Raw genomic sequence first — 144,179 nt, forward strand, 5'->3', positions numbered from 1 at the left:
TCTGTTCTCACATCCCTATAACGACATATCCAAGACTGGGTAATTTTTAAAGAAGAGAGATTTAATTGGCTCACAGTTCGGTATGGCTGGGGAGGCCTCAGGAAACTTACGATCAGTGCAGAAGGCAAAAGAGAAGCAAGCACCTTCTTCACAAGGCAGCAGGAGGGAGAATGAATGCAGGAGGAACTATTAATGCCAAACAGTTATAAAACCATCAGATCTCATGAGAATTCACCTGGTATCAGGAGAACAGCATGGGGGAAACTGCCCCCCGTGATTCAATTTCCTCCACCTGGTCACTCCCTTGACGCGTGGGGATTATGGGGCTTACAATTCAAGATGAGATTTTGGGTAGGGACACAGCTAAACCATATCATCCCACTTTTGGTAAATAACAGTAAATCTTTGTTGATAGGCATAGAAATGCAAAGTCGCTTACACAAGTTGTTCATGCTTTCTTTTCCCATGCCAACATGGCCTCTAAAATAGTAAATTCTCAAGGAATCACCATCACATTTACTTTTTAGTATAATTACAATATGATACAAAGATAGGCTGTTGTTTATAATAACTAGTAACTATCATCATCATCTTATATTACCATTTATTGAGAGCCTATTTTGCAGTAAGCATTGTATCAAGATCTGTGCATGCGTTACCTTATTTATTCTCAACAACCCATCGAAGTAGGCATTTTTATCCCCGTTTCCCAGTTGTAGACATACAATTCAGAGAGATTAAATTGCTCAAGATCATTAGCTAATATGTAAAAGAACTGGGGTCAAGAACATGTTGTCTAGCCAGCACAGTGGCTCATGCCTACAATCCCAGCACTTTGGGAGGCCAAGGCAGGTGGATCACCTGAGGTCATGAGTTCAAGACCAGCCTGGCCAACCTGGTGAAACCCCATTTCTACTAATAATTACAAAAATTAGCCAGGTGTGGTGGCAAAAATTACTAGTAATTACAAAAATAATTACAACAATTAGCCAGGTGTGGTGGCAAAAATTACTAGTAATTACAAAAATAATTACAAAAATTAGCTGAGCATGGTGGCACACACCTGTAATCCCAGCTACTCTGGAGGCTGAGGCAGGAGAATCACTTGATCCCAGGGAGGGGGAGGTGGCAGTGAACCAAGATCACGCCATTGCACTCCAGCCTGGGTAACAAGAGCAAAATTCCGTCTTAAAAAAAAAAAAACATGTCCGATTCCAAAGCCCAAGCTTGGAACTTCTATGATACATAACATAGTCTTCCTGCCACATATAGGAGGTATCCAAATGTTCCTTACTAGGACCTAAGGGATCTAGCCCCTCCCGACCTCTGCAGACTATGTACTGTCACACATCATAGATGAGGTCCATCAAAGAACTTACAATGCCCTGAACATGCCCTGCTGTTTTACACCGCAGAGCCTTAGCATGTAGAGTCCCTTCACCATGATCACCTGCTCCCTACCCCTTTTGCTATGCAAATTATTCCCCTCACACAAATCAGCTGAGCCACGAGCTTCCCTAGGAAAGCTCCCCAATCCTTTCCCCAGGCTGGGTTTGTGTCCTCACTCTGTGGCCCCCTTGCACCCTAGGCATTCTTCAGTCATTGTCCTTACCACATTTTATTGTAGCATTATATTTCTTGTTTATTTATCTGTCCTCCTAGACTTTGAGAGCCTTCAAACACAAAATCACACACACACACATATATACATATACATATATATATAATCTCCAGCCCTTAGTATATCAAATGCATCACTATTACATGTTATCTACTCAATAAATACTTGCTGACTTGCATTACCGATGATGTGAAATATGTTTCCAATGTTTATGCTTATCTAAAAGTATCATCCACTGCTTTCAAACCATAGGTAAAAATGGTCACCATTTGACTTAACCAATATTTACTACCAAGTCACTAAGAGAGCAAGAAGGACACTTAGAGAAAATTTAGTTGATGAAGTATATAGATGAAAAACTTTGGATTGGGAAGCAAGGATCGGAGTTCAAGTCCCTCTTGGCTACTTTCCAGCTCAGGCAAACCTCCTGGTCTCTCCATGCTTTCTCTGGTTGGTTCATCTGTGAAACAGGGTTCATCATGTCTTTTCTTTTTTTTTTTTTTTTTTTTTTTGAGACGGAGTCTTACTCTGTCGCCCAGGCTGGAGTGCAGTGGCCGGATCTCAGCTCACTGCAAGCTCCGCCTCCCGGGTTTACGCCATTCTCCTGCCTCAGCCTCCTGAGTAGCTGGGACTACAGGCGCCCACCACCTCGCCCGGCTAGTTTTTTTTTTGTATTTTTTAGTAGAGACGGGGTTTCACTGTGTTAGCCAGGATGGTCTTGATCTCCTGACCTCGTGATCCGCCCGTCTCGGCCTCCCAAAGTGCTGGGATTACAGGCTTGAGCCACCGCGCCCGGCCCATCATGTCTTTTCTACTACAAATGTTTAGTGTGAAGTTCGATTGAGATGATGTTTATGGATATTCTTTGCATACTGAAAACGTTATAAAAATAAATTTTTTTTCTTTTTGCTTTTCATAGAGTCTGGGACATAGTAAATGTTCAATAATTGCCATTAATATAAATGTATGATTATACTCTTCATTTCCTGGTTGAGCTATTGGAGAGCTGATCAAGTAACTTGCTTAAGATTCCTTATAACCATAAGACCCCAATTAGCAAAAATTTTAATTTTTTTTTTTTTTAGAGATGGGGTCTTACTATGTTGGCCAGTTTGGTCTTGAACTCCTGGCCTCAACCCATCATCCCATCTTGGCTTCCCAAAGTGCTAGGATTATAGGCATGAGCCACCATGCCCAGCCTTAAGCAAAAGCTTTTAATCCCCAGGACCAAACACAATGCCTGGCTCATGGTAGGTGCCCCATGAGTGTTTGTGGAAGGAAGAAAGCGATGGAGGGAAGAAAGAATATCATACATCTGGGAGTGATCGAAAGCCCAGGGTGCTGATTTCCTTGTCATAGGTTTTTCCTATGATCTCTGCATTTGGTGCTGTAGGTCAGCGGTTCTCAAAGTACGGTCCTGAACCAGCAGCAGCAGCATCACTTGGAAATTTGTTAGAGATGCAAATTCCAAGGCCTCACTCCAGATCTATTGAATCAGAAACTCTGGGGTGGAGCCCAGCAAGCAATATGTATTTTAATCAGACCCTAGTTGATTCTGATGAATGCAAAAGTTTGACAATTTTGCAGGAGGAGAAACTCTTCATTATCTGCTTATATTTGATAATAAATGGATAGAAAAAATGTGAACTTATTAATAGCTTTTAAATAATTTATTACAAAAACCTAAAATATGTTAATTAGATTGTCATTTCCTGCTAACCCAAACGTTTATGATACAAGGGGGATACATTTCTGTAAAGATTGCCTCAATAATGCAGTATATTTTTGGTTAAAAAATAATATTTACTGAATTGTTTCCTAGGGATAGAAGACTACATTACATGTTCATTGCTAATAATATGGATAATACTAGAAATTTTAATGATACTTATATTGTGTGTACTATGTGCCTGGCACACTATTTTAGCACTTTTCCTGTTTTGTTTTTTGTGTGTGTGTGTGTTTTTTTTTTAGACTGAGTCTCACTCTATCATCCAGGCTGGAGTGATGTGGCACAATCTCAGCTCACTGCAACCTCTGCCTCCCGGGTTCCAGCAATTCTCATGTCTCAGCCTCCCAAGTAGGATTACAGGTGCCCACCAGCTGTCTAATTTTTGTGTTTTTAGCAGAGATGGGGTTTCAGCATGTTGCCCAGGCTGGTCTCAAACTCCTTGACCTCAGGTGATCTGCCCACCTGGGCCTCCCAAAGTGCTGGGATTACAGGCATGAGCCACCACGCCTGGCCAGTTTTTCTGTTTGTTTGTTTGTTTGTTTATTTGTTTGTTTTTTGAGATGGAGTCTGGCTCAGTCGCCCAGGCTGGAGTGCAGTGGCGCGATCTCGGCTCACTGCAAGCTCCGCCTCCCGGGTTCACACCATTCTCCTGCCTCAGCTGGGACTACAGGTGCCTGCCGCCACGCCCGGCTAATTTTTTGCATTTTTAGTAGAGACGGGGTTTCACCGTGTTAGCCAGGATGGTCTCGATCTCCTGACCTCGTGATCTGCCCGCCTCGGCCTCCCAAAGTGCTGGGATTACAGGCGTGAGCCACCGTGCCCGGCCTCAGTTTTTCTGTTTTAACTAACTTATTACTCAAAACAATTCCAGAAGGTGGGTACAATTTTTTTTTTTAGACAGAATTCCCCTCGTTGCCCAGGGTGGAGTACAATGGCGTGATCTCGGCTCACTGCAACCTCCTCTCCCGAGTTCAAGAGATTCTCCTGCCCCAACCTCCTGAGTAGCTGGGATTACAGTCAGGCACCACCATACCTGGCTAATTTTGTATTTGTAGTAGAGATGGGGTTTCTCCATGTTGGTCAGGCTGATCTCGAACTCCTGACCTCAGGTGATCTGCCTGTCTCGGCCTCCCAAAATGCTGGGATTACAGGCGAAAGCCACCATGACTGGCCATGGTGGGTACAATTTTTGTCATCCCCATTGTGCAGAGAGGAAATTGAGGTATGTAGAGGTTATGAAATTTGAAAAAGGTCACAGAGCCAGCAAATGGTAGAACCAAGATTTGTATCCATGCAGGCCAGCTCCAGAGTCCTAAAGATAAACACTGATTACTATTATTTATGGAAAATTTATATTTTCTTTCATGTTGGTAAATATATACATATATAAACTATACGCTGGTAAATATATTTATTTTCAATTTATTTATTTTAGGATGGGCATGGTGCCTCACACCTATAATCCCAGCACTTTGGGAGGTTAAGGCAGGGGGACTGCTTGAGCTCAGGAGTTCAAGACCAGCCTAGGCAATATAGCGAGACCCCCATCTCTAGCCATCCCCCTTAAAAACACACACACACAATGTATTTATTTTAGCGACAGGGTCTCATTCTGTCACCTAGGCTGGAGTGCAATCGCATGATCATAGCTCGCTGCAGCCTCCAACTTCTGGGCTTAAATGGTGCTCCTACCTCAGCCTCATGAGTAGCTGGGACTACAGACATGCACCACCACACCCAGCTAATTTTTAAAATGTTTTGTAGAAACGCGGTCTCACTATGCTTCCTGAGCTGGGACTAAGTGATCCTTCCAGCCTCAGGCCTCCCAGAATGTTAATGAACAGGCGCTTGTGAAAAAAACAACTGGGTCCACAAAAAAAAAAAGATTGCTCAAGTGAGTCAATCGCATGATCATAGCTCGCTGAATGCCTCCAATTTTTTACAGGCATGGTGCTCCTGAACCACCTCATGAGTGCTCCACATGTAAATAATTTTTATACGGTTTTTACGCTGCACCAATTTTTTAAAAAATAAAAAAAACAACACCTAACAAAAAATAAAAAAAATTTTTTTAACAAAAAAAAAAAAAAAAAAAAAAAAAAAAACAAAAAAAAAAAAAAAAAAAAAAAAAGAAAAAAAATTTAGCCCTTGTTAAAAAAAAAAAAAAAAAAAAAAAAAAAAAAAAAAAAAAAAAAAAAAAAAAAAAAAAAAAAACAAAAAAAAAAAAAAAAAAAAAAAAAAAAAAAAAAAAAAAAAAAAAAAAAAAAAAAAAAAAAAAAAAAAAAAAAAAAAAAAAAAAAAAAAAAAAAAAAAAAAAAAAAAAAAAAAAAAAAAAAAAAAAAAAAAAAAAAAAAAAAAAAAAAAAAAAAAAAAAAAAAAAAAAAAAAAAAAAAAAAAAAAAAAAAAAAAAAAAAGGGAAAAAAAAAAAAACAAAAAAAAAAAAAAAAAAAAAAAAAAAAAAAAAAAAAAAAAAAAAAAAAAAAAAAAAAAAAAAAAAAAAAAAAAAAAAAAAAAAAAAAAAAAAAAAAAAAAAAAAAAAAAAAAAAAAAAAAAAAAAAAAAAAAAAAAAAAAAAAAAAAAAAAAAAAAAAAAAAAAAAAAAAAAAAAAAAAAAAAAAAAAAAAAAAAAAAAAAAAAAAAAAAAAAAAAAAAAAAAAAAAAAAAAAAAAAAAAAAAAAAAAAAAAAAAAAAAAAACAAAAAAAAAAAAAACTGGTTTCAAACTCCTGGGCTCAAGTGATCCTCCAGCCTCAGCCTCCCAGAATGTTATGATTACAGGCGTGAACCACAGCAGCTGGTCCACATGTAAATAATTTTTATACGGTTTTTACATTTTTACATATTTCTAACAAATATATTTATTTTTTATTATTTATTTGTATGATTTATTTATTTATTTATTTATTTATTTATTTTTTGAGACAGAGTCGCCCTCTGTCACCCAGGCTGGAGTGTGGTAGAACGATCTCAGCTCACTGCAACCTCCGCCTCCGGAGTTCAAGCAATTCTTCTGCCTCAGCCTCCCGAGTAGCTGGGACTACAGGCGAGTGCCACCATGCCTGGCTAATTTTTGTATTTTTAGTAGAGACGAGGTTTCACCATATTGTCCAGGATGGTCTTGAACTCCTGACCTCGTGATCCGCCTGTCTCAGCCTCCCAAAGTGCTGGGATTACAGGCGTGAGCCACTGAGCCCAGCTATTTATAATTTTAAAAAGGAAATTGAATCATATGCTGCTGTAACCTAATTCTTTTATTTAATAATATAAGCCCATTCTAATATTATTGCAACTCTAAAATAATTGTAATAGCTCTAATGAATTCTCTTCTAATTTATTTAATCAGTTCTCTATTCAGATCATATTTAATTTTTTGCTTGGCAAATACCACCGTAATGAATATCTCTAAACTTAAAGTGTGCTTATTATGCACTTCATTTTTTTTTTTAATTTTACTTTAAGTTCTAGGATACACGCGCAGAACATGCAGGTTTGGTACGTAGGTATACATGTGCCAAAGGTATACCTATACCTAAATAGGTGTTTGCTGCACCTATCAACCCATCATCTAGGTTTTAAGCCCCGCATGCATTAGGTATCTGTCCTAATGCTCTCCCTCCCCGTGCCCTCCACCCACTTTGCGCTTCATTTTTTGTTTTTGTTTTTGTTTCTGTTTTGAGACGGAGTTTCACTTTTGTCACCCAGGCTGGAGTGCAATGGCGTGATCTCGGCTCACTGCAGCCTTTACCTCCGGGGTTCAAGCAATTGTCCTGCCTCAGTCTCCCTAGTAGCTGGGATTACAGGCACCTACCACCACACCCAGCTAATTTTTTTGTATATTTAGTAGAGACGGGGTTTCACCATGTTGGCCAGGCTGGTCTCCAACTCCTGACCTCACGTAATCCACCCACATCAGCTTCCCAAAGTGCTGGGATTACAGGTGTGAGCCACCACACCCGGCCTCATTTTTTAAACCCTCCATCATTTCTTAATATGGGCCAGCCAGACTCGATGGCTCATGCCTGTAATCCCAGCACTTCAGGAGGCTGAGGCAGGACGATCACATGAGGCCAGGAGTTTGACAACAGCCTGGGCCACGCAGGGAGAACCCATCTCTAAAATTTTTTTTTTTTTTAATTAGCTGGGGATGCTGGCATGCACCTGTAGTCCTAGCTACTTGGGAGGCTGAGGCGGGAGGATTGCTTGAGCCTGGAAGGTCAAGACATCAGTGAGCCGTGATTGTGCACTGCACTCTAGCCTGGGCAACAGAACAAGACCTCATCTAGAAAAATAAAAATAAAAAAAATAAAAGCCCACACAAGTAATGAAAAGTAATTCTTTCCAGATAGAACATGCAGGGTATAAACTTTCTCACTTCAATACTTTATGACAACGAAACCAAATTATACCCCACTGCCCAACAGCAGTGCTATCTTATAATTACACAGGTCATTTAAAAATGCTTTGACAATTTTATTAGCTTCATATTAAGGAAACCACTGGTACTATATTATCAGAGATTCAGAGATGTAGCAATGGAAGAACTGACTAGCAATAAAATGTCAAAATATTTATGAAGGAAAGCAGAAGCTCTCCTTGAATGCAGATTCATCTCATGGGCTAGACAGTATCTAGAACGTTGCAAATGTCCTGTGAGTGAATGACTATCCAGGCCCAGATAAACAGATAAAAGATAAGCAGGTAAATGACTATTCAGGCCCAGAGAAACAGATAAAAATGTGAGGGAAACCAGGGAAAGGGAGAAAAAGGCTCTTTTCTAACTTTGCTGAAAAAGGCTATTCATTCCATTGTGGCAAATAACTCGAATATGATTCACATATTAACACTAGAGAGAAGAAATAGCAGAGTAATTTATGTGTATACTACCACATTCCTGAAGCAGCCTTCCAGGTGCCTTAGCATGTTTGGATCTGGCCTGTGTGTCTCCTAAATACATCTCCTGGAGAACTTAGTGGAAACCAAAATGTCTACGCCAAATTGGAGGGGCCCATGATGTCCGCAGTAAACTAAAAATAATAGGATCTCTGTGTCCATACCCATTACAGTGGGAAGCAGAGGTGTGACTCTAATACTCCAGACCCAACCAGAGTGTCAGTGCTTGGAAAAATGTTTGAGGGAGGAGATGGGTTGGTGGTGCCAAAAATTTCAAGCAACGCCCTCTTTCTCTGTGTGCTGCGTATATGGGGAATCTGGAAAATGACCCACCCAACAACTCCGAAAGCCAAAAAAGACACTACAGTACATAAGTGGGGTCTTATATTCTGCATCGATGTTATACACGAAATTGGAGAAGAAAAAAATAATTGTTAAAATAGATGTATACTCCTGGGAGCAACCAGGTCCTTTTAATGTCAGGATCTAAGGAGAATTCTTGCCGTAATTATCTCATTCCCTTTCTTGCCAAAAGAAGATTTCATATTGCAGAGGCAGGTTCTTCTGGCATAACTAATCCTTCTGGATTCTGTAACTAAACTGAAAGGCATTTAAGTTGACTTAAATGCTTGAGAAGCCTAAGGTGCTGAAGTTGAAAGGACTTTAAGGCTTAAAAAATCTTATTCTAGTATTTCTCAGTCGAGGAGATTAAGGCCCAAAGAGATGAAGTGATTTTCCAGAATCTCAGAGCAAGTTAGTGGCAAAGCCAGGACAGGGGCCACAGTCTCAGATTCTCACTCCTACCTGCCCTCCAGCCTTCCCTGTCTAGTGAATGGCACTGCCTAGACCTGCTGCCCCATGTCTGTGGCCTCATCTGCAGTAAAATTGTCTCCTTCAGACATTAGCCAACAAATATTATTTTACTCAAACGCTGCTAAATTCTTTAATTGAATTTAATTTATTTAGTTTTTGTAAAGACAAGGTCTCACTATATTGCCCAGGTATTGCTGGTATTGCAGGTATTTTGCTGGTCTCCAATCCCTGGGCTCAAGGGATGCTCCTGCTCGGCCTCTGAAAGTGCTGAGATTACAGGCGTGAGCTACCATGCCCAGCTTTAATTGCTTTCCATTCCTTTACTTAACATGTATTTTGCTGGGCACTCTCTACCTGTCAATATTCTAAACACAGGTAAGAAAGTAATTAGCAAGATAGGTGCTTGCCTTCAGGGAGGAGAGGGTGAAGGTCAGGGGGAGAACAGTCTTGAAGCAAGAAACACACATACAAGATAAATTCAAGTAGTGCTGGATGCTGTGAAGGCAATACAACGGCATGATGTAGCAAGGAGTCTGTGGGTTTAAGAAGGCCACTTTAAGGAGGGCGGTCAAGAAAGGATTCTCCGGGCAGGTGACATTTGAGGTAAAACTTGAAATATGAGTAGGAGTTTGACAATCAATGATCTATGTGAAAATTATTTCAAGCAGGGAAGAAAATAAGTGCAAAATCCCTGAGGCAGCAGTTCCTGTTCCAGGTAAGACCGTGTAAGCACATTCCATCCTGTCTCTCCCCATGAATGTAGCTATAAAACCTAGGCAGAAAGCATGAAGCTTTCTTAATTTAAGCACCAGAAGGCAGATTGGAGAAGACCATAACCTGAAATACCACTGAACCAGCTGTGGATTTCCCTTTTTTTTTGTTGTTCTGATTTCAAGACATCCTGATGGCCAGAGTTGGGCACTGGGCACTCAGAGGCAGGAGAGCCCCTCTAGTTTCAGCTTCAGGAGAGAGAAAGGAACGCCTAATGCTAAGTAGAATTAAGATTCTTCTTTTCATGACTGGGCGCAGTGGCTGACATCTGTAATCCCAGCACTTTCAAAGGCCAAGGTGGGTGGATCATGAGGGCAGGAGTTCAAGACCAGCTAGCTAACATGGTGAAACCCTGTCTCTACTAAAAATACAAAAATTAGCTGGGTGAGGTGGCACGCACTTGTAATCCCAGCTACTTGGGATGCTGAGGCAGGAGGATCACTTGAGCCCAGGAGGCATAGGTTGCAGTGCGCTGAGATTGTTCCACTGCCCTCCAGCCTGGATGACACAGCGAGACTCCGTCTCAAAAAAAAAAAAAAAAAAAAAAAGATTTGTCTTTTCTTTTCTCTGTTCTCTCATATGCCAGCCCAAGGCAACCCGATGGTCACAACAGTTGCAATTATAGCCACAGTAACAGCAGCAGAGGCGCCCAGGGCCTAACCTTCTGAAGAGGTGAACCGCCCTCTCCAATCAGAGGGGCTGTAGTCCCAACAACGTGGGGAGAACACCCGCTGCTTTTGTTTATCTTGCTGTGCTCCCACCACCTGGTCTGCGAGGACAATAGCACAGTTGCAGGAAGTACACAGCTGAGTGTTGTTCTAAAGGCCTAAGGACTGAACAGGATGGCAGCAGGGACCTGAGAGGCCTGGAGATCACAGAAAGGAGCAGCCAGGAAAGGCGTCCACCACAGTTGTTAATGATGGACCCCAGTTTGCTGATCATTCACAAAGAAAGAGCTAAATATAGAGAAAAGACCAACCCTATAGCAAAATAGATGAGAGACAAGAACACAGATTATAAAAAAGAGAAATGTGAATGACTTTTAAACACATGAAAAAATCAATCTTGCTCATAAGGAGAGAAATGTGGCGTGAAGCCATGATAAGATACCATTTCTCATCTATTGGATGGGCAAAAAAAATCCAAAAGATTGATAACATGTTCTGTGATGGCATTCTGAAAGAGATCTTTTCATTTGTCGATGGCAGGAAGGCAAAAGGGTACAATTCCTATAGAAGAGAATTGGCAAGATTTATAAGTTTCTTTTGCAGCCGGGTGTGGTGGTTCACACCTGTAACCCAGCACTTTGTGAGGGCAAGGTGGGCAGATCAATTGTGACCAGGAGTTTGAGACCAGTCTGGCCAACATGGTGAAACCCTGTCTCTACTAAAAATACAAAAATTAGCTGGACACGGTAAAACCCCCTCTCTACTAAAAACAAAAGAATTAGCTGGGTATGGTGGCACACGCCTGTAGTCCCAGCTATTCAGGAGGCTGAGGCACAAGAATCTCTTGAACCTGGGAGGGACTCCAGCCGGGGTAACAGAGTGAGACTCAAAAAAAAAAAAAAAAAAAAAGTTTTTTCCTTTGCATTTTTTCTTTGACCCAGAAACCCAAGTATCTGTCCCCAAAATACACTTACAGAAATATGAAAAGCTGCACATATACTATGCCAAGTATAAGCTGGCATTAATAAGAATAGCAAAAGACTAGAAACTGTATAAACTTGACTGAATAAATAATAGCACATGCCTGCAATGGAGTTGTAAAAATGCTGTGAAGTGATATCTAAGGTATAACAATGAATGAGAAAGCAAAGCAGAGACAAATATTTTAATAAGCTACTGTTTAGATACATATGCACTTGGCAGGGCGTGGTGGATCATGCCTGTAATCCCAGCACTTTGAAAGGCCAAGATGGGCAGATCACCTGAGGTCAGAAGCTCAAGACTAGCCTGGCCAGCATGGTGAAACCTCATCTCTACTAAAAATACAAAAATTAGCTGAGTGCGGTGGCACATGTCTGTAATCCTAGTTACTTTGGAGGCTGAGACAGGAGAATCACTTCAATCTGGGAGGTGGAAGTTGCAGTGAGATGAGATCACACCTTTGCACTCCAGCCTGGGCAACAACAGTGAAACTGTCTCAAAAAAAAAAAAAAAAAAAAAGATATGCATGCAAATATGTATGTACTTGTAAGTATTTTACATGAACCTACACACACATGTGTATAATATGCTTATATATATTTGAAACAGAGTTTTACTCATTGAGGAAGGGGGAATGGGTAGAAGGGATAAGGTGAGAAACTAGTCTTCTTAATATAACTTATTTCATAGATTTGACTTTCAACCGTATTGTTTAAGTGATTAGCTAATAAAAATAGAAGTACTCCCTTTTATTTCACAAAACTATTAGTTTACAAAAACTAACAGCACTTTGAAAGGAATTATTTCACATGGCTTTAGTAATCTGACTACATATCCCAGTGGAATATCTCAAAGGAGACAAAAAACTACAAAAATAATCTTAAACTATTTTCAGTAATTATATTGTTAGTAGTTATTTTGCTATTATTATTCTGAAGCTGTTATGCTCATTGTAGGATAAAGCAAGTATGTCATTTTTGTTTGTTTGTTTTCTGGGGTTTAAAAAATTTTTTTTTGCTCTGTCGTCTAGGCTAGAGTTCAGTGGCTTGATCATAGTTCACTGCAACCTCCACCTCTCAGGCTCAAATGATTTTCCCATCTCAGCCACCCAAGTAGCTGCCACTACAGGTGTGCACCACCATACCCAGCTAATTTTTGTATGTTTTGTAGAGAAGGAGTCTTGTCATGTTACCCAGGCTAGTCTCGAACTCCTGTGCTCAAGCGATCCTCCCCGTTCAGGCTCCGAAAGTGCTGAGATTACAGGTGTGAGCCACTGTGCCCAGCCATAAGCCACTGTTAATATTAAGAATCAAGATTTTCAGGATAGGAGAAAAAAATACAAATAAAAAATCAAAGAATTAATACCCTGTAATGATAAATTTTGAATTATTACAAACTCTTGCCTTTCCTCTTAAAAATAAAAAGTATTTCCAAGCTCTGTCAATGAAAAAGTCCTAGAAGTAATACTAAACCCAATGGAAATGAGCACTGCTAATACTCAGATTGTGGCATTTAAATACGATTTCCTTAGAGAAATTTTTGACTCAGCCGGGTGTGGTGGCTCATGCCTGTAATTCCAGCACTTTGGGAGGCTGAGGGGGGCGGATCACCTGAGGTCAGTAGTTTGAGACCAGCCTGACCAACATGGTGAAACCCCCACTAAAAATACAAAAATTAAGCCTGGGCGCTGTGGCTCATGCCTGTAATCCCAGCACTTTGGGAGGCCGAGGCAGGAGGGTTACCTGAGGTCAGGAGCTCGAGACCAGCCTGGGCAACAGAGTGAAATCCCAGCTACTCGGGAGGCTGAGGCAAGAGAATTGCTTGAACCTGGGAGGCAGAGGTTGCAGTGAGCCAAGATGGTGCCACTGCACTCTAGCCTGGGCAACAGAGTGAGATTCCATCTCAAAAAAAAAAAAAACCAAACAAAATGAAAACAAAAATTAGCCAGGTGTGGCAGTGTGCACCTGTAGTCCCAGCTACTCAGGAGGCTGAGGCAGAAGAATTGCTTGAACCCGGGAGGCGGAGATTGCAGTGAGCCAAGATCGCACCATTGCACCATTGCACTCCAGCTTGCACAAAAGAGCAAGAATCTGTCTCAAGAAAAAAAAAAAGAAGATTGACTAATGTTGGGGCCTGCCCAAAATGAAGATAAGCCTGGATATCATGTTGTAATAAAAAGCAAGGAAGCCATATATATATATATATATATATATATGTTGTTGTTGTTTGTTTGTTTGTTTTGAGACAGTTTCACTCTTGTTGCCCAGGTTGGAGTGAAATAGTGAGATCTAGGCTCACCGAAACCTCTGTCTCCTAGGTTCAAGCGATTCTCCCGCCTCAGCCTCCCAAGCAGCTGGGATTACAGGCATGTGCTACCAAGCCCAGCTAATTTTGCATTTTTACCAGAGACAGGGTTTCTGCATGTTGGTCAGGTTGGTCTCAAGCTCCCGACCTCAGGTGATCCACCTATCTCAGCCTCCCAAAGTGCTGGGATTACAGGCGTGAGCCACCCGCCCGGTCTAAGGAAGCAGTATTAAAGAAGACTTGTGTTGTATCAGAAGGACTCAGCAGCTATGGTGAAAAAGCTCCCAAGGCAAAAACTGGGATAATGTAAATATCAAAAAGAGCAATAACTAATTGATTGAAACAGGTCAAATGTATTAAACGTCATGAGTTCATTAAAAAAAAAAAAAAACAACTACTCACTTTTGAAAGATACTAGGGAACCAACTCATTATTCTGAATACCTGTAAATAAAGAGACAGAATCAAGTATTTATCCTTCTTCTCAGAATTTCTAAATAATTGATGAGGGAAAAAATCATCTTTAGAAAAGAATTCCAGTTAAAAGATATGAAAAGGAATGATAGATTTAGAGCATGACCGGCCAGGCATAGTGGCTGATGCCTGTGGTCCCAGCACTTTGGGAGGCTGAGGCAGGCCAATCACTGGAGCCCAGGAGTTTAAGACCAGCCTGGCCAACATGGCAAAACTCCATCTCTATCAAAAATACAAAAAATTAGCCAGGGACCGTGGCATGTGCCTGTAGTCCCAGCTACTCCAGAGGCTGAGGTGGGAGAATCGCTTGAGTCCAAAAGGCGGAGGTTGCAGTGAGCCAAGATCACGCCACTGCACTCCAGCCTGGGTGACAGAGTGAGACTTTGTCTCAAAAAAATGTATATAATAATAATAATAATAATAGAATTAGAGTCTTACCACTTTTGCAAACTCCAAATGAGATAATGGATCTAGGAAACAATGATCAATGGCAGCTAATATTACCATAGAAAGAGATATCCCACACTACGTGCCTCCTAATGGACATTCCCATCACCACCTGTACTAGTTTCTAGGGCTGCTGTAACACAGTGCCACAGACTGGGTGGCTTAAACAACAGAAATTCATTTTCTCCAGTTCTGGACACTAAAAGTCCAAGATCAAGGCACAGGCAGGGTCGATTTCGTCTGAGGCCTCTGCCCTTGGCTTACAGATGGTCATCTTCTCTCTGTGTCTTCATGCGACCTTTCCTTTGTAACTGTCTGTGTCCAGATTTCCTCTTCTGAAAAGGACACCAGTCATATGGGAGTAGGACCTATTCTAATGACTACATTTTAATCAAATTACCTCTTAAAAAACCTCATCTTCAAATACAGTCACAGTCCAAGGTACTGTGGGATAGAATCTCTACATATGAATTTTGCAGGGGTACAATTCAGCCCATAACACCACCCACAAAATAGTCTTGTGAGGTGCACAATGTGAGGCCAGGTGCGGTGACTCATGCCTGTAATCCCAGCACTTTGGGAGGCCGAGGTGGGTGGATCATGAGGTCAGGAGTTCGAGACCAGCCTGGCCAACATGATGAAATCCCGTCTCTACTAAAAATACAAAAGTTAGCCGGGTGTGGTGGTGGGTACCTGTAATACCAGCTAGTCAGGAGGCTGAGGCAGGAGAATCACTTGAACCCAGGAGGCGGAGGTTGCAATGAGCCAAGATCCTGCCATTGCACTCCAGCCTGGATGACAAGAGCAAGCCTCTGTCTCAAAAAATAAAAATAAAATAAAAAACTAGAATGTGAGGCCGGACATGGTGGCTTTTGCCTGTAATCCCAGCACTTTGGGAGGCTGAGGCAGGCAGATTGCCTGAGGTCGGGAGTTTGAGACCAGCATGGACAACATGGTGAAACCCCCTCTCTACTAAAAATACAAAAATTAGCCAGGCATAATGGCGGGCACCGGTATTCCAGCTGCTCAGGAGACTGAGGCGGGAGAATCACTTGAACTGGGGAGGTTGGAGGTTGCAGTGAGCCAAGACTGTGCAATAGCACTCTAGCCTGGGTAACAGAATGAGATTCTGTCAAAAAAAGCAAACAAACAAAACCAAGAGTGTGAATCAAATCAAGCATTCAGAACTAAATACCAGTTTACAGAGAATATAGAGGGAAGAAAAACATATTAAACAACACAAAGGGAATGCAATCAGCAAAATTCAGAATTTGGAAAACTCTTCCTGACAATTGACCTTTTTCTATAAAAAGTAAACTGCAAGGACAGAAAAAAAGGGCCAGGCATGGTGGCTCACGCCTGTAATCCCAGCACTTTGGCAGGCAGAGGTGGATGGATCACTTGAGGCCAAGAATTTGAGACCAGCCTGGCCAACATGGTGAAACCCCATCTCTACTAAAAATACAAAAATTAGCTGGACTTGGTCATGCATGCCTGTAATCCCAGCTACTCTGGAGGCTGAGGCAAGAGAATCGCTTGAACCCAGGAGGTGGAGGTTGCAGTGAGCCAAGATGGCACCACCGCACTCCAGCCTAGGTGATGAGGTTAAACTGTGAAAGAAACAAAGAAAGAAAGAGAGAGAGGGGGAGAGAGAGAGAGAGAGAAAGGGAGGGAAGAAAGAGAGAGAGAGAGAGAGAGAGAAAGAAAGAAAGAAAGAAAGAAAGAAAGAAAGAAAGAAAGAAAGAAAGAAAGAAAGAAAGAAAGAGAGAGAGAGAGAGAGAAAGAGAAAGAAGAAAAGAGAGGTCGGAGGGTGCCTGTAGATCACCAGAGATTTAAGAACTATATAAACCAAATGCTAGATGTGGGCCTTGCGCGAATCCCAATTAAAACAAATACTTTTTTTTTTTTTGGACAGTTTTTTTTTTTTTTTTTTTTTTTTTTTGAGACATAGTTTTGCTCTTGTTGCCCGGGCTGAAGTGCAATGGTGTGATCTCGGCTGACCGCAACCTCCGCCTCCGAGGTTCAAGCGATTCTCCTGCCTCAGCCTCCCAAGTAGCTGGGATTACAAGCCTGCGCCACCACACCTGGCTTTTTTTTTTTTTTTTTTTTTTTTTTTTTTTTTGAGACGGAGTTTTGCTCTTGTTGCCCAGGCTGGAGTGCAATGGTGCCATCTCGGCTCACTGCAACCTCCGCCTCCCGGGTTCAAGCAATTCTTCTGCCTCAGCCTCCCGAGTAGCTGGGATTACAGGCATGCGCCACTATGCCCGGATGATTCTTTTTTTTTTTTTTTTTTTGCATTTTTAGTAGAGATGGGGTTTCTCCATATTGGTCAGGCTGGTCTTGAACTCCCGACCTCAGGTGATCCGCCTGTCTCAGCCTCCCAAAGTGCTGGGATTACAGGCGTGAGCCACCACACCCGGAAAAACAAATACTTTTTAAAAAGATACGCTATGAGACAATTGGGAAATCTGAGCGTTAACCGATTCTGAATTGTTTTACAATACTAAGGAATTATTGTTATTTTTAGATTGATAATGGCATTGTGGTTATGTTTTTTAAACCAGTCGTGGTCTTTTAGAGATACATATTGATACATTTACATGGATGATTTGATGTCTGGAATCTATTTCAAAGTAATTCAGTACGGGAGGAGACAGAGGGAGTATAGGTGAAATAAAAGCAGCAATGAGTCAGTGGTTGTATCTGGGTGATGGGTACCTCGGGGTCTGTTATACCATTCTCTCTACCTTTATGTTTATGTAAAATTTTCCACGATAAAATGGTTATAAATGAATAAATGAACAGAAGGATAGATGGATGATTATGTCATGCATCCCTTTGGGCAAAGGCAAAAACATTGAGATGAAAATAGGGAAGACTAATGTACTAAAGGAGCAAAATTGGAAATAAAGCATGGCTAACAAGTAATAGAAGTTACCCTTTGTAGAGAACCAGCGAGGTTCCAGGGCGGGCCCTAGGCAACATTATCCGTCTATATTTATAGTTAAAAATCTCTATTGCATTTCATTTTTATAACTTTCCTGGAGCAGGGGAAAATGGGTCATCCACATTTTACATATAGGAAATCTAAGACTCAGATGCCTAAAACTACAAGCTGGTGAGGACCTGAGATAGACCAGCACCCAAGATTTTGGTCTACAACGTGTATGTCCTTTCCCTTACCCCTTTCTGCATCTGGAGCCCAAAAAAGAATGAAATAATGGCAGATCCTTGAGTCAAGAGATAGCCTCAATCTGGAAAAAAACCTTCAGTTTTCTTTCTTTGTTTTAGTAGCTTACTTTGCCTTGTCTTCTATTAGTGCTTTATTTATTTATTTATTTAATTTTTTATTTATTTGAGGCAGGGGTCTCATTCTATCACCCAGGTTGGAGTGGAGTAGTCTGATCTCCACTCACTGCAACCTTTGCCTCCCAGGCTCAAGCAATCCTCACATCTCAGTCTCCCAACGAGTAGCTGGGTCCACAGGTGTGAGCCTCTCGACTCACTGCTACCTTCACCTCACCTCCTAGGTTCAAGTGATCCTCGTACCTCAGCCTTCTGAATAGCTGGGATAATAGGCATGCACCACCACAACTGGCTAATTTTTTGGGGTATATTTTGTAGAGGCTGGGTTTGGCCATGTTGCCTAGGCTCGTCTTGAACTCCTGAGTTCAAGCTATCTGCCCACCTCAACCTCCCAAAGTCCTGGGATTACAAGTGTGAGCCCTGGCCGGTGCTCTTTATTTTTGAAAGACAAAAAACAAAAACAAAAACAAAAAACAAACAAAAAAACCCACTTAAGAATGGCCCTCATCCAATAGAAGTGTTTACAGTCACATTTATTCTGCAGGTTTGTTTTTATAGCAATGAATACTAAACCTTCTCTATCCTCAAGATGACAAATGTTGAGTTATGATACTGACATGAAAATATGAAGGAAGCACAGAGCGGGAAAATATGTGTGCATTCTTACCTTTCGCTGTGAGTTTCTAGATGCTCCTCTACGTCAAATGAAACTACTCAGACATGATTCACCTGCACATGGTATCTCGAATAGAATATCAATCGTTTTCATTTGGAGAGTATGCTTTGGTTCTGTTTTTTTATTTTCACTACGCTCTTTTTAATAATACAAGGAAGTAGCTCCATTTTAGAAAGATTTCCATCAAAACAGATAAAAATGAAAGCTTCAGTCCAGGAAACTCAAGTTCAGCTCTCCTGAAATATTCCACAACCAGGCATTACTCAAACTACTAGGATGTCAATATTTCTATCCCTCCAGATTGTTACCTTCCTCATGAATATTAGGAAAGGAGTTTGCCCTTTCCAGAATCATCTTGACACTGCCCCTTCAAGCTGCTTATTCTCTGGCCACTCCTCCATCTACAAATGTGGTGTGGAGGGGTCTGAGGAGTAGGGCCTCTGATTTCCCTTTATCAGTCTGTGTGGAGGGGTGCAAAAGAGTTTCGGCCAGAAGCAGTGGCTCACACCTGTAATTCCAGCACTTTGGGAGGTCGAGGTGAGTGGCATGCACATGTAGTTCCAGCTACTCAGGAGGCTGAGGTGGGAGGATCCCTTAAGCCCAGGAGTTCTAGGCTGTGGTGAGCTATGATTGTTCCCCTGAAATCCAGCCTGGGCAACAGAGAGAGACTCTGTCTCGAAAAAAAAAAAAAAAAAAAAAAAAAAAAAAAAAACACACAAAACAAAAAAAAACATGCAACTAATTCATGAAAAGACTAAAAAGTTCCCTTTAAAGTTATTTCCAAGCTGGGTGCAGTGGCTCATGCCTGTAATCTCAACACTTTGGGAGGCCGAGAAGGCGAATCACTTGAGGTCAGGAGTTCAAGACTAGCCTGGTTAGTATGATGAAACCCCATCTCTACTAAAAATACAAAAATTAGCTGGTCATGGTGGCACACACCTGTAACCCCAGCTACTCCGGAGGCTAAGGCAGGAGAATTGCTTGAACCCAGGAGGCAGAGGTTGCAGTGAGCAGAGATCATGCCACTGCACTCCAACCTGGGTGATAGAGTGAGACTCCATCTCAGAAATAATAAAAATAATAATAAATTTAAAATAAATAAATGAATAAAAAATAAAGTTATTTCCAAAGGAGGTCATATACAAAGATAGAAAGGCTGACAGAACTGGAAGATGTTGATGTTTAGCTTTAAGGTTGTATCTAATCCCTGAGCCACAGTGTTCAGAGTACGCAATTTGTATGCTGTGTAAATACCCTGCAAATAGCACAGTTTTATTTATTGCTTGTATCTTTTTGTGTTGCAAAGTATTAATTTGCTATATGTAAATTTTTTTTTTTTTAATTTTAAGCTCTGTCACCAGGCTGGAGTGCAGTGGTGCAATCTTGGCTCACTGCAACCTCCGCCTCCCCGGTTCAAGCGATTGTCCTGCCTCAGCCTCCTGAGTAGCTGGGACTACAGGCGCACGCCACAGCACCCAGATAATTTTTGTATTTTGAGTAGAGACAGGGTTTCACCATGTTGGCCAGGATGGTCTCGATCTCTTGACCTCATGATTCGCCCACCTCAGCCTTCCAAAGTGCTGGGATTATAGGCGTGAGCCACTAAGCCTGGCCTATGTAAATATTTTTAAAGCATACCACAATATTTTGAAGTCTTATTTTGTAATTTCCTTATTTTTTCTTACAAGTAGCCTCAAAAAATGGAACTGGTCCTGGCTTCTCTCAATATCGGAAAGGCCTTGAGGAAGATACCTGAAGATAGCTCAATATCTGAAAGATGTTCCTGAAGAGGAAGAAGAGGAGAAGGTGTTGTGGTTAACAGCCGCAACAACAGTTCGCACACACTGAGCACTTCTCTGTGCCAGGCACCGGCAAGTGTCCTAACTTAACTCACATTTATTAGCACATTTAACATGCAGTAATTCATCAAATCCTCAGGACAACCCTATTTAGGCAGGAGAATAAAGGGTCTGGAGGCAGGGAACCTAAGGCCTATTCGAACTGACTTCCTAGAACTGAATCAAAAGGAAAACCCCACCTTTCTTCATATAAGAATCCTCATATTCTGATATGAGAGCACTGCCTTCCTCTCTGCAAAATTCCACCCTTCTTCACAAGAGATTTTCTTGCCCCAGGCCAGCCCTCTTCCTCCACCAGGTGAAATGTGTTCCCCACAGGGGAAAAATAGCCAAGTGTGAGTTAGTCTAGAATAGCACTGAGAAAATTGGCAGGGGGAATTGTTGGTATTCCAGTTGTCCGGTCCTCTTTGGTGTCTCTCTAACATGGTAGTCTCAAGTCACAAAAGGATCAGAGGCTACTCCTTTTGCACTGCCTTGCAGATGAAAAATGGAAAGTACCTCTGACTGGTCCCCTCCTGCAACCAATCAGACTGGTTGCAGGTCTAGTCTTCATTTGAGTAGGGGTGTAACTTTGTAACTTCAATTCAGCCTCTGATTGGTCACTTTCCACAAACAATCAGACTGCTCACAGGCCAGTACTTCAATTACATTGGGTATAAACCAAGTAACCAGTGGGAAACCTCTAGAGGGTATTTAAACCCCAGAAAATTCTGCAATCAGTGCTCTTGAGCTGCTAGATCATTCCCACTCAGTACAGTGTACTTTCGTTTCAATAAATCTGTGTTTCCATTGCTTCATTGTTTGTTCTGTTTGTGCATTTTGTTCAATTCTTTGTTCAAAATGCCAAGAAGCTGGATGATGACTTGTAGTCAAAACCCTCCACTGGTAACACTATGAAGAAGATATCTCCAATTTACAGATAAAGAAACTGGAAACTGAGGCACAGCTAGTAAGCAGTTGTGTATCACATTTTACTGAGAGGTTGTTGGAGGAAACTAAGGGGAATTGCAGACTATGGGGAAATACTTTAAAACTATATAGAAAGTATAACTTTACAGGGAAAGCACCTAAAAGTTTAAACAAAGGGAGTTTCCTTTTGGGAGCTCTAAGATCTTAACCTTATTTCTTGATCCTCATATTCTTTTATTTATTTATTTATTTATTTATTTCATTTTCTCTCCTTTTTTTTTTTTTTTTTTTTTTTTTTGAGACGGAGTTTCACTCTTGTTGCCCAGGATGGAGTGCAATGGCTCGATCTCGGCTCACTGCAACCTCTGCCTCCCAGGTTCAAGTGATTCTCCTGCCTCAGCCTCTAGAGTAGCTGGGATTAGAGGCATGTGCCACCCACGCCCAGCTAATTTTATATTTTTAGTAGAGACAGGGTTTCTTCATGTTGGTCAGGCTGGCCTCGAACTCCCGACCTCAAGTGATTCACCCGCCTCGGCCTCCTAAAGTGCTGGAATTACAGGCATGAGCCAGCCACTGTGCCCAGCAATCCTCGTATTTTTATATGAGAGCACTGCCTTCCTCTCTGCAAAATTCCACCCTTCTTCATAAGAGAGGCCGGGCGCGGTGGCTCAAGCCTGTAATCCCAGCACTTTGGGAGGCCGAGACGGGCGGATCATGAGGTCAGGAGATCGAAACCATCCTGGCTAACACGGTGAAACCCCGTCTCTACTAAAAAATACAAAAAACTAGCCGGGCGTGGTGGCGGGCGCCTGTAGTCCCAGCTACTTGGGAGGCTGAGGCAGGAGAATGGCGTAAACCCGGGAGGCGGAGCTTGCAGTGAGCTGAGATCCCGCCACTGCACTCCAGCCTGGGTGACAGAGCAAGACTCCGTCTCAAAAAAAAAAAAAAAAAGAGATTTTCTTGCCCCAGGCCAGCCCTCTTCCTCCACCAGGTGAAATGTGTTCCCCACAGGGGAAAAATATCCAGGTGTGAGTTAGTCTAGAATAGCACTGAGAAAATTGGCAGGGGGAATTGTTGGTATTCCAGTTGTCCGGTCCTCTTTGGTGTCTCTCTAACATGGTGGGTGACAGTTAAAGATCTTTATTCTATCATGGCCTGTCAATATTTGTTGGGTCATACTTGCGTCTCCCAAATATTAACATTAATTGTCAGAGGCAGTTTCGTCTTAACCAACCCACAAGGATGTCAAGAAAGGTCCTTAAATACTTCATAATTTGCAAATGTATCTTCCTCAACAATGGAGTAGGTGCTATGGACTACTATGGTTAGTTTATTTGATTCACTGTCCTCTTCCCTTCAAATTAGGATTCCCTTGGGCAGACTGTCTTCCTCCCCATGACTGCCTGGGATGGGAGGTGGGGTGGTCTTCCAACTCCACCACAATGTGAATAAGGTCATCTGAGATAATTTTTTTCGAACATACTTTCTCTACATTGTAACTGACCAATAAAAGAAAGACTCTGGTTAATATTCTTCCTGGTCACATTCTATCCCAGCACCAAAACTATTTATTAATAGAGAGTTCCCTGAGGGCCTGGTTGTTATTAAACCCTGCATAAATACTTTATTTGAGCCAAGTATCAGGCTCTGGTTCTCACCCAGGTAAAAGGTGAAAAATTTCATGTTAATGTTTTATTGTGGTAAACATTACTTGGGACTGGCCCCAAGGAAAGGAATCCATCCAGCACTATAAACAATTCAAAGGCAATTTTTAGAATGAAAGCAAGCAATTCTCTATGAATCCTTTACAATGCCCAGAATAACAAGTTAAGTGTTCCAAACCACTTTTACACCTACTACATTGCTTCAATCTCACAATAACCCAGAAAGGTCATTAGACTTGGCATCATTACCTATATTAAATAGACCAGGAAATTGAGACTGGGAGAGTTTCAGTGATTACACAAGGTTACCCAGCTAATTAATCACAAAGCAAAGCTTGCTTTAGACATCCTAGTCCAACTTTTGCAAAGCATTGAAGTTTGCCTTCTTTATATCTGTAAAACATTTTACAATTATTCCCTCTAATGCACAGTTCTATTGACAACTTTTTAATTTCCTTTAGTCCTCACAACCACCGGTGGGCAAGTATTTTTTTTTTTTTTTTTTTTATGTGAGATGGAGTCTCGCTCTTGTTGCCCAGGCTGGAATGCAATGGCGCAATCTCGGCTCACTGCAACCTCTGCCTCCCGGGTTCAAGCGATTCTCCTGTATCAGCCTCCCAAGTAGCTGAGATTATAGGTGCATGCCACCATGCTCAGCTAATTTTTGTATGTTTAGTAGAGACAGGGTTTTATCATATTGGTCAAGCTGGTCTTGAACTCCCGACCTCAGGTGATCCTCCCGCCTTGGCCTCCCAAAGTGCTGAGATTACAGGTGTGAGCTACCATGCCCAGCCAAGTATTCTTATTATCCCCATTTTATAGATTAGGAAAGCTTACAAAGTTATTTACCCACAAACCCTTATATAATCACACTTGGAGTGCCCTTCTGGCACCTTAGGGTGTTCAGTGTTGCGTTAATCAAGATTACAAATTTGAGATCCTGGAATGATCTCTGAAACAAATGTGCTCGAAGGGAAAGGAGCAAAGGTTCTTAATATAAACCAGGAGCCAGCAAAAATTCTAGTGATTATTATTAACATTAGGAATAACTCCTGAGAGTTATCAATTACTTTTTAACCAAGTACCAAAATAATTCATTGGAAAAAGAATAGTCTACTCAAGAAGTGGTGCAGGAACAACTGGATGTCTACATGCAAAAGAATGGAGTTGGGTCCCTACTTCACAGCATATATAAATATTAGTTCAAAATGGATCAAAGAACTTAATATAAGAACTAAAACTACAAAACTCTTAAAAGAAATGTAGGGCCGGGCGTAGTGGTTCACGCCTGTAATCCTAGCACTTTGAGAGACCAAGGCAGATGGATTGCCTGAGCTCAGGAGTCCAAGACCAGCCTGGCCAACTTAGTGAAACCCCGTCTTTTACTGAAAATACAAAAATTTGCTGGGTGTGGTGGTGTCCATCTGTAGTTTCAGCTACTTGGGAAGCTGAGGCAGAAGAATTGCTTGACCTCGGGAGGCAGAGGTTGCAGCGAGCCAAGATCTCATCACTGCACTCCAGCCTGGGCAAAAGAGCAGGACTCTGTCTCATAAATATATGAATAAATAAATAAGGCAGGGCGCATGATGGCTCACGCCTGTAATCCCTGCACTTTGGGAGGCTGAGGCGGGCAGATCACCTGAGGTTGGGAGTTTGAGACCAACCGGACGAAAATGGAGAAACCCCATCTCTACTAAAAATATAAAATTAGCTGGGCATCGTGGTGGGCGCCTGTAATCCCAGCTTCTCGGGAGGCTGAGGCAGGAGAATCACTTGAACCTGGGAGGCGGAGGTTGCGGTGAGCTGAGATCACACCATTGCACTCCAGTCTAGGCAACAAGAGCAGGGGAAAAAAAGTACAAATGGCAAATAAGCACACAAAAAGATATTCAACATTACTAACCATCAGGGAAACATAAATGAAAACCACAATGAGATACTACTTCATATCTACCAATAAAAAAGACAGATGATAGTAAATTCTCTTTTCTCTTTTTCTTTTCTTTTTTTTTTTTTTTTAACCTCATGATGCAACAGTAGGTAATATGTTGTAACCAGGATGTGGAGAAATTAAAACCCTCGGCTGGGCGCCGGTGGCTCAAGCCTGTGATCCCAGCACTTTGGGAGGCCGAGACGGACGGATCACGAGGTCAGGAGATCGAGACCATCCTGGCTAACACGGTGAAACCCCGTCTCTACTAAAAAATACAAAAAAAACTAGCCGGGTGAGGTGGCGGGCACCTGTAGTCCCAGCTACTCGGGAGGCTGAGGTAGGAGAATGGCGTGAACCCGGGAGGCGGAGCTTGCAGTGAGCTGAGATCCGGCCACTGCACTCCAGCCTGGGCGATAGAGCGAGACTCCGTCTCAAAAAAAAAAAAAAAAAAAAAAAAAACCCTCATACATTGCTGGGAAGAACGTAAAATGGTAATGCCACTTTGTATGACTCTCTTCAGAGTTCCTTCAGAGAAGTCTTCTTTCCCCACTCCATGTGGTTCTACTAGAGCTACCAATTCTGCAATGCAGGCCTCTCTAGAGGTGATAGGACCCAAGATAGGCACATAGTCCAAACTGGGCCAATCAGAGTTATCTTCTGAGATGTCTAAGTCAGTGTATGAAAGACCAAAGTGCCTCTTCCCCCTTGGATGCCTAATAGAAAATGTGGTTACAGCTGGGTGCAGTGGCTCACGCCTGTAATCCCAGCACTTTGGGAGACCGAGGCAGGTGGATCACCTGAGGTCAGGAGTTCAAGGCCAGCCTGACCAACATGGTTGAAATCCTGTCTTTACTAAAAATACAAAAAAAATTGTCCAGGAGTGGTGGCTCACACCTGTAATCCCAGCACTTTGGGAAGCCCAAGACAGGTGGATAACCTGAGGTCAGGAGTTCGAGACCAGTCTGACCAACATAGTGAAACCCTGTCTCTACTAAAGATGCAAAAAACTAGCTGGGCTTGGTGGCAGACGCCTGTAATCCCAGCTACTCGGGAGGCTGAGACAGGAGAATCGCTTGAATCCGGGAGGCGGAGGGTGCAGTGAGCCGAGATTGCACCATTGTACTCCAGCCTGGATGACAGAGCGAGACTCCATCTCAAAAAAAAAAAAAAGAAAAAGAAAAGAAAAGAAACCAAGTATTCTGACCTCTGGAGATGAGCAGTCAGGTAGTCAGGTGTGATCAAAAACAAGACTCATGAGTCCAATACTGAAACCAAGGTGCAAATGTTCACCTGCTGTGTCAGTTTGGGTACTACAGGAAACAGGAGCCAAGAAGGAATTAGAAGTGTAAGATTTATTAGGGGAAATGCCTATGAAGGAAAAAGGGAAGTGAGAGCAAGAGCAGGTGGGGATGGTCTGAGACCACAGGGAAGTTCTGACACCTGTCAAGGAAGAGAAGGAAGGAAGGAAGATTGGGTAGGAAGAGTATCCGATTGCAGCAAAGCTTTGAGGAAATCTGGACCAAGTCGACAGAAAGCCCAGGTCAATGATTGCCCAGTGAAGGAGTCCAGCACTGGCAGAAATGGCCTGGCTCCAGCACACCCTTCTCAGTCATTGCTGGGAATAGCCCCACAGAGAGTATGCCCTTGGCATAAACGATCCCAGAGGAAGACAGCAGGAAGCTGTCAGTCAACCACACTCTTTGCAACTGGTTCTCTTGAAAGTAGGTCTGGATGGTGCTTTTCCACGGCTGCCATACCCATGTACCATGAATTAAACTCCCCCAAGGAAACTCTAGGGCGGTGACCACATGAGATAAGCAGTCAGTGTCCGTTGTCTACACTGCTTTTCACAACACAAGTCATTAACGTAACTGAGTATATATATATAGAGAGAGAGAGACGGAGTTTCGCACATGTTGCCCAGGCTGGCAAGCAATGGCACAATCTCAGCTCACTGCAACTTCAGCCTCTCAGGTTCAAGTGATTCTCCTGCCTGCACCTCCTGAGTAGCTGGGATTACAGGCATGTGCCACCATGCCCAGCTAATTTTGTATTTTTAGTAGAGACGGGGTTTCTCCAGGCTGGTCTCGAACTCCCGACCTCAGGTGATCCACCCACCTTGGTCTCCCAAAGGGCTGGGATTACAGGCGTGAGCCACTGCGTCTGGCCTTTTTTTTTTTTTTTCCTTCAAAACATGTATTGGTTTGGCCTTACTAAAAGTGTCAGTTCATTTAGTAAAAAATATATGCTATCCTGAAGAGGAGTGGGTGGAGCATTTTCTCATTTATTTTTCTACCATGAACATACTTGAATTGCCACAAAGAAGTTACTATGGAAACTGCTCTCGAACTTGCAAGATAAAAGGTAAAAATGGAACACTTTGTTGACATGCAAATAGTCCCTGGAGACCACTTTTTAACAAACTCTCCTGGTCTGATTTTTCTGAATCTTTTAAAGGCTCTCTTGAAGTAAAAGTGGACAGGCAGATTTTTTGGTGTTACATTCCAGATGGCTCCAGCTGACTGTGCAAATGTCACATGTGACAACCCTAGGATGGGTCTAGACATACACAAACTTGGTTTTGGAATGAGCAAAGAGGCTGACAGTGTCCTGCTGTGAACACCCAAACAGGCCCAGGGGAGGGAAGGTGGCTGTTTTTGGGCCAGGCCCGGTCTGCAGGTGTACTCTGGACTCATTTGTTTGAAAGTTAACTTGCTGAGCTCTTATTTATGCAAAGTAGTTTCTCTTTCTTATCTCCTCTGGCCACATTCCATCTCTCGGATCTTGAGCTGGATAGTCTTTTCAACAAAACAGCCAGGCGCGGTGGCTCAAGCCTGTAATCCCAGCACTTTGGGAGGCCGAGACAGGCGGATCACGAGGTCAGGAGATTGAGACCATCCTGGCTAACACTGTGAAACCCCGTCTCTACTAAGAAATACGAAAAACTAGCCGGGCGAGGTGGCAGGCGCCTGTAGTCCCAGCTACTTGGGAGGCTGAGGCAGGAGAATGGCGTAAACCCGGGAGGCGGAGCTTGCAGTGAGCTGAGATCCGGCCACTGCACTCCAGCCTGGGCGACAGAGCGAGACTCTGCCTCAAACAAAACAAAACAAAACAAAACAACACAAACTTCTTATTTGAAAGCCCTATTCCTCTACCCATCTCTGCTCATCTTTACCTGCCTCTCCTCATCCACCTCTCCAATTTACTTTGTATCAGCCCAAGTACTCCTATCATTACAAAGCTCTGAGATAACTTTGGATTTCTGCTTGTTGTACTTTTCTGCCCATCAGTTCCTTCAACCTTGCTTCTTTCTCTTGGGGCCTCAATCCGAAAGCCTTACTGAAACCTTTTTCAAAGCTGCTTTTGGTAATTAAGTGAATGCAACTTGGAGAGGGTTTCCTGTAGTCTCAGCTACTTGAGAGACTGAGGTGGGAGGATTGCTTGAGCCCAGGAGTGTCAGACCAGCTGGGACAACAGAGTGAGACCTCCAACTCCAAAAAAAAAAAAAAAGAGGTGGTTTGACTTGAGGGACCCGGGTCAGAGGTTGTTTGTTTGGGATTATTGTTACCTAGCTTCATGACTAGCAACTGTCAATTTCACTTCTTTGTGAATCGGAGTCTTTATCTGATCCTTTCTAGGGATCCTCCCATTTCAGCCTCCCAAGTAGCTGGCCTCACAGTTGTGTGTCCCAGTGCCTGGTTATTATTATTATTTTTTTTGTAAAGACGGGGTCTCACTTTGTTGCTCAGGCTGGTCTTGAACTCCTGGGCTCAAGTGATCCTCCTGCCTCAGCCTCCCAGCCTCCCAAAATGCTGGGATAACAGGCGTGAGACACTGTGCCTGGCCTGTAATGAACTACCGTAGAACCTAAGATTAGCCTTCAGGCTTTTGCATTTCTGACAAACGGATGGCCCCACCCAGACCAGCCACTCCTCTGCTGGTCCTCCACCCAGAAGTCGACGCAGCAAAGGAGAACCATTTTCCACACTCCTCTGATTGCATCCCCAACCAATCAGCAGCACCCATGCCCTAACCCTCTGCCCACCAAACTATCTTTGAAAACCCCTAGCTTCCAAATTTTCAGGAAGATTAATTTGAGTAACAACTCTGTCTCTTAAGTGGCGTGGCCAGCTTCATGTCAAACTCTTCACTGCAATGGCTTGGACGCAGTGAATTGATTTTATCTGGCAGAAAGAACCCGCTAAGCGATTACCCTATATGCAATTACCTTAAATGTTTCCTTGATTATTATGTTTCTTCCAATTACCTTTAAATTCCAAGAGAGCTGGGTCTCTAACTGTATTCCCCACTTCTGGAACATACAAGATGCCCAATAAATATTTGTAGAATGAAAAGAACTGTAAAATTTCATCAGACAGATCAAAGGAAACTTAAAGTTGCTTGAAGCTTTAACAGGGGCATTGATAAAAATGAGTAAGTGGAGAACGAAGTGATGACAAGCATTGCAACAAAGCAATGAAAGCAATGTGCATATTTATCCTTAAAAAACACAAACCAGTCACATATATGCGTATGTGTGCGTGTATATATAATGTTGGCTTTTTAGTTTCCCGTGGAGTGTGAACTGAGTTTCTGAGGTTTATAATAAAGTATTTAACAAGGATTTCAGGTAGTTGTCTAAATATAAAACATTGTATCATAGAATTAGAGCAGAAAAGGATTTAGAATACAAGTTCTTCAATTTTACGGGGGTGGAAACTAAGGCCTAGGGATCTAAGTGTACTTGGACATTGGGAAATAAATACAGCGATGTGTCTGTCGATGAGGAATACATACGCCAATCATACTTCTGTATAATCATTACTAATAACATAGCAATACTGCCTTACATTTGAAAAGTGTTTGAGTGTGACTAGATCCTGCACCAGTGGTTCTGAAACTTGAGCGTGATCAGAATCACCTGGAGGATTTGCAAAAGCACAGATCGCTGGGCCTCACCTCCAAAATTTCCAGCTCGGTAGGTCTGGTGCAGGGGACTGGGAAAGTTTGAGAAAAATCATCCCAACTCCTCTCAGCTCTCGCAACTGAACCGGGCCCGCTCGGCACTCAGGGAAAACTACAAGTCCCGGCGTGCCCCGCGCGCAGCGGCGGAAAGTCGGGCACTTCCGCTCCACGCAGCGCCTCTGCTGCCGCGTCTCGACGTGTCACCGGCGGCGCCGCTGCTGTAGCAAAGGAAGGAGCTGACTGGGGGAGTTCGAGGTGGTGGGCGGCGGTGACCCCGGCCTGGAACTGCCCCGGTACGGAAGTGTTCCAGGGTCCGTGGGGAGCAGGAGAGGGAGGCGGCGGCCCGTCCCGCGCGGGACACGATGTTGAACATGTGGAAGGTGCGCGAGCTGGTGGACAAAGCGTGAGTATCGGGGGGCAGTTGTGGCCGAGGCCCACGTTGGGGAGGGGGTAGGGGGAGACGGAGCTGGCCTTGGGCTAGGGGTTGCCCACGTCACGCCCCCCGGCTCTGCCAGTCCCATCATGGCGGCGACCCGCTCCTTCCCGGCCCCGGGCCTCATCCCCGCTGGCGAGGCTGGGGAGGGACCCTCCCTCGTTTTAAAAAACATCATCTTGGCCACCCTTCTCTCCTTTCCAGGCCTTCCTGTCCCTTCCCCTCTTCCAACCCCTGGGTGCCGACGCTTTGGTCATAAGGGGCGCGTTGTTTGACGCTGGGTCACTGCCCTGGCCAGAGGACTATCTTGGCCCCAGGCTGTGGGCTTTGCCTCCTGGGGAGCAGGGAAGGTTTGGGGTTGGGGGGCACAATGCACTGGTTCTCTGTGTCCCTCAGGGTGTAGTACGGAGAGACCTTAGACCTGGCTGGATTGTGTCTTTTACCTTCTTGGCCTCCTCTTAATTCCTAATGAACCTGAAGTGTTGGAGCGGGTGTTCGTAGTGTAACAAGTGGCTATTGTGGTCAGCCTGAAGTTACTCAAAAAGAGACTCATCCTTTGCTTTTCTAACACTAGTGAAAGTAGATCACTATATAACTTCTTGCGATTTTTTCTTCTGTTTCTTTTTCCACTACACATCATTTTTGGTGTGCTACTTGTTCCATTCGATTAAATTAAGAGGTCATTAAGAAATTTCCCCTTAAGAAAAAAACAACGCAGGTTTATATCCTGTTGATCTGCTTTTAAAAGCAGGTAAAACGACCAGTCCGTAGTTGATTTTCTTTAAGACTGAAATAACTTCAGTCTCTTACTTGCACAAGGAAAACCTTAACTTTTAAAATGAGTATAATAGATATAACAGTGGTTAAGTAAGGTCTTCTAGGCCAGCAGGAAATAAAGTTTAAGAATTTAGGCAGTCCTCTTCCTTTTGGGTTTTAATGATTATGCAATAAGTGTGGTGAGAAAAACAGTTCATTTGTGCCACCCACCTAACCTAAAATCAGGAAGTATAGATAACAAACTGTTTTCTTGACACCAGGAAACAAAGTAATTTCCAGTGCTTTGTCTGATGCATGAGATAGAACTTAGAGCTTGATCATATTTTTGTATTTTCTGTGCTACCAAGAAGGCAGTAGAGTGCCCAAGGAGCATAGGTTTCAGAACCTGCAAAGCTGGGTTCAAGCTTTGTAACCTTAGGGAAGTTACTTATCCTCACAGTGCCCTGGTTTTTTCTGGTGCAAAATGAAAATGCAACAATACCTACCTTAGAATGTTGTTGTGAGGCTTAAGGGTTAAGGGATTGTATTGCATATAAAGTCCTTAACATGTGTTTAGATCAGTGTGCTTTTGAAACTAGCAAATGTTTTGCATTTAGAGATAAATCTCTTTAAGAGAGAAGCTTCAAGTTTGAAAAGTGATTTGCTTTAATAATTTTCCTTTATAACAACTCATTTGGCTATTAAGGCTTTAGCTGTTTATTTTGGACTATTTAGCTATTTATATATTGCTTTTGCTTACCAAAGATGAAATAAACTAATAGTTCTTTTCCAGATCCAGGTTCATTGGCTTTTTTTTAGTATATGTGTAAAGATTAGGATATCAACTTAAATAGTTTTTTAAAGGCCAAAAGAAGACTAAAAGCTGCCTTTTTTTTTTTTTTAAATTTTGATGGGGTCTCATTCTTTCGTGTGATCATAACTCACTGCACCCTCCAACTCCTGGGCTCAAGTGATCCTCCTGCCTCAGCCTCCCAAGTGGCCAGGACTACAGGCATGCACCACCGTGCCTGGCACTGCCTCTTTATTTCTAAGTCAGAGGTCAGCAGAATAAAACCATTAAGAAACACCTTGTTCTCTTAGAGGACTAAATTTGTGGTACTCAAAAATTTGAAGAGGCTGTACCTTGTTTGTAAGACAGAAATTGAGGCAATATTCCTACTATTGTTGTACCTTTCATATTTGCTTATCACACTTGTTACTAATCTTCATGTGCTTTAGATTAAATTTACCATGTAAGTAGTTATGTAAAGGAAAAGCTATTGTTGAAAAATATTATCTGTCTTTTTACTACCCAATTTAGGATGTAGACTTCAACCAGATTATTCAAGAACATAGAAGAATGTTGCCACCAAAAACTTTTTAAGGCTTTTGTGGGTTTCTGACACATTAAGATTAGAACATGAGGTTAATTTACTGATGAGTACTCGGGATTTTAATTTTCATCTTTCACTGGCAAGAAGAGAAGAAATTCTTCCCCCCAAATGTAAGCATCTTACAGAACTGTGGATCTGTTAGACTGTGCACCTTATAATGCCATAATAGATGTGCAGCAGATCCATAGAATGACTGGTCTGATTATCAGAGATTTAAAATGATGAAGGAACTTGCAAATGAAGAAACAGTGAAGCAATTAAGGACTATTCAAATAGGTAGATCAATAGAATGAGGGTTTATATGAGAGAAAGGTTAGGGGGTTTAACTATCTGGTTCATATTCTGGCATTACCTTTTTAATTAGCTGTATGTATGATTTGAGGCAGAATCATATGAAACTCCAGATGTTGCATTCCTTATCTGTAAAATGAGGGGACCTGGCTAGAGTAAGACTTTTTCCACCTTTAATGGCTATTGGAGAAATGCGTTTCCATCAAGGAAAAGTAGTTGGAACTAGTTTATACAATAGCAGACAAATTTTGTAGCCATTATCCTCTGTAGGCAATTTAGGCTGAAAAGGGAAATTTTCTTAAAAAGTGGTAATAAGTGTTATACTTAAATATTTTATGCAGTAAATACACACCATGACTCAGGAAGACTAGGACTTTTAGTGTGTATTGATACGCAGTGAGGTTTTACTTCAGAAAAAAAAAATGTACTCTTTGAAAAATGTGTTTCCTGGAGCCACTCTTAGATTCAGTATGGTAGCGGCTCTTAAGTATGATGATGTATTTATTTTATCTTATCTTATTTTTTTTGAGACCCAGTCTCGCTCTGTCGCCCAAGCTGGAGTGCAGTGGTGCGATCTTGGCTCACTGCAACCTCTGCCTCCCGGGTTTAAGCGATTCTCTTGTCTCGCCCTCCCAAGTAGCTGGAAATACAGGCGTGTGCCCCCAGACCTGGCTGATTTTTTTTATTTTTAGTAGAGATGGGGGTTTCACCATGTTAGCCAGGATGGTCTCGATCTACTGACCTCGTGATCCATCCGCCTCGGCCTCCCAAAGTGCTGGGATTACAGGTGTGAGCCACTGCATCTGGCTCTTTTTTTTTTTCTTTGAGATGGGGTTTCGCTTTTGTTGCCTGGGCTGAAGTGCAGTGGTGTGATTTCGGCTCACTGCTGCCTCCACCTCTGGGGTTCAAGTGATTCTCCTGCCTCAGCCTCCCTAGTAGCTGGAATTACAGGTGCCTGCCACCACAGCCATCTAATTTGTGTATTTTTAGTAGAGACAGGGTTTTGCCATTTTAGCCAGGCTGGTCTCGAACTCCTGACCTCAGGTGATCCACCCATCTCAGCCACCCAAAGTGTTAATGATCTATTTCAAACATTGGCTTTTGAGACCTTGAAGACTTTCTGAAAGTGGGGGGACATTTTCCACAATTGCTGCACCTCCTAGTGGCAGTAGAGGGATTTGTTTTGCACAACATTGTGGAACTGAGGGGAAGCAGATAAAACCATAGGCCTGCCAGAGCTCGGGATGCCAGTATCTTCCCACTCGTCAAGTTGCGTAAAAGGCGATGTGGCAGGAAAGGATAAGTGGCACCATTCCCACCAACTAGGAGCACTGGCTTAACCACTGTCGTCCTATGACCTGTCTATCTTTACTTGTGGCTGTAATAAAATTGGACGTGTTTATATTTTGTCATCCTATACATGGTAAAATTGAAAGTTGCTGCAGTTCTATTTTCTCTCCAGATTTGAGGAATGTAGTGAAGATGACACTTCATTACATAGTAATGGTAGTGGTAGATCAAAACTGCTACTTACTTGGTTAAGCTCAGTGAATCCTTCTCTTTCCTTGCAAGGAGTAATATTAGTGGTAAATCTATTTCATCAGTGGCCCGCCCCCCCTTTTTTTTCCGGAGACAGTCTCACTCTATCACCCAGGCTGAAGCGCAGTGGTATGATTTCGGCTCACTGCAATCTCTGTCTCCTGGGTTCAAATGATTATCCTGCCTCAGCCTCCCGAGCAGCTGGGATTACAGGTGTCTACCTCCACGCCTGGCTAATTTTTGTATTTTTAATAGAGATGAGCTTTTTCCATGTTGGCCAGGCTGGTCTCAAACTCGTGACCTCAGGTGATCCACCCACCTTGGCCTCCCAAAGTGCTGGGATTACAGGCATAAGCCACCTTGCCCAGCCTCAGTGGCCGTTTTTATGATAGTGATTCAGACAGCTCTGGCTTAGGTCCTAAGGCAACAGCTATGGGTAGTCCATTTTAAGTTATTCTCCTAAGCATAGCTTGCATATTCCCTCATAAGTTGATTTTTATTAATGTATATTTGCTTGGTTTTAGTTCCTAAATGTTTAGATAATGTAATAGAGTTGTAGAAACTACTGTTCTAGTCTCCTGACTCCAGAGGGAGAAACTTTTGCTTTTATAAAGAATAGTACATTCATTTATTTTAACAGACAGTACATTTATTATTTACTGGATTAGTACTCTAGTTTCTTTTTATTTTTTATTTTTGAGACAGGGTCACATTCAGTTGTCTGGGCTGGGGCACAGTGACGCAAACATGCACACTGCAGCTGGGACCACAGCCGTGCCTCCATGCTTGGCTAATTTTTAAAAAATTTTTTGTAGAGAAGGGTTCTTGCTATGTTGCCCAGGCTGGTCTTGAACTCCTGGGTTCAGGCAGTCTGCCTGCCTCAGCATCCTGAAGTGCAGGGATTACAGGCGGGAGCCATTGCGCCTGGTCTAGTACTCTATTTTCTGAACTTGAAACATTCAATACCTGCCTTAAAGAACCTTGCCACTATGGATATGCTACAACTTGAACAGATTATTTGTTTTTCTTTTCTTTCAGTCTTCAAATGTCATCCCCTTTATTTTCCTTATCTTACCAGTAAATCTCTGTTCAGTTTGCTTCTTGGAATTTGAAAGCAGAGATGGTAAGATAGTTGTCAGCTTTCTAGTCTTCCCATGTCAACTTTTCTTTGAACCAACTGTAAGTAATTGTTATTGCTGAAACAATGAATTAATTATTCTCCTCCTTTTCTAGTAACTGGACACAAGTAGATGTTAAGAATTTAATTCCAAAGAAAGATGAGTTTGGTTTATTTCTGCTAGCATTTCTTAGGGGTAATTTTCTGTAGTTAAATCTATTTAGTACTACTGTCAGCGTGCTTTTAAAAAGTACTTAACTGCCTCTTAACATTTTCTTGCATGCTTTAGTTTTAGTTTACAAGCAGTTTTTCTTTTTTTTCTTTCTTTCTTTTTTTTTTTTTTTTTTTTTTTTTTGAGAAGGAGTCTCGCTCTTTTTGCCCAGGCTGGAGTACAATGGCGTGATATCGGCTCACTGCAACCTCTGCCTCCTGGATTCAAGCAATTCTCCTGCCTCAACCTCCTGAGTAGCTGGGATTACAGGCACATGCTACCATGTCCGGCTGATTTTTGTACTTTTAGTAGAGACGAGATTTTGTCATGTTGGCCAGACTGGTCTTGAACTCTTGACCTCAGTTGATCCGCCCGCCTCAGCCTCCCAAAGTGCTGGGATTACAGGCGTGAGCCACAGCGCCCGGCTTTCATCTGTTTACTGATAGGTCCATTGACAGTACTTAGCCTTTTTTATTTTGAGTGCCATTAGCTAGTACTCAAGGTTTCACAGTATGGCTCCACAGTTGAATCTTTTTCTGTACTTTTTTTTTCTTGAGATGGAATCTTGTTCTGTCACCCAGGCTGGAGTGCAGTGGTGTGATCTCAGTTCACTGCGACTGGCCTCTACCTCCCGGGTTCCAGCGATTCTCCTGCCTTAGCCTCCCGAGTAGCTGAGATTACAGGCATGCGCCACCATGCCCAGCTAATTTTTGTAGAGTTGGCGTTTTGCCATGTTGGCCAGGCTGGTCTCAAACTCGTGACTTCATGTGATCCGCCTGCCTTGGCCTCCCAGAGAGCTGGGATTACAGGCGTGAGCCATTGTCCCTGGCCTTCTGTATTCTTATGTTATTTTCCTACTTGTTTCCAATGTTTGTTTTAGTGAAGATCACTTTACAGATTCAAAGTACATTTTTAGTACTTTTGAAGGTTCTTATATACAGTTAACTTTTTAGTCTCAGCTACCTTTGGTGACAACATATTTTACTGTTTAGTCTTCTCTGTTTTTCAAGTTAGCACTTCATGTGAGCTTTTCTTGTTTGGCTTAATTATGTGTTTGTCCATCTATGTATTTTTATAATAATTTGCTAGCCAAACATACTTTGCCACTATACTTAGGTACCTCCAGATGGTGATTAATAAATCTGGGACTAGCTAGTGGTTCAGAGGTGAGAACTGGATTGAAATCTTAGTTCTTCTACTAGAAACGGTGATCTTATGTGTTGGAATGGTATCTTTATTTCTCTGTAAAATGGAGATGATATTTTACAGGATTGTGAAGATTAAATGTGAAACAGTATAGTACTTGACATACAGTAAACTCTTGAAACATCTATTACTATTATTACTGTTACACACAGAACAGTATAATACTAGAAAAATCGAAGGAATACAGTGTTTGAGAAAATAAAGATATTGTTGGCAGACTAGGTTATTTACAAGTATGTAGGAACTGTATCTTCATCCATGAAGTAATTATTTTCAGTGAGTACTCTCTCTTAAGACTCAGTGTAGCCTACACATAGGACAGCTTATTTAAATACCTCTGTTGTTTGTGTCTTGTATTATTTTTGCTAAATCATAAGTGGCTTCCACTTTAATATTGCAAAGCATATTGCAGAAATACCCTTTCAAAAGACATGTTGAGGAATAGTCTTTAGAAAGACACATTGTGAGTTACATCTGCCAATTCTTAATATTTTATTCAGCTTGTTTTGTGTATTTTCAAGATTTTAAAGTAACTGTTAATGTAAAACATTTCTAAAACCTAAAAAGATTTATTTTATAAATGCACATTGAAGCAGACAATTTATTCTTGAGACTGAACAATATCAAGAAAAAGAATCCTCTAAAATATGTGATACCAAATTCATGGTGTTTGACAATGGGCGACAGTATATACAAGGAAAGCACACTGGAGAAAGGGCCTTCCAGTTATTCAACCCCTCTTCCAAATTGGCAAGAAATTATTTTGGCTTACCAGGGCTCTTTTGCCTGAAAATTAAGTACAGGTAAAGGAACATAATATATTCCCATGTTAGAGCCAATTTATAGCTATTTATTACTCGTGGATAGATTTAGCTAACAAATTATTAAATGCGAGTGATTTTGTTAATGTGCAACAGTGCACATGAATGGTTTGTACTTCATTTAAGAAGAGTCTAGTTAGCCAATTTTAGAATATTTCATTTCTGGTTTTTTTTTTTGAGACTGTGTCTTGTTCTGTCACCCAGGCTGGAGTGTAGTGGTGCCATCTCAGCTTCAGCCTCCCAAGTTTAAGCGATCCTCCCAAGTAGTTTAAGTGATCCTCCCAAGTAGCTGAGACAATAGACACACGCCACAATGCCCAGCTAATTTTCGTATTTTTGGTAGAAATGGAGTTTTGCCACATTTCCCAGGCTGGTCTCTAACTCCTAAGCTCAAGCAGTCTACCCACCTTGGCCTCCCAAAATGCTGGAATTGCAGGCATGAGCCACTGTGCCTGGGCTAGGATACTTGTTTTGACATGAATTTTATTTAGCTTCTCAATTCTTAGGACAGTGTTTAAGTTCTAAATAACTTTAATATAAATAATCTTTTATAATTTTGCACGCACTCACCATTATGTGGTAAATATGCATGTATGCTTTTTCAACAATTATTGAATGAAGTGTTTCAAGAATTCTCATTCAAATAGCCTATATTTTTATAGTAGAAAAAAAGGCATGCATTGAAAATTCAATTTTGTTGTTTTTTGTTTTTGTTTTTTCCATTTGTTTTCATACATTTTTAGTAAATCAGTAAAGAACAGTGCAAGGCCAGGTGCCGTGGCTCACGCCTGTAATCCTAACACTTTGGGAGGACGAGGAGGGAAGATCTCTTGAGCCCAGGAGTTCAATACTAGCCTGGACAACACAGACTTTGTCTCTACAAAAAAATTTAAAAATTAGCCGGACATGGTGGTGCATGCCTATAGTCCCAGCTATGTGGGAGGCTGAAATGGGAGGATCACTCGAACACAGGAGTTGAAGGCTGCAGTGAGCTGTGATCGTGCCACTGCACTCTAGCGTAGGCAACAGTGAAACTTTGTCTCTCAAAATTTTTTTTTAATATTAAAAGAAAGAACAATGCAAATAAGCATACTGAGCCTTTTTCTATTAATTTTTCTCATACTCAGTTTTCATTTGTCACTTTTTAAAGTGACTTAGGTTATACGGATGAAATTACATGTCTTAATTTGTAGTTAAACTCCACGGTTAAATAATACTTTTTTTTTTTTTTTTTGAAACAGGGTCTCACTTGTCACCCAGGCTGGAGTGCAGTGGCACTCATGCTCTTGGCTTACTGCAGTCTTGACCTCCTGGGCTCAATCCATCCTCTCGCTTTAGTCCCCCAAGTAACTGGGACTAGAGGTGAGCACCACCATGCCGGGCTAATTTTTTGTAGAGAAGGGGTTTCACCATGCTTCGGAGCCCGGGCTCAAACTCCTGAGCTCAGGCAGTCCGCCCGCCTAAGCCTCCCAAAGTGCTAGGATTATAGGCGTGAGCCACTGCACCCAGCCAGTAATATCCTTAGTTTGATGTATTTGGCTTATAAGTTCAGTACTGAATGGGCTTTGAAGGATGGCCTGTTTCTCACAAAACCATGTAAAATGTTTAGCCCTATAGTCTGCTGTCCACTCAGCAGCGAGAGGGATTCTTTAAAAATACTAAGTCAAATGGGTTCAGAACTCTCCCGTGGCTTCTCATCTCATTGTTTACTGGCCTGTACAGATCTGGCTCTTTGCTGCCCCCCTCTGATCTTTTCTCCCACCACTGTCCCTCACTTTCTCTGTTTTGTTCAGCGGACCTCCTATATTACATAGTATGCACTCACACTCGTGACTTTTTTTTTCTGTGCTTGCCTTCCTCTGTTACACATATTCATCTGCTGCCTCTGATATGCAAGTTCCTTGAGGGCAGGAATTTTGTTTTGTTTACTGCTATATTACTAACTCTTAAAACAATTATGACACAGTAAGTGCTCAGATATTTTTGAATGAATACATTACATTTGGTAAGTTGATATTTGTTACAGAGGATATCCTTTAAATCCAGATATTTCTTTTTTTTTTTTTTTTTTTTTTGAGACGGAGACTCGCTCTGTCGCCCGGGCTGGAGTGCAGTGGCCGGATCTCAGCTCACTACAAGCTCCGCCTCCCGGGTTTACACTGCCTCAGCCTCCGGAGTAGCTGGGACTACAGGCGCCCGCCTAGTTTTTTGTATTTTTTTAGTAGAGACGGGGTTTCACCGTGTTAGCCAGGATGGTCTCGATCTCCTGACCTCGTGATCCGCCCGTCTCGGCCTCCCAAAGTGCTGGGATTGCAGGCTTGAGCCACCGCGCCCGGCCAAATCCAGATATTTCTAATAATTAAAGCTAATAGTTATTGAGCATTTGCCATGTGCCAAGAACAAAGGTGACAACATTGTTATGTTCAATTTTCTGGTGAGGAAATTGAGCACAGACTGCCAAGAGCGTGCCACAGATAACACATCTAGAAAATAGTCTAGATTTAAATCTAGATGATGTACTTTCAGAATACATATTTAACAGTTTATGCTAATCTTTTACAAGACATCATGTAAACAAAAAATTGTTGTACAGGCATACCTCAGAGATATTACAGGTTTAATTCCAAACCACTGCACTAAAGTGAATATTGGAATAAAGCAAGTCATACAAATTTTTAGTTTCCCAGTTCATATAAAAGTTATGTTTCCGGCTGGGCCTGGTGGCTCATGCCTGTAATCCCAGCACTCTGGGAGGCCAAGGTGGGTGGATCACCTGAGGTCAGGAGTTCAAGACCAGCCTGACCAACATGGTGAAACCCCGCCTCTACTAAAAATACAGAAATTAGCCGGGTGCAGTGGTGTGCACCTGTAATCCCAGCTACTCTGGAGGCTGAGGCAGGAGAATCGCTTGAACTCAGGAGGCGGAGATTGCGGTGAGCCAAGATCAGGCCACTGCACTCCAGCCTGGGCGACAGAGCAAGACTCCGTTTCAAAAAAAAAAAAAAGTTATGTTTCCACTATTATGGTAGTCTATCAAATGCACAATGGTATTATATTTAAAAATATTTTATTGCTAAAAACTACAGCCATCTGAGCTTTCAGCAGATATTTATCATTCTGCTGCTGGAAAACCTTGCCTCCATGCTGATGGCCGCTGACTTATCAGGGTTGTGGGATTGCTGGTTTGGAGTGGCTGTGGCAATTTCTTAAAATAACAATGAAGTTTTCTGCATCATAGATTCTTCATTTCACAGATGATTTCTCTGTAGTGTGCAATGCTGCTCGATAGCATTTTACCTAAAGTAGAACTTCTTTTATAATTGGAGTCAGGCTGGGCACGGTGGCTCACGCTTGTAATCCCAGCACTTTGGGAGGTCAAAGTGGGAAAATCACTTGAGGTCAGGAGTTTAAGACCAGCCTGGCCAGCATGGCAAAATCCTGTCTCTACTAAAAATACAAAAATTAGACCAGGAGCAGTAGGTCACGCCTGTAATCCCAGCACTTTGGGAGGCCGAGGTGGGTGGATTACTTGAAGTTAGGAGTTCGAGACCAACTTGGCCAATGTGGTGAAACCCCATCTCTACTAAAAATACAAAAATTAGCTGGGTGTGGTGGCGGGCGCCTGTGATCCCTGCTACTCAGGAGGTTGAGGCAGGAGAATCACTTGAACCCTGGAGGCAGAGGTTGTAGTGAGCCAAGATCATGCCACTGCACTCCAGCCTGGGGGACAGAGTGAGACTCCACCTCAACAAAAAAAAAAAGAAAAAGAAAAAAATTAGAGTCAGTCCGCTGAAGCTCTGCTACTGCTTTATCAGCTAAGTTGCCCACTGCAGCCTGGGCAACAGAGCGAGACTGCATCTCAATTAAAAAAAAAAAATTCTCAGGCCTTGGTGCAGTGGCTCACGCCTGTAATCCCAGCACTTTGTGAGGGATGGGGGAGGGGATTGCTTGATTGCTTGAGCCTGGGAGTTCAAAACCAGTCTGGCTAATATGGTGAAACCCCATCTCTACTAAAAATATAAAAATTAGTCAGGAGTAATGGTGGGCCCCTGTAGTCCCAGCTACTCGGGAGGCCAAGGCAGAATTGCTTCAATCTGGAAAGTGGTGGTTGCAGTGAGCCAAGATTGTGCCATTCCAGCCTGGGGGACAGAGCGAGGCTCCATCTCAAAAAAAAAAAAAATTTTTTTTTTGGCAGGTTGTGTTGGCTCACACCTGTAATCCCAGTACTTTGGGAGTTTCAAGGCATGTGGATCCCTTGAGCCCAGGAGTTGAAGACCAACCTGGGCAATGTGGTGAAGCCCCATCTCTGCTAAAAATACAAAAATTAGCCTGGTGTGGTGGCATGTACCTGTAGTCTCAGCTACTCAAGAGGCTGAGGTAGGAGGATTATTTGAGCTTAGGAAGTCAAGGCTGCAGTGAACAGTGATGGTGCCACTGTACTCTGGCCTGGGCAGTGGAGCGAGACGTCGTCTCAAGAAAAAAAAAAAGTCTCTTGTCATTTCAACAATGTCCTTCACTGGGAGTAGAGTCCATCTCAAGAAACCACTTATTTTGCTCATCCAGAAGAAGCAACTCATCATTCAAGCTTTATCATGAGATTGCAGCAATTCAGTCACATCTTCAGGCTCCACTTCTAGTTCTAGTTTTCTTGCTGTTTTCACCACATCTGCAGTGAGTTCACTGAAGTCTTGAACCCCTCAAAGTGATCCATGAGGTTTGGAATCAACTTCTAGACTCCTGTAAATGTTGATATTTTGACCATGAATCACAATTTTTTTTTTTTTTTTTTTTTTTTTGAGACAAGGTCTCGCTCTGTCACTTCTCTTTTGCCCTGGCTCAGGCTGGAATGCAGTGGCACTATCAGCTCACTGCAGCCTCCACCTCCTGGGCTCAAGTGACCCTCTGGCCTCAGCCTCTTGAGTAGCTGGGATGACAGGCGTGTGCGCCACCACACCCAGCACCCGGCTACGTTTTTAATTTTCTGTAGAGACAAGGTTTCGATATGTTGCTGAGGCTAGCCTTGAACTCCTGAGCTTAAGCAGTCCTTCCGCCTTGGCCTCCCAAAGTGCTAGGATTACAGGTGTGAGCTGTGCCCAGCCACTAATATTCTTAATGGCAAAACTAGTATGGTGAATTCTTTCCAGAAGGTTTTCAATTTACTTTTCCCAGATCCATCAGAGGAATCACTAGCTAGGCAGTTACAGCCTTATGGAATGTATTTTCTTAAATAATAAGACTTGAAAGTCAAAATGACTTACTGATCCATGGAGTACAAAACGAACGTTGTGTTAACAGACATGAAAACACTCATCTCTTTGTACATCTCCATCAGAGCTCCTTGGTGACTCCTCGTCCATGTGAAATAATATTTTGAAAATAATCTTTTTTTCTGAGCAGTAGATCTCAACAGTGAACTTAAAATAATCAGTAAACTGTGCTGTAAACAGATGTGCCATCATTCAGGCTTTGTTGTTCCATTTCTATAGCACATGCAGAGTAGATTTAGCATAATTCTTAAGGGCCCCAGGATTTTCATAATGTGCAGTGAGCACTGGCTTACAGCTATGTTAGCCCATAACAAGAGAGTGAGCCTGTCCTTTGAAGCTTTGAAGCCAGGCACTGACCTCTCTTGCTATATGTCCTGGATGGCGTCTTCCACTGGAAGGCTATTTCATCTCCATTGAAAATCTGTTTAGTGTAGCTACCTTCATTAGATGATCTTAGCTAGACCTTCTGGATAACTTGCCGTAGCTTCTATATCAGCACTTGCTGTTTCACCGTACATTTTTCTCTTGTGGAGGTGGCTTCTTTTCTTAAACCTCATAAACCTCTGCTAGCTTCAGCTTCTCTTCTGCAGCATCCTCACCTCTCTCAGCCTTGATAGAACTGAACAGAGTTAGGGCCTTACTCTGGATTGGGCTTTGGCTTAACGGAATGTTGTGGCTAGTTTGATGTTCTATTCAAACCACTCAGATTTTCTTCGTATCAGCAGTGAAACTGTTTCATTTATCATTCTTGTGTTCACTAGAGTAGCACTTTAGATTTCCTTTGAGAACATTTCCTTTGCATTCACAACCTAACTTTTTGGCACAAGAAGCATAACTTTTAGCCTGTCTCAGCTTTCAACATACCTTCCTAAGCTTAATCATTTCTAGCTTTTGATTGAAAGTAGGAGGTGTGCGGCTCTTCCTTTCACTTTAACACTTAGAGGTCATTGTAGGGTTATTAATTGACCTAATTTCAATATTGTGTCTAAGGGAATAGAGATACCCGAGGAAAGGGAGAGCAGCAGGAATGGCCAGTCAGTGGAGCAGTCAGGACACATTAAACGTATTACCAGTTAACAGCACGGTTCATTCTATCCCCAAACAATTAAAATAGTAACATCAAAGATCACTGATTACAGACTGCTATAACAGAAAGAATAATGAAAAAGTTGGAAATATTGTAAGAATTACTGAAATGCTTAATGCAGGGTTGCCACAAACCTTAAATATGTGTGAAGCACAGTAAAGCAAAGCACAGTAAAATTAGGTGTGTCCGTATTTCACTATCAGAAAGGTGAATTACTGGTATATACCTCACGCAAATTAAAAATTACTTGGTAAAAATTTATAGTACTTATTTTTTATTTTATTTTATTATCATTATTTTGAGACAGAGCCTTACTCTGCCGCCCAGGCTGGAGTGCAGTGGCACGATCTCGGCTTACTGCAACCTCCGCCTCCCAGGTTCAAGTGATTCTCCTGCCTCAGCCTCCTAAGTAGCTGGGATTACAAACGTGCGCCACCTTGCCTGGCTATTTTTTGTATTTTAGTAGAGACAGAGTTTTGCCATGTTGGCCAGGCTGGTCTCGAACTTCTGACCTCAAGTGATTCTCCTGCCTTGGCCTCCCAAAGTGCTGGTATTACAGGCGTGAGCCACCACACCCAGCCTACAGTACTTAAGATTCTGAACCAAATTTAGTTAGAGTGTGTTCTGTTTTCCACATATGCACCTATCATAGAAGGAAATTGTTCTGGCCTCTTGCAGTATTCTGAATAATGTCTGTGAGGTCAATGACCCTTAATGAGAGGGAAGCAAATAGATGTTTCCATAGGTGAAAAAGAAAATCTTCATTGTTGTTACAAAGGTGTTCTCTATAAGCAACTGTAAAAAATATTTTTACATTTGTTGAGCTGTATTATGTGCTTTAGAATCAGTAGTCCTCTGTGACCAACTTTTAAAAGTTTCATAACCCTGTGATCTTTATGTTGTGGTCAGTTTGACATGCCTCAGTGTGTGCTGTGTCATATGAATTGGATTTTATGCACAACTTTTTCCAATTTTTCTTATGTTCAGAGTGGATAATTTGGAATAATGTTCTTTAATCGCTTATGTACCATCTCAGTACCATATTTCTGGCATAGGGTGTAAACATCTAGACATTATACAATAACTCAAAATACATTATTGATATGTTTACTAATCTTGGCTGACCTAGTAAGGTCCTTCACTGAGTGCTTATTAAATAGCAACCTTGAGCCCTGTAGAGTACTATGAGACATGTGACAGATCGTAGGGTTCCAGTAGGCAGCTTACAGTTCTGTAAGGCGTATGCACATGAAAACTGCATGAAAAAGAAATACAAAATGACACAAGATGGCGTATCAGTGAGTGCTTTCTTAGAAGCTAGTTCTGTTGTAAAAGAAAGAAGGTCCCTGTTATACCCTAATCAAATAGTCCAAAATAAATAATTTGAAATATAAATGTGTCTTTTTTGAGAACTTGAGGGGAAAATACACTATAAAGGTCTTCAAAATTTCAGTAGACAGGTTCTAGAAACAGTTCCTTCATGTCAGAAAAGTCAAGTCTAGTTTTTGAGATTGGATAATACATCTAAGTTTAATCACTGGTGAAAAATGAAAAAAACCACAGCCTACTTAATTTAAACAGAATATCGAGTATTTGAGTTTACAAAGAGATGGTATCACTCTTACCACTGTTGAGATACAGGATTTTTCGTTTTATCATTTTGTTAAGATTTTTAAGAGTTACATACTTTTGATTAGCATCTGATATTTGGCAATACATATGAATTTAATCAAGCAGGAGAAAATCTATAGATGATATAATGAGACTGTACAATATCAAGCCTGTGTCTGCAAAGACGTAATTTTCACATATTGTGCCAGTGCAGGATGTCTTATATTATCATTCTCTTAGAAGGATTTTATGCCTTTTTTAAAAGTTAACTGATTTTACTACTTTTTTTAGGTGTTGTCCTGAGGAGCAAGAAAATACGATTCATAAAATTACCTTAGTAGAGTGTTTTAAGTGGAGCACCACCTATTTAAAGATAACTGGTTGTGAGTGTGCCACAGTTGATCAGATTTCTTTGGGTTTTAGTTTTGTTTTTAAATGAAGAGTGGGAAGGGTAAGTGGAGGAGGGATGTGAGTCAAGATACTTCCTCTACTACTGTATAAAATGAGGATGAGGGTCTACCTTCCAGGGCTGTTAAGAGAATTAATTAAGCTAATATGTTGTGAAAACATTTACCATTGTATTGTCAGTAAATTATTATTCTTTACTTTTGTTTTATTTCCTTAGTTTTGTCATTGTGAGGCATTTTCTGAAGTTGTTAAAAGTTTAAAATGTAGATGAACAAAGGCCATTTTTAGGTTCTAATTAATAGGAATTAAGTTGGGAAATAAATTTTTATAAAATTTAAACCCCTTTAACAGAAAAATTTTTACTCTTAAAATTATTTTAGTGACTATCTTACACCTGTGAAAACTAGAGTTGGAATCTAAAATACAAATAAAACTTAGGCTCTACTCATTTTTGAGTACCTTGGATATTTGATCTTCTTGTGAAACCAGTCTAACATATGATACCTCTTGGCAAGAAAACCACCTCACTGTCCTTGCTTTTATAAAAAAAAATCGATGAACTTTAAAGAGCAAATAATCTGTGCAAGTGGCCTTAAGCAACTGCCAGCAATAGGAAAAAATATTTCACAGTTAAACTTACACACAAAACAAGGTGAGTCTGAAGTTGCTATAAGTACAAAATAGGAGTGTTTTGCTTGTTAAATAGAGATAGTATTTCTATACTTGGTTTCTGTAAATAGACCCTGGGAGCTTAAACTTTTAGAATTTATTGGATATTGCATTTGAGGAACTTGTACTGGAATAGATAATGTGTTCCACAAGATAGGCAGTTGAATTTGTAATGGCTAGTATTTGCAAAGCAACTTTCAAATAAATATTTTATGGTAAATATTTAATGAAGTTTTTCTAGCAAGTGGGGATGGATATTCTAGTTATTTAGAGTCATAAATAGTCTTTTACCATCATATCCAAATATAACATTTCGCTAGTGTTTATTAACTTCTGTCATTAACTAGAACAATTATAAGAGCTTTTTAGAAGTGTCCTGGAGTCTCACTCTGTCACCCAGGCTGGAGTGCAGTGGCGTGATCTCGGCTCACTGCAAGCTCCGCCTCCCGGGTTCTCGCCATTCTCCTGCCTCAGCCCCTGGAGGGAATTTTTGCATATTGTTGAGTAAAATGGCTTTTAAGATTTTTGACTCATAAGTACTTAAGGCTGCTTGACATACTGACATGGCTTTGGGATATTTTTTATCCATATTCATCCGTTTTTAAGATTTTGCCACCTTTGCTTGTCATTCTCCCTACCCCACCCCCATCTTTTTCTGTTTACATACACACACACACACACACACACTGTCTCTTCCCTCATCCATTTGAAAGTAGGTTATATATCCCTTTGCTTCAGTGCTTCAGTGTGCATTTCCTGAGAATACGGATTATTCTCTTAGCCACAGTATAGTTTTAAAAAATACAGAAAATTTAACATTAAAACAATAGTTTTACCTCTTCCATATCCCAGTTTTGTCAGTTGTCCCATTCCAGGATTTCGTTTAGTAGCATGTGTTGTATTTAATTGTCATGATTCTCTAGTCTCTTTTAATGAAGAATTTCTTAACCTTTCTTTGTCTTTCACAACAGGCATTTTGGAAACTACAGACCAGTTTGGTTTTTTTAAAAAATAGAATATTCCTCAGTTCTTCCTCTCTTTTTTCTTTCTTTTTTTTTTTTTTGAGACAGTCTCACTCTGTTGCCCAGGCTGGAGTGCGGTGGCACAATCTCTGCTCACTACAACCTCTGCCTTGTGGGTTCAAGCAATTCTCCTGCCTCAACCTCCTGAGTAGCTGGTACTATAGGCCCACCATGCCCAGCTAATTTTTTTTTGTATTTTTAGTAGAAACGGGGTTTCACCATTTGCCCAGCCTGGTCTCGAACTGCTGAGCTCAGGCAATCTGCCCGCCTTGTCTTCCCAAAGTGCTAGGATTACAGACATGAGCCATGGTGTCTGACCTCCTCTTTTTTCTTTTGAGCACCCTTAGCTTCTGATACAAAGATGTTTTAGGCTTATCCTGTACTTTGACTGCTTCAGCCCTGGAATCAGCCATTTCTCTGAGGACCCCTGGTTTTGGTTCCACTTAGTGGTAAAGCATATTTTTAAAATAGAGATTATACTGTTGATTATATGTACATATAGATAGATAGATAGATTTTTGTCGTAATTAGAAGATTACTAGAACTTCTTGGTATGCAGGATCACGTGTAATTCAGAGTTGGCACATGGGACAAAGTTCTTTTTTTTTTTTTTTTTTTTTTAAGACTGAGTCTTGCTCTGTCGCCCAGGCTGGAGTGCAGTGCACGATCTCGGCTCGCTGCAACCTCTGCCTCCCAGGTTCAAACGATTCTCCTGCCTCAGCCTCCTGAGTAGCTGGGATTACAGGTGCCTGCCACCATGCCCAGCTAATTTTTGTATTTTTAGTAGAGATGGGGTTTCACCGTGTTAGCCAAGCTGGTCCCGAACTCCCGATTTCAAGTTATCCATTGACCTCGGCCTCCCAAAGTGTTGAGATTATAGGCGTGAGCCACTGCAACTGGCCTGGGACGAAGTTCTTTGGAAGTGTGGTGATGATACTTTTCTTTTGAGTAAAGCTGAAGGTTTTATTTTCATTTTTTGATTGTTTTGTTTTGAGGCAGGGTCTCCCTCTGTCACCCAGGCTGGAGTGCAGTGGGACAATCATGGCCCACTATAGCCTTGACCTCCTGGGCTCAGGTGATCCTCCCACTTCAGCCTCCCTGGTACCTGGGACTGCAGGTGTACGCCACCGCATCTGGCCAATTTTTGTACTTTTTGTAGAGGTGGGGTTTTGCCATGTTGCCCAGGATAATCTCGAACTCCTGGGCTCAAGCAATCCGCCCACGTCCCAAAGTGCTGGGATTGTAGGCATGAGCCAGCACACCTGGTCTGTTTTCATTTTATTAAGTCTAAAGAGAATAAGAGTTATGAAGAGCACTACATTTCTGTTCTTTCTATTCTCACTACTTCTAGCAATGCTATTTGGTTTTGTAAAATTAGTTAAGTATGAATAGACAAAAAGCATATGCAACACAAGTGTATGTATTGTAGATAATGGTTGTGATTATGGCAATAACATGCTGCCATAGAATGTATTCTTCCTAACAGTATTTCTTGTTACAGCCTTTCACCCGTAATTCATAGTTCTGTTATATTGCAACTGCTTTTGGCTTTTGAATTGTTTATACCAGCAACTGATTACTGAGTAATTTAAGAGTCTGGCTTAATTATGGCAGCACTATTCTAATTAGATGTTGGCACTTTATTTTGCAAATAGAAGTGTCAAGTATCCACATTTGCAAAATTTGTAGAAAAAAGTATTGAGAATTTATAGATAATCTTAAGATGTACATATTAAGCATATAATTAGGCTGGCTTTACTCACAGAGTAAATATATAATTCATTTGAAAATATGAAATCCTTAACTTAGGCTGGGCGTTGTGGCTCACACCTGTAATGCCAGCACTTTGGGAGACCGAGGCAGGCAGATCACTTGAGGTCAGGAGCTTGAGACCAGTCTGGCCAACGTGGCAAAACCTAGACTCTACTAAAAATACACAGATTAACTGGGCGTGGTTGTGGGCACCTGCAATCCCAGCTGTTTGGGAGGTTGAGGCAAGAGAATTGCTTGAACCTGGGAGGCAGAGGTTGCAGTGACCCGAGATCGTGCCATTGCACTCCAACCCCTGGGCAACAGAGCAAGACTCCATCTCGGGGGAAAAACAAAAAAGAAATCCTTGACTTAAATTGGATTAAATTGGCCATTTGTTAAAAGTGGCATTTTTCCAGCAGTTAAGAAAAAATTTATACAAAGCTGAAAAATTACATAATTTTAAGTAGAACAAATAATATGTTCTTAATTTGAACATTAAGAGGTAAAAGAACTCGGCTGGGCACAGTGGCTTACGCAATGGCTGGGATTACAGGGTGCCTATAATCCCAGCACTTTGGGAGGCGGAGGCCAGCGGATCATGAGGTCAAGAGATTGAGACCATCCTGGCCAATATGGTGAAACCCCGTCTCTACTAAAAATACAAAAGCTAGCAGGGCATGGTGGCACGTGTCTGTAGTCCCAGCTGCTCGGGAAGCCGAGGCAGGAGAATCACTTGAACTCGGGAGGCAGAAGTTGCAGTGAGCCAAGATTGCGCCACTGTACTCCAGCCTGGGGACAGTGTGAGACTCTGTCTCAAAAAGAAAAAGAGATTAAAAGAGCTTGAGAAATTTGCTGGTGAGACAACATGGATTTTGAATTTAATGTAAGTAGTATCCTTGTAGCCTTTTTCGGATTTTATGAGGAGTAATTTGAAAATAACACATAATTGACATTTCTTTTAGACCGATTGCATTTCTCAAGTATGAGTTTTTAGAATACATGATGATAAACATCTTTTAGTTAATGAGTTATTGTGTGTGTGTGCATGCGTGTGTGCGTGCGTGTGTATATATTCCATCCTTCCTTCCTTTCCTTCCTTCCTTTGGACAGGGTCTCACTCTGCCATCCAGACTGGAGTGCAGTGGCACAGTCTAGCCCACTGCGACCTTGACCTCAACCTCCCATGTAGCTGAGACCACAGGTGTGGGCCACCATGGCTGGCTAATTTTTTTATTCTTTGTAGAGGCAGGGTCTCTCCATATTTCCCAGGCTGGTCTTAAACTCCTGAGCTCAAGCAGTCCTCCCACCTCAGCCTCCCAAAGTGCTGGGATTACAGGTGTGAGCCACCACACCTGGCTTCCAGTATATTCTTTTTTTTTTTTTTTTTTTTTTTTTTTTTTGAGACGGAGTCTCGTTGTGTCACCCAGGCTGGAGTGCAGTGGCGCGATCTCGGCTCACTGCAAGCTCCGCCTCCCGGGTTCACGCCATTCTCCTGCCTCAGCCTCCGAGTAGCTGGGACTACAGGCGCCCGCCACCACGCCCGGCTAGTTTTTTGTATTTTTAGTAGAGACGGGGTTTCACCATGTTAGCCAGGATGGTCTCGATCTCCTGACCTCGTGATCCGCCCGTCTCGGCCTCCCAAAGTGCTGGGATTACAGGCTTGAGCCACCGCGCCCGGCCTCAGTATATTCTTAATGCTTACGTAATCTCTGATAAAAAAGACTCAAATAATAGGTATGCATCTCATGTCAGATACTCATATCCCAAGGGGAATAAAGTGTTATAACCAGAAGTAACAGGAAGCCACAGGATAACCTGGCTTTTTAATATAGCGAGGATTTATTGATCATCTGCAACTCTTGCAGGTACTTGAAAATAAAACTGTAAACAAGTTTTGGTAGAGAGCGGTAAATAAAAAGAACAAGTAAACAAAATAATTTTACGTTCTGTGTTACGAAGAAAAGAGACTGCAGTTGAGAATGATGAGTGGAATTATTTTAGATAGAGTGGCCAGAGGAGGCCTTTCTGAGGATGTGGCACCTACATTAAGACTGAAAAGCAGAGTGAATAAAGTCAAGGAAAGTGTTCCAGGGAGAGGATATTTTAGAATGAGCAAGGTCCTGGTTAGAGAAAGAGCTGGTGAGAAAGTGGCAGTGCAGTGTGGCAAGAACATGGAAGAAGAGGGGTAGCTTCAGAGGTTTGTAAGTCACTGTGTGGAGTTTGGGTTTATTCTAAGGGTCATAAGCAGCTGATGAGGAATGTTGATAAGGGAGCAAAATGACACCACTTAATGTAACTTACTCTTGATGCTGAGTTTGATAGTGGATGGGAAGGGATAACAAGAGTAGAAGGGGATAGTGGCTGAAATCATGATTATAACACAACAATTAACAGCATGGTCTCTGGACCTTCATCTGTGGAATCAGGCTGCCTAGGTTCATGTTTTGACACTTAATGGTTACATGACCTCTAGTGAGATACTTGACCTCCTTGTGCCTCAGTTTTCTCATCTGTAAAATGGGGATAGTGATAGTCGCTGCCTCATAGAGTTGTTAGGAGGATTAAATGAATTGTCAGTGGCTTAGGACAGTGCCTGGCCCTTTAGAGTTATGTGTATTAAAAACCAATAACCAAACAAATATGGCTGTATTATGGAAGAGAGTGTGAAGTATGAGAAAAGTGTCCTATACAAGAAGTCTTGGCTTTGTTCAGTTCTTCTGTGGTAACAGATTGTGCAAAAGAAGGAGAGGGTTCCAGTGTGTACAAGTTTCAGTTGACATCCTGCCAGAAAAGTGGACATTGCTTATGTAAAAGAATTGCTACATCTATAGAAATGAAATTTGTGATGGCTCCCAAAGCCATAGTTTACACTCAGCCTGGGTAGGAGGAGTTTTTATGTTTTTGAAGTATGTTTTTTAACCTTAGGTTTCATTTAGTTCTTCACATCTTTCTGTGGGACACAGAAGACTTGTGCCAAGTTATCTTAACATTTTAAGTCTTGGCAACGGATCAGTGAGTTAATTTCAGGGGATATAGTAAATTAATAAATCTTTCTAGTCATGCCCCCAAAAGACCTGGCTTTGTGTGTTTGTTGAGTAGAGGGTGTTTATTTTAGTTCCCTTGTTCATATCTTGGCCTCAGCTCCCCTTTCTTCCTTTCTGCCTCTCTCTTCTCTGTTCCCAAGATATCATGGAGTTCACTTATTATTCATTAGTCAGTTTTTCACAACCCATTTTTTGTCAGACATTCATTGTTAGGCACCAAGAGGGAAAGAAAACTGCATAAGATATAGTGTAGTCAGTTCTCGTTATTTGAGGTAGCTGTGTTTTATAAAGTCACCTTGAACAGAACCATTGCTCCTAGGGGAAAAGACAGGGGGAGGTTCCTGTGAGCCTCTGGTGACAACATTTTCTTTAGCCAGTCCATACATCACTTTGTTTTTTATGTGTGTTTTTGTTTAAAGACATCTTTTTTTTTTTTTTTTTTTTTTTTGGAGATGGAGTCTCGCTGTCTCCAGGCTGGACTGCAGTGGCGCTATCTCGGCTCACTGCAAGCTCCGCCCCCCGGGTTCATGCCATTGTCCCGTCTCAGCCTCCCGAGTAGCTGGGACTACAGGTACCTGCCATCGCGCCTGGCTAATTTTTTGTATTTTGAGTAGAGACGGGGTTTCACCGTGTTAGCCAGGATGGTCTCAAATTCCTGACCTTGTGATCCACCTGCCTGAGCCTCCCAAAGTGCTGGGATTACAGGCGTGAGCCACCATGCCCGGCCATCTTTCTTAATATATATTTAAAAATTGCTGATTTATTAACATTGAACTCACTGCCAACAGCACTATAACTTATGCCTGAACAAAGCTTATCTCGCACACATTTTTTTTTTTTCTGTTAGGTATATCACAATCTTCCTGAGCTTAGGAGCACTTGAACACTATGCTCAGGGCCATTTTAAACAGTGAAATTGCCAATATAAAGCATAAAAATGTGAAATACATTGCACCAAATAGTTTGTAGAAAGGACACTTGTTTATGGTTTGAGAACTGAAACAAGAAGGCAAAGTGTCACCTTGTTTGACCGCGGACGGGAATGTGTGCTCTGGACCCCTCAGGTTTTTTCCTCCTCTGCTTATGTTCATGAACATGAAAGCACCATGAATACAGATTTTGAGGTTACATTTTAGTGAGTAGGCAAATTTGCGTATATGGAGTCCATAAATTATGAGGATCAACTCTATTTGCTTTTTAAAAAGTGACAGTATATTAAGGTAATTAAGATAAATTCATACATAGCCGTTGTACGGGCAGAATATAATGCATATGAGTTTAAAAATGTAATGTTGGATTTGATCAAAGGAAGGGCAAATTATGGGTTGGAAAGAACAGGCAGGCTTCATTTTTGCATCTTTGTTGAAAACTAGGTTTAAAAAGAGGTGGGGATTCTGGAAGCACATAGAGTCACTGAGATAAGAAAGTAAAGGGCGTGTTATTAATGCAGTAATGCTAATCAGCTAGTGAAGCGGTATAATTATGCCACAAAGGAAATGAAACAGAAGGAAAGAGAGAAAAGGCTAGATAGGTAAGTTGAGGCCAGATTACCAGTTCAATCAGGACTTTTTTTTATAGTCCTAAAGAAGCTATTTAAGAATTTTTGTCCTTTTGTTCTTTTACCCAGTAAATACTCATTGAACATCTGCTGTCACCAAGGCTAATCCAGGAACTGGAGATTTTTTTTTTTTTTTTTTTTTTTTCAATCACTCTGTTGCCCAGGCTGGAGTGCAGTGGCGCAGTCTTGGCTTACTGCAACCTCTGCCTCCCGGTTCAAGCAATTCTCCTACCTCCGCCTCCTGAGTAGCTGGGACTACAGGTGCACACTGCCATGCATGGCTAATTTTTTTTTTTATTTTAGTAGAGACAGGGTTTCACCATGTTGCCCAGGCTGTTCTCAAACTCCTGAACTGAGCTCAGGCAATCCTCCTGCCTTGGCCTCCCAAAGTGCTAGGATTACAGGCATTAGCCTCCGTGCCTGGCCGGAACTGGAGATCTTTAAGAGAGCAAGATTATTTTGTGTCCCCAGGTGTATGGAATCCAGAGGGGGAGACGGGCAAATAAACAGACATGCATGTTACAATACACTGTTTTTGAGGCAGGGTCTCACTCTGTCACCCAGGCTGAAGTGCAGTGGCGTGATCACAACTCACTACAGCCTTGACTTCCCTGTGTTCAAGTGATCCTGCCCCCTCAGCCTCCTGAGTAGCTGGGACTGCAGATGCACATCACCTTGCCTGAATAATTTTTGTATTTTTTTGTAGAGACGAGGATTCACCATGTTGCCCAGGCTGGCTTGGAACTCGTGAGGCTCGAGTGATCCACCTCAGCCTCCCAAAGTGCTGGGATTGCAGGTGTGAGCTGCCACACCAGTCTAACACACTGGTTTTAGTTGTATTTCTAGCTAGTAGAAAGCAAAGGGTGCTATGAAGAGTGTGTACACAGACTCCCAACTGTTTTGGGAGTTAAGGAAGGTTTTTTGGAGGAAGTGACATTCAAGCTAAGACCTGATGATCAGGTGGAGTTAGCTGCGGAGCAGGGACAGAGATAACAGCCTGTGCAAAAGGCCTATTCTTCAGGTGAGAATGACACATGAATGGGACTGAAGAAGTAAACTGGTATCTCACATGAAGGATTTTTTGTATCTTGTTAAGGATTTTGGACTTCCTCCCTTTTTCTTCTTTTCTTTTTTTTTTTTTTTTTGAGACAGAGTTTTTCTATGTCACCCAGGCTGGAGTGCAGTGGCGCGATCTCGGCTCACAGCAGCTTCCACCTCCCAAGTTCAAGCTATTCCCCTGCCTCAGCTTCCCAAGTAGCTGGGATTACAGGCATGCACCACCATGCCTGGCTGATTTTTATATTTTAAATAGAGACAGAATTTCACCATGTTGGCCAGGCTGGTCTCGATTTCCTGACCTCAAGTGATCTGCCTGCCTTAGCCTGCCCAAGTGCTGGAATTACAGTAGTGAGCCACTGCGCCTGGCCTGGACTTCTGCTTAAAGGCAATAAGGAAGCCTTTACTAGATTTAAAATAGGAGCTCAATTAGTTAGGATTTATCTTTCATCAAGAGCTCCCTTTGGCCCTAGTCTGGTAGAAGATGAGTCGAAGCAGAGAGACTAGTTACAAAGTTGTTCTCAGTAATCCAGGTGAAAAATAGTGGTGACCCTGGATTAAGGTAGTGTTGGTGTGGGTAGGGAGAAGTGGATGGTCATATTTGAGAGGTACCTAGGGAATAGAATTGCAAAGACCTGGGAGTAGATTGGATATTCAGTGGGAGGAAGGGAGAGAAGTAATCTCTCAAGTGATGCTCAAGCCATAACCTTGGATGGTACTGTCCACTGATACAGTAGGAGGAAAATGAGGGAAAGTGGTGATGAATTTGTGGTGCACTAACATGGCCAACACTAAATGTTAGGAAGATTAATGTGGTCATGGTTTAGAAGATGAATGAAAAGAAGATGCCCCAGAAGTGGAGAGAGAGTTAAATGGCTTTTGTAGCAATCTCAGCTAGAAGTAAGGGTCTGTATTCTTAGTGCAGAACTAACAGGTTTGGGAAAGTAATGGGAGGTAAACACCAAGCAAATAGTTCCCCAAAGATGGTATCAAATATCCCAGTGATGGCTTGCAGCCTGCTCAGCTTTATGATATGCCCCTGAGATCATTTTTCAGGACGAAAAGTAGTGAAACTACCTTTATATGTTACTTCTCAAATATACATAGAAAGTAATGTTTAAAAAGCAGCTCTGGCTGAGCCCGGTGGCTCAAGCCTATAATCCCAGCACTTTTGGAGGCTGAGGCGGGTGGATGACTTGAGGTCAAGAGTTGAAGACCATCCTGGCCAACATGGCAAAACTCCATCTCTACTAAAAATACAAAAATTAGCATGGCAGCACGTGCCTGTAACCGCAGCTACTGTGGAAGCTGAGGTATGAGAGTCGCTTGAATTTGGGAGGTGGAGACTGCAGTGAGCCAAGATCCTACCACTGCACTCTAGCTTGAGGGGACAGTTTGAGACTCTGGCTTTAAAAAAGTGGCCTGGTGCAGTGGCTCACACCTGTAATCCCAGCACTTTGGGAGGCCAAGGCGGGCGGGGGCAGATCACAAGGTCAGGAGATCAAGACCATCCTGGCCAACATGGTTGGCCCATCTCTACTAAAAATACAAAGATTAGCTGGGCATGATGGTGTACGCCTGTAGTCCCAGCTACTGGGGAGGCTGAGACGGGGTAGGCTGAGATGGGAATCTCTTGAACCTGGGAGGTAGAGGTTGCAGTGAGCTGAGATCGCACCACTGCACTCCAGCCTGGTGATAGAGTAAGACTGTCTAGAATAGAATAGAATAGAATAGAATAGAATAGAATAGAATAGAATAGAATAGAATAAAAATTTTCACTCTTGGGACTTGATAAAGCTAGTTTCTTTTGATTATCTCCTATACATATTTAATTGGCCTCTATGAACAATGTTACCTCTTTATGAGGGGACCCGAAGAAGTAGCTGCTGGTGTGAGAGTGAGAGATCATCCGTCTTTTCTATTGTGCTTTTTGCTGTTTCTTTGTCCTGCTATGTGTTATAAGTAAGGCCAGGGGAAGTGGCTCATGCCTATAATCCCAGCAGTTAGGGAGGCCAAGGCCAGAACCCTGAGGTCAAGAGTTGAAGACCAGCCTGGCCAACATGGTGAAACCTCGTCTCTACTAAAAATATAAAAAAATTACCTGGGTGGGTGGCATGCGCCTGTAGTCCCAGCTACTCGGGGAGGCTGAGGCAGGAGAATCGTTTGAACCCAGGAGGCAGAAGTTGCAGTGAGCCGAGATCCTGCCACTGCACTCCAGCCTGGGCGACAGAGGGAGTCGCCATCTCCAAAAAAAAAAAAAAAAAACTAAAACATGAAGAAAAAAGAAAACTGTTTAACATAAGGTTATTAAATGAGGATTATTAAGAAATTAAAACTTAAAGCTAAAAACAGGTGAGAATTTTGAAAGGATTGCAATAAAGTTTAAACTTTTTTTTCTTTTTGAGACAGGGTCTTGTTCTGTCGTCTAGTCTGGAGTGTAGTGGAACTATCATGTCTCACTGCAGCCTCAACTTCCTAGGCCCAAGCAGTCTTTCCTCCTCAGCCCCACCCTCCACCCTCACCTCCAGTAGCTGGGACTACAGGTGTGTCCTACCATGCCTGGCTAATTTTTAAAAATCTTTTGTAAATATGGAGGTCTCACTCTGTTGCCCAGGCTTAAATGTGTGTGTATGTGTATGTATATATAGAGAGAGAGAAAGAGAGAGAGAGAGAGAGAGAGAGAGTGTGTGTGTGTGTGTGTGTGTGTGTGTGTGTGTGTGCAGAGACAAGTTCTCTCTATGTTGCCCAGGCTGGTCTTGAACACCTGGACTCAAGCAGTCATCCCACCTTGGCCTCCCAAAGTGCTGGGATTATAGCAATGAACCATCTTGCCAGCCCTTAGGTATTTTGTTTAAACCCAACGAAAACCCATGTTTTTGAAGTACCGTATTTTTAAAAAGCAATGTGAAGCATTTACTCTTACGAAAATAATAAAGCAGATGACGTTTAAAATAAGCAAAGTAGGAAACTAAGATTGACAGTAAAAAACAAGAGTTTTAAAAAATGAGATTTAAAGCAAAATAAAAGGCTGAAAGCTAGCTAACAAGAATATAAAAACATAAAAATAAAAGACTAAAGGAAAACCTATTCATAAAAATAAAAAATTAAAAAAAAAAGAAATAACAGATACCAGAAACAAGAATGGCAAGATGAAAGTATAAACTAAAAATATTTTTGGAAGTTTGAAGAAAAGGACAACTGGTCGCAGTGGCTCATGCCTGTAATCCCAACACTTTGGAAGGCAGAGGTGGTTGGGTCAGTTGAGCCCAGGAGTTCGAGACCAGCCTAGGCAACATGGTGAAACCCCCGTCTCTACAAAAAATACAAAAACTAGCTGGTGTGGTGGCATGCACCTGTAGTCCTAGCTACTTGGAAGGCTGATGTGAGAGGATCGCTTTAGCCTGGGAGGCCGAGACTGTAGTCAGGCGTGATCGCACCACTGCACTCCGGCCTGGGTGACAGCAGGACCCTGTCTCTAAAGAAAGAAGAAAGGGTAATTTTTTAGAATAGCATATACCAAAATGAGTTTCTTGGGATACTAAAAGATAGTAACAGGAAAAGGATAAATTGTCACAAAAGTTTTAGAAATGTTTAATATTGGCGGGGCACAGTGGCTCCCGCCTGTAATCCCAGCATTTTGGGAGGCTGAGGTGGGCAGATCACTTGAGTCCAGGAGTTTGAGACCAGCCTAGGCAACATGACAAAACCCTGTCTCTACTAAAAATTACAAAAAAAAAAATAGCTGGGGGTGTTGGCGTGCGCCTATAGTCGCAGGTACTTGGGAGGCTGAGGTGGCGGAATCTCCTGAGCCCAGGGAGGTCGAGGCTGTAGTGAGCTGAAAAATCACACCACTGCACTCCAGCCTGGGCAATCGGAATGAGACTCTGTCTCAAAAAAAAAAAAAAAAAAAAAAAAGTATTATCTCTGTTGGAGACTCACAATGCACCATTAAAGTAATAGTCTCTGAGAATTGTTACATGAATAAAGTTGCCTTTGTTTAAACATTTTCCAGACCTTCCCTGAAACCCTTTTTTGACATAGCACCTATTATATCTTCCAGCAGAGTACTTTTTACAAAACATCATTTAGACTACTGTTATAAAAAAAATAAAAATGGAAATCTTGGAAGTTTTAAAGAAACATGCTAAGAGAAATCAGCTGGAAATAGAAATAGTTTGAGTTGGGACTGTCATTTCCAGTCTTTCCTGTTGAGGGCACAGTGTTCCACAGCTAGCCTAGGGGCAGAGAGCAACTTGACACCCTTACCTTCTGGCCCCTCCTCCACCCAAAGCTGTCTTTTTAGTTTAGTTTTGTGGTTTTTTTTTGAGGCGGAATCTCGCGGCGATGCCCAGGCTGGAGTGCAATGGTGTGATCTCCACAGCCTCCCGGCTTTAACCGATTCTCCTGCCTCAGCCCCCTGAGTAGCTGGGACTACAGGAGCACTCCGCTATGCCCGGCAATTTTTTTTTTTTTTTTTTTAAGTAGAGACAGAGTTTCACCATATTGACCAGGCTGGTCTTGAACTCCTGATCTCAAGTGATCCGCCTGCTTCGGCCTCCCAAAGTGCTGCGATTACAAGCGTGAGCCACCGCCCTTTTTAGTTTTTATCTGTGCAGGTGGTGCAGTGATAGAATACAGACTGCTGAGTCAGGGGAGTTAGGGGTGATCCCCAGCAAAATTAAATCAGCCCAGGGATACTTCCTTAGCAATTTGAGAGAAGTTTTACTACAAGTGCTGTTTTAGTTTTCTTTTAAAAAGTCAGTTTTTAAAATTGTATAAATAAAAAATATTTTTAAATTTTTAAACAGATGCTCCCCCTTCACCCCACTCTAGTTATTACCACTCTAACACAGGTGTTTTCATATGGTTTTCTTGGTTCTTCCAGGCTTTGCTCACATGTACATGTGTTTTTATATAGTTGTTAAGAGTTCATATACTTTTGTGTTATGAGGCCTCTTTTTCTATGGCCATGGAAGGAAAGGAATTTTCTAGTGGTGACTGTCTCTGCCTGCTCTGTTGCTTACATTGTTCCAAGTACCATTGCTGCCACATTTTGGAAGCTATTTTTCATCCTACTTCCCTTAATGTCACAGTTTGTTCTTCACTTTTGCCAGCCACAAAACAGCCCCTCCTGCAGTCTTACTGGTGCCAGAGTGCATCTCTGGAAAACAAAAACGACCTAGCATTGTGGGACTAGCCTGTCTTAAGACAGTTTTTCTGTAAGCCTGTCATCTGCCCAGGTCATAATAGCAGGAGCACCTGTGCTAGAGAGGGAGTAGAAGGGCTTCCATATGCAACATAATAAATAATAACAGAAAACTAAATGCTTTACACATGTCATTTCATTTAATCTCCGTAATGGTAATAATACATAGGGGCCTTTCAGATGAGGAAGCCGAGGCACACAGTGGTTGATGTGTCCAGGGATCAGGTAGTGTATGCCAGAGACAAAATTCAGGCCCCAGTAATCACTCAAAAAATTATTGATTAACTAATATACAATATTACTTTGCATTTGCCACAAAAACAGCCATAAAAGATGAAGCAGTTTATGAAAAATACGTAAGTGTGCAATATTTTCCTTTAGCATGGCCTTGTCTTTTGGAACAGTTTCTGGGGTCTAGGTTCATTTTAATATCTGAAAATGGGCAAAATCTGAAAATTTGGTATTGGTAACCATTGAAGTTGTAAGGAAGGGGAAATGGTTTTATAGTTTCTTCCTTCCACAGGTCATAATTTAGTTATGGACATTAGGATGTTTTTCTTGGCTTATCTCATTCGTGTAGTTTTCTTTGCACATCTGTTACATAAATTACTAAACTATTTCCTTGAAAAGTTGCCAGTTTAAGTCATGTTTAATAGCAATCAAGAGTTGTTGCTTTTGGGGAAGAAGAATTAAATGACAGACTTTAAGGGGCAGAAATCCCACCACTCTCCTGGTTTAAATTTTTTTTTTTTTTTTGGATCAATCCCTGTATTTTTTGAGGCATTAAAATAATTATGTGGTTTTGGGTGTTTCCCAAAAGACTTTATGTCGGACTATAAACATTTAATGACCTTTTATATAAAATAAGTTATTTTAGTCCTTGCTTCTATAAGTTCCTATCTTTTCAGTTATCCTCTTATATAGACATTTTGATCTGACAAATTGTCGTTTGAAACTAAACTTGAAGTATTGAATTCTTTAGTGATTGTTCATATTACGTAATCTTTTCTGACCTTGAATTTTTCATAAAATAATTATTTTCTGTGGCTTGCTTTTGGAAAAAAATTTTCAGATTTATTCTTCTAGTTATATTTTAGGACAAACATACTGGTTGTTGGAAATCTCAGAAATTTAAAAGTGAGTTTGGTTAATTTTACCCCATCCAAACTGATAATTGAATGAATACTGGAAATTTTCCTGAAATGTTAGGTAAACTCTTCTGTAAGCAAGGTACCATGTATTTCCTAAATGTACAGTTTGCAGTTTTCAGGATTTGGAAACTGGTTTTTAAGCTTGAAATTTTTAGATAAAGACTATTTGTAATACTGATAATCTGTATTGGGTATTTTTAGAGATTAGAAGAGCAAGTATGGTATAAAATAGGTTAATGTCAGCTACTCATCAGATTGCTCAGATTAAATTTCTTGCGTTACATTTCCTGCTATGAAACCATTCTTTGTGAAATGCAGTAAGTTTTTGGTAGATTTTTTTTTTTTTTTTTTTTTTTTTTTTTGAGATGGAGTCTTGCTCTGTCGCCCAGGCTGGAGTGCAGTGGCCGGATCTCAGCTCACTGCAAGCTCCGCCTTTCCGGTTCATGCCATTCTCCTGCCTCAGCCTCCCGAGTAGCTGGGACTATAGGCGCCCGCCACCACGCCCAGCTAGTTTTTTGTATTTTTTTAGTAGAGACGGGGTTTCACCGTGTTAGCCAGGATGGTCTCGATCTCCTGACCTCATGATCTGCCCGTCTCGGCCTCCCAAAGTGCTGGGATTACAGGCTTGAGCCACTGCGCCCGGCCTTTTGGTAGATTTTTCTGTACAAAGTTTTGACTTTTTAAAACATCTGGAAGGATTGTCACAGGAAATTTATAATTATGTTATGATCTCACATGCATGTATGGAAACATGTCACTTGGCTAAACCAGTCCCTGACATCCACCTCACAACTTAGCTTTGTTCTCCAGCTTTGAGGCTGTGGTACCAAATTATTTCTGTATTTAAAAAAAAAAAAAAAAAGTGACTCAAAGCCAGCCTCTTGTGCTGGTAGTTAATGTGATAGGGTCTAAGAAAATGATAATTCATGGGCAGAAAATAAATACTTTACATATATTTGAGGAACACATCGAGTTTGGCAATAACTTGGATTGATGACACAGTCAAATCTATGTGGAATCAGTAAATTTATGAAGTGTTCTGCTATGCAAAAGTTTCTTACATGAGAAATAAGACTTTGGTGACAATGTGTATTCGTTACTCAGTGGTGAGGATAAGCACAGGATCTTTAGTTTATGGATGAATGTGGGAGATTGTTAACAGTCTGTACAGACATTTCCATTTTCATAATTTTGAAGATACACACAAGGGTCTTTAATCTTCCTTGAATGTTAGGAGTTCTTACAGCTTTTTGAATTTTCCTACTTGCAGAATATTGCTCCATGTTTCACTTGCTCCCCCTCCTCCTCTCCCCTCTTCCTCAAACTGAAAAATACTTACGTATAAAACAGTTCTATAATATTTATCTATTTTATCTATAAGTAGTACAAATGCAGTCTAAAAATTTGAATTACGATTACAAGAATATTGAGCCATATCAATCAGCAGTGTTCAGTGGTATTAAAACACCAAGAGTGATTAAAATTCTGTGGTTCATTTCTCTGCCTTCATAATACTGGACTCAACGATTATTGAAATTGAGGGCCAGCATTAGTCAGAATGAAACAAAGAATTTGGTAGTAGAATTGATGTAAGAGTAGGATTGGTTTAAAAAAAAATACAGTCCTTAATTTTCTGGCAACTTAAAACAATTATAATTTTAAAAATAGTTGTACCAGTTTCTATGGTCTTACATCATGTGGGGAGGAAACAATTGGAAGTGATGTTTTTGAACATTAAGACAACATTTTCTGTAATTTTAATCTCATACAGACAGGCAGCTAGAGTTTAGACTTAGGCAGTTTGCCATGTTTTAAAGATGTATTAGGTACTCAAGTAACTATCTTGATCTTTCTTTGAGTATCCAGAATTATTTTAAATAGGTTTAAAAAGTATTATGGGACTCCTTCAAAGCCTGGTAGTAAGTTGTTCTTTACTTATTTGATCGTAATTTTTTTTTTTTGACTGAGAAAGCTAAATGCTAAAAGATGGGATATAATATTTTTGTGCAAATTCCTGATGGTTACTTTTAAAAGCAAAGTTTTGTGTTTCAGCATTTAGGAATTTAGTGTTCCCTCTTGAAAAGTAAAAGGAAACAGAAGATGCATATTCCAGCGTAGTCTTTTCTGTACATAGTTGAAGCCATAAATAATATGCATCCCATATACATGTGATATCATTGGATTGAATAGGTTATATGTTTTCAGTATTGATAACTAGGTGTACTCTTTTCTGAAATCCTGTTATTGCAGAATGGGTGAAAGAGCTTCAGATTTTAGATGTCTCTCATTTCAGTTTTTCCCTAATCAAACTGGTATTTTCTTTTTTTTTTTTTTTTTTTTGAGACGGAGTCTCGCTCTGCCACCCAGGCTGGAGTGCAGTGGCCGGATCTCAGCTCACTGCAAGCTCCGCCTCCCGGGTTCACGCCATTCTCCTGCCTCAGCCTCCCGAGTAGCTGGGACTACAGGCGCCCGCCACCTCGCCCGGCTAGTTTTTTGTATTTTTTAGTAGAGACGGGGTTTCACCGTGTTAGCCAGGATGGTCTCGATCTCCTGACCTCGTGATCCGCCCGTCTCGGCCTCCCAAAGTGCTGGGATTACAGGCTTGAGCCACCGCGCCCGGCCAAACTGGTATTTTCTTTACTTTTAAGAGTACATGTATAAGAGGGGAGACATAGGTTTCCTCCCTTTCAATTAGATGGTTTGTTTTTAATATTTACTAAAACCAAAGAAAATGTGATTTCCGTGACTGAGAATATATCTTTTTAAATATTTATTCAGCATATAGCTCCTTTGTAGGATAATTTGTGATGCTGCATTTGATGTCATCTTAGACCAGAATATATTCTATGATTACAGGACAGTGTGACGTAATAGAAAATGGGCTTTGGAATGGAAAGACCTAATAGGTTTTAAATCTGCCATTTACTAGCTGTGGGATTTCGAGTGAGTTTATTTAGAGGAAGCGTCCAGGATTGTGATATTTGTTTCTTCTGTACTTTTCCATACTTTATTTTATTAGAATTCTTGCAATATGAAGGGAGTACTATGGTTTCTTATTGCTTTAACAGTGTGGCTATTTTATAACATGTTTACTATAGCAAAATTATCTCTTCTACTGAACCATGTTGTCACTTGTGTTAAGACTTTTCATTGCATTGTATTTCATTTGCATTTTCAGATCAGTGAGAGGCTTTTTTTTTTTTTTAATGGGTGGTGAATATCCCACCATGTGGACAAATCAATTTTTCCACCTCCCCACATCATTTCTGTAGAGCCCCAGATATTCTGTTAACAGTGAAAGTAATCTACCGATTGAATTTAGGAATAGTAGACTTCTTGGCCATTGACAGTACATTTGATACTCTTCACAGGACTGTAATGAGATATAACTTGGTATTAAAATATGAACATTGAACCTATAAAATGTTCAACTTGCAAATAAGGGTAATGTGGTGGAGGCTGTCTCCGCTGATAAAAAATAAATATCACAAGGTTCATTATCTAGCTTCTAGAGTTATTCTTAAAACAATTTCTGTAATGTTATGGATGGAAACATAAAAAAAAGAGCAAATGTTTCTGGCTTAAGACTTTTGTTACTTGAGGAAACTGTCTTCTATAGCAGTGGTCTCCAACCTTTTTGGCACCAGGGATCAGTTTTGTGGAAGACAATTTTTCCACAGACCAGGGCTTGGGGAGGATAGTTTCCAGATGAAACTGTTCCATCTCAGACCATCAGGCATTAGATTCTCATTAGGAGCACACAACCTAGGTCCCTCATTCACAACAGGGTTCACGCTTCTGTGAGAATCTGATGCCACCGCTGCTCTGACAGGAGGCAGAGCTCAGGCAGTGATGCTGGCTTGCCGCTGCTCACGTCCAGCTGTGCAGCCCCATTCCCAACAGGCCAGTCCGCAGCTCTGGGGGTTGGGGACTCCTATTCTACAATGTTAATTTTATGGGTGTTTTATGGTTAAAAAAATTATCAAGAAGATTGATACTTAATAAGAGCATAACTGTTCTACAACACTTAATTTATAAAAGTATCTTTTCTGAAACCTTTGTGGCATTGAGGTAAAAGGTGACTTTTAAATACAGGTTTTGTTGTCAAGAATTATTCATCCCTAATACAGTTTTTAAAAATCATATTAATTCCAAAATTGGGTACTTAAATTGTTCTCTGTGGTTTTGCATACATAGCACTTGGTGTACATATTTTAGTGTGTATGCATATATTTTAGTTACTGTTTGCTGCACTTATTAACCTGATAAAACAAGATGTTGGAAGTACAAATAATATTCATGTGGTCTACTATGATGTTTACTTGCCTATAAATAGTTAAAAATGTAGCTAATGATGATACAGTACTTGTATTTTTAGTGGCCTTTAGTAGTTTAACCTTGGTTACAATATAATACTTTGAAAAAAATTGGAAAATACAGGAAAATATTAATATAAAGAAAAAAATACCATTATTTAAAACTGTTGCTTGGAACTAAGTTATGTTTATTTCTGTCTCCAGATGTTTCTGTCTCTTATTATCTTAGTATGGGTGTGTGTATGCATGCATACATGAAAACACATTTAGAGGTCTCAAATAAAAGACTGCCTGATCTCAGGGTGAGTGAAGTCTTGACAATAAGCTTAAAACAAAGAAGAAACCATATTAAAAATACAGATTCCTTTGACTTCAGTTTTTTAAAAAGGAATGAAATTTAAAAGGCAAACTGGGAAAAATACTTCTCAATCTGTTTCAGTTTCCTCCTTATTCCTTTGTTAGCAGTTAGTACCACATTATACCTATACTTTACCTTTTCCCTTGGTGTATAGTTCTGTTTTAGCAAAGCATATTCTTGAACTTTTAAGAGGAAAAAATATCAATAAGGACTGCTCAAGTTCTTGTTAATTATTTTACCGATGATTCTTAATGTAGATAAGAAGTATTGACTATCAGTAAGTAAAAGCCTCGTTTTAGCTTTTAACCAATTATACCTCTAAAAACTGGACTGAAACTTACCAAGTAAAATAATTTTATATGAGTATCAAGTAGTCAAATAAGTAGAAAATGGGGAATAAAGAGGAGGGCTACAATGAACACTAATAATTTACAAACTGAATAGTTGACCGTTGACTAACTGAATATTGGCTGTGTTTACATAGCTGTGGAAGCATATGTTAGTCCATTTTCATGCTGCTGATAAAGACATACCCAAGTCTGGGAAGGAAAAGAGGTTTAATTGGACTTACAGTTCCACATGGCTGGGGAGGCCCCAGAGTCATGACAGGAGGTGAAAGGCACTTTTTACATGGCAGTGGCAAGAGAAAATGAGGAAGAAGCAAAAGTGGAAACCCCTGATAAGACCATCAGATCTTGTGAGACTTATTCACTACCACGAACAGTATGAGGGAAAACGCCCTCATGATTCAAATTATCTCCCACTCGGTCCCTCCCACAACACGTGGGAATTATGGGAGTACAATTCAATATGAGATTTGGGTGGAGACACGGAGCCAAACCATATCAAAGCGTGTGTGCAAAAGTTGAGGACGGTAGCTTCTCACAGTTGGCACTAAAGATCTAGTGAGTCAGTGTTGCTGAGTTGTACAGAGTTAAGTTGCTGGAGTGTTCTGAGAAGCAAATGTGACAGTGGGTAAAAGACTGTGGAAACAACAAACAGTTTTATAAATATAAACAATAATGATTGTGTCTATGGATTTTATTCTTGTATTCTTCATTCTTTGGTGATTCCATCTTTCATTCTCTCTGTTAACTTTCTTTTTGGCCTAATATTAGAGTCCATTAAGATTTGGTATTGTTAACCAGTTATACTGCTGAACTACCCAGTAGTTGTAACTGTTAAATTTAAACAGTGTGATCCTAATAATTACCTATCTTTATCAGGACAGAGAAACCTACTTTTCAGGTCACTCATTTTCAAGACTTTTGTTTTAAGCAAAGAGAAAGTTAATATATTGAGTAAGCCTAGATAGAACACATGTGAGAAGGACTCGTTTTGTACTTTCTGGTGACTATTAGATTGTTCTCAAAATTACAGATACTTTTTAATACTGGTGAAGAAATGTCAAAATTACAGCAACATTTTTTTTTTCCTGGTTTACATTCTCTTGTGAAACAGCAGCATTTCTTAAAAGTTATTTTTCTTCTTTTACTTTCCCTCCATTATTACATTCTCATGTCTGTTTATGTTTGCAGAGATTAAATACAGACAAAAATCTGGAGATAAAAGGTTATTGATGGCGACAGCAGAAATGTTAAAAATCATTAGATATTTTGTGGGTCAAGTTTTCTTTTGATAATATTGTCAAACTGGTTTAAAATAATATACAGAAAAATTTTTTGGTGTTATCAAAGTATTCTTGGTTACTTTTTTAAGTGTTATAATGATAATTACATGAAAGGAAATGTAAGTAGAAAAGCCTGTATCCAAAGACTTTTACCCTTCAACAGAAAGTCATAATAATGGCCTATACTTTAAAAAAACAAGAACTGAGTATAAAGAGATAACTTTTTAAAATTTCAAGTTAGGAATCTCAATTTAGGATTGGTGAAAATCCATAAGTCACTTGTTTGACTGTAGTGTTAGTTTAAATGGTATGAAATTTATTGGGAAGGGGGGTGTCTTTTTCTGTAATTTTGTTTGCCGTTCAAATTACTCCAGCCTGGGCGACAGAGCGAGACTCCGTCTCAAAAAAAAAAAAAAAAAAAAAAAAAAAAAAAAAAAAAAATTCTAGACCTTTGTCTGGAGGATTGTTTGTGTGTGTGTTTAAGAAACCGTTGAGAGTGCCCCCTCTAGCGTCTGTGATATATTCTTAAAACATCTGTGTCAGAAGTTTTCAGAATTAAAAAGCTGTTTTTTTCCTTTCAAATCTGGACATAAATTTTTATTTTTATTTTTAGCACGGAAGAATTGTTTTTTTTAAAAAGGTCACTGGAATTATGGGTAGGGCATAGATTGAGGGCAGTAGAAAACATGAGAAAGGAAGGATCAAAATGCCATTTCTACCTTTTTAGAAATAGTTATTTTTAAATGACCTGGAATAAGGCCAAACCATACAGTGTTGTTTTTAGTTTACGTTTGTTTCTGAATTAATTGAAGCTTAAAATACTTCATTTTGGAATTCTTTATGCCATCAAATCTCATCTTGAGGGGGGTTCTTTGCAGTTTCTGAAAGCAACAGCTTCATTGGAAGATAGCTTTTTTCTGGGGAGGGGAGTAGGAGACAGGGTCTCGTTCTCTGTCGCCTCAACCTCCTGGGCTCATGCAGTCCTCCCACCTCAGTGTCCTGAGAAGCTGGGACCACAGGTAGATGCTACCACGCCTGGCAAATTTTTGTATTTTTTGTAGTGACGGATTTTTGCCATGTTGGCCAGGCTGGTAAGTGAACTTCTAGACTCAAGTGATCCACCTGCCTCATCCTCCCAAAGTGCTGGGGTTTACAGGTAGGAGCCACTGCACCTGGCCTGGAAAATAACTTTAAAATAGATCTGGATTCTTCGTGTAAGCGTTCTGTTATTTTTTTGTTTTATATTTGCCATATCCTTCTGTGGATATACTTAATAACTGTATTGTGAGTATGTGCTGATGGCTCCCATTGTTTTTCAACCAAAGAAATGAGATTCTTAGATTATTGGCTCTCTGCCACCTCTCCCTCTAAACACAGCGCTCACACAAGCCTTCAGCTAAGAATCTTGTGAAGGGTTACGGAAACAGAACCTTTCTTATTTGACCCATGGGCCTTTGTCGGTTGAACAAGGAAAGTAGTGTTCTGAAAGCTACAACATTTATGAAGGCTCTGGTAAAAATATTTCATGTACATGGACTGGAGATTAACTTCTTTCATCTTGTTCTCCAACAAATTAAACAATGCAAAGAGATTTCAAGTGCATTCTTGGTAATGAAATGCTTGGGTGAATTATAATCCTAATTGCCATTGTTCATTTTCACAGCTGCATTTTGACACTTTTAACTGCCTAAGCCATGCATTCTTCAGCCACCAGGATAAACAAAAGCATTCTGAAATTCATCTTTTTGTGGCATCTTAAATTGTGAATCTGTTATTGGCTGCCTTAGTTTTATTTTGGTTCCATGGTTAATAAAATTAGGAGGAAACTTATTCTTCTACATTTATACATAAAACTGTTGTAATAGAACCATTACTGGATTTTAACGAAAATGTATTCCTTAGTGGTCTTAACATTTTTAAGTGGGGGTGGGCATTGGAGATCATGAATTTATTTTAGTCCTGGGGAAGGAATTTGTATTTATTTTACCACATTAATTGGTATCTTAGGAGGCAGTTTTCTCCAAGATTTGAAAGAAAATAATAGGATTTTGCTTTTCTTCCATAGAAGAACAGTGTCCTGAATTTAAATCTGAAAGCCAGATTGATTCAGTTTTTTGGCAAGTCACACTTACATGCATAATGGTTCCTTTAAAATTTGACCCAAACCTGTTTGTTGGTCTGTTCTTTAAACATGAAGACATTGAAGTGTTTGCAATAAATTTGAAATTTATATTTAAGAGATTTGAGTGCCAATTTCAACCAAACCTTCCTTATTCTAAAAATAGAACTTTTTGACGACTGAAAAACCATATAGCAAAAGTGGGGTATATGTATGTAATAGTTAACAAATTCTGATTTTTCACTATTTCTAAGACTTAATGCTAAGTGGAAGAATTGAATTACTATATTCACAGACACCTGTTATAACAATTGTTTGGTAATAATTGGAGCTTTCGATGTCAAATGAATACTACTACAGGATGTCACAGTTTTGCAGTATTTCTTTATTCTCAAAATGTCTTTGAATCCTTAAATTCATATAAGCATGATAAATTCCATTTTGACGACCAAACATTTTGCCATCTCATATCTTAATCTTATTTTTTCCAAAGTAAATTCTTTCATATAAAAATATTACGTGATGTTTTGAAATTCTCCTAACAGATGGTTATTTTATATATATTACCTTTTGTGTTTTGGAGACAGGGTCTTCCTCTGCTGCTCAGGCTGGAGTACAGTGGGTGGTCATGGCTCCCTGAAGCCTTGACCTCCTGGGATCAAGCAATCTTCCCACCTCAGCCTCCCTAGTAGTTGGGACTACAGGTGCACGCCAACACGTCTGGCTAATTTTTAATTTTTTCTTTTTGTTTTTAGAGACCAGGTTTCACTGTGTTGCCCAGGCTGGTGTTGGTTATTATATTTAATATAATAATAGCTAACATTTACTGAGTACTTCCTGTATGTCAGACACTGTGCTAAATAAACGCCATTTGCTGTGCTAGCCTTTGAGGTAGTATGCTTATGTATTCCCATTTTATGGTTGAGGAAACTGAGATTAAGATAATTAAAATAATTTTGCCAAAGGTCACATCGTAAGTGACTGGAATCAGATCTTTCTGACTCCTGAGGCCCAGATCATTGCCGAAGTCCTAAGGGAAAGTTAAGTGTGCATCATACAATCTCCTGATGGAATATTATGCAGCCAGTAAAAGTGAGGGTTACAGTGAATATATGACATAGAAGTGCACATGACAGAGTAAACGAAAAAAGACTAAGAGATTATAGTTCAACATTTATAGTGGTTCTAAACATCTGTAGGTATCTTTGATTTATTCTTTTTAAAAAATGTGATATAGATACTGTTTAGCTGTTACATAATTTTGCCTAATTTATAGGATTTCTATAAGCAGGAAACATAAGCTTGCATTGCATGTAAACCAGATCTGGTCAAGAAACTGACAACTTAGTTTTATAATAGACTCTAGCATGTTCATTTTTTTTTTTTTTTTAATTTGACCCTCAGCCATTTTTTACTGGACTTATGCCAGCTCTAATGCAGTCTCTCATCTGTATTCTTGAAGACTAATGGAATAGTAAAATCTGCTTAAAGATAACTTAAGTGTGTTACATAGTGTCCTTGGGGTAGCTTGTGCACAAAAGATGTTTTCTCTCCCACCCTGTAGAGGTAGCTCATTAAGACACCCCATAGTGTCATTATTAAGTTTTCATGTGTTTCTCAGTTTTGATGCTAATCTTTGTGCGTATGTGCGTGCATTTTTTTCCTCTGCAGCACCAATGTGGTTATGAATTATTCAGAGATCGAGTCTAAGGTTCGAGAGGCAACGAACGATGATCCTTGGGGACCTTCTGGGCAACTCATGGGAGAGATTGCCAAGTAAGTGATAATTTGACTCAGCAGTGCAGAAAAAAATCAAAGTATCTTAACACAGAAATGTGAAATTTGCTTTCAGATTTAAACTGTTTGGCTGCCAGAATGTAAATTTTGCATAATCATTCAGATAGTAATGTAGAAAGTTTCAGATAGTAATATGGAAAGTTTTATGCAGTCCATTTCCCTTAAAAATTTGGCTCAAAAAAGAAACCCACAATGTATCTTTTTCAATTAAGTTTTGAGATAATGCTGTAGCTCACCATGTAAAATTTTGACAAATACATATAAAATAACTTGAAGTGCAAGTTAGAAAAATTTTTTTCTGTGAACATCTGGGACACCGTACCAGTGAATGAAGAGCTTGCAAAATATGATATTAATTAAATTATTAATTGCAAAGTATTGATTAATTAGCAGGACTTACATATGTGCCAGGTAGTGTATAAAACATAGCGAAAACATTTTCAAGGAAGTACATAATCTTCTAAATTTTTTGAATTATGTTTATTAATTTTTAAAAACGCTTCGGGGAAACACCAAATTAGAACAAGTCTGCCATCTACTGTCAAAATTAATGTATTGCAGACTCTTAAAGAAAATGATTCTTTTTTCAGGGCTACATTTATGTATGAACAATTTCCAGAACTTATGAACATGCTTTGGTCACGAATGTTAAAAGACAACAAAAAGAATTGGAGAAGAGTTTATAAGGTATGAAAACAAATCTGCTTTAATTGCTTGACATGTTGAAAACACATGCTGGAAATTTAAAGTGTATATACATAGGTGGTTTTAAAGTATATTAAATCCTAGAATAGAATAATCGAAAACACATGAAAGAAGTAGATTTGTTATTTGTGTTCTATTTTCTAGTCATCATGAACAACTGCTCTGAATGAGAAATTCTTAATACTTCTAAATGTTGATTATTTCTTAAAATTTTTCCTACTAAAATGTTTATGCATGTCAAAAATAATGCATCTATAGTAGTGTGCATGTTTAGTGTATGAGCAGTTAAGATGAATACTATAGTCTGAATGGTTTGTCATCTACGTAGACATTTACCTAATTTATGGTAGTATTCTCACAGTATTCTGTATCACAAATGTTCAAAATGTAATTCTAATTTTAAATTAGTGAATATGAACTTTTTATCAGATTCCTTTTGTTCTGATCTCATATAATGCAGAATTCTATAGTAATATAGTCGTCTGTGCTTCTGTACCTACCATATTTTCTTACTTCTTCAGAATGTTTTTCTTTGCTATCCAAAATGACATAATTTGGCTTTTAGGATTGAAAATCTATGTGTTAGTTTCATTTTTTTTTATGTTATTCTTTCTGAAAACATTCAGTGTCATTCCCTTAGGTTGCATGGTAGGTGTGATGAAATAATTGAAATATTGTAAATTAAATTTGCTTTTAGTTTTTTTTGTTGTTTTTTTTTTTTTTTTTTTTTTTTTTTTGAGACGGAGTCTCGCTCTGTCGCCCAGGCTGGAGTGCAGTGGCCGGATCTCAGCTCACTGCAAGCTCCGCCTCCCGGGTTCATGCCATTCTCCTGCCTCAGCCTCCCGAGTAGCTGGGACAACAGGCGCCCGCCACCACGCCCGTCTAGTTTTTTGTATTTTTTAGTAGAGACGGGGTTTCACCGTGTTCGCCAGGATGGTCTCGATCTCCTGACCTCGTGATCCGCCCGTCTCGGCCTCCCAAAGTGCTGGGATTACAGGCTTGAGCCACCGCGCCCGGCCTGCTTTTAGTTTTTTGTTTTTTTTAAATTCTTGAGTAAACTCCTTTTTTAAAGAATATAGTCATATATACCACATACGGACATTTTAGTCAGTGATGGTCTGCTTATTTGACAGTGGTCCCATTGGATTATAATGCTCTATTTTTTCTGTACTCTTTCTATGTTCAGATACAAAAATACACAGCATTGTGTTACAGCTGCCTATGGTAGTCATTACAGTAACAATGTTGCACAGGTTTGTAGCCGAGGAGCAATAGGTTGTCCCATAGATCGTCAGTGTGTAGCAGGCCATACCATCTAGGTTTGTGTAAGTACGCTCTGTGATATTAGTACAGTGACGAAATTTCCTAATGACACATTACACGAACATATCCCCATCGTTAAGTGACACATGGCTGTAAATTACTGGTAGGAGGAGGTTTTGTGTCCCTCAGTTTTACCAACCTAACTAGATTTGTTTTGTTTTTGCTGCCCCCTCCTCTCTGCCTAACTAGATTTTCATATACCTAATCAAGTGAGGTTTGTTCCAAGCAATGTTAAGTTCAAAATGTACAATTTATTATATAGTATATTCACAAAGTTTTGTAGGAGTAACTACTATCTAATTCCAGAACATTTTTGTCACCCTATAAAGAAACCCTATACCCATTAGCAGTCATTCTAAATTTACATTTTAACAAAATTTACTTTGGGGCTAGGGGTTGGTTGTTGGTTGGTTGTTTTTGAGACAGTCTGGCTTTGTCACCCAAGCCAGAATGCAGTGGCGTGACCTTGGCTCACTGCAGTGGTGACCTCCTGGGCTCAAGAGATCCTCCTGCCTCAATCCCCTAAGTACCTGGGACTACAGGCGTGTGCCTCAATCAATACCCAGCTATTTTTTTTTTTTTTTTTTTTTTGTTTGTTTTGTAAAGACATCTCACTATTTTGCAAAATTTTCTACAGGTTTTATTATCATCATTATTATTATTATTATTTGGTAACAACTTTTTTTTTTTTTTTGGAGACAGTCTCTCTGTCGCGGAGGCTGGAGTGCAGTGGTGCAGGCTCAGCTCACTGCAACCTCCACCTTCTGGGTTCGAGTGATTTTTGTGCCTCATCCACCTGAGTAGCTGGGATTACAGGCGTGGGCCACTGTGCCCAGCTAATTTTTGTATTTTTAGTAGAGACGAGGTTTTACCATGTTGCCCAGTCTGGTCTCAAATTCCTGACCTCAAGTCATCCGCCCACCTTGGCCTCCCAGAAAGTGCTGGGGTTACAGGCATGAGCCACTGAGCCTGGCCACAACCTTTTAAAACAAAAGCCACATAATTAACCTCAAAATTAAATTTTATCTGGGGAAAATACTATAGGATTGCTTAATTACCAAATAATTTCTGGCAATTCAGTTCCATAATGCTCAGATAAAAGTAAAAACTGAGTCAGCTTTCTAAAACCTTATTGTCTATTTATATCATACATTCAGATATTTTGAACAACAGAGTTTAAGTCTTTGACACATAGTATCCAGATGATTTATAATTATTTACTATGCTTAATATAAGAGGAACTTCAAATTGATTATGTAAGTTCTAGATTATGTGTTTAGAGTCTAATGTAAGGAAACCTCACCACCAGCATGAAGATTCTTTATTTGCTATGTTAGAATTATTTTTTTTAACCATTCACCAAAGCTCTACTGACTTTATTTCATTAAATCATTTAGTGCTTTGTATTTTTACAGTCGTTGCTGCTCCTAGCTTACCTCATAAGGAATGGATCAGAGCGTGTTGTTACAAGTGCCAGAGAACACATTTATGATTTACGATCCCTGGAAAATTACCACTTTGTAGGTGAGCAATAGAAAAACCTTATAAGCAAATTAAAACAGTAGTTGGAGTTGTCAGTCACCTGAACCAGCTTAGAAGCTTCTCTGCTCTAATTAGAATGTGACTGTTGCTGGTTGTGTGACGAGTGCAGAATCCAAGACGCGGGGCCCTAGAGTATTAATTAGTGAAGACAAGAACTTGCAGAAAAGACTGGCTAATAACAACAGAACCAACACAACATGAGTGTTCGGGTTTATATTAAAATATGCACTGGAGACTGGTCCCCTGTGGTGTCCATAAAGGAATAGCTTTAATCATATGGGAAGAAAAGGTTAGAGCTCCAAAACACACACATCTGTTTGAAGCTGGGTTTTTTTTCCCTCCCACCAAATAATATTTACTGTGCAAAGGCAGCAAGGCCACAGTGTGTTTTGAATGTGAAAGAGGCTGGAGAATGAAGCAGATTTCATTTTGTAGCATACCCCAGTTGTAAGCACTTTAAAAATTCAGTTTTTGAGCTACACTAAAACCTGATAATTAGTGTTCCAGACTTGTACTGGAGAAACCAAGACATTTGTATGCTTTTCAGTTATTAACATGCTAAAGTGATTCTTCCTTTGGTTTGTTTTCTTAAAATATGATAGAAAAACACAATAGCACTTATGGATATGTCTATTTTGTGTGGTCATCATCAGTAATCCTTTTTAGTGAATCTTTAATTGACCTTGCATAGTACCGTTATCTGTGGTCCTTTTTAGTTCATCTTTACATGCTCTTATAAGCCAAAATTCCATTTTAGAACTTAAAATTTGCTGAGGAGGAAATGACAAATTAAATAGCACAACTTGCTTCTTTTTACTGTTTTTTAAATATTGAAGTTGGTTTCTTATATTGAAGTTTTTGTGTCTGTTTTTTTATCTTAAAGAGCTTGATACATATTAAGTGAATTCTTAGGTTTTGCTTCTCTCTTACCATCCTCTTAGATGAGCATGGCAAGGATCAAGGTATAAATATTCGACAGAAGGTGAAGGAATTGGTTGAATTTGCCCAGGATGACGATAGACTTCGTGAAGAGCGAAAGAAAGCAAAGAAGAACAAAGACAAGTATGTTGGGGTTTCCTCAGACAGTGTTGGAGGATTCAGATACAGTGAGTATCAAAGACAAGCTGACACCTAAGCATCAGCTTAACTTCTTGAGTATATTTTAAGAATCAGTGAAATACCAAAGACCAAAATGCTAATTTTCTTTTCTAGGAATACATAGAATACTAAAATACACACAGTACTAATTTTGGCTTCTACTATCACATGAATCTTCCTATTTTTTAACTTGTGGGTTTGGCAATAGGATTTTAACCGTTAATGGCTAATTAAATGACTGCGTACTTTGTGGTGACATACAGAGATTAAAACAGATGTATACCCTTCCCTCTTAGGATTACCATTCTTTTAAAAAGAAGGGGGAAGAAAGTTTCTATAACTTAGATTTTAGAGTATAAAAATATAAAGTTTGATCAGGAGATTCATCTTTCTAATTTGAAACCCCAATCTAGCTGTATTTTTGGCCCAAACCAGATAAGCTTCCTGTCAGTCATTCCAGCCTCAGTCTCTCTTTCCTTATTTAAGCATTGCATAATTTGACATATAAAAGATGACTGACAGTACTCTCAGATTTTCATCTAGGCCTATTGCTTTGTTTATTCTTCCCAATACATTTAAGAGCAGCTAGAACATTCATCTTTCATGTTTATTTTTAATGTAATAATGTAGTTTCTCTAAAATAGGGCATAGTTGCTTGAAGCAGATACACAAAATCAGAACTGTCTTTCACGGCATGTCCCTTTGGACTTGTTCTGTCTTCTGTGAGCTCTGACAATCTCTTGGTCATTTTGTGTGTATGCAGACAGGCCAGTGCTTGTATCTTAGTAGCTGTTCACTGAGGCTCTCCAGCTCCTCCCAACCATATATGTTTATATTTGGATTATATTGAGGTCTCATATCTCCTTCAGTGGAACCAAGTAAAAATCTTAACATATAAAATATACTTACTAATTTGTTCCTCTGCTTTCCGCTCTCAAAAAATACTGCATTTAGTTAGCTGTTTAAGGATGTTTCTAACAGCAGAAAAATTCCCTTTTTTATATTGAAACATCATATGCAAGTCAGGTTTTTCTTTTTCTTTCTTTTTTTTTTTGATAGGGCTAATTCATAGGCAGTGCCACCAGAGTCAGCCACAAGTCAGTTTTTGAATTGGGCGAAAGTATTTCTCCTAAAGCATATAAATAATGTTTTGGAGTTTCTATTTGGGGAAGTCTGAAGTTTTTGGATTATTTACCCAAGTAGTAATTTTATTCTTTAGCTTTTTGAAAGTAGTTATAGCAACTTAATGTGTTTTTAATAGAAATTGCTATTTGAAACTTATTTCCACACTATTCTTGCTTGTATCTTTCTTTTTGCCAGTATGATATATAATTATATCAGCTAAACTTAGAAAATTGAATACGTTTTCAAACTCAAGTCACAATGCACTAACTGCAGTATCTGTATTAAAGGTAGAGTTGGATATCCTGTGTGTTTGCATCACATTCTTTTGCTAAGTTATTGTTCATGGTTTATATTATTCAGACTTAACTAATCACTATTAGCAGTTTTGTGTTTTTTCTTTTCTTTTTTTTTCTTTTTGAGACGGAGTCTCGCTCTGTCGTCCAGGCTGGAATGCAGTGGCACCATTTCAGCTCACTGCAAGCTCTGCCTCCCAGGTTCACACCATTCTCCTGCCTCAGCCTCCCGAGTAGCTGGGACTACAGGCACCCACCACCACGCCCAGCTAATTTTTTGTATTTTTAGTAGAGATGGGGTTTCACCATGTTGGCCAGGATGGTCTCGATCTCCTGACCTTGTGATCCGCCCACCTCAGCCTCCCAAAGTGCTGGGATTATAGGCGTGAGCAACTGTGCCCGACCTGTCTTCCTTCCTTCTTTCCTTCCTTCCTTCTTTCCTTCCTTCCTTCCTTCTTTCCTTCCTTCCTTCCTTCCTTCTTTCCTCTCTCTCTCTCCTTCTCTCTCTTTCTTTCTCTCTCTCCCTCCCTCCCTCCCTCCCTCCCTCCTGTCCTTCCTTCCTTCCCTTCCTTCCTTCCTTCCTTCCTTCCTTCCTTCCTTCCTTCCTTCCTTCCTTCCCTCCCTCCCTCCCTCCCTCCCTCCCTCCCTTTCTTTCTTCTCGCTCTGTCACCCAGGCTGGAGTGCAGTGGTGCAATCTCAGCTCACTGCAACCTCCGCCTCCCAGGTTCAAGTGATTCTCCTGCCTCATCCTCCTGAGAAGCTGGGACTACAGGCGGGAGCCACCATGCCTTGCCAATTTTTGTATTTTTAGTAGAGACAGGGTTTCGCCATGTCAGCCAGGCTGGTCTCAAACTCCTGACTTCAAGTGATCCGCCCACCTCAGCCTCCCAAAGTGCTGGGATTAGAGGCGTGAGCCACCATGTCCGGCCAGTTTTGTGTTTTTTCATTCTGACATTAGATAATGTCTTGCCACTATCCAGTATCTTTAGCACTAATTCAGTATGATACTGACCATGCTAATCAGTTTGGTTTTCATCCACTTCCATTTTTTGCGCAAATGTGTTTCTTTCCAAAGTCTAGTTCATCACACTGTTGTTGAAATGTACATACACATGGTTGGAAAATCACTTATTTTAAAAAAATCATCCTGTTTTAAATTTTGTCTAGAAAACTTCATTTTGTCGTGTTTTCTTTAAGTTGGTGGTCACTTCCAGATTCAGTAAATATGTTAAAATCCTTAAACACTTACAGAAAATTTTAGCCTTGCAATTTTAGCAGGCAATTCAGCAGAATGATTTTGTTCAATCTCCAAAGGCTGTGTATCGTATCCTTTTAGATCCTATAAGCAAAAGTTCAACACAAAAGCTTCATTAGCCACTTTTCAGTTATTTTGTTGTTCCTCATTGTCCTTCTTTTCTTCCAACCTGCCTTAATTTTGAATGTTTTCTTTTTTTAAAAAACCTCGCGTGCTCTCTGTACCTTCTACTCTTGCTTCTTAAGTTGAATTTGGACATGGAAATAAAAGAATTTCATTTTGTGTCTGTAATTCCTATGTCTCCTTCAGGGCCCTAAGGGCAAGGACTAAAACAAATCTTGACATTTTGGGTTTTTTGTTTACTGCCAGGATCTATTCTCTGCATTCGCAAATTCACACAGAGGCTCTAGGTTTCGCCAGTCTCTGCATATGTTTGGAATGGATGTTTGAATTGGTTGACACTGTTCTGAACTACTGTTTGAGCATACTTCCTGATTCTAGCGTGTGTAGTTTTTGGTGGTTAGAGTAATCCTTTCTTTGTACGGTAATGACGGAATGCTCTCCCATCCTTTGAAAATTCATTGAATTATTATTTTAGTTTGATACTGAGGAATGACAGTTATTGAGACCGTTTAGCTTACTGGGACATGTGGCATTCAGAGTGGAGTTCCCTCAGATTGTATTTTTTAAGACACTGTTGCTATCCAATACTTTTCTGAAAATTGGGAAACCATTAAGGGACAGGAATAAAATATAACATATTAAGTGGCTTTTGTAAAAACAGAAAGATTTTCATTTCTCTTTTGCTTATATAGCTTGTGTTGGTTTTGTGTTTTCCACTGCTCCTTTCAGTAGCCTTTAAGAATTTCCTGATATGCCGTGCTGTGCATTAAGGTTGTGTAAGTATTCATAAACAAAAGCTTTTGAATCTGCATTCCTGCCACTTAATGACTGGCATTACATGCTATGCCTTGCTGTAATTGTGTTGATTCAGCACTATGGGAGCTTTCTGTTTTCCTTTGAAAATGATTTTATTATGAGGAAAAGCCTGAGAAATAAGGACTTGTAGATACCTTTTGAATTTAATGTCCTTAGAGTTGCTTGTTTTTTAATGCTCTATATAGGTGAAAGATATGATCCTGAGCCCAAATCAAAATGGGATGAGGAGTGGGATAAAAACAAGAGTGCTTTTCCATTCAGTGATAAATTAGGTGAGCTGAGTGATAAAATTGGAAGCACAATTGATGACACCATCAGCAAGTTCCGGAGGAAAGACAGAGAAGACTCTCCAGAAAGATGCAGGTATTTTAACACTTTGTCTCCCAGGTCTCTTAGAAAGAGTCCTAAATTTATGCCACTGGGTTTTTGGTTTTTTGTTGGTTTTGTTTGGGGTATTAACATTATCTGAAATTGGGCCTTTTTTTTTTTTTTTAAATAGACTTCATTTGTTTTTAGAGCAATTTAAGCTCACAGAAAAATTGTGCATAAAGTACAGAGAGTTGCCATATGCCCATTTCCCCTTCATAACAGGTTCTGTGAACATCTTGCATTACTATGGTGCATTTGTTGACAATTGAAAAGTCAGTATTGATACACTTATTAACTAAAGTCTGTAGTTTACATTGGGGTTTCCTATATTGTACACTTCTATGGGTTTTGACAAATGCATAATATTTCTCATTACTGTGTCTTATAGAATAGTTTCACTGCCCTAAATATGCCCTGTGCAGAAATGTGGAACAAGTCTTAAATGTGCAAGTCATCCTTGCACAGGGGGCTTGCTAATCTTCCCTGTATTGTTCTGGTTTTAGTATGTGTGCTGCCGAAGCAAGCGCTGTGTAACTATTTTTAAGATGCTAGGTTATACACTACTTGCAATTAGTATTGACATACTTTCCATGTTGCCAGTGTCTACTTATTTTTGAAGTTGATCCTGTGTATTTTTATTCAGGCTGGTAGTCTTCCCTTGGATATTTTTTCCCCGGTAAAAACTTGTATAGATTATTTTGCATTTGGACCTTAGATGATCCAGGGACCTAAGATGTTGAGGGATAATGAAGTTTATATATTAAGTTTAATTAAACATAAGTTAAAGGATTTGAAATTTAGTGCTTCCTTGACATTTCATTATGATTCTGTGTCAGTGTGTACCAGAAAAACAATCCAAATGGATTTTGAACTGGTTTTTGAGAGCAGATCTGTATTTTTATAAACTACATTTTCTGATGGTAGGGCATTCGTATTTCATTTTACATGGAACAATACTTTGAACTTTGCAGCAGTCCCTTTTGTTCTTACCTACCAATATAGTTATAAACCAATTTTTCTGACAATATAAAGGGTAATGCATATAACACTTAATTTACAAAGCAAATTTTACTTTGTAAATTTGACCCTTATCATTTGTGCCTCACAATATCTACTAGAGTAGCATAAGAATTTTGCCTTTATTGTTTATAAGTAAAACCTAAGATCCAGTCACACTGTGTGGAATTGCCTAAGTAACACAGTTAGTGATGGAACCAAGCCTTCAAGTGAGTTCTCGTAACTAAATACCATCTCTTTTTTTTTTTACCTTGTGCCAAAAATCTTAATAATTCAGAATTAGGGATCATTAAAAAGAGACCCAAACAAAAATACTATCTAATTAGTGTATTTTTAGGATATTTTCCTATCTTTTAAATCCCTGGAATGTCTCTTCAGGAAATACCAACAGAATAATGACCATAATTTCAATAATGTTTTCCAAACCAAGCCAAAACTTATACAGGCCACAAAAACATTAATGAAGAAAACAACTCCATATATTTGAAATGGGCACCATTTCCCTCCCAATGTTTAGTGTTTATAATTATCATATGCATACTTTTTCAGTATAAAAAAGCTAGATATATAGTTGTAAAATAGTTTTATTCAAAGTGCTAAAAATAAGTTCTGGCTCTTCAAAGATCACATTCCAGTTTTTCAAACAGTCTTGAAAAAGAGGCATTCCAGGGCAGGCTCAGTTCTATCACTAACTGTGTTACTTTAGGCAGGTCCACACAGTCTGATTGGGTCTTAGATTTTACTTATAAACAATAAGGCTGTGTAGGCTGGTTAGAAATCTGTGTGGGTTCTGTATTGTTACTTTCTCTCCTTTGCCCTTCTATCCTTAGTTTTTTTCTTTCTTTGTCTCCCTTCTTTTATTTCTGTTTCTCCCATGATTTTTATTTTTTATGTTGCCTCTAAGACAGGATCTCCTAGAGCTTCTAAATCTTTAATGAGTATTTAGGTTTAAAAGAGTGAAAATGCAGGGAACATGATTTATCATGATAATGATAGGACACACCAGGAACTTTTGATCTTAAAGTATGTGTGAAAGAAGAGTAGATTTTTTGACAAAGTTGCATGTGACCTCAATCTCAATGGCATGTCACCTGAATTTCATACTCACTGGTTCACTATTACATTCAGGAATTCTTGAACATTGATCAGATATGGAGCTTCCATTTATTTCATTGTGTGCTAGTCAGATTTATATTTTCAACTTGTAAACAAATTATTTTGCACTGAAATAAAATTGGGCACCAAAAAAGTAAGAAATTTCAGTTTTACGACTGATGGGAATCTTCAGGTCATTTGTTGTTGAGAAATTAGTAAGGGCTTTTGAATGCGTATCAGAACTTGTAGGTTCCTATTTAACCTCTTTGCTCTGTGTGGGAAGTCATTCTTGTTGATCTTTGATTTATACAAGTTCCAAGTTGGTTTATATTTAAGTTGCTGTGGTTCAGTCTGAGGTAAATTGTATCAGCAGTAGTCATAGTTTAAAGGAGAATTTTAAATATTATATTCCAGGATATTTGTAAATTAAACCACCTGCTCTAAAATTAAGTAGTATAGGTAATGGAACATGTGTCAAGTAATTTTTTTCTCTCTTTCTGTCTCCTACTTACGTCATAAAAAAACCCAATGACTTGTTCCTGGAGAACAAATTAGGGCTGATATTTTCATTCCTAGCATATGAAAAACCCAGCTTTTACTCTTTATTTTTAAAATCTTTTTCACTATTAAAGAAAAAGGAAAGAAAATTTTTTTGAATGTGGCTGAAGGATAATTATCTTTAAAATATTTTAAATATAGTTGTTTTCTATAAAGCATTTTCTATAGTTATGTAAAAGTTTGATCTCCTGATACCATAGGAAAATAGCACAGTTGTAAAGTGCATTCCCTTATATTTTCTTTTTTTTTTTTTTTTTGAGACGGAGTCTTGCTCTGTCGCCCAGGCTGGAGTGCAGTGGCCGGATCTCAGCTCACTGCAAGCTCCACCTCCCGGGTTTACGCCATTCTCCTGCCTCAGCCTCCCGAGTAGCTGGGACTACAGGCGCCCGCCACCTCGCCCAGCTAGTTTTTTTTTGTATTTTTTAGTAGAGATGGGGTTTCACCGTGTTAGCCAGGATGGTCTCGATCTCCTGACCTCGTGATCCACCCGTCTCGGCCTCCCAAAGTGCTGGGATTACAGGCTTGAGCCACCGCGCCCGGCCACTCCCTTATATTTTCATGCATTTACAGATGAGAGTTTAATTATTTGAATTAAGACGTATGACTTTTTTTAGCATCCATTGAAATTTTAATATTATGTACATATATTAGTCTTTGAGAGTTGATGCAGAATTGTGTTATAAAAGTGGAACTATAGCTATTTGCACACAATCCATGTCAAGAAAATAATCATCAAATTCAAGTGTTTGAACTCTCAGGGTCTTATCGTGGATTCTGATACCATATCCTGCTATTTTATTTTTAAATTAAGCTTAAATCTGTAATAAACAAAAACTTGAGTTATTTTGACATTTTTTATTTATGCACATTTATGTAAATACTTTTTTGTAGCAGTGTTTTAGACTTATATAGGATATTCTCTGTGTTCCCACTTCCCCTCCCCAGCACACACATATCATTATTCAGACAGCTTAGATAACATTCTGTTGATCCCTGTCAAATAGTCAAAGTTTGAAATTTTGGAGTTACTGCATTTGAAATTCTTTAGCTCAAATCACTAAGGGACCCATTTTAAAATAATCCCATCTTATTATTTTGCTTCATTTTTAATATCTTTTAGCGACAGCGATGAGGAAAAGAAAGCGAGAAGAGGCAGATCTCCCAAAGGTGAATTCAAAGATGAAGAGGAGACTGTGACGACAAAGCATATTCATATCACACAGGCCACAGAGACCACCACAACCAGACACAAGCGCACAGCAAATCCTTCCAAAACCATTGATCTTGGAGCAGCAGCACATTACACAGGGGACAAAGCAAGTCCAGATCAGAATGCTTCAACCCACACACCTCAGTCTTCAGTTAAGGTGGGAATGGCGGTAGTTTACACATTATACATGGTTTTATTTTTATAAACCGCTCTTAGAATTTCTGCATTAGTAGGCTTGGGCATTTCTAGGCAATCATATTAATTATATATTATCTGGCATGTATTACCCAGAGACATTAATAATAAGAAATCTCTTTGAGGGAAGAAACCTGTCCAATTGCTGAATAATTGTCTGGGTACTTTCTATGAAAGTAGATATGGCACTTTTGGTACATTTGGGGAAGGTTGTGAATCAGAATGTAGTGCATCTGTTCCCTTCTAGACAACACTGGTTACCAACCACAAGTAGATTCGCTAAAGAAAACATTGAAAGTATTTGGAAGTTTTAAGAAATGACAAACAAGGGAGTAAGAAGAGATATATAGGAGCAAGTTATCTCATTTAATGTAGAAACATTGCCTATAAAGGGAGGTGTGTTTGCCTCACAGTCATTACTGATTGGCACCAGAAGAAGCACTGCCTCTTGTACCATCTTCGTTTGTTTTTATTTACCATAGACATGAAATCCACCTGCTAGGCCAAACCCTAGTCTTTTCAGCAGAAATCTGCCAAAGGGGGAGATTTGCCTCAAAAGACTAAATTATTGTTTTTATCACTTTCCCCCACTACTGTTTCCCCAGTTTGTGTCTTTGCAAGAGAAATAACTACAAGCTGGGAAAAACAATTTTCTAATGTATCCAGCAAATTGTAGGTGACTCTAAAAATAAAACCAGGCCTACTTAGTTGCAATAACAAATACTGTGTCAGCTTTTGCCAGATATCTGTATAATTTTTTTAATAATAGATTGAGACTTTTATCACATATCTTAAAGGATTTTAAATAACAGTCTGTAGTATAGCCTGAATATATGACACTGTGCAATAAATATTTTATATTTGTAGTACAAGCTTCTTTTTTGTTTTCATTTACCCTTCTCCCCCACCAAAATGTCTAGAAGGTTGAAGTTACTCAACTCATTTGAATCTCTTTTTAAAGGTGTTTTGGAATCACAGTATATAGTATTTTAATCTTCCACGTTCAGATCAACATGCCTAGGATCTTAGTGTTTCCCCATTGCCTAATAATTGAGTTCTAATTTAGCATGTATGTATCGAACATACAGGACATAGGTATTTTGGTATCAGGGTGCTTATTAGCTCTGTGGAGAAGACAAAAATAGTATTACAGGTATAGGCCTCACAGTTTAGTTTGGGAACTAAATATGAAACAGATTCCAGAATATATCAGATAACATAGAATTACACTAACTTGTGTGATACACAAACAATAAGTATTGCTAAGATTCATAGAAATTTAGAGCTGTTTAGGATCTCGATCTCTAATCAAGTGGATCTCAAGCCTTGGAATTATCTAGAGAGCTTTCTTGTAAACAGGCCAAGGTCTTGGCCTTTTTATTTTATACCTGGGCAATTATGACTCAATATATTGTATGGGACTGGTACATATGCTAGGGTATTTTTTTTTTTTTTAAATGAACTGATACATAGCATTAAGATTTGAGTGGGATCTGGCACTTACGTTTTCCACAGTGAAATGCAGTCAGAAAAGTGAGGTAGGAAACAAAGTGTCGATGTTAAGAGACTTTTCACTGCTGGGAATGGAGTTACTTAAAGGTGCTTACTGCCTCTCCATAAGGATTCAGGGTCAGTACTCTTTCTCCAGAAAACCCTACCCTTATTAAGCTAATTACAGGTATTTATGTCTAAATTGAGAATTAGAGATGGATAGAGCTGATTTTAGAAAAACAATCTTTTCTAAGCTCCTGAGTTATGTGTGTGTTTTCAGACTTCAGTGCCTAGCAGCAAGTCATCTGGTGACCTTGTTGATCTGTTTGATGGCACCAGCCAGTCAGCAGGTAAGCTTCTACATTGGCCTTTTCTTTTTGGTAACCTTGGTTCGAGAGTCATTTTTTAAAATGCCAAATAAAAGATAGATTGAAAAATGAAATTATTTATTTGCATTGGGTTCATTTTTTATGTGAAATTAGTCTTGAGCATTACTTGGAATTATTGTGTTGTTACTTTTGCTTATCTTTTTATATGTACACCCATTTCTCTAAGTTATCCCTAATTTATACCTTTTTCTGACTGACCCTTAGACTAGCAAAACTTTATTTGTGGTCAATACTTATTGGTGGTTAGTAATAGTATCCTCAATTCATTATCATACTTACATTTTAATGACTCCTCATAACCTGATGTAGTGCATCTTAATTAATAATAAATAATATTTCAAGGCATCATGTACTTTTCTGAAATTTTTCATCAAAGATTTTGGAATCTGTAGTTTCCATTTTTACTTTTTTAAGATTAACTTGGAGAAACAAAAAAATTGCATTTAAGCTGTTGCCTTTACTTTCTTTATAAGCAAAATGTACTGCTCTGCACATTTTACCATCTTTCCCTAAATTTTAATTGCGGCTGCCTTGGGCATGCCTAGAGATCATTTAACTTTTTATTCTTTTAATTCAACAAATATTTGTTGAACCAGACACTGATCTGAGTGCTTGTAAATGTTAAAACAGATTAGTTGTTCTCATGCAAAGGTCAAGTGGAGAAAATAATTATTAATCAGTTACAAATAGTTATCTAGTGATAAACAATGGCAAGTGCTTCAGTCAGAGGAATGACATTCTCTGAAAGTATGTAACTACCAAACATATTTAAAGAGGGCGGCTAGGCGCGGTGGCTCAAGCCTGTAATCCCAGCACTTTGGGAGGCCGAGGCGGGTGGATCACCTGAGATCAGAGTTCAAGACCAGTCTGGCCAACATGGTGAAACCCATCTCTACTAAAAATACAAAAATTAGCCGGGCATGTGGCAGGCACCTGTAATCCCAGCTACTTGGGAGGCTGAGGCAGGAGAATTGCTTGAACCCGGGAGGCGGATGTTGCAGTGAGCAGAGATCACGCCATTGCATTCCAGCCTGGGTGACAACCGCGAAAAGCTCCATCTCAAAAAAAAAAAAAAAAGAGGGATACAGCAAAAGAACTGTTTACCTTGAATTCTCATAGATGGGAAATCATCAATCCCATCTATGGTTTGGGATTTCTTCAGTTTGATTTCTAGTATGTGCTAGATTTTGAGTCATTTCTGATCAGTTGTTTTCAAGAAAATTGGTATTTTTAGGGTTGCATTGGATGATTATGGAGTTTTAATGAACTATTGTGTGACATGTCAGAACAGCTTAACAAATACAACTTCTGTTTAAAGACAGTCTTTTCCAAGCCTAAGTTCATTTGGCATTAAAATGTAGACAGTAAGATTGGAGTATGACTAATGTGTAAAGTAAATTTATTTTTCCCAGTGTGTGTAATGATTTTTCAAAGCCGAATTGTGGCTCTGCACAGTGGCTCACACCTGTAATCCCAGCACTTTGGGAGACTGAGGCAGGCAGATCGCCTGAGGTCAGGAGTTTGAGACCAGCATGGCCTACATGGTGAAATCCTGTCTCTACTAAAACTATAAAAATTAGCTGGGCGTGGTGATGGGCACCTGTAATCCCAGCTACTCAGGAGACTAAGGCAGGAGAATCGCTTGAACCTGGGAGGTGGAGTTTGCAGTGAGCTGAGATCATGCCACTGCATTCCAGCTAGGGCGACAGAGCAAGACTCTGTCTCAAAAAAAAAAAAAAAAAAACAACTTTAAATTAACATTTAAGTGTAAGTCTATGATGGAAATTACTTTTCATTGATAGTTTAGTATAATTAATATAATATAAAGCCCCCTGTTATTTCCTCCTCCTCACATACTATGTTAAAATTATTGGATTAGGCATGAACTTTATTCAAGCAATTCTCCTGCCTCAGCCTCTCGAGTAGCTGGGTTTACAGTCACCTGCCACCGTGCCTGGCTAATTTTTGTATATTTAGTAGCATTTCACCGTGTTGGCCAGGCTGGTCTCGAACTCCTGACCTCAGATGATCTGCCTGCCTCAGCCTCCCGAAGTGCTGAGATTACAGGCGTGAGCCACTGCACCCGGCGCAGATATCTGGTTTGACCCTTCCCCTCCCCTCCCATCCCCACAACCTCTGCCTCCCAGGTTCAAGCGATTCTCCTGCCTCAGCCTCCTGAGTAGCTGGAATTACAGGCATGCGCCACCACGCCTGGCTGATTTTTGTATTTTTAGTAGAGACAGGGTTTCTCCATATTGGCCAGCCTAGTCTCGAACTCCTGACCTCAGGTGATCCACCTGTTTCAGCCTCCCAAAGTGCTGGGATTACAGGCATGAGCCCCTGCGCCCGGCTGGCCTACTTTCTGAAATTCTTCAATTCCCTTTCCCTTTTTTCTGTAACTGCCAACTGTTCCTAAAATTACTCTTTAAATTTGATTGGACTGTAATGCCCAAGGTTACAGACAGCTACATTAGTCGTTTAACAATTTATGTGATATATTTTTATATGTTTAAGATTTGAACTGTAGAATTAACTGGTAGTTAGCATGTAGTCATATAATACAGATATAGTGTCACAGAATATCAACTATTTTGGACTTCCTGGTGTGAAATATTTAAAGGGCCCCTTTCATGCATCTGTAGAAAGTTTTAATGGAGCAATCAGAGAAGAATTAACTAGGAAGGTCAGATGGGTGGATATAACTTTTCCTCCCTGACATCAAGATTGCTTTGAACAGAGAGAATTATTAAATACCAACATGCTTCCTTTACTTGGCAAGGAACCTTTGAGTGGTTTTTCTTCTCTACTGCAAACAGTAGTTTGACTAATTAAATAGAAGTAGCAATTAATATTAATATAGTAACTGAGAAAGTTTGAATGAAATCTAGAAGGTTTCTTGCCTTTATTTTGTCTTAATAAAAAGCAACTAATAAGATTAATATTAGAAGGATTTTTAAAAATTAAAGTTATCTCCTATTTGAAACCATACGTTTAACCAGTTTGTGCAGTTCCCTCTTAAATCACTACATAAATTTAGTTACTCCCAATCTCTATTTAAATATTTTAATAATATCTTTTAAATTGAATTCAGCAGTGAAAGGAAATTGGACATTAAATCTTTAGCACTTACACATGAGAAGGTATAAGAATCTACCATATTAACATTGGTATTTGGTATGTCATTTGGGTGTCATTTACCAGATGTGCCCATATTTATAATAGTACCATCAGGCGAGTAATGTGGGCACTAACTGTAAAGCTAAGCAGATATGGCATCTGTACCACTCACCAGATAAATATATCCTCTGAGAAAATGCTTAGATTTTCCTGTGTGTGTCTGTGTGTGTGATTACATGTTCTCAGCATTCTCAAAAGTATATATGGTAAAATCATTGTAGAATATCTTACCAAGTTTAAAAATATATATGTAAAACCTAACTATCAAGATTTACTTGAGACTATCTTATATCTCAATAAATGTCCCATTGTGGTGATATTTTTTAAAAATCTGTACTCAAATAGTGTTTCAGTGGCTTTTACATAAAGTACCTTTCTAAGTAAACATTTTAAGAAATGAAAAATAATTTAAAGTATAGTCATGGACTGCATAGTATGTGACCATGGTTCCATATACAATACTATATTTCTACCATACCTTTCTTATGTTTAGATGTATGAAAACTTTCTATTGTGTTATAGTTGCCTACAGTATCCAGTATAGTGACATGATGTACAGATTTGAAGTCAAGGAGTGATAGGCTATACCTTATAACCTAGGTATGTAGTAGGCTAAGTAGGTTTGTGTAAGTACACTCTATGATGTTTGCACAATGACAAAATTGCCTAATGCCCTAATGCAGTCTGTCATTAAGAAATGTGTGACTATATTTAGAAAATAAGCCAATTGGAAATAGAATGCCAAAAACTGTGCCATTTCTTTTTTTAGTTGATCTCACCTCTTTAAAAAGAAGTCCAACTTGTCCCTTTTGTCCTTTTGTAATTAAGAAATTTAGGTCTTGATTAACATACTGTTACACAAGATATTTCTAGTACAATAAATGAGGTTGAAGAGAAAATTCAGCATAATCAATACAGATAGAACTTAAATGACTTGCAGTATGTCTTGATTTTTTTTAAGTTAAAAAGAAACATTTGAAAGAATTAAGGTATATCAAATCCAAAATGTGTATTACATTTACATTTGAACCAGCTACTTTGTACCCAGTAATCACTAGTTAGTTGAAGACATTTACATGAACATGTAAATACTCACCTTGTTCCACTCTTAGTACACCAACTTATCATTTGGGTAGGTGTTGTCTCTGGTTTTAAACTAAGTTTACTGAAAATAAAATTTTTTCAGTATATTCTCTTTTTCACTGATTATCAAAAGTAATGCATGCTCAATTTGGTGGAAAACAAGTGATTTGCCATAATTTAGACACATCAAGTATTAATCTGCTGAATATCTTTTTAAAATACATTTTCTACATATTCCATGAATGTAGTTACTTAAGCATTTATTATGTGGCCAATCTTTTTCAGGCTTTTAGATATGACTTCATTTGTTTGGATTTTTCTGGGTTTTATTCATTTCTTTATGTATGTTGATAAACTGCTTTTCACCTAAGATCTCACGACCATTTTCTTATGATAGTTGGTATTCTTTTATAATGCTTTTCATTGCTTTATAATCTTACATTGGGTGGCTGTATTATAATTTAGCCAGTTAGTCCCTTGTTTTCTAGACGTTCTTTTTTTATTTTTCCAAAATTTTGTAGCACAATAGCATCTTTTAAAGCTTTTTCAGTTTGGTAAGAGAAAACAATATTTCATTTTATTTTGCATTGATGATTGAGTTTGAACACTTCATATTTTTATAGGCCAGTTGTTACTATCTATTCATGTTCTTTGTTTATTAGGAGTATTCATCCTTATTGATATTCTAAAACTGTGCATTATAGATAATAACTCTTTGTCATGTATTTACATATTTTATTGTACTTTGCCATTGCTTTGATGTTGTATGTATTAGAATTCTTCATGCAAAAGTTTGTCTTAATGTGATCTAGATTAAATTTTTTTGTCAAAGAAAATTTCCATTTGTCGTTTAAGTACTGTCTAGTTTAGCTGTATTTTCTTGTTCACAATATTGCTTTGGGAAATAACATGTTCCCAGCTGGTGACTGTAAATAACCTCCTTGCTGCCCTGAAAAGGCAGATGGAAATGGCTCATTTATAATGACAGTTCTCATGTGGGAATCTTGAAGGATAGCACTTGTTGTGAAAATCAGCAGTCTTCCACATGCAGCAATTTTTGGTAGAGTCTTATTTATATTCCTTTAGAATATAAATTTAGATAGAAGTTATCTGGGAAAATGCTTAAGTATAGAAACTGAATGTGGAATTTGGTATGAGTATCATACATATAGATATGGATAGTCCTAGGAGAGAGAAACATTTTCTAAATAAGGAGGTTTTTAATTTTTGAGACAGTTTTCAAAGTTGAAGATCACATTTTTTTTTTTTTTTTTCTTTCTTTTTTTTTTTTTTTTTTGAGACAGAGTCTCGCTCTGTCGCCCAGGCTGGAGTGCAGTGGCCAGATCTCAGCTCACTGCAAGCTCTGCCTCCCGGGTTTACACCATTCTCCTGCCTCAGCCTCCCGAGTAGCTGGGACTACAGGCACCCGCCACCGCGCCCGGCTAGTTTTTTGTATTTTTTAGTAGAGATGGGGTTTCACCATGTTAGCCAGGATGGTCTTGATCTCCTGACCTCGTGATCCACCCGTCTCGGCCTCCCAAAGTGCGGGGATTACAGGCTTGAGCCACTGCGCCCGGCCGAAGATCACATTTCTTAAAGTACCAGTAAAAGCATAGTATGTGGCACTTTAAAAGATTAGAGAGAAAAAACATTTTCAGAGAAAGACAACTTCTATTTGTAAAATAGTTACATGCATCTTTCCATTCTTTGCTCCCAGTATTCTTAAGCTACTCATGTTGAAATCAAAATCCCTGTAATATGGATGGAGAGGAATACTATTTGTGATAGATAAGTTATGAACATCATATAATTTCTGTTTTGGTGATAGAAGGAGGATAATTATCTGAATTACTAAATACAGGATATGTCAAAAATAACATTTCTTACCAGTTTGAAGTTGTGATCTACAGCTTTTATCCTCAGCGTCTATTTTCTTTGTAGCCTAGACTGAATAAGATTTGAAAATCCCTAACACCGCCAGGCACGGTGGTTCATCCCTGTAATCCCAGCACTTTGGGAGGCTGAGGCAGGCAGATCACCTGAGGTCGGGAGCTCGAGACCAGCCTGGCGAACATGGCAAAACCCCATCTCTATTAAAAATAAAAAAAATTAACTGGGCATGGTGGTGGGCGCCTGTAATCCCAGCTACTTGGGAGGCAGAGGGTGGAGAATCGCTTGAACCTGGGAGGCGGAGGTTGCAGTGAGCTGAGAGCGTGCCATTGCACTCTAGCCTGGATGACAAGAGTGGAACTCCGTCTCAAAAAAGAAAAAAAGAAAAGAAAATCCCTAACTCCTAACTTGTTTGGTATAATAAGTTATATATTGATGTTTATTTACTGCTTAAATGAAGCAAATTAAAATAATCTTTAATTTTTAAATCCCTTAATGTTGTATTAATTGATTGATTATCATTCTGTTACCCAACAGTATACTTGACCAATGTTTTTAACATGAAGGAACTTTACAGAAAACAAACTTATGAATATTAAGCAGCAACTGTTTGAAGCATTCATTTACTTGCTAGATTTTATTAATATGTATGCTTGTTTAAATGGTTTAAACATATAACTCATTGAACTTTTGTGTTCCTTGTCACATTTTATCACAATGTTTGTAACTTTAAGGAAGAGAAAACCAGATCACTGTGATACTCCCTTTTAGATGAAGTAAAAATTAGACTAAGCTGTAGTGTTGATAGAATTGAAGCACCTTCACTTTGGTTGGCATTAGTCAACTGGTGAGGGAGGATATATATATGTGTGTGTGTATGAGCATGTACATCTGTGCTGAAGCAATGAGGAATTAGTTATGCCTGCTGATAGTTACCTACAGTAAATGGCATTAAACAGAAATACCAAGTACACACATATCAGAAACTGATTTGTTCCTTTTATTACTGTTGGCCATATATTAGGAAGGGGAGATGGTTCTAGTTTAATTAACCCAGTTGAGTGTAGCAGATGGGGCAGAATGTCTTGCAGCGATAAGACAATTCAGAAATGGCACCAGATGTTGGAAGCTGTCCCTGGTGGTGTTTGAGTGCAGCCCAGATGTTCCAGTCCCACCTGGCTAGTTTCTAAGCACTGCAGGCTAAGCAGCTGTGATGTAACCTATATAATGTTCACATAACACTAAAAGCACCATAATTGAACTGCTGTAGACAGTTGTGACTATTAAGAGGTGAAATCTTTAAGGACAGACAAAAGTAAGGACAACTATTTAAAGTTTCAGATATTGGGCTATTTCACTACCTAAACTGAGAAAAAAAGGAGTATTACTTGAAATAATGTTATAATTGAAATTATAGGTAAAAGTAAATATTCTTACCCATGTAGTATTTACAAATATAATTTTATGTCAGAATGTAATGTTACGCACACAGAGGTTGATTTGCAGACTTATAATTTGGGTCTTACCCTTTTAAAAACACCTATCTAGAAGTAGCAAAAAAGCTATTTTTTTTTCCATGCATTAAAATTACAAAACACAAGTATTTACTCTTTTATGGAGTAAACACTACGGGGGGAAAACATCCACCAAAACTATTGTATTGATATTTCTCCCTCTCTCTGCTTAAAATAATTTTTTTGTTTTGTTTTGTTTTTTGTTTTTTTGAGTCAGTGTCTCACTGTGTCACCCAGTCTGGAGTGCAGCAATCTCGGCTCACTGCAGCCGCTGCCTCCTGGGCTCAAGCAATCCTCCCACCTCAGCCTCCTGAGTAGCTGGGGCTACAAGCACGTGCCGTCATGCTCAATTTAATATTTTAAGGTTTTGTAGAGATGAGGTCTCACTATATTGCCCAGGCTGATCTCTCAACTCCTGGGCTCAAGCAATTCCCCTGCCTCATCGTCCCAAAGTGCTGGGATTTACAGACATGAGCCACCACACCAGACTCTAAAATGATTTTATACAAGTGGACTTTATCTTTCTAACTTTTTATTTTTAAAAATTCCAAACGTACAGAAAATTTGCCCCATTTTCTTTATCTCTCTCTCTGGTTCTTTTTTATTTGTTTGTTTTGTACTGTTTGTTTCATCCGTATCATTTGAGAGGAAGTCGCAATCATGACATTTTGCCCCTAAAATACTTCAACCTATATTTCTTTACAAGGACATTCTCCTTTACGATCGTGATATAATCATACTTGGGATTTAACATTAAAACAGTATTAATGCTAATATACAGACCACATTCAGATTTCCCCAGTGTCTCAATTCTGTCATTTCAGGATAGCAATTAGAAAAAAATTCGGGGTCCAATCAAAGATCCTGCATTTTATTTACTTGTTTTGTGAATATCTTATTCCCCAGCAGCATTTTACTCGGGTTTTAGAATCCATCGAAGACTCTTATAAAGAGCATAATTGGCTGGATAAGTTGTATTCTTTCCACATTATGCTCGTGAAATATTAGATAATTTTAACCACAGATACAGTGTCATTTATCTTACTAGATACGGGACTGAGGAACAGAAAAGAGTCTGTGGTAGCTCATAGGGAACATAGTGACATGAAAATCTAGGTCAACAGACTAGCTTTTATGAGGCATCTGGGCCTCTAATATTAGGTACTTTTTGTGGCACTAAAATGGCCTCCAGAAATTATTTACAATTGTTCTCTAGTTCTAACAGTTTTACCTTTTTCTTAACTTCTAGGAGGATCAGCTGATTTATTCGGAGGATTTGCTGACTTTGGCTCAGCTGCTGCATCAGGCAGTTTCCCTTCCCAAGGTATGATTCTATTTGATTGGCCAGAAGTCTGGGGTGGTAAAAAGGTTATTAAAAACAACTCCCATTCCCCCCAAGTCAGCTTCTTTCTGTCATTTTTCTACTTGTAGTATTCATAATTCATAATTCCTAAAGAACTTATTCACAAGGTGTTTTATTGGGCAGATGCCTTAAATGTGCCAAATGAATTATTTTGGTCATAGACTACTCCAGTACATCTAAAGAAAATTGCCCTTATTCATAGGTGACTCTTGTTCAGCTTTTTTGAAAGGGAAAGGAGGATGTGAGTATCTCTAACTAATCTCATTTTGTTTAATAGCAGCAAGAATATCATGGTTTATGTTTAGTTTAGCTTACGATTTTCATGAATGAAAGTTAGGGACATGGGGATCAGACCAACTATCTTACTGAAATGTATTCCTTTTTTAATTTAGATATGTTAAAAGTATTTATGTGAAAAATAACCGAACTTCGTTTTGACATATCCTAAAATAATGAGCAGTTGAACCTCAGGCAAAACTTTCTCATTCTTTATTAGAATAGAATTTTAAAACAAAAAGCAGCATTCAAACAGGATATGGACTTAAACATCAAGGATTGAGGTGAAAGGCCTGTTTCTTTTTTTAATTAATATTTTTATCTTATTACCTACCCCTGCCATATGGTAACTGTTTAACTTTACGAAAGCCTCTGAACCTTCAACTTTTTAAAACTAGGAACTGTGTTACTTGTCTTGGTTCTTTTTGAGGATAGTGTCTATAGAGGTATGTATTAGGTTGGTGCAATTATCGCAGTTACTCTTGCACCAACCTAATAAAATAGGGGCTACATTCATTAAGTGTCTTTTTAATTTTTTTTAAGGTTGTGAACTGAAGAGGTTGTGTTGTTTTATAAAATCTGGTCAGTCTGAAGTTTGAGAGAGAATATTTTTAAAATTTAGCTATGAGAATCTTAAACATGAGGTGAGGCAGGGAGAAAAGATGTAATTTAACTGTTAGTGTTGTTAACTGATCACAAGTCAAATATTGCCGTTATATTAAACTGGATTAAAATTTATATTTAGTAATATTTAGTAATATCTGGTTAGGTTTGTGAGGAGTTAGGAAAAAAGGTACATAGCTTGTAAAATGGTTTGGGGTTATTTTGACAACTTATTTTTGTAAATTCCAAGTATTTTCCAGAAACTAGAATTGAGTGATTTTCTGCTTCATTTTTAAAGTGTGATTATGCCCTCTAAGGGTTGACGCCTTACTTTAGGCAAACCAAAGTGGAAGGTAAACATTACCCTTATTTTACAGCTTCCCTGTCTAATTCTCAAAGTTTTTAGGTATATAAAGTTGCCTACTTTGCAAATAATTTGAATATGTTAATGTTGCCTAAGTGATACATCTCTTCATCTGTATGCATGTGATTAATATGACCTGACCACCATTATGCAGGGGGCTGAAACCATTGCAACAATGATTAATCATTTCTGAACAATACATGCCCCACTAGAAATCTTTTCCTCCCGTGATAAATCATTTCAGATATGAAGTTTTCAGGTGGGGCAACACATTTTGCCCCAGTTTCCATTCATATTCTGCATTATAGATCAAACAAATAGAAAATCAGCATAAAGTTTACATTGATCCAACAGCCTTACTTAGTTTAAATTGTTTAATATCTAGAACTAATTGTAAAACTCTTAATGCGGTCTCTTTAAACAAAATAAAAAAAGAAGATCAAAGACATGTATTAGTAAAACCCTGAGGTAAAGAATATTAGTCCAATTCTTATATTAAATTGTTAGTAGAACTTGGAGTTTCTAAGTGAATTATTTTCTCTTTCAAGGGTGCTTACATTTTAATGTGGTAATGGAAGAATGTATTTTTAAAGACTTCACATTATTATTCTCTTGATATTTAGCATAATGAGACATGATATTGTAGTGGTTGGTCACTTTTTAGGCTAGACAAAATGTATTTCCAAGTTGTAAATGAACATGGAGTGCAAAGAGATGGTGTTAATTAACTTGGAAGGTACATACTTACTATTTGCTTTCAGATGACAGTTTTTATGTAGCTCTTTCTTCACCTTTTGCTTTTTCAAATTCCATTTATTCATATTTATTTGTTCCTTTCAATATAAGAATTGATTAGAAGTTAATTGATAAGACTATAGCGATTAAGAGTATGGATTTTAGGCATTCAACCTTACACTTGCAAAGTATAGTGATAGGGTTTTGCTTGTTTCTGGCTTGGTTGTGTTTTTTAATATTACATGAGTTTTCTTCCTCTCTTTTATTGTAAATAAACAGTCCCAGTTGAAGCAGGCAATGTGCTAAGGTTATAGCCCTTGTGTTGTCAGTAGAAGTATGGCCAAATAAGTGAGAAATTCTTTTTTTTTCTTAGACAGAGTCTTGCTCTGTCACCCAGGCTGGAGTGCAGTGGCACAATCACTGCAGCCTCCACCTCCTGGGTTCAACCAATTCTCGTGCCTGAGCCTCCCGAGTAGCTGGGACTACAGGCGCGTGTCACAATTCTCAGCTAATTTTTTTGTATTTTTAGTAGATACTGGGTTTCACCGCACTAGCCAGGATGGTCTCAATCTCCTGACCTTGTGATCTACCTGCTTGGCCTCCCAAAGTCCTAGGATTACAGGCGTGAGCCACCAGGCCTGGCCATTTTTTTTTGTGGTAAATTCAGTATGTCACCTATAGAGCTGCCAAGAGATGGATTTTCCTTTATATTTGGAAGGATTTTTTTTTCTTTGCCACCTTGTTAACTCTCGTGTAATATTCATGAGGAAGAATACTGTCCAGATGGAGATGGTACCTGCAGATGTTAATCTGGGTGGACTCAGATCAGCTCTAATTTGTTTCAGTTCATAGATTGTTATATTCGTTCTGTGCATTTCATGAAGTTTCTTACCCTTAGAGTTATTTCTGTCTTAGTAACAGCAGCAAGTGGGAATGGAGACTTTGGTGACTGGAGTGCCTTCAACCAAGCCCCATCAGGCCCTGTTGCTTCCAGTGGCGAGTTCTTTGGCAGTGCCTCACAGCCAGCGGTAGAACTCGTTAGTGGCTCACAATCAGCTCTAGGCCCACCTCCTGCTGCCTCGAATTCTTCAGACCTGTTTGATCTTATGGGCTCATCCCAGGCAACCATGACATCTTCCCAGAGTATGAATTTCTCTATGATGAGCACTAATACTGTGGGGCTTGGTTTGCCTATGTCAAGATCACAGGTAAGTTGTCTGGTTCCCTTGGAAGTTGTTACTTATCATCTTTGAGATGCTCTAACTCATCTAATAGATGAGTGTAAAACAGAAAAATAGGCAAGTCCTTTTTATGTGTATGAATACGTGTCTGTGTGTATATATATATATATATACATGCATCTGCACATTTCATTTACCTTAAACTCTTTCCCCTAGCATAGTCATTTGCATTCTGGAAGGCAAGACCTTCTCCCCCATCTTGTAGTCACTGTAAAGCCAAGCATGGTGCCTTTGTACAGAGGAGGAACATGGCAAAAATTTATTCTTATAACAAATTGGTATTTGATAGTTTTTTTAAATTGTCTTTAAGAAAAAGAGGCCGGGCGCGGTGGCTCAAGCCTGTAATCCCAGCACTTTGGGAGGCCGAGACGGGCGGATCACGAGGTCAGGAGATTGAGACCATCCTGGCTAATATGGTGAAACCCCGTCTCTACTAAAAATACAAAAAACTAGCCGGGCGAGGTGGCGGGCGCCTGTAGTCCCAGCTACTCGGGAGGCTGAGGCAGGAGAATGGCGTAAACCCGGGAGGTGGAGCTTGCAGTGAGCTGAGATCCGGCCACTGCACTCCAGCCTGGGCGACAAAGGGAGACTCCGTCTCAAAAAAAAAAAAAAAAAAAAGAAAAGAAAAAGAAATAGGCCAGGCGCAGTGGTTCACCCCTGTAATCCCAGCACTTTGGAAGGCTGAGGTGGGTGGATCACGAGGTCGGGAGATCAAGACCATCCTGGCTAACACAGCAAAACCCCGTCTCTACTAAAAATACAAAAAATTAGCCAGGTGTGGTGGCGGGCACCTGTAGTCCCAGCCACTCAGGAGGCTGAGTCAGGAGAATGGCGTGAACCTGGGAGGCAGAGCTTGCATTGAGCCAAGATCGCACCACTGCACTTCAGCCTGGGTGACAGAGTGAGACTCTGTCTCATTTTAAAAAAAAAAAAGGAAAAGACATAGAGATATTGTTTCACTCATGGCAAGTATCTGTTTAGTAAAATTTCTGGTCATGTCCCTAAAGAAATACCACTGATTGGTTGTAAATAATCAGTGCTAATATGGAAAATTATTCTGTCAAATGGTGAATGTTCTTCCCAATTCTGGACCTGCTGTACATTATGTAAGTGTTTTATAGGCTCATCTTTCAACTTTCATTTTCATAAAGAAAACTAAAATGGGAGCTTCTTAATTCACTATTTTATTTATAGTTAAATCCAAATTACCTAGTACTAGCTTAGAATTCAAACAAGTGCAGGCTTGGAAAATATGTGTCTGAGTGGTACCAGGAACTTGCTATTTTTGACTCAAACTATTGATAATATGTGTTTATGATGCTAATTACTCATTTTAATGTGTAGATTCTTGTCTTTGGGGTATTAGGATGAAGGAAAAGAAGAAAGAAGCAGAAAGGTGACTGCTCTGTGTGTAACAGAAATAAGACCTAATGTATGAGTTAAGCATAAAGCCAGTCTACTTTATTTGCAGTCTTAATTGTAACTGTCATAATTCTTTGCATTGGTACATTTTTAATTATTCTTCCTCTTCTTGTTCCTTTTTTCTGTCCTTTTCACAGTTATCCTCAGTAACCATTAGGAACCTCTGCTTCTTTCTCCTGAATTTCTTCTTTCTCCTACATTGGTCCATATACATCAAGTTCATTTAGTGTTGCTCACTTTAGGTAGTAAAAGTATACACAGAGCAGGGAAAGTCAGTCAGGATATGTGAAATATAAATTGCTTTTTCACGGTTTTGCCTTATATCCTTGTATAATGTGAGATGTCATATCCTGAATTCTCTGTTTTGTTGTGTTGTTTTGAAACAGAGTCTCACTCTGTCGCCCAGGCTGGAGTGCAGTGGCACGATCTCTGCTCACTGCAACCTCCACCTCCTCGGTTCAAGCGATTCTCCTGCCTTAGCCTCCCAAGTAACTGGGACTACAGGCGTGTGCCACCATGCCTGGCTAATTTTGTATTTTTAGTAGAGATGGGGTTTCATCCTGTTGGCCACGCTGGTCTTGAACTTCTGACCTCAGGTGATCCGCCCACCTTAGTCTCCCAAAGTGCTGGGATTACAGGCGTAAATCACCGCGCCTGGCCTCTGAATTCTGTTTTGAAAGGATAAATTTCCACTTGTGTATCTCCTTAAAGCTATACTAACCTAAAGTTGGTAGTTCCCCTGGGCATTTGCCAGGAATGGTGGCTTCTAGACTTTGAGTGTTGGGAGAATAATTGTTAGTGTAGGTAAATTGTTGGTTTTATCCACCTCAAATCTGATTGGGACTTCAGAGGAACCTCTTTGGGAAGCTAATGATTCAGGGTATTGAAAGCATTAGGATAGAACATTTGTGGTTCTCTTTGTTTCAGAAGTGCATTGTTGTGATTAAATTGCCATCTGATAATTTTTATAGAACAGATGCTTAATTTTTAGAGCATTTTTCTATTTTCCAGCCTTTGCAAAATGTTAGCACAGTGCTGCAGAAGCCTAATCCTCTCTATAATCAGAATACAGATATGGTCCAGAAATCAGTCAGCAAAACCTTGCCCTCCACTTGGTCTGACCCCAGTGTAAACATCAGCTTAGACAACTTACTACCTGGCATGCAGCCTTCCAAACCCCAGCAGCCGTCACTGAATACAATGATTCAGCAACAGAGTAAGTTACCTTAAGACGTCCCACTTCTTTGTGTACTTGCAGTCTTTTGCCTTAATGCCAGGACTACTACAAACTATGAAATAAAAATACATCACATAAATTGTAACTAACAGCTAACCAAATGCCTGTTCACTTAAGATATTTTCACATAATATTTACTGGCTATTCCTCCTGGCACATTGAATTACTTTATATTCTATTTTTGGCCTGATAACATTTATTGTATTGTGGAGAGTTTTGAGGACCTGATCACTAAAACAAAAATTTGCTATACAGATTTTTTAAAAAATATATAGGCAAATATGATGGACAAACAAAAATCGTCTCATTCTGCCATTGAGGGGTAATCACCATTCATACATATTTCTATCTTTTCTTTTTTCTTTTTTTTTGAGATGGAGTTTTGTTCTGTCGCCCAGACTGGAGTGCAGTGGCGCAATCTTGGCTCACTGCAGCGTCCACCTCCCAGCTTTAAGCGATTCCTTGCCTCAGCCTTCTGAGCAGCCAGGATTACAGGACATGTGCCACCACACCCAGCTAATTTTTGTATTTTTAGTAGAGACAGGGTTTCACCATGTTGGCCGGGCTGGTCTTGATCTCTTGACCTCAAGTGATCCACCTGCCTTGGCCTCCCAAAGTGCTGGGGTTACAGATGTGAGGCACCACACCCAGCCGCTTTCCATCTTTTCTAAGCATATTTTTAATACTTAGGATCATTCTCTCTATGTTGGTTTGTTTCTTGCTGTTCTTATTCAACATTAAGTCATCATTTTCCCTGTGTGGAGTAATATTCTTAGGAAAAATGATTGTTAGCGCTTGATAGTTATCATATTAGTGTATGATTTCCCTTGCTAATTATTTCAGTTTCCAGCTATTTGTTATTATAAATCAAGATTTTATATAAATCTTCATACTTTGGTTTTTTTCCTTAATAGAATGTTCTAAAAATAAGTCAATGGATATAAACTTTTAAAATATTTTTGTATAAATCTTCATACTTCTGATTTTTTTAATAGAATGTTCTAAAAATAGAATATGTCAAAGGATATAAACTTTTTTAAAATTTTTGATACACACTAGTTCTTGACAACTTGTTAAGTAGGATTTAACAGTAGGTTTTGTAGGAATGTTTTTAAGTTGGCTGTTTTTCCCCAGTCTACTCTTACTGTTTCTACATCTCTGGGGAACCAGAGCCAATAGTCACTGAATATATTTCTCAAGAGGAACCAGTGCAGAGTAATTGACTTCTAATAAAATCACTGTAAAGGAATTTTAATGGGGCTAAAGAAGTACAGATGCTCAAGAAGTTATTAGTTCTCTGCTCTGTGAACCTAAGAATTTATTGTGGTAAAGTTCTTCTGTCTGTTTTCTTCCGGTAGATATGCAGCAGCCTATGAATGTGATGACTCAAAGTTTTGGAGCCGTGAACCTCAGTTCTCCATCGAACATGCTTCCTGTCCGACCCCAAACTAACACTTTGATAGGGGGACCCATGCCTATGAGCATGCCCAATGTGGTGACTGGCCCCATGGGAATGGCCCCTCTTGGAAATACTCCAATGATGAACCAGAGCATGATGGGCATGAACATGAACATAGGGATGTCCGCTGCTGGGATGGGCCTGACGGGCACAATGGGAATGGGCATGCCCAACATAGCCATGACTTCTGGAACTGTGCAACCCAAGCAAGATGCCTTTGCAAATTTCGCCAATTTTAGCAAATAAGAAATTGTAAAAGAAGCAGATTGAATGAAGAATTTTTAGCTGTGGAGATAGGTGATGTCGGGATGGAAAATGCTAATCAACTACCCTTTCTTTTATCAATTAACTAAAATCTACATAAAGAACCAAAAAGGCTGTTTTATGAAAGTGAAATATCCAGTATTTCAGAGGGCCAGGCAAGAGCACTTCAGATGAGGCAGTCAGAATCATTTTTTTTCCAGTGAGGATAGACCACAAGTGGGTGGTGAGGCCATTGAAAGCCTTTATCAACTGAGGAGCCCATTTAACAGCATAATTTGTGGGAAGATTGGAATAGGGCTGAATAAATGTGTTTGAATCTCTAATTTTATACTTTCTTTTCCTGAGGAACTTGATTTTTCTGTCCCTGGATCGCCTTGTCATAATTGGGTCTGTTCCTTTTACTACCACTCTTGAGTCCATATATGAAATCATTAAAGTTGGATGATCAGTTTTTTATAAAAATATATATTTTTGTCCAAAAAAGGCATACATATGTGATTATGGCTAAATCAAAGGTAACTGGAATGTATATACTTTTGCTAATGTTCCAGCAACACTGCTATTATACTATCCAAATTTTTATTGTAACGAAACCTCTTTAAGCAATTGGTGATCGCTATGGGACTTTTCCCACGTCTTCTGCTGTAATTATCCTGTGCAGAACTAGGAAAATTTTTTTTTTCAGGACTGCTCTATGGTTTCCTTTAAAAGAAAAAAAACTTCTGTTTGTTTTTAGTCGTCATTATTTACAATTTGCAGTGATTAACTTGGCAAGGCTTCCTTCCGTGTTTATCCCTGTAGCCATCATCTAAGTCAGGAACACTCAAAAGAGAAAAATATTTATTTTTTTGGGGGGGTGTCTGAAAAGGTAAAAATCCATTAAAACCTTAAGTTAAATATAAATGTTACAACTCAAATGTTTGCTTTTAGATTTTATACAGTATTTGTTTCGTTTTGGTTTTGAGTGTATATAATACAGCATTAGCAGTATGGTTCCAGTAGAGGAGTTAAATATATATTATTAAAGGAGACCTGTAGCAGTCAAAGATTTTATTGATTTAACGACAAAGGAAATTAATTAAAATGTTTTCATTTTTCTGCTGTAATTCTGCATTAAGCTCACATGAAAATCATGATTCTAGAGTTTGGAATGCAAAATTAATTGTTTTACCCTCAAGCTGGGAATATTTTTCAAAATAAATACTATAATATAGATATCAAATTATTGCCTCCCCATGTTATGTTGAAAATTTTTTTATTAAATTGATAAAACTTTATTTCCATTATATTCATAATGTTCTGTTATACATAACATTAAAATGTTCATTAAAATCAATGTTGAACTGCTTTTTCTTTCATTCTGTTAGACATTTGAGACCATTGTATAATTTGGGCAAAGTAATTTTTATAAATAATTTAAAATTATTTAATGACTTCTCTATTCTTTCCTATCAGAGTCTACTGTTAGGAATTAAAAATGAAGCAGCAAAGATATCCTGACCTGCTCCATTCTTGCTAATGTTCCATCTACAACATTTCTAATTAGGCAGAAATTCATGTACTTCAGCTAAGTGGTAATGAAAAGTGATTCATTTGCTGAATAAGAGATGAGAGAGAGTGTAATTAGCTGACTGCGGTTTTTAATCTTTCAGCAATTCAATGTGTTTAACTTAGTTTGAAAGAATAGGAGCTTTCAAGTGTTGTTACTTCAGAGCAATCAAGCCACCCTCTGGTGGCAGCAGTAGAATATGGTCCCTGATGTTTAAAACCTAGAATCTTAAGTAAATTTTTTCTTTAAGAAGTGTATCTTCACTTTCTCAAATATGTGGCAAATTCTTAGACGAAGTAAATGTGTATCTGAACCTTTGTGTTTTAATTCTTTTTCTAATCAGATTGACCTCTAAAGCATTTCCTGTATCATGCCCTCCTATGTTGTATCTTTTTTCTTGAACATCAACTTAGAGTTTATCAATATTTTTCTTTCAGAGCCCATGAAAGAGAAAAACAACGGTTGTTTCACTGTCTGTCTGTCTGTCCAGTGTAATGATTTGTCTCCGAAGGGGTTACTAAGTTATACTTGAAGAAAGGCATAAATACCCCTAAATCATTTGGAGTTGGGAAGAAAATACTCTTCCTTTCTTTCACTATTGGGTTTCCTTCAGCCCATCCTCTGTACCCTTTCCTTCTTCAACCAAAGTTTTTCTGCTTGTATCAACTTTTTATTCTGCCTAATGGTGTGAGGGGAAAGTTAATACTGTTCCAGCAATTTTTGTATGGTGAGTCTACACAGCCACTCCAGATTTATTTTTGTCTCCTTCCCTCTAGGGTTTTTTTTTTCCCCTCCACTTCTCTGATGTCTTCAAGAACCACATACACTGTTTTTAAATAGTACTTTGGTTAGATGTTTCCTTTTTTTTTTTTTTGAATTGCCTGAATGATAACCATAATACTATTGGTTTGAGGGTCATCACTAGCTCACTAGTGAGTTGAGGCCTATAGTTACGTTTGGAGGGAAGGGTTTGTACTTTTTTTCCCTCAAATATTTATGAAACAGTTTTTCTTTTTGGCAGATGAATTAAAGAATTTGCCATCTTTCTGAACTTTGCACTGTCTCATTTTGAAGATAAAGCATGGTGGTATAGTTTCCTAGCTGAGATATTAGGAAATACAGCTAAATCTATATACTAAGCATGGAGCACACCTTATATTAAGTGGATTTCTGAGGTAAATGCTGTGTGTTTCAGCTCTCCTGGAAGACAGCACTGACTGCATTGTGGAAAGACCATGTGCTGGGAATCTCATTTTAATCACCCACCATCTGTGTGACCTTGATAATTTACCAGACCTCTCTGGGCCCTCATTTTTTCCACAATGAACTTAAGTCTTGAAATGTTGGATAATTAAATAAATGATGAGATCCACCAGCACTGACGTATGTGCAGTACATGTTTTCCTGCCTCCCATTCTTTGTTTATGTAAATGCTTACATATCAACAACTTTCTTTGTGCCAGTCACTGTGCTAAACACTTCACGTGTCAGTTTACACAGCAGATTCAAAAGTTCGTATGCCTGTTTTATTCCTAAAAGCAAAGTATAGTAAAGAAAGCCTGAGAGACTTGTAAGTTGGTTTCTAATTAAGGGGTTTTACTAGCTGCATGAATTTAACTCCACTTTTTTTTTTTTTTTTTTTTTTTTTTTTTTTTGAGACAGAGTCTTGCTCTGTTGCCCAGGCTGGGGTGCAGTGGCCGGATCTCAGCTCACTGCAAGCTCCGCCTCCCGGGTTTAGACCATTCTCCTGCCTCAGCCTCCCGAGTAGCTGGGACTACAGGCGCCCGCCACCTCGCCCGGCTAGTTTTTTGTATTTTTTAGTAGAGACGGGGTTTCACCGTGTTAGCCAGGATGGTCTCGATCTCCTGACCTCGTGATCCGCCCGTCTCGGCCTCCCAAAGTGCTGGGATTACAGGCTTGAGCCACCGCGCCCGGCCCACTTTTTTTTTTTAACTGTCAAGGAAAATTGTAAATGAATTGTTCTGTGAATGTTTTGAGTCATTTCTTGCCACATTGGTTTAGATATGAGGCAGAGAGCTATTAAAGTGGTCTCCTGGTATAGGATTTGCCACACAATTCTCATTAGAATGTTCTCCACTTTTACAAGCTTTAGAGATCAGTTTTTTAATTGATCAACTTGCAGTTTTGTTGACTAGGATCTTGCTATTCTTCTAATACCCAGATGAGCAATCAGATAAAAAGACTAAATGAAATCCATGAAAGGATTTTTTGTTTAACTCACTATGACCTTAATTCCTTTTTTTGTTGTTGAAACAGGGTCTTGCTCTATCACCCAGGCTGGAGTGCGGTGGCACAATCATGGCTCATTGCAACCCCAACCTCTTGGGCGCAAGCAGTCCTCACGCATGAGCCTCCCAAGTAGCTGGGACTACCAGTGTGTGCCACACACCTGGCTAATTTTTTAATTTTAGTAGAGACAGGGTCTCCCTATTTTGCCCAGGCTGGCCTTGAAAACATGGGCTCAAGCAATTCGTCCGCCTCAGCCTCCCGAAGTGCTGGGATTACAGGTGTGAGCCATCCTGCCCAGCCTATGACCATAATTCTTGTGTCTTCCTTCTTTGTTAAATGACAGCCTTGCCTAATACATTGTTCCCGGGCAGCCATGAGTAGCTACTGCAGCCCTTTCCTCTGGGCTGCTTACCCCTGTGGGCGGCAAATCAGCACATGGCCAATTCAAGGCTTACCTTCCCAGGGATTTGAAGCCCCGAAGGGCAAAAGTGGGTTTTGTTTCCTGTTCTTTAAATGTCATTTTAAATAACTGAATTATAAACTATGAAATCCTACTTTTCCTCTCCCTTTGATTTTTCTTTATTTTTTTAATAGGAACAAAGTCCCACCATGTTGCCCAAGCTGGTCTCGAACTCCTGAGCTCAAGTGATCCTGCCGCCTTGGCCTCCCAAAGTGTTAGGATTACAAACATGAGCCACCACACCTGGCCTGATTTTTCTTCACTGTACATCCTGCAGTTGTGGTCTTTAAATGCTTCAAGCACACTTTTTTCTACTTCGTAATGAAGTAAAAGTGCTTACAGTTGGTATACGGAGCATTTTGGTCTCAGATCCCTCTTTACACCCTTAAAAACTGAGGACTTCAAGGAGCTGCTGTTTATGTGGGTTGCATCTATCAGTATTTACTGTATTTGAAATATAAAGTGCAAAGCTTTGAAAGTATTAATTGGTTTCACAATAACCCATACGTGTTAACAAACTGCAACTTTATAAGCTATATTTTCCAAAATAAAAATTTCTGAGAACAGCGGCATGGTTTTACATTATTGCGAATCTCTTTCATACCTGACATAATGCCAGGTTGGTGCAAAAGTAATTGTGGTTTTTGGCATTTCAATGGCAAAACTGCAGATACTTTTGCACCAACATAATAGAATGTAGCTGGGCTCTTGTTTCTGCATTCAATCTGCTGTGATAGGTTATTTTGGAGGAAGTTTGTGAAACAAGTCTGGTCTCAGGTAGGTGGCTGGAAAAGATGGGAACTTGCAACTTCTGGGAATGGTCTCAGGGCCCCTCAGTGGTCCCCAGCCTGGGCTTGGCAACTGCAAATATGAAGAATTATCAGATAAGATGATTCCCTAGTATACTATGTATCATTTACTTGATTTTTTTCTGGTTATAAGATGACCTGCTTGAGGTACAAAGAATTTAGCTTTGCCTTTCACCAGTCATCAGCAAAATGCCTGTCACATGAGATTTGCCCCCTTGGATTCTGAATATGAAAAATTGGTGACATCATAATCTTAGTTCAGTTTTCGAGATGATTTCTTCTGGTACACAGTGCATGTCTACTGATTTTACAGTTTTATAGTTGTGTTATGTATTATGCTAACTCTAAGATCACATGGAAGTGTGGACAGGTGTTAAGTGTTCTGAAGGAGCTAGTCATGGTGCTGTTAGAAAAGAATAGGAGCAGAGGCCTAATTTAGGTGGGATCACTCCAGATGCCCCCTCTGAGAAGGGAGCTTTTACACAGAGATCTGAAGAATGATGAGAAGGGGACAGCCATGCTGAACCAGAGTGTCGTTCGACCACGGAGAACTCCATGTGTGAGGACTCCTTGTGGAGAAAGAGCTACCAGAGAAGCTCATAGGTGCAGCTGGAGCTCTGCATAAAAGGAGTGGAATTGGGGAGATAGGCAAGGACCATGTTAGTAACTGGCATTTAGTGTGCTGAGGTAAGTACTTACTTTATTCTCCTCAAAAGTTCCCAGAGGGGGGCTATCACCACCAGAAATGGAATATTCTGAAGGCCCGTTTTGCTTTCCTTGCCATACTTGTCATATAGAATAGGGATCACTCTACTTGGGCTTTAAGAAACTTGAATGGAAAATTGGTAATATTGATTTGATATATTCACTATTTACCCTGAAATGCATTAATAGTTCATTTATATGTGAAAGATATGAATTGTTTGTATCTAAGGGACCATTTTATATGCAAATGGAGTATTTCAAATAGTGATAACTTGCATTTGCACATTACAGCTTACAGAGCGGATTCACTCTTTTCTTGCCTGATTTTCACAATACCTCTAACCCAAAAAGTTAAGACACTTATTATTTCCTTGTTACAGATAAGGAAACTGAGACTCTGAGAGATCAAGGTAGTTATGAAAGCCACATTTCCTAGGACAGGTCCCTGGAATCCAAGTTCAGTGTCACTGCACTGTCCTCATTCCCCTCTATTAATATTTCAGATCTCTGAATTTAGAGATTGTACATGCCACACAGATAAATTGCCAGCTTTTTCTTGCATATCCCTGCACTCTAACCACGTTGTCCCCAGATGCCATGTTAATGCTCCACACATGGTAGACAGCTAGTAAAGGGTTGTTAACTAATATGTTTTTTAAATTAGCGCTGAAATGTTTATGCAGTCTATTTGCATTTTCTAAAGGTCAACAGCAGGAGATGGGCCACAGAGCAAATAAAAACTGACCTCTTCTGAAGGGTAAATCTTTTGTCTTGTAGAAATGGTGATATAACTTAGCATAAGACATTAGCCAAATCCAGTAGCAGAAAAATCCAGCAGATTTGGAGTAGTAATATAACACAAAGGCACCTCAAGGGATCAAAAGATATGTTAAGAGTAAGCCGCAGGCTAAAGGTGGATGGCAAGGAATTGCTTGACTGAGGAATCCATTTCAAAAAGTGCACTCAAGAATTGGAAACATTGTGTGCTCTTGGCCATTTTTCATCTGCTCCTGTGATTCTTGCACTTGAGAAATAGAATTGAGATGTCCAGCTACCAAATAAAAGTAGAAATGGAATTTCTAGATTTAAGTTCTTCTTCAGGGAATATTTGAGTAGGGTTTTAAAGAGCATTTAGAAATACCTGGCAATTTGAAAACCCTATTTGGATTGCCAATAGCTGAACTACCTTATTTTTGATGGAGGAAAAAATAATCTGTTTAATGGAAAATACACAATGAGGTTTCAGGCATGGGTTACACAAAGAACCATTTGTCAAGTCCTCTTTTACAGGAAAGTACTAAAGTTAGATGAAAGAAATATTATTAAAGTACTTTAATTTTAACTAATTTACTAGGTTTATCAGTTTTATCCCTTAGACCTAATTCCTGTGATGAACCAAGGAAAAGAATTTGTCAGTTGTTAAGAACTTTGCACATACCTTTTGTCTACCCATATAGTATCTATCTATATATAAAATACATAATAAAGATTGGCTGTTAAATACTGTCTCTTCACCAAAATTTTTAGATGTCCCAAGAGTTATCAGATTTGAATGATAAAAAGGGTGGCATAAGGTACCGCTTTAGTAATTAACTGGTTCTTTAATAAGGCCTCAATTACTTTGTTTCATGATAAGGAAAAAAAAAATACCTTCCAAGACAGAGTTACATTCGACATCTGGGAACCTCCTAACAGCTGGCTACCTAATGAATATGCATCTGCTTAAGAGGCTGTAGACCATTAATAAACCAATAGATGTAAAGCAGAAACAATCTTTGTCAGCTTCAAATGAGATTGGATGCAATGTGCTGTGAAGTGTCACTGTCACATTGAATTGAGTTTGGGAGGTTAACAATCAACTCTTAGCTCCTCATGTCTTTGTATCTCTACGCTCATGCTGACACTCTTCCCAAACTGGTGGCCGTGTTTCTGATGTACAACTTATTTTTCCTGAGAGCCTGATTTGAGGCTTACATACGTCTGTGTCTCAAAAATGTCTTCCATTTTGTTCCACTGAACCACATGTTCACCAAGACTTCTTAAAACAAGGGAGTCATCTCCAGGTGGAAAAGGCAGGAAATGTCAGCATTAAATTGGTACAAGACGGACTTCCAGTGAATTTGAAGATTCTTAGGATGAAATCTGCAGTTAAGTTGGAAACATCATTTGTTGGGTCCTTTAGAAGAAATTCCTCACTCCCTGTGCAGACAGCGATTCTGGTGTTAATTAACTGTTCTAAATGGGCCCTTAGAGTGAGTGGTGCTCCCCCTACTGTGGTGTGGTGATGAGCACACTTCCCCAGTTTCTTGGTTGAGATGTCTTGAGGGACACTATATCCACAGAAGCCTTGTTTGAGATGATATCCTGTGTGAGGGGAGACTAGACCAAAGTGAGCCTACATTTCCACAGCCAAACACGTACCCATCACTGTTCTCGTCCGAGCGCTCACAGATATGTTTTAGGAGAATATTATGGTTAAGGGAGAAAACTGGAAATTCAAGCCCTGGGGAGTTATTTTAACCACCTTCTGTATGCCATTTGGCTTATCTTTTCAAATTGTGGTAAAATATACATACCATATGTGTAGAATGTGGTAAGTGTATAATGTGGTAAATATGTATGTGTATAAATTAGGTAAAACACATGAAATTTTACCATTTTAACCATTTCTAAGTACAGTTCAGTGGCTTACATTCACATTATTGTGCAACCATCACCACCCTCCATCTCTAGAACTTCCCATCTTCCCAAACTGAAACTCTCTACCCATTAAACACTAATGCCCCAGCCCTCTCTCCTCCATCCCCGGCTAACCACCTGTCTACTTTCTGTCTCTATGAATTTGACTACCCTAAGTAGTTATATAAGTAGAATCATACCATGTTTGTCCTTTAGTGACTGACTTATTTCTCTTAGCATAATGTCCTCAAGGTTCATCCATGCTGTATCATGTTCTAGAATTTCATTTTTCTTTCTTTTCTTTTTTTTTTTTTTTTTTTTTTGAGACAGAGTCTTGCTCTGTTGCCCAGGCTGGAGTGCAGTGGCCTGATCTCGGCTCACTGCAACCTCTGCCTACCGGGTTCAAGCAATTCTTCTGCCCAGCCTCCTGAGTAGCTGGGACTACAGGCGCCTGCCACTACACCTGGCTAGTTTTTTGGGGTTTTTTTGTTTGATTGTTTCGAAACAGAGTCTGGCTCTTGTTGCCCAGGCTAGAGTGCAGTGGCGTTATCTCGGCTCACTGCAAGCTCCACCTCCCGGGTTCAAGTGATTCCCCTGCCTCAGCCTCAGGGACTACAGGCATGTGCTACCATGCCCGGCTAATTTTATTTATTTATTTATTTATTTATTTAATATTAGTAGAGATGAGGTTTCACCATGTTGACCAGGATGGTCCCGACCTCATCATCCGTCTGCCTTGGCCTCCCAAAGTGCTGGGATTACAGGCGTGAGCCACCGCGCCTGGCCAATTTTTTGTATTTTTTTTTTTTTTTTTTTTTTTGAGACGGAGTCTTGCTCTGTCACCCAGGCTGGAGTGCAGTGGCCAGATCTCAGCTCACTGCAAGCTCCTCCTCTCGGGTTCATGCCATTCTCCTGCCTCAGCCTCCCGAGTAGCTGGGACTACAGGCACCCGCCACCTCGCCCAGCTAGTTTTTTGTATTTTTTAGTAGAGACGGGGTTTCACCATGTTAGCCAGGATGGTCTTGATCTCCTGACCTTGTGATCCGCCCGTCTCGGCCTCCCAAAGTGCTGCAATTACAGGTTTGAGCCACCGCGCCCGGCCTTGTATTTTTTATTTTTATTTTTTTATTTTTATTTTTTATTTTTTATTTTTTTGAGACGGAGTCTCACTCTGTAGCCCAGGCTGGAGTGCAGTGGCCGGATCTCAGCTCACTGCAAGCTCTGCCTCCCGGGTTCACGCCATTCTCCGGCCTCAGCCTCCCAAGTAGCTGGGACTACAGGCGCCCGCCACCTCGCCCGGCTAGTTTTTTGTATTTCTTAGTAGAAACGGGGTTTCACCATGTTAGCCAGGATAGTCTCGATCTCCTGACCTCATGATCCACCCGTCTCGGCCTCCCAAAGTGCTGGGATTACAGGCTTGAGCCACCGCGCCCGGCCGTATTTTTTTTTTTTTTAAAGCAGAGACAGGGTTTCACCAATTTGTCCAGGCTGGTCTCGAACTCCTGACCTCTGGTGATCCACCCACCTCAGCATCCTAAAGTGCTGGGATTACAGGCATGAGCCACCATGCCCAGTCTAGAATTTCATTCCTTGTCAAGTCTATGTAATATTCCATTGCCCGAATACACCACGTTTTGTTTATCCATTCATCCATCAATGGATATTTGCTTCCACTTTCTGGCTATGTGAGTAATGCTGCTATGAACATGGGTATACAAATATCTGTTGAAGTCCCTGCTTTCAGTTATTTTGGGTGTACACCCAGAAGTGGAATTGCTGGGTCATACAGAAATTTTTTTTTTCATATAGAAGTTTTGTGTTTAATTGTGAAGAACTGTCATTTGGCTGGGTTTTTTTTGTTCTTTCTTTAGATGGTGTTTTGCTCTTGTTGCCCAGGCTGGAGTGCAGTGGCATGATCTCGGCTCACTGCAACCTCCTCCTCCTGGGTTCAAGTGATTCTCCTGCCTCAGCTTCCTGAGTAGCTGGAATTACAGGCATGCACCACTATGCCTGGCTAATTTTGTATTTGTAGTAGAGATGGGGTTTCTCCATGTCGGTCAGGCTGGTCTTGAACTTCCGACCTTAGGTGATCCGCTCGCCTTGGCCTCCCAAAATTCTGGGATTACACGCGTGAGTCACCGCGCCCAGCCTTGGCTCATTTTAAATTTCTGTTCTGCTTACCTCGACACAGCGTCTTTAACAGATTCCATTTTCTCACCGTGGCCTTTTCAAGGGGAAAGCTCAGTAAGCCCTTAGACTTCATTATTTTTTTATTTTATTTTTTATTCATTTCATGGCTAGAAAACAAAGGAAAATGCACACCATGGGAGTAAGTTAAGAAAATGGGAATTCAAGCTCACCTACTCCCCACAAAGAGAAGCAATTTATAACCAATGTGGTGTGCTATCACAAACTGAGAATTACGGTTGTCTCTCAAAGAACTCGCGGCATCAAATGTGTAAAAGCATGAGAGCGCTCGGTTGTGTGTGACTCCTTTGTTAAATAAAAGAAAACTTCACCTTGAATTCTACACAGAGATTATTACTGTATTTATGGGATGTAAGATCCCATTTACCCCCAAAACTATATAAAAATTACCACCATGACTACCTCATCTAATATGCTCATATTACAGATGGAAGGTCAAATACCAACAACTTAAAATGACAGATTAGTTCAATGACAGAGGGAAGTGGTTCCGTAGGGAAGGACGGGTTGTACCGTTTATGTAAATAGGACAGCATTCATATAAAAATCCAGCAGGGGGCGAGTGCGGTGGCTCACGCCTGTAATCCCAGCACTTTGGGAGGCCGAAGCGGGCTGATCATGAGGTCAGGAGTTCGAGACCAGCCTGGCCAACATGGTAAAACCCCGTCTCTACTAACAATACAAAAATTAACCAGGCGTGGTGGTGGGCGCCTGTAATCCCAGCTACTCAGGAGGCTGAGGCAGGATAATCGCTTGAACCCAGGAGGCAGAGGTTACAGTTTGCCGAGACCATGCCATTGTACTCCAGCCTGGGCGGCAGAGTGAGACTCCGTCTCAGAAAATAAAAAGCCAATAAAATATCCAGAGTCTGCTCAGAAAATAAACAGGATTATCATCACTGCCCTGAATCAACCAGTATCTTTCTATCCCCTCTGCTTCTGCTCTCATTTGAGCTCAGGATGACTTCTCACAGTTTTGTGGCCGCCTCCTCACTGGTTTCCATGTTTCTAGCCTCGCCATCTTTTCATATGTCTTGTTCATCACTCCCCAGCTCCTGGACTATCAATGGCTCCCCACTCCCACCTGAATCAAGTCCGGGTATTCAAGGTCATCTAACCATGGGCTACCTTTCCTGGCTTTTATTCTCCAGCTCCTCTCACATGTGCCAACCAAAGGAACCTGCTTCACCCTCTCAGCACATCTAGTGCCTGTTTCATCTCCCCTAACACTGCTCCCAGCCGGTGCTGGCACCAGGGCCATGGAGGTCTTCGCCTGGACTCAGGTTCTGTCTGTTGAAAACCCATTTTTCTCTATGAAAACTCAGTAACTCTAGGGGGAGGGATGGCTCTCTCTCTCCCTCCACTTGGATGATGGTATCAGTAACAACCATAGAGTAGAGGCACTCATAGCTGATAGCTCCTTCCTGGATGGAAACAATAATAGTAACATTATTACTGCAGTTACAGTAACCTTTATTGTCAGCCGTGTGCCAGGCACTGTGCTCAGAGGTTTACACCATTATCCCATCAAATTCTCATGATGACTAGTGAACTGGTATTAGAGTGAAGTTGCAGATTCTGTGTGGGTTTGATTGTAGAAGCAGGAATATGGCAGGTATTGGGTGGGATTAGACTTGCCCTTGAAAATTCCTTAAATTGCACGTGGTTTTGCATTAGTAACTCCACACAGCAATATATATGTATAAACGTGCAGTTATGTTCAATATACACTAAAGTGACTCTGAGTAGAGTACAATTTTATGACACTGGATCTGAGTTTGTTTTGTTTTGTTTTGTTTGAGAAAGGGTCTTACTTGTCTAGGCTGGAATGCAGTGGTGCAATCTTGGCTCACTGCAACCTCCACCTCCCAGGTTCAAGAGATCCTCCCACCTTAGCCTCCTGAGTAGCTGGGACTACAGGTGTGCACCACTACACCAGGCTAATTTTTGTGTATTTTGTATGTACATATAAATATATATATATATAAAAAAATATATATATATATATATATTTTTGTTGTTGTTGTTGTTGTTGTTGTTGTTTGGTAGAGACGGAGTCTCACCATATTGCCCAGGCTGGTCTTGAACTTCTGGGCTCAAGTGATCTGCCTGCTTTGGACTTCCAAAGTGCTGGCTTTACAGGCGTGAGCCACCGTGCCATACAGCATACATTTACCCTTCTCAAAAAAAAATAAAATAAAAAGAATGGGCTCTCTTCTCACCATGTTTCAGTTGCACTAGGCTAAGTAGTAAGCGTGTTAGTCCTCATTTACCGGAAGAAGAAAGTGAGGTTTATAACCTGGTTGATAGACCGAGGAGAAAAGCATGGGCTATTTCCAGAGAATATGAAGGTAAATTTTCAAATATTTAGCACCACTAACACCAGATGAGATCATCTTTCTTAACACAAAACAGAGATCTGTGGTATGGGAAGAGGGTCCTGGGCTACATCTCATTGATTTAGATCAGTGGATGGGTGGAGGAAGCGAGGCCTGGCCCTGTACACCACATCAGAGCCCAGGAACCCAGGCAGAGTGCCCAGCCCTGTCAATCTTACCGCCTCCAAATAGAAAAGGAAAGCACAGCATGGAGCTGAGGATACGGTCTGTGGCTTGATGACAGGTGTCATCAGAACAGCCTGCACAAACCCACTACAGGAGGACCTCATAGGTACGGTGCTGGTTTTTCAGTAGCTGAAGGCAACGTTCCCCCAGTGACTGGCACTTTGGGTTTTTTTGGTTGGTTTTTGTTTGTTTGGTGTTTTTGGGTAGATGAGTATTCTTAAATTTAATAATTACACACTGAACTTTCTTTTCTTTTCTTTTCTTTTCCTTTCTTTTTTTTTTTTTTTTTTTTTTTTTTGAGACAGAGTCTTGCTCTGTCACCCAGGCTGGAGTGCAGTGGTATCTGCAGTGGTATCATTATATAATGCTCCCTCTAGCCTCAACCTCCTGGGCTCAAGTGATCCTCCTGCCCCAGCCTCCCAAGTAGCTGGTACCACAGCATGTGCCACCATACCTGGCTAATTTCTTTTTTATTTTTTGTAGAGACTGGGTCCCACTATGTTGCCCAGCCTGGTCTCAACTTCCTGGGCTCAAGCAATCTTCCTTCCTTGGCCTCCTGAGTAGCTGGGATTACAGGCATGAGTCACCACACCTGGCCCCACACCTAACTTTTTGATTACTTTTTTCTTTTTCGAGGTGGAGTCTCACTCTGCTACCCAGGCTGGAGTGCAGTGGTGAGATCTCGGCTCACTGCAACCTCCACCTCCCAGGTTCAAGTGATTCTCCTGCCTCCGCCTCCCGAGTAGCTGGGATTACAGGCATGAGCCACCACACCTGGCTATTTTTCTTTTTTCTTTTTGTATTTTTAGTGAAGACAGGCTTTTGCCATGTTGGCCAAGCTGGTCTTGAACTCCTGACCTCGGGTGCTCCACCTGCCTTGGCCTCCCAAAGTGCTGGAATTACAGGTGTGAGCCACCGTACCCCCCGGCCCTTTGAGTACTTTTTGTTCTCAGCAAGTGAGGCTGGCATTTGATTTATTGTAGCAATAGATAGGATCCTTTTGAAATATATCCATCTAAGTAACCATGAAACGTTTAAATAAAATTATTTCAAAAATACCAATACTGCGGAACTCTGACACGGCAAAAACTGTGCTGGGAATCTGAGAAAGGCAGAACTGTGGGGACACTGGCCTGTGAAGTGACTGCTCGTCTCCTGGAGACCGCTGACCAGTACTCCCAAGGGAAGCTCCAGGGACCGTCAGAGGCCAGGCTTTTCTGTTTAATGCATTTTCTATCCAGCTTCTTATGCGAGAAATGCCTTAAATGCTCTGCTGGTGCTGCTGGCAGTAGGTCTGCTCCCCATCAATATGGGGCACATCTTCTGCAAGAGCCCAGGTTTATGTCCGGTTGCCTCAGTGGTTCAGAGCAGTGATCTTCACATGAACCCTTGATGAATGACCAGATGACCCACTGGGAAACAACGAGAATTGAATATTTATTTGCACCTATTTTATCTGAAATATGGGAACATATATATGACTCATGATTAATATACAGCCTGACAATGGTACAGGTATCTATTTTATGCCTGGAGGTATCTATTTTATTTTGTATTTATTTATTTTTTGAGACTCTGCAGCCCAGGCTGGAGTGCAGTGGCACAATCTCAGCTTACTTCAACCTCCACCTCCCGAATTCAAGTGATTCTCCTGCCTCAGCCTCCCAAGTAGTTGGGATTATAGGCATGCGCCTCCACACCCGGCTAATTTTTGTATTTTTTGTAGAGATGGAGTTTCAGCATGTTGACCAGGCTGGTCTCGAACTCCGGACCTCAGGTGATCTGCCCACCTTGGCTTCCCAACGTGCTGGGATTACAGGCATGAGCCACCGTGCCCAGCCGAGGTATCTATTTTACATATATATATATATATATATATATATATATATATATATATATTTTTTTTTTTTTTTTTTTTTTTTTTTTTTTGAGACGGAGTCTCGCTCTGTCGCCCAGGCTGGAGTGCAGTGGCCGGATCTCAGCTCACTGCAAGCTCTGCCTCCCGGGTCTACGCCATTCTCCTGCCTCAGCCTCCCGAGTAGCTGGGACTACAGGCGCCCGCCACCTCGCCCGGCTATTTTTTTTTTTTATTTTTTTTTAGTAGAGACGGGGTTTCACCATGTTAGCCAGGCTGGTCTCGATCTCCTGACCTCGTGATCCGCCCGTCTCGGCCTCCCAAAGTGCTGGGATTACAGGCTTGAGCCACCGCGCCCGGCGAGGTATCTATTTTATACTCGGAGGTGGTACACTAAAAACGATTTTACTGATAGGATGTTCAATCCAAAAGGTCTGGTCACTACCAGACGTGAGAAACGAGTTGCTGAGCCCCAGCACGTGCACTGCTGTTTGCGGCTCTTTCTTCTCCACGCACTTGCTTTCTTGCGCCCTAGCTGCACCAGAAGGAGGGCAAAGAGAGAGAAAGCACAGGACCCTGACGAATCCACTCTTGCATAGAAGATGTGTGTCCAGGGGTCACCCTCTCATCTGAGGGCTCGAAGGCTGTTTTATTACAGTCCTTTGGAGATCCTCAAGACCCAACCATCTTGATCCAGTTCTAAATTTTAAAAAGGAAAGATCATAGATGGAGTGTGATCTCCAATTTTTCTTAGTAGTTTTTGATAATTCAGAATTTGTTTTTCTAATAAAATGGTTTACAAGGCCAAGCACTACGGCTCACGCCCAGCATTTTGGAAGGCCGAAACGAGAGGATCGGAAGTGAAAAGGATGGAAGCAGGAGGATTGCTCGAGCCCAGAAGGTCAAGACCAGCCTAGGCAACAAAGTGAGACTCCATGTCTATAAAAAAATACAAAAAAAATAAGCCAGGTGTGGTGGCATAGGCCTGCAGTACCGACTACTCGGGAGGCTGAGCTGGGAAGATCGCTTGAGCCCTGGAAGGTCGAGGCTGCAGTGAGCCATGTTGGTGTCACTGCACTCCAGCCTGGGCAACAGAGCAAGACCCTGTCTCAAAAAAAAAAAAAAAAAAACAGGTTTACAGTAGTTCATTTTTCTTAGACAAGACCTACTTAATAATATTCAAAGTGGCAGACACAGAGATTTGCAATGACAATTTGTAGATTATAATGCTGTTACAATACCAGTGACCCAGTGATCAAATGAAACAAAAGTAGAATGAGAATAGTTTATTTTGGGCCAGGTGCGGTGGCTCACGCATGTAATCCCAGCACTTTGGGAGGCCGAGGTGGGTGGATCACGAGTTCTGGAGTTCGAAACCAGCCTGGCCAACATGGTGAAACCCCATCTCTACCAAAAATACAAAAATTAGCCGGGTGTGGTGGTGCACGCCTGTAGTCCTAGCTACTCGGGAGGCTGAGGCAGGAGAATCGCTTAAACCCGGGAGGTGGAGCTTGCAGTGAGTGGAGATCGCACCACTGCACTCCAGCCTGGGCGACACAGTGAGACTCTGTCTCAAAAAAAAAAAAGTTTATTTTATTTTATTTATTTATTTATTTATTTATTTATTTATTTTTTTGAGACGGAGTCTCGCTCTGTCGCCCAGGCTGGAGTGCAGTGGCGCAATCTTGGCTCACTGCAAGCTCCGCCTCCTAGGTTCACGCTATTCTTCTGCCTCAGCCTCCCAAGTAGCTGGGACTACAGGTGCCCGCCACCTCGCCCGGCTAATTTTTTGTATTTTTAGTAGAGACTGGGTTTCATCGTGTTATCCAGGATGGTCTCGATCTCCTGATCTTGTGATCCGCCCACCTCGAAAAGTTTATTTTAAACCTTGTGGTACTTAGAGAAAACTATGACAATGAGAAATAGAAGCTTTTGTGAAGACTTTGAAAGGGCCTTCTCGTCTCTTTTGAGGACATGAAAGATGTACAGAACTAGCTTTTTCTTGTCCAAGTTCACTGCAAAACTCACAGCTCTTTTCGTCCTAATGCTAGGGAATCACTAGTACACTCCTTTGACTAAGATCCTTGATTAGCATCCATTTTGGGTTGGTGAACAAGGAAAGAACAACTACAGTCGCCCTCGGTATCTGTTGGGGATTGGTTCCAGGTCCCCAGTAGATACCACAATCCACAAATGCCCAAGTCCCAGATATAAAATGGTGCAGGATCTGCACATACCCTATGTGTCTCCTCCCATACACTTTATTATTTATTTATTTATTTTTGAGATGGAGTCTTGCTCTGTCACCGAGGCTGGAGTGCAGTGGTGCGATCTCAGGCTCACTGCAACCTCCATCTCCCAGGTTCAAGTGATTCTCCTGCCTCCGCCTCCTGAGTAGCTGAGATTACAGGCACGCACCACCATATTCAGCTAATTTTTGTACTTTTAGTAGAGATGGGGTTTCACCATGTTGGCCAGGCTGGTCTCGAACTGCTGACCTCAAGCAATCCGCCCCCCTCGGTCTCCTAAAGTGCTGGGATTACAGGTATGAGCTACCACGTCCGGCTTGTTATTTATTTTTTATTTATTTCTTTTCCTCAGAGATTCCTGTTCTGAAACTCCCATATACTTTACGTCATCTCTAGATAATTTATAATATCTAATATAATGCAAATGCTATGTAAATAGTTGTACTGTATTTTTATTTATATCATGTTTGCTGTTGCAGTTTTTTTTCTGAATATTTTCCATCAGCTTTTGGTTGAATCCGAGGTTACGGAACCCGCAGATACGGAGGGCTGAGTGTATTTATTTGAATGTGATAGTAACTTTATTCACCAAAGTAGTTCATTTATTCATATAGGGATCTGCTTATATTTAATCTTTTCCTGTCTCATTTGAAAAGAATGTTCTTAATCTACCTCTGAGACATAATTCAGCTTGTGCTCAGAATTGCATACAAATATCGGTTCCTAAGGGTAAAAAAGAAAAAAGTGCCAATAAGCCCACCAGATAAGGGACCCATTCAAATGTTGCTGGAATGCTGTTTAGTTCCCAATTAAGAGATGAAGGGGGTCTTTTCTGATGTTTTCCCTTTGAGACCCAGGAGAAACGATATTTTTCTACATATTCAAGCAGCACCTATGGGTCAGATTTACCACCTAGGCTAGGCTGCTCTACCAAAGAACTTAGCATCCGTGGGGCAATGTAGAAATTTATGAATATTTTAAGTTCCATCAACACATCGCAAAGGTGCTGAAACAGATTGGGAATACATAAAACATAGCTGTTACCACTTGCGGAGCATGACAGTGATGGGAAAGAAGTAACAGAATGAGAAATAGCTCTCTGCAGTTTTTCACCTACCTGAACACACACTAACAGCAAAACACACACCCATTCATTTTATAGGCAGACTGCAAGCCTAATAATAATGAAAACAACGGTGACATCATAATGCTATCAACCATTTCCCTTCAGTCTCTTTCCTGCCACTCTCACCACACCCGGCATCCCCGTATCTCTCCCCTCACTGCCTTCTGCATCCACCCACTCTAAAAGGACACAAGGCGGAAAACAACCGGTAAAACTGGGAAGAACAGCTTTCGGTCGTTCGAGACCCTGCTGTTCATCTGCAAAAGTCACTTTCCTTGGAGAGACCTTCCCTGATGACTTACAAAGAGCTACCCCAGACACTCTCTATCACATTCTCCTGTTTTTTTTTTCTTTCTTCCTTTTTTTTTTTTTTTGAGATGGAGTTTCACTCTTGTTGCCCAGGCTGGAGTGCAATGGTGAGCTCTTGGCTCCCCGCAACCTCCGCCTCCTGGGTTCAAGCGATTCTCCTGCCTCAGCCTCCCAAGCAGCTGGGACTACAGGCGCCCACCACCACGCCCAGCTAATTTTTGTGTTTTTAGTAGAGATGGGGTTCACCATGTTGGCCAGGCTGGTCTTGAACTCCTGACCTCATGATCCGCCCGCCTCTGTCTCCCAAAGTGCTGGGATTACAGGTGTGAGCCACTGCACCCGGCCTCCTCTTTCTTTTTTTTTTTTTTTCATGGCGCTTTGCATCATCTAAAGTTCTTATTTATATTTTCTTTCTAAGTGGATGGTCCGTCTCCCCCAGTAGAATGTAAATGCCATGACAGCGGGAACTTGTCTGTCCCGTTCACCCAGTGTCTCCAGGTTAGAACACTGCCTTGTCCTAGAAGGAGCTTAGCAAATCAATGTTGACGGGATAAATACCGCGGAATATGTAAAACACAGGGAAAATAAGAGCAGAAAAAAATTACAAAATTTAGAATTGGAAGGAACCCAAGAAGAGCTGTTTGGTAGATTCTGATGTTTGCAAGGATATACAAGGAGACACTACAGGCAATCCACAACAGTGTCTAGTAAGTAGATAATAAGCACTCAATAAATGGTGGCTAGTATTTTATATTTTTTGAGTTAGGAATCTTGCCGTGTCACCCAGGCTGGAGTGCACTGGTGTGATGACAGCTCACTGCAGCCTTGAACTCCTGGGCTCAAGCAATCCTCACACCTCAGCCTCCCAAATAGCTGAGACTGCAGGTGCGCACCACAGAATTCAGATGATTTTTTTTTTAACTTTTTGTAGAGATGGGGGTCTCACTATGTTGTCCAGGTTAGTCTTGAACTCCTGGCCTCAAGTGATCCTCCCACCTCAACCTCCCAAAGCACTGGAATTATGGGCATGAGCCTCTACACCTGGCTGGCTATTATGTTTCAAAAAATTTATTATGTGGCCACGTGCGGTGGCTCATGCCCGTATTTCCAGCACTTTGGGAGGCCAAGGCAGGTAGATCACCTGAGGTCAGGGGTTCAAGACCAGTCTGGCCAACATGGTGAAACCCCGTCTATACTAAAAATACAAAAATTAGCCAGGTGTGGTGGCACATGCCTGTAATCCCAGCTGCTCAGGAGGCTGAGGCAGGAGAATTGCTTGAACCCAGGAGGCGGAGGTTGGAGATTGTGACAGTGCATTCCAGCCTGGGCGACAAGAGTGAGATTCTGTCTTTAAAAAAAAAAAAAAAAGTTATTATTCTGAGCCAGAAAAATGACCTGGCCTCAGAATTTGACAGTGTTCTTTCCGAACTCAACACAAGGATTTGGTTCGTCTTACTTAACCCTGATCCCAGAAATAAAATTCTACTCTGAGCCTGAAAGCTGCCCGTCCCACCGCCAGCAATAGTCCCAGCAGCTCTGTGCATTAGCAATACAGGGCTAGTGCTGCGATCCACAGTCTCCTTTGAGAATATTGGGTGGAAAATCCCTGCAGTGTTGGCCCTGGCTGTCTTTGTTCGCATTGTTTGCTTTGAAGACTTTAACTCGGTGCTGAGAAATCAATAAGCAGGGATGCTGCTGCCCCGTTATGTGTCTCCTTCTGAGTCTCCTGTGGGAGGCTCACCTTACTCCAACACACTGATAAGTAGTGAAGTGCCCAACTCTGTCTGCAAATTAGGGCTCTTGTAAGTAATCAAGGAAGACCAAGTTTTGCTTGCTGTGGATTTCCCATCCAGAGTGTCATTAGATAAAACGAAAGTACACATTACAGGTTTGGGTAATGAACGAACCTCAAGTTAGCTTTGCTGTGATAGGGTTATCAGTCATTGCAAAATTAATTATTTAGGAAAGCACTCTTTACAGGGGATTTTCATTTAATTTTTGCTCCTTGATGTTTGTATATAAAAATGACTAATCCATTGGACATTGCTATTGTATTTGTGCATCTATCACTACTGGACCTTTTTTTTTGGTAATTGGTTTATTAATTATAGCATCTTAATGATCTGTTTAAAATAAATAAACCATTTGCACCATTTCAAAGGTATTTTGTGAGGCTCAGCTGATATTAAAATAGCACCAGCCTTATGTGCTTTTTCAGCAAGTGACCTAATTAGTTAATAAAGTAATTGAATATTAAAAAGGATGTTGCAAGTGATTAAAATTTAAGAGCCTTCAGAATGTTATTAAAGCTATAAATCATACATCACTGTTTTAATTTGCATAGCTACAGAATTACTAATGGCCCCACGTGTACACGGGGCTTGGCAATTAGTCCTTTAACAAAATGTTGGTGATGTCGAGGTACCAAATTCTTTCAACCTCTTTTGATAGCTAAATAGAAATCTGCTTTTGCCAAATTACATATCTAACTGTTGAAATTGCTTCTTGCTCCCTTCGACAGGTATGTACATTCATTTATCCAACAACAAATATCGGTGAAAACCTTTCGTGCTCAAGTAACTGTGCTAGGTATCGGGTAGAACAGTGAGAAAAACAGACACAATCCTTGTGGAGTTGCATTTTGGAACTGGTTGGACAGAGACACTAGTCATGTAGTCCCCAAATTCATGCATAATTACAAAAAAGGCGATGAGGGGTTGTGAAAAAAAGTGTCAGATTCTTCAAGAGGATTTTTCTGGGAAAATATGACCTTGTCTGATAGATTAGGAACCGAACACTTAATTTCAGTCGAGGAGACTGGGACTTTACATAGTAGAGGACTCTTGTTCAAGCAGGAAATGCTTGATGAATCTGCCAAGAAGGTGTAGGAAGGACTGGCTGGAGTAGTTTCTTACCAACAGCCATCATGCCTTCCTGCCTACGGGATTCCCAGTTTTGTTTGGGTACAGGGGCAGGGCTAGGGCAGGGCTATGCCTAGGGAATGTAGGCTGAGGCCCAGGGATGAATGATGAATGCTCTTACCAGTTATTTTAATCCCATTCCTCTTTGCCTGTGGCTGCTTTAAGGTGGATGTATTCCGGGAAATCTAAGAGGCTTTGTGGAATAATTTCCCTTCCTGGTAAAAAAGAGATACACAGGGAGGACACTCCTTTCTTCCATACCTTTGGATGTTATCATGAGTGAAGGTGATGACTGGAGCTATGGCAGCCTTATTGAGACCATGAAGGGGAAGACAAAACAAATCAACAAAATGCCACACCCAGCTGGGTGCGGTGGCTCACACCTGTAATCCCAGCACTTTGTGAGGCCGAAGCAGGCAGGTTACTTGAGTCCAGGACTTCGAGGCCAGCCTGGCAACACGGCAAGACCCCTGACTCTACAAAAAATACAAAAATTAGCCAGGCATGGTGGTGTATGCTTACAGTAGCAGCTACTTGGGAGGCTGAGGCAGGAGGATCACTGGTGCCTGAGAGGCAGAGGCTGCAGTGAGCCGTGATTGCACCACTGCATTCCAGCCTGGGTGACAGAGCAAGACTCTGTCTAAAAAAAGAACAAGAAAACAACCCCCGCCCTCCCCGCCCCCCGCCACACACACACATTCCCTAAACCCGAGCCTTGATATTGTTTGGTTGCTGAACCAACTATGACAACTTTGGATGTCTTAATGTATGAAATAGTAAGTTTTAGTTGGGTACTCTGTTTCTTGAAGCCTAAAGCATCTCAACTGAACCAGATAGGTCAAAAATGAAAACTCTTAACTTCTTCTTCAAGTCACTTAAAAAAAAAAAGACTCTAGAAGCTAAAAGACAAATAAGAGGCTCATATAATTGTCCAGGTGAGCAGTAGTAAAATAATAAATTATGGTGGGGTGGGACAGAAGGAATGGAAAGTCAAGTCAAGAGCAGAGCGAAGGCATCGTGGACACAGAATCCACAGAATTTGCCGCTTTAGCTATCAGGGTACCAGGTAATAGCAACTCTCATTCACTGAGTATTTCCTACATGCCAAGCATCATTCTGAGCGCTTTTCAATTCAGTGTCTCATGGAATCATTTCAACAGCTCTATAAAGTACTACTCATTGTCACCACGATTGAATTCTGTTTTTGTCGTGGCTTGATTTCCCAAATCAAACCCCAGTAGCCTCTCCTACCACCAGTGGGCAAAAGCAGATGAGTTTCTCCATAGTCTTCAGATTTCCTGAGACAGCTGCTGGCTAGAGTACTGCTGTCAACATTTTTTGCTTCACATGGAAAATAATAACATTTTAAGCCACACACTGGAATACATTGAAGAGGACTTGGGGTATCTATATGGGACTTGGCAAAAGCCTCCACTATATAAGAAAACAAAGCTCAAAATGTAAAGAACACATTAAACACTAAAGTTTTACAAAATCCTCCCAAAATAACCTCTTCAATTTTTAACAAGAAATTTGCATTTACTTTAATTTAATATATTATTATTTTTGAGACGGAGTCTTGCTCTGTCATCAGGTTGGAGTGCAGTGGTGTGATCTCGGCTCATTGCAACCTCTGCCTCCCAGGTTCAAGCGATTCTCCTGCCTCAGCCTCCCGAGTAGCTGGGAATATAGGCGCGCGCCACCACGCCCAGCTAAGTTTTTGTATTTTTAGTAGAGACGGGGTTTTACCGTGTTAGCCAGGATAGGCTCAATCTCCTGACCTTGTGATCCGCCCACCTCGGCCTCCCAAAGTTTTGGGATTACAGGCGTGAGCTACCACACCCGGCTTGCATTTGCTTTTATGAACATAGCTTTTTTTTTTTTTTTTTTTTCTTTCTCTTTTTAAGACGGAGTCTTGCTCTGTCACCAAGGCTGGAGTGAGTGGCATGATCTCAACTCACTGCAACCTCCGCCTCCCAGGTTCAAGTGATTCTCCTGCCTCAGCCTCCAGAGTAGCTGGGACTATGGGCACACTCACCACCATGCCTGGCTAATTTTTGTGTTTTTAATAGAGACAGGGTTTCACCATGTTGGCCAGGCCGGTCTCGAACTCTTGACCTCAAGTGATCCACCTGCCTCAGCCTCCCAAAGTGCTGGGATTACAGGCGTGAGCCACCGCACCAGCACATAGCTTTTTAATATCTGATTTTATGTTTAAAACAGCAATTCCTAAACAGACTTCTTTTAATCCCATCAAGACTTTTTAACAATGGTCTCTTCAAGCTCTTGGTAGTCACCACTAAGATAAACTTTGTTCACACAAGTAAGTCATGTAAAAAAAGTAAAACATTTTTTGAAATCATCCCAAATTTTACAACATCTGAGTCATATTTTAAGAAACAAATAGTTCTTCCTTTTCTTTCATTGACAACTGCAGTGTTGAAATTCCTGGCCGGGCGCGGTGGCTCACACCTGTAATCCCTGCACTTTGGGAGGCCGAGGCGGGCGGATCACGAGGTCAGGAGATCGAGACCATCCTGGCTAACCCGGTGAAACCCTGTCTCTACTAAAATACAAAAAATTAGCCGGGCGCGGTGGCGGGCGCCTGTAGTCCCAGCTACTCCGGAGGCTGAGGCAGGAGAATGGCGCGAACCCGGGAGGCGGAGCTTGCAGTGAGCCGAGATGGTGCCACTGCACTCCAGCCTGGGCGACAGAGTGAAGACTCCGCCTCAAAAAAAAAAAAAAAGAAAGAAATTCCTGCAATCATGCGAACGACTTTCAAATCGAATGGAACTTTCTGAAAGTATTTCAAAATCATGACAATGCTTTAATGTGTGGACCACTCACACATAGTTACTAAGCACAGCCAGTTTGGACACCACAGAAAGGGCACGCCAGTCACAAACAGCTGAAAGAATCTGATATATGTGGTGACAGGTTCAATGCTGTGCCTGCCAAGAAGTGTCCCCATCCCTGGCACAGTTGAACTTCCAACTGGTTCCACGTTGGCCTAACGCTGTGCTTCTTGGAGGGCCAGCTTCACTGACTTGCAACCTAGACAGCTGCACAGGACCCTGTGCTTGGAAAGACCCTATGCTTAGTTTAATGTTCTGATGCCGCCATCTTGAAATTCTTAATAATTTTTGAACAAGGGGCCCTGCATTTTCCTTTTTCACTGGGCTCTGCAGTTTATGTAGCTGATGCCTGGCATCTTGGGCAACTGGAATACGAACTCCTTTAGTAGCTACCCTGCGCCCTTGCTCATGACAGGCAGTGGCCTGTGCTACCACAGGTGAAGCAACTTCTTAGCCGCTGCATTCAACTCATTGACATGGAGCATAACAATGTGCATGTCATCAGGCTCTGCAGGTTCCATGTTCACAGGACCGTGGGCCACACCTTTGTACCTTCCTCCATTTGGCCACCTTCAAGAGACCCTGATGTAGCTGTTGATTGTTGTGGCTGGAAATAACTGACCCAGAGGTTCTAGCTGCCCCAAGAGGCGAGACATCAATATCATACCCCAAGGTGCACCGACTTGCCATTTGGACCATCCCGTGTAGGATGCGTCCCCAAGTATGTTACTTAAGATCTCTGTGACCTGAGATAGGTCTACTGAGTCCTTGCTACAGTGTGTTTCAAAATGAAGACTAAGTATTGGATTTTGAATACCTACTCCGCCCGAGAGGCTGGATATGAGACAAGATCCCTGATGATTCTAGCTGAGGACTGAAATGAAAGGTAATGCTGGAAGGAAATGTTTAGAATCTTTCCGGGTTCTTCATCTGGCATGTGGGGGGTTAAAACAGTTTCTTTTAAATATTTGTTTGAGTTGGAATCTCTTATATTATTCGTAGGTTGGTGTCATAACTTCACTTTGGTCTCTATTATATACAGACATATATATATGTATATATGTATATTTTCAACCTACATTATTTAAATACAAGCAAAAACAGTTCCAAGCCAGTGAAGACAAATGACTCCCAGCACAGGGGAGGGCAGCTTCTGCCAAAATACTTTGCATGGAGCAACAGATGTGCTCAGATTGGCTCTGGGGACAGGCAAGGAGACGGGGGCAAGAGGACTTGGCTGAGGCATAACTGGACCTGACAACAGTAGATAAGAAGCTGTAGCACTGGACCCCAGATTCTTCCTCCAGAATACCAAATTAGCTCATCACTTTCTGCCTTCAGAGGCAAAGATCAGAAGTATGCATCAGTCTTAGCACAAAGCCCTACCAACAGAACCCTCATAGATTATTTTTCAATCAACACTATTTTTCCACTATTTTACATACATTTATACACAACGCTCCCTCATTACACAATCTTACTGTTCCAGCAAGTATCGTGCAAGAGAACTTTGTAGATGTTAACATCATGGGGTCCTTTGTCTGGTCTTCACTGTGTGTGCCTGTGTGTGTGTGTGTGTATATGTGTTTTTGTGTGTATGTGTGCTCGTGTGTGGACATGTGTATGTGTGAGTGTGCGTATGTATGTGCTTGTGCATATGCATATGTATTGCGTGTGTGTGCTTGTGTGTACGTGTGCACGTATCTATGTGCGTGTGTGTGTGTGCATGCGTATGTATGTGTGCACATGTGCATTCATGCGTGCAATCCTTTACGGAAGCTCTTGTGGTTAAAGTAGTCATCGGGTGCATGAACAAAGGAAGAAAAGCTATGACTACTTTCTCACCTCTTAACATTCTGATTTTCTAGTCTACGTAAGTCCTTCTGGCACTTATAAAATAGCCTGGCCCTCTTGCTACCAATTAGTGGCTTTTCAAGGATGATGAGAAAGCTCTAAAAGTGGGATAATAAGAGGAGTGGCTGCGGTGGGAATCATAAGATAGGGGAGACGCAAGAAGGAAAGTGGAGCTATTCACCTTCTGGCCTTTCTACTTCCCAGACCACTTTGTGTTTCTTGCCAAATGTTCTGTCTTATGGAATATTCGAGCCCAGATCTTTATGGGAGGCAAAGCTCCTTGGCAGGGTTCATCTCTGGGCCTGCGGTGGGGAGGGGAGGACCCTTGGGATCTCACATGCAGACTGTGGCTCAGCTCCAAATGAGGCTGCACACCAGTCACACACACGCAGAGAGGACTGAACGCTGTCCATTGTTCCAGCTGGATTTTAAAAATACACCAGAACTTTTACAACTCTGCTCTGACGTGTCTTCATTTTTTAATGTATTGGAAATCTGAAATAATGGAAGTGGCTAGGCTGTCTCTCAACCTCGTGTCTGTGTTTTCCCGTTTATTCATCTTCCAGGGCACATTTTCATAACGGGATTGGATGTAACATGCCCAGTTAATTAGGGAATACATTTTTATTACCAACACCACCCTTGGTTATATCTTGATCTCCATAAGGAACTGGCTGACCAGGGGAGATGAGCGTCAACTGGCTTATGACTGAAGGAGAACAAAGATGTTGTGCAGTCAACATCTGCTTTGCATGTTTGTGCTTTGTTTATCATAAAACATATGATAATGATAGGACATGTAAGAAGCACCATGTTAATGAGTGCCAGTGGAGGGTGTGAACAAAAGCCATGGATGTTGAGCAAAAGCGAGAGGTAAATTAAACCCTGGATTTTGTTCAGAGTTTAGTTTTTATAGCTACACATTTATGGCTAGTAGAAAGGTTCTTGGTATTGAAATTGCTTTAAGAATAATAATTTAATCACTTCAAGTGTGAAACTCCCCAGTCACTGATCCCAGCTCTTCCCACTAAAGCAGGTGTTTTATAATATTGTTTTTGTGGATGGTACCATTTTATTGCCAGTGTGAATATTATGTAACATATGCAGATTATATACATGCAACATTTATTAACACGCACTGCATTGATCACAGTGGCCCAGAAACTGTTTGCAGATGGCACAAAGACATTTTAATTTCAATAGTTATTATATTTATTCTAACGTGGACTTTCATTTAGGGCAAGTTTCCCGATTTTCCATTGGCGGTAGTGATGTACAGCTTCCTTGTAAGTGAGGCAGCAGCCTTACACGTGTGGCACTGGTTACTTTGAAAAGTGAGTCACTTTTAAAACTGGTAACTTTTTAAGAGTGAGTCAATTTATAGAATTTATTGAACAATCTTGACTATATAAAAATGCACTGGTCTGCTTAGGATAAGGCAAAAATCATGAAGGTGCTCTGTCAATGACCCAAGTTTTGGAACAATGGGCTATGTAATAAGAAGATGTAGGCTTTGTGTTGGGTTTGTGATAGTGATGATAGCTACACTAAGCCAACCTAGTGACCAGTGCCACATGTGTAACGCTGCTGCCTGATGCCCCGGGAGCGTGCCTTCCACGTGACACTAATTGGCCCACACAGGAGAGAAACCATGACCTTGTCCTCATTAGCCACATGCTCAGACCAGCTGAGCTAGCTCACTCTGGGTCACTGGGGTCCCATGTAGGAAATTACCATTCCAGTGCCCTGTGACCCCCTCATAACCCCAACTAATGAATGTCCTGTGGAGCCTAACGTCGTTCCTGGGGGAACACACAGCTCTCCCAGCAGTGGAGAAGTTGGTAACATTCTGAAGTTTTAACCCAGGGAGAGCCAATTGAGGAAACATGGAGAACTCAGGAAGCCTAGAAACAATCTTTCAAACACCTGCCTGCTGGGAAAAAAGGAGGAAAACGTCCAGCTCTGTCTATCTGTTTGCCAGGTCTGGTCTCAGGACGCAGAATGGAAGCACAGGGAAGTTAAGAAAGCCATGAGCATGGCACAGCGTGTTCATCAAGCATAAATGATATTAGGTGATTGCTGTATGAGCTAAGTACTTTATACCAACAAACCTATGAAGAAGGTGGTACTATCCCTATATTAGGGATCAGGAGTTTCCTGAGGTAGTAAGTGAAAGAGCTCGGGATCCTCCCAGGATTCCCATCCTTTGGAAATTAATACAAGTTGAAGGGCAATTTTACAAGCTGGACAGACGGCTTGCCAAATACCTCCTTTAGCTCTTAGGAGAAAGATACAGTCGTTCAAGTAGTAATTTTTTTTTTTTTTTTTTCTGTAGCTTTAGGCACTTCCATAGTTTAGCCTTGAGAAGAGTTTCTTTAATTAGACTATTTTGTAGTCAAGGCTGGGACAAAGCATCCTTCCCAAGTGTTGGGGAAGATTGGAAAGGGATGGTGAGTGCATTTCTCAATGCATACTGAAGAGCTGGGGAGACCACCAGTCACTTCATCTTCTTTTCAACAAGACTATGGGATCAATACCCCTTCCAGGACCAAACTAACAAGTGTGCAAAGGCCTCCTAGCACTCGCTTGGCAGCCACTCTTCGGAGAGCCACAGCTGGCCTGCTGCCCCTGGCGGTGCTCACCTCCCTGGTTCTATCAAGAAGCCAGGAAGCCCTGGGTGCATGTGCCCACTCCCAGCCAAAGAGCAGCGTGAATTAGAAGAGACTAGACACTTGTAGTAAACCACCACACTGCATTTTATTTTCCGAGACAGTCTTGCTCTGTCACCCAGGCTGGAGTGCAGTGGGACGATCTCGGCTCACTGCAACTTCCGCCTCCCACATTCAAGCAACTATCCTGCCTCAGCCTCCCGAGTAGCTGGGATTACAGGCATGCACCACCACGCCAGGCTATTTTTTTTGGGGGGGGGGGGGCGGGTATTTTTTAGTAGAGACAGGGTTTCACCATGTTGGCCAGGCTGGTCTTGAACTCTTGACTTTGTGATCTGCTCGCCTTGGCCTCTCAAAGCGCTGGGATTACAGGCATGAGCCACTGTGCCCAGCCGCGCTGCATTTTAATTCAGCTCTCTGATTTCTGATTAGTTTAGGGAGATGGCTCAGCTTACTCTCAAAATTTTCTGGCTAATATCTGAGAAATCTAATATTTTAAATGTGCAATTGGTTGGCAATAAACTTAAGAGTCAGTGAGACCTAGATAGACTGCTGAATTCACTATTTATTAGCAGAGAGATTTTAGCAAGTTATATAACCTCTCTGAGCTTTGGTTTCCTCACATATATCAAGGGGATAGAGTCTTCCTCTCATGGTGGTATCCGAACAAGCTAATGCATGTAATACGTTTAATGCAGGGCTGAAATGTTATAAACGGACGGTATCTCTTATCGCATGATCTGTTTTCTGCCCCTTCACACAGCATGACTAAGTGAAATGTGGTGCAAGTTGCCAAGGATCAAAGTGGCTCTTTATTATAACCTTATTTTTTTAAACATTTGAAGACCAGTATCTATTTATTATCTCACATACTGTATTCCTCTACACCACAGGAATAGGCTGCTGATAAATTATGCTTGAGGTAGGGAGGGAAAGCCTTTTTGAAGGTCTTGGTGTGATGTGCCGGAAGTCTGGCTAGCACTGCCCACCCCCCACTTCTGCCCCCCAGTATCTCAACCTAAAACAGGTTTTCCTCTGTTTATTATAAAATTCCCTCTGGCTCAAGAGCATATTTGCTTACGATCTTGGAGTGGAGGCTCAATTCTGGCCATAGAATCGTGAGAGAGCTGCAACCTTTCTCACAAATGGGCTTTCAGGCAATATTGGGTGGAACTGAATTGTTTCAAAGTGAGACAGTTGCTAAGAAACAAGGGCTTTAAGAGAGGCTTCCCAGGGCAATCCCCTGCCAGCAGGTGGGAAGGCTGGCTGGAGTTGACAGTTTCTGAGATGAGGAGTCTCAGGATGGAAGAGTAGTGAGAGACCCCTTAAAACAGCAGACACTGAGAAATCCCTCTTTGCCACTCTTCCCCAAGCACATTAACTACCTGAATGCCATCAGGCAGGCTTCCCGAGCTTCGAATCAGGTAAATTCAATATTGAAAAGAAACGTTTATATTGCCACTTGGGTTGATTATAGCTTGTTTTTCCTTAATTAACTCAGTCCTGACTGGTGAGCATTTAAGGATAAATTGTAGCAGTGACTGGAGACCTAGAGACTTAGGTCCTTCTGGGACCTCTAGGTAAGCAGTTTTCTTTAACCCACTGCCACCTAGTGGTAACTGAGCAGACTGAAAACTCTTCATCTACAACCAAGGAGAAGAACGGTTGGCATTTTTTTCTGCTTGCCACTCCTATCTTGGAAGCACAGGGAGTGATCGATGTGTCTCTTTCCACTGGCCTCCACTCTCTGCCAACATTTAACTGTCACTGTACATTTACAATGTCAAGCTAGCTGACTCTTCTGTCATTATTTTGATTAATGAGGACATTCTCATTTAATCAGAAGTATCTGAGATTTAAAACAAGCAAGGACTAGACATAGAGCACATGGGTCCTGCCTCCCTCTCCACTGCAGCGGTTAGAAATTTCATGTGTGTCAGCTGGGCTCAAGTTACTGGATCCTTTAAAGTGAGAAGCTGGGTCTTGACAGTTAACTTGAGGTTTCACCCTCTAAGAATAAGTGTGACTTTTATTGTCTTCCTTACCAGGCGATTCAGTTCTGGAGGCACACAGAAGAGATCAGGTCATCAATGTGGCAAATCTGGGGCAGCACACCTTCCTGTACATGCACAGTGGAAAGCTGGTGGCAAATTCAAACATTTCTGGAAGAATGTGAAGATCGATTTGCCAAATGTGGTGAAACACTCAGAGGGGAGCAGGATGAATGGTGATTTCCGCAGATCACCAACAGAATGAACCAGTGCCAGTGAGCTATTAGGTAGAATAAATTCACAGGGCAATGACCACTGCTTGCAGCTTAGAAGAGAGAATTCAGAATGTGGGCCAAGTTCCTATCCTAAGCATGAACTTCAAGTACTTGAAAGAAAAAAGCTACCTCAAGAGTGGTGATTTATTTTTATTTTATTTATTTTTATTTTTTGAGATGGAGCCTTGCTGTATTGTCCAGGCTGGAGTGCAGTGGTGCGATCTCAGCTCACTGCAACCTTTGCCTTCCGGGTTCAAGTGATTCTCCTGCCTCAGCCTCCTGAGTAGCTGGGACTACAGGTGCGCGCCATCACGCCCGGCTAATTTTGTTTTTGTTTCTTTCTTTTCGACAGAGTGTTGCTCTGTGGCCCAGCCCGGGGTGCAGTGGCGTGATTTCAGCTCACTGCAACTTCCACCTCCCGGGTTCAGGCGATTCTCCTGCTTCGGCCTTCCGAGCAGCCAGGATTACTTCGCCACCACACCTGGCTACTTTTTGTATTTTTAGTAGAGACAGGGTTTCACCATGTTGGCCAGGCTGTTCTCGAACTCCCAACCTCAGGTGATCCACCTGCCTCGGCCTCCCAAAGTGCTGGGATTATAGGCGTGAGCCACCGTGCCCGGCAAGAGTGGTGATTTAGATGTGTGGGCTTTGGTAAAGAAAAGGTACAAGGTTACAATAATGCAAATGCAGAAGGCTTGAGATGTTTTAACTTTCTAGACAGGTGTCTTCACTTGGTAACAGACTCCCCTGCCTCCTCTCTGCCACCCCCCAAAAGCAGCGGACAAAGCAGCCAGGATATGAATACAGTTTATTACAGTTTTCAGACTCCCATCCGACACATATCTAAAGCTGAACATCGCAAACTGACGTTACTAGCAGCAATTCTCCCTAGACAGGAAGGGTTTCAGTTACTTTAGCAATTAGGAGTAAAGACAAACTTACAAATCATGTTTTTCTTGTAGCAGCTGGTATATGAGCAGTGAAAGTATAGATAGGTAGAGTCATTCGGTTTAGCCTTGTCTAAAAAAACATTAATAAGTTATGGTGCAGAGGAGTATCCCCAGGGTTGCCAAAGAGAAGGCTGATGTCTTTAGATGTCAGTATGAAACAAGCAAATCACTTTCAAGACATGGCTTACTATTTGCTTTACTGTCAGGACAACAGAAAAAGAAGTGGACAGCTACCCTAGATTCTAGCTCACACATAATTCAGCTAGATAATCATCATTTAAATAATACCCCTTGAAATTTCTCAGACTTTTCACAGCTCTAAAAACACAACATCAGACATAACATCACACATTTGTTCCAAAGGACTAAAAATCAAAAGCAATTGCAAAGTATTGGGAATCACTTTTATGGCTTTCCTAAGGGACAGTCCCCATCTTTCCCGGGAGTGTTTTTAAAGAAGCACTAACTCTGGTAGGTTATCAAACTATTTTTTATTCTAAATAAATAAAAGACTAACTGAAGGTCTCAGGTGTACTTATTTTTCTTCCCCCAGATCTTCCAACCATCCAAAACCATTTATTGACAGAGAGCTTTCATTTTTATTAGAGCAGTGCAAGATAACGTACAAACATTTGAAAAATACTCAAAATACTGAGAATGAAGGAGGCCCAACCCTTCCTCAGAGCCCAGAAAACTGACAGGAACCCCAAAGGCTTATCTTAAATCCATCAACTCAATTTGCCAGAAAGCGCTGACAGACCACCCACCTTTGCAACACAGGCCCAGGATTCCTGCACTTACAACCACTAAGAAAAGCCTTCTGGGAGAAGAAAAGCACAGACTGGTGAACATAAGTTACTGAAAAAGGGTTGACTGCATTCTATATCTGGCACAGGAAAAGAAAAATTCAAACAGCTGTGAAACCATTATATTTACACCACAATACTCTTACATGAACCTTGACTTTCCTACAGCAAGTTTCATTCATAAAAAATACATAAAAGATTGGAAAGCTTTGGGGTAGCACCAGTGACAGCTAGCTGTCAATGAATAGTTTTAATTTTTTCCTAGAGGCAAAATTTAGAGAAAATTTAAAGAAGCAATTTATAGAACTGATTCTATTTCATGATTTTGCCTTTGTCAGCTGCTATGGAAATGGTGCAAGCAGAAATATAAATATCCATTCTGAAGCAAGTAAGTTTCTATTTCTTTTTTCTCAAAGGGTAGAAGTGGTACCTCTCAATTTTTGTAAGGCGTCTGAGGATTAACGGCAGCTCATCGCTCATGACTTGGCAATCTCTAAAGGAGCTCCTGGACTTTCTCACCACGAGGATAGACGGAGCCACTCCTATCCACAACTCATAGCAAGGATCTCTACACATCTAGATTTTAATGCCAACGGTTTCTTGGCTTCCTGACTTGACATGCACCATGCACAATGCACAAACAGCAAGGTACTGACTGGTCTAAAGCCACTCTCCCTGGACACTGCTAACTCTGGCTAATCATCTCACAGACATCCTGCCTCTGATCATAAGATGGTCTCTGGAAGGAAGCATAAACACTTCCCAAATACTAGAGCAGACAGCCCAAAGTGCAAGTTCTACTAATGGGAGAGTAGAAGACTCACCTCTGTATACAAAGAATGGCACATGAAATTGTTTTGAGCATAAAACCATATCTCCCCTTTCTTAGTCACTTGTTATTATCTAACAAAGGTAGATACTTTTGAGAAGACCTCACCAACTACCTAAGTATGTCCTGTGAATTGTCTTGAAAACATATTCCCACGTTTAAAGATTACTTTGAAGAGCCAAAGTTGAATGTTCAAAAATAAATACTATTCTTACCAAGTTTCCCAAGCCCAAATCCCTGGAGAATACTAGAAACCAGTTTTGTTGGTTTCTAGTATTTCAGTATTCAGTATTTCAGCTGCACTGAGCTCCCCTCAGGTGAGCTGGTGGGAGTTCGTGGACTCCATTACTTTCCTCATTTTCTTTCCTTCTCCTGAGGAAGCCTTCAGTTATTTCCATAGCAACTTGTGATAATGTCCTAAATGATCACATTTTTTGAGTAGCACATATACTATTGGGACCTATTTTTTCTTTCTTTTCAACAATATCTTCAATAATAAAGAAAAGGGGGCTGGGCGGGGTAGCTCACGCCTGTAATCCCAGCACTTTGGGAGGCCGAGGTGGGTGGATCACCTGATGTCAGGAGTTCGAGACCAGCCTGGCTAACATGGTGAAACCCCTTCTCTACTAAAAATAAAAAAAATCAGTCAGCCATGGTGGCTGACCCAGTTACTCAGGAGGCTGAGGCAGGAGAATCGCTTGAACCTGGGAGGCAGAGGTTGCAGTGAGCTGAGATCATGCCACTGCACTTCAGCCTGGGCAACAAGAGCGAAACTCTGTCACCAAAAAAAAAAAAAAAAAAAAAAAAAGGAAAGAAAGAAAGAGAGAAAGAGAGAAGGAGAAAGAAAGAAAGAAAGAGAGAGAAAGAAAAGGGAGTAATCTGTAAAAATGAACTTTTGTTAAAAAGTAATAATCATGCTTTATACAAAACAGCACATTTACTAGATAGAATTCATTCCAGACCCACTATCCAGACCAAACAAACAAATGGGAACATATAGCACATAAAATAGATCATACACAGTTCAAACATAATTTTTCATAGCCATAATTGTCATGTTGGGCAAAAAATGGTAAATCAACCCTTATATGGCTATATGAAAATTATATGTAAACATAAAAATGGCATATGTTTAAATCAGGTTAGATTTAACTAGGCAGTAGAATGAATGAAAACTGATTATATTCCTTTTGATTCCAAATTTCTACCTTATTGGGAAAGTAGAGTACATCATTCTAGCTGCGGGAGAGGGCAGGCAGGTGAGGATAGCCATACAGGTATATGCAGTGTTGCCTGATGATTAAACAAGACAACTATTTTGGGAACTGAGATTTCAGATACACTATTTAGAATTTAGACTGGCAGCTTCCAAAGATTACTGTTCACTTGAGTTTGTAACCTGGAACCTCCATAAACTTTAGTGCATCTGATCTGGCTCTAGAGTATACTTTACAATGCATTTAAAAATAAAAACAAGTAAACAAACAACAAACTTCTACAGATTGCCCTTTTGGGATGTGTCATTTTTAGATGCTCATTCTCCATTTGGTGCTACATATAAACCCCTTGAAAAGTGTAGGGGATTCTTTCTGATAACGATCAGAAAAGGGTGAGGTCTGGGATTACAGCAGGAGCAGCAAAAAAAAAGTTACTCTCCTCTTCCTGAAGATACTCTTCCTGAGAACTTCCACTGTCCCTTAGGCGGAAGGAACAGAATATGGAACAGTTCCAGAAGATATCGTTGCCTTCTGAAGATAGTTACAACAGGATCATAACTATGACCCCTAAGATTATTTTGTTTTTTGAGACGGAGTCTCGCTCTGTCGCCCAGGCTGGAGTGCAGTGGCGCCATCTCGGCTCACTGCAACCTCTGCCTCCCGGGTTCACGCCATTCTCCTGCCTCAGCCTCCTGAGTAGCTGGGACTACAGGCGCCCGCCACCACGCCCAGCTAATTTTTATATTTTTAGTAGAGACGGGGTTTCACCGTGTTAGCCAGGATGCCCTCGAATTCCTGACCTCGTGATCCACCCGCCTCGGCCTCCCACAGTGCTGGGATTACAGGTGTGAGCCACTGCGCCCAGCTAAGATTACTTTTTTATGTAGCACCTGCCTTGCTTATAAGACAGAATTCTTACAAAGCTATGAAACAGAGTCAGGAAAAATTACTCATGGCACTTAAACATGTTTAGAGACTGTAAAATGCCTTTCTTTAATTTTTGTCTCAATGCCCCTGTGAGGTAGGTGTCTGTGGGGAAAAAGCTGAGGCACAGAGGGGTTAAATCTGCTCACCTTTCATTGCATGATGAGCCAGTGGTCCAGCTAGCAGAAGGACCAGGTGTCCCAGCTCCCTAAACTTTATTCACCCTGCTTCTCAGAAGGCTTATTTATGTTACACAACAAATACAGCAGGGGAAAGTTTTCTTTTCATACATTTTAATTAGTTGGCTATTTCTATTCCCACCTTGAACATGAGTTATCTCAGATAAAACCAAATAAAAACAAAACAAAAAAATCAATATTGCCTAACAGTCTGTGTCAAGATGCAGCCTATTCTGCACTAGTGATTGAAAAAGCACAGAATATGATTCAAGTAGAAGTATTTGCGGGTGCTATGGTGTTCCTGTTACTCAAGCCAGGCTGTGAGTAAAGTGTCCCTTTAGACACCACCCACTGTACTTTGTAAGAACTTCTTTGGCCCGACACAAGGGAATACATCTACCACCCCTGTTTCATGGTGAACATTCTGAAAGATATTCTACACATGCTGGCCCTGCCTGGAAAGCGGACTCTCAGCCATGTGATGTGTATTACTGAGTTCATGAAGAACTCTTTGAAGCTGGACATGAAGGTCACAGTCTCCTGACATAAAGTTCACAGGACAGTTCACACTACGGACAGAGGGGCAATACCACAGGGTACATGCACTAGCACCATGCCACAGAAGTCAAAGAGAAGGACAAGAAGCCACCACACAAGCATCTTAGAGTCCCATCTGGTATGCCATTTGCAGAGGCTACCTCTGGTAAGGGGAAGACTGAAGAGGTCCTGTATTCCTTTCCATAAGAAGAAGAAGGATCGAAACAGAACACTCGTTGCTGGCTGCTGTGAGCACCACCACCTATCCAAATTCCACCCTACATAAGTTGGTAACTTTCCTAGATCTTGTAGATATTCAAAGACAATACATTTCATTTCTTCATCAAGAGAGAATCATGTCAGGCAAAATTCAAAAGTTAGTTACAAGATGTGAATGCAGGGCTCCAAGGCAACTTACACTGCTACTCTTGGAATCGAATTCATGAGTACTCAGGGCACTAGCTTTCAGACATGCAATACTTCTTTTCGAGATTTCTTTCCCCTATAGTCTCTAAAAAGTAAGTTCCACTCATATTGTGACCCCTAAGTCTAATGGAAGATCAGATATTTGGTTTCAGGGTCTGAAGTAAATCACGATACCAAATCAGATGCATGTATCTATGTATGCTTTTTGCCTTGATATTAATGCAAATGCCCGCCCTCCCAAGGCCTGTCCTCCCCTTGAGCTCATCTTCCAGGTGGCTGAGCCTGCTCTGTCCTCTGCTTATGCAGGACCAGAGGGAATCATTCCAACTCAGAGTTTCACTGGGATACTAGGATACAGCATAGCAGCAATTCATGCATTTTATTTCTAAAAACCAAAGCCCAGGCTGAGCTGGTCACTGTGCAAGATGAACCAGCAGGACATTCTCACCTCGAATGAAAATCTGATTTATGTGTCGAGTGAATACCTGCTGGTAATCCACTTTGGGCTTTCGCTTTTTCTTACGGGACTGGCCTCTGGAAAGGGTGGTAGCCCTGGAAAAGGTACCTCCCACACTGGAGCCTTCGGTCCGTGTAGTCCTCCCTGACAGCTCTGACCTGGACTCCTCCCTTGCAGAGGCCTGCAGGGAAGAAGGGACAGAGCGGGAACGCTTGTGTGAGCCCCGGTCAGTGTCTCCTCTTCCCCACACTGAAGCCAACTTCCAAGTGGATGTCTGTGAGTATCTAGACAGAGTGGAATCTTCAACTGCAGACTTAGAATCTGCTTCCTTCTTGGAGGAATCTTGAAGTTTCAGTCGATCAAATAGCTATAAAGAAAACAATGATAAATATTAGCCTTCTCTTTAGCCTTCATCACCCTCTTTCAACATACAGAAAAAGACCAAATTCTTTAATTATGTTCTGTGGATTCCTTGCTTTGCAATTTTTTAAAAGTTAGTAATAAACTCTTTTTTTTGGAGACAGAGTCTCACTCTGTCACCCAGGCTGAAGTGCAGTGGCATGATCTCAGCTCAGTGCAACCTCCGCCTCCCAGGTTCAAGCGATTCTCCTGCCTCAGCCTCCCAAGTAGCTGGGATTACAGGCGCCTGCCACCCTGCCCGACTAATTTTTGTATTTTTAGTAGAGACGGGGTTTCACTGTGTTAGCCAGGATGGTCTTGATCTCCTGACCTCATGATTCACCCGCCTCAGCCTCCCAAAGTGCTGGGATTACAGGTATGAGCCACCACGCCTGGCCATAAACTTCCTATTTCTAACTATAGTGCAGATAATACGTATGTCAAGAGAAAAGGCTTATTTCTGTGGTATAAAGCTCAAAGACTTTCAAGTGTTGTAAGAGACAACTTGCTCCTCAAACAATATGCAGGTTACAAGCACAGACTCACTTGAGATTCACTGGAAGCATGAAAAGAGAAACTAAGGAAGACCTTGGTATAGGCACAGCTGGTTTATAGCAACAGAGATTTCTCTCTAGGAAATCCTAGTCACTGGACTCAGGGATCTCAATTCCTAAGCTGGAAAGCATGATGGCTACTCAGGAGGTCAGGGGGAAACTGCCTACCCTAGTGAGAGTCAGTGAAGAATCCCGTTCATATGCTTTGCCTAGGACAGGTTTTCGGTAGGTCTCGTCCACATCAGTAAGTGCCTAGAGGAACAGTCCAAAAGGAAAAACATTAGACAGAATTAAAAAATTTTTTGTATAGCTTTTTCAGGGAAAAAAAGGCAGAATAACATCTATTCAGAGCAGAACTACACTTAACAGGTGACTCAGCTCCTAGGCAGAAGAAAATGGTGACACCTGGTACCTTCTGTGTAGTATTTTTAAGCTGCTATCACCATATAAGATGGGTTTCACCTACGGATGGTAAGGGTCTTTATGACTGCATGGTAGAAGGTCTTAAATTTCAGTGTGCAAGAATATCTAGGAGGTTTATTAAAATACAAACCCAAAGCTATTCTGCTGGAGATTCTATTTTGGTAGGTCTGGGATGAAGCCCAGGAACCTTTTGTTTCAGCCAGAAGCCCCAGGTGATTCTGATGCAGGATGGCTTCGGACCCCACTTTGAGGAATACTACTGCTTCTTTACCCTCTTCAGTTTCTATGTCTTATGAAAGCAATTAACAGAAATTAACCAGGGTTACACACAGACTTGCTGGTGAGTTCTCATCACCGAGAGCAACCTCACAGGACAGCTGTTAGGACCAAATGAGATGTATAAGACTAATTCCTTTGAAAAGTGTAAATCACCCTACAAATACAAGTTGACAGTACTGTTATAATCACCACTATCGCCTAATACATTCTCTTCAATTCTTTCCTTCAAAGGTAAAACTATCATAATAAAACATTTTTCCCTACATTTTGGAAATGAGAAAACTGAGGCTCAGAGAAATTATCTTGCTTACAGTCACACAGTTACCAAGTGGTGAAGCTAGGATTCAAATTCCATAATGGTTGAAAACATGGTTTTAGGAGTTAGAACGACCGAGGAAAAAGTTTGACACTTCCACTTACTAACGGTGTGATCTGTGAGCAATATTCCAATCTCTCTAGACTCAATTTCTTCATTTGTGAAATGGAACAACTCATTCATTGAGGTAACATATGAAGCCCTCAGTATAGTATCTGGCACACAGCAGGAACTCAATATATGTCAGCAGCTACTGTTCTTTTCCAGGAGGATGCATGGATGGGGATGAAGCACAGGGAAAATGAAAGTTGGAGACAGAAGACCAAATGGAAAAGAAACACCAGAAAGCTCTGGTGATTCTTTTTTTTTTTTTTTTTTTTTGACAGAGTCTTGCTCTGTCACCCAGGCTGGAGTGCAGTGGCACGATCTTGGCTCACGGCAACCTCCACCTCCCAGCTTCAAGCGATTCTCCTGCCTCAGCCTCCTGAGTAGCTGGGATTACAGATGCGTGCCACCAAGCCTGGCTAATTTTGTATTTTTAGTAGAGATGGGGTTTCCCTATGTTGACCAGGCTGGTCTCGAACTCCTGACCTCAGGTGATCTGCCTGCCTCGGCCTTCCAAAGTGCTGGGATTACAGGCGTGAGCCAGGGCACGTGGCCTGGTGGTTCTTAACCACCTCAAATTATAGTTGTGCTATTACATATCGCTTCTCTCCTACAAATGTCTAGAAAAAAAGACAGTAAGCCTCTAGAAGTCTAGGAAGTGTGGCACACTCCCTCATTATAAAACCACCATGCAGCCGGGCACAATGGCTCATGTCTGTAATCCCAGCACTTTGGGAGGCTGAGGCAGGCAGATCACCTGAGGTCTGGAGTTCAAGACCAGCCTGGCCAACATGGTGAAACCCCATCTCTACTAAAAATACAAAAATCTGCTGGGCATGGTGGCAGGCGCCTGTAATCCCAGCTACTCAAGAGGCGGAGGTTGCAGTGAGCTGAGATTGCACCATTGCACTCCAGCCTGGGCGACAAGAGCGAAACTCCGTCTCAAAAAAAACCAAAAAGACATCATGCAAAATGCTTTGTTTACTGATGTCTGCTTCACCTCTATCCTTATTTACCTTCCCATGTACTGCAGAGTGCAAGTTCCTTTCTGAAACTTTTGCACCTAGCATGGGGTTCAGCCAAAGTGGGAAGTCAATAAATGTTTTTAAATTAATGAAAGAATGGTTGGTAGAAGATCAACTAAAAGTTACTAAACCAATAAAATAACTGGTCCTTATGGCTGGGTTTCTCAACCTTGGCACTAATGACTTTTCAGACTGGATAATTATTTGTTGTTGAGGGACTATCTTGTGTACTGCAGAATGTTTAGCAGCAACCCTGGCCTCTACCTATTAGATGCCAGTAGTATCCCCTCCTACAGTGGTGACAATAAAATGTCTCCAAACATTGACAAATGTTCCCGGGAGGGAAGGAAGAACAAAATCACCTTG

At 40.6% G+C, this 144,179-nt stretch overlaps 2 protein-coding genes and 1 non-coding gene across 8 annotated transcripts in view; 1 reads left to right on the forward strand and 2 right to left on the reverse strand.

Annotated features, from left to right (window-relative positions):
- Window positions 1–30,166: 30,166 nt before the first annotated feature.
- Window positions 30,167–104,396, forward strand: CLINT1 (clathrin interactor 1). 5 transcript variants are annotated; one of them, XM_050793926.1, is made up of 13 exons: window positions 30,184–30,412; window positions 39,019–39,139; window positions 71,703–71,807; window positions 72,419–72,515; window positions 75,272–75,380; window positions 76,340–76,504; window positions 80,294–80,471; window positions 84,268–84,514; window positions 86,324–86,393; window positions 95,346–95,420; window positions 98,353–98,645; window positions 101,112–101,316; window positions 102,696–104,396. In XM_050793926.1, the coding sequence occupies exons 3-13, from the start codon at window positions 71,716–71,718 to the stop codon at window positions 103,040–103,042; spliced, it is 1,878 nt and encodes a 625-aa protein (XP_050649883.1). In that variant the 5' UTR covers window positions 30,184–30,412; window positions 39,019–39,139; window positions 71,703–71,715; the 3' UTR covers window positions 103,043–104,396. The 5 variants fall into 5 exon arrangements, with proteins under 5 accessions (XP_050649880.1, XP_050649883.1, XP_050649882.1 ...); XM_050793923.1 differs by lacking the exon at window positions 39,019–39,139 and having other exon boundaries at window positions 30,167–30,412; XM_050793925.1 differs by lacking the exon at window positions 39,019–39,139 and having other exon boundaries at window positions 101,166–101,316.
- LOC126957698 (U6 spliceosomal RNA) lies at window positions 80,898–81,004 on the reverse strand. Its single transcript, XR_007726882.1, has one exon. It is a non-coding gene; the product is annotated as a U6 spliceosomal RNA (small nuclear RNA).
- Window positions 104,397–132,565: 28,169 nt separating the features above from the next.
- Window positions 132,566–144,179, reverse strand: part of LSM11 (LSM11, U7 small nuclear RNA associated) — a 19,853-nt gene continuing 8,239 nt past the window's right edge. The window contains exons 3-5 of one of the 2 annotated variants that reach the window (XM_050793940.1): window positions 141,834–141,917; window positions 140,741–141,079; window positions 132,566–135,033 (exon numbers count right to left, since the gene is read on the reverse strand). In XM_050793940.1, coding sequence (XP_050649897.1) covers window positions 134,905–135,033; window positions 140,741–141,079; window positions 141,834–141,917 — 552 coding nt within the window. In that variant the 3' untranslated portion in view covers window positions 132,566–134,904. Of the gene's footprint in view, window positions 135,034–135,178; window positions 141,080–141,833; window positions 141,918–144,179 lie in introns of those variants that run through there. The other variant, XM_050793941.1, reaches the window with a different exon arrangement.

Source organism: Macaca thibetana, chromosome 6, assembly GCF_024542745.1.
Source record: "Macaca thibetana thibetana isolate TM-01 chromosome 6, ASM2454274v1, whole genome shotgun sequence".
NCBI lineage: Eukaryota > Metazoa > Chordata > Mammalia > Primates > Cercopithecidae > Macaca > Macaca thibetana.

Excerpts from the sequence above, each read along its gene's own strand:
- CLINT1 (XM_050793923.1), top strand. The coding sequence starts at position 30,372 with ATGTTGAACATGTGGAAGGTGCGCGAGCTGGTGGACAAAGC. Across the intron at positions 76,505-80,293 it reads TGTTGGAGGATTCAGATACA|GTGAAAGATATGATCCTGAG; the intron begins GTGAGTATCAAA and ends TGCTCTATATAG. Across the intron at positions 86,394-95,345 it reads TGGCACCAGCCAGTCAGCAG|GAGGATCAGCTGATTTATTC; the intron begins GTAAGCTTCTAC and ends CTTAACTTCTAG.